At 42.9% G+C, this 139,486-nt stretch overlaps 7 protein-coding genes, 1 long non-coding RNA gene and 7 other non-coding genes across 52 annotated transcripts in view; 5 read left to right on the top strand and 10 right to left on the bottom strand.

Moving 5' to 3' along the window:
- DEUP1 (deuterosome assembly protein 1) overlaps positions 1-37,464 on the top strand; it is a 64,813-nt gene extending 27,349 nt beyond the window's left edge. For 8 of the 13 annotated variants that reach the window (XM_015852333.2, XM_015852325.2, XM_015852332.2 and 5 more), the window contains 7 exons: positions 1,004-1,090; positions 3,224-3,423; positions 9,387-9,687; positions 11,204-11,275; positions 13,729-13,885; positions 33,943-34,131; positions 34,226-37,464. In XM_015852333.2, the coding sequence (XP_015707819.1) occupies positions 1,004-1,090; positions 3,224-3,423; positions 9,387-9,687; positions 11,204-11,275; positions 13,729-13,885; positions 33,943-34,131; positions 34,226-34,296 (1,077 nt within the window). In that variant the 3' untranslated portion in view covers positions 34,297-37,464. Of the gene's footprint in view, positions 1-1,003; positions 1,091-3,223; positions 3,424-9,386; positions 9,688-11,203; positions 11,276-13,728; positions 13,945-15,260; positions 17,862-31,496; positions 31,627-33,942; positions 34,132-34,225 lie in introns of those variants that run through there. The other 5 variants (XR_001552801.2, XM_015852323.2, XM_015852324.2 and 2 more) reach the window with 5 other exon arrangements.
- On the bottom strand, positions 20,874-45,210 carry SMCO4 (single-pass membrane protein with coiled-coil domains 4). 4 transcript variants are annotated; one of them, XR_004305987.1, is made up of 2 exons: positions 39,694-41,036; positions 20,874-21,950 (listed from the first exon to the last, which is right to left on the bottom strand). XR_004305987.1 is itself a non-coding variant. In XM_015852335.2 (2 exons), the coding sequence occupies exons 1-2, from the start codon at positions 45,184-45,186 to the stop codon at positions 21,826-21,828; spliced, it is 522 nt and encodes a 173-aa protein (XP_015707821.1). In that variant the 5' UTR covers positions 45,187-45,210; the 3' UTR covers positions 20,874-21,825. The 4 variants fall into 4 exon arrangements, 2 of the variants coding, with proteins under 2 accessions (XP_015707821.1, XP_015707822.1); XR_001552802.2 differs by lacking the exon at positions 39,694-41,036 and adding an exon at positions 25,525-29,238; XM_015852335.2 differs by lacking the exon at positions 39,694-41,036 and adding an exon at positions 44,790-45,210.
- An 11,069-nt stretch (positions 45,211-56,279) lies between these two features.
- LOC107308442 lies at positions 56,280-64,819 on the bottom strand. 3 transcript variants are annotated; one of them, XR_004305989.1, is made up of 4 exons: positions 64,731-64,819; positions 62,815-63,303; positions 56,637-56,695; positions 56,280-56,503 (listed from the first exon to the last, which is right to left on the bottom strand). It is a non-coding gene; the product is annotated as an uncharacterized LOC107308442 (long non-coding RNA). The 3 variants fall into 3 exon arrangements; XR_001552803.2 differs by having other exon boundaries at positions 63,200-63,303; XR_004305988.1 differs by having other exon boundaries at positions 63,200-63,299; positions 64,731-64,808.
- Positions 64,820-64,822: 3 nt separating this feature from the next.
- On the top strand, positions 64,823-102,144 carry CEP295 (centrosomal protein 295). 3 transcript variants are annotated; one of them, XM_032442200.1, is made up of 29 exons: positions 64,823-64,931; positions 66,251-66,360; positions 67,247-67,447; positions 68,091-68,215; positions 68,968-69,061; positions 70,918-71,031; positions 71,839-71,979; positions 73,375-73,558; positions 74,376-74,543; positions 75,423-75,647; positions 76,603-76,709; positions 78,190-78,384; positions 79,206-79,303; positions 79,426-80,485; positions 81,634-81,805; positions 81,947-82,099; positions 83,949-84,170; positions 88,105-88,208; positions 89,418-89,556; positions 90,847-91,080; positions 92,357-92,511; positions 92,702-92,858; positions 93,635-94,296; positions 94,765-94,938; positions 95,171-95,288; positions 95,588-95,791; positions 96,362-96,470; positions 96,848-96,947; positions 97,465-102,144. In XM_032442200.1, exons 2-29 carry the CDS (start codon positions 66,253-66,255, stop codon positions 97,549-97,551), a joined length of 5,610 nt encoding a protein of 1,869 aa, XP_032298091.1. In that variant the 5' UTR covers positions 64,823-64,931; positions 66,251-66,252; the 3' UTR covers positions 97,552-102,144. The 3 variants fall into 3 exon arrangements, with proteins under 3 accessions (XP_032298091.1, XP_015707768.2, XP_032298092.1); XM_015852282.2 differs by having other exon boundaries at positions 64,825-64,931; positions 66,227-66,360; XM_032442201.1 differs by lacking the exon at positions 74,376-74,543 and having other exon boundaries at positions 64,825-64,931; positions 66,227-66,360.
- Positions 89,091-89,173, top strand: LOC116652822. Its single transcript, XR_004306041.1, has one exon. It is a non-coding gene; the product is annotated as a small nucleolar RNA U2-19 (small nucleolar RNA).
- On the bottom strand, positions 98,007-109,043 carry TAF1D (TATA-box binding protein associated factor, RNA polymerase I subunit D). Of its 13 annotated transcripts, none has more exons than XM_015852312.2 (14): positions 108,934-109,043; positions 108,374-108,613; positions 107,832-108,288; positions 107,529-107,704; positions 107,050-107,110; positions 106,535-106,734; positions 105,989-106,032; positions 104,844-104,899; positions 101,863-101,900; positions 101,331-101,405; positions 100,555-100,611; positions 99,589-99,663; positions 98,924-98,993; positions 98,007-98,249 (listed from the first exon to the last, which is right to left on the bottom strand). In XM_015852312.2, exons 2-6 carry the CDS (start codon positions 108,598-108,600, stop codon positions 106,621-106,623), a joined length of 1,035 nt encoding a protein of 344 aa, XP_015707798.1. In that variant the 5' UTR covers positions 108,601-108,613; positions 108,934-109,043; the 3' UTR covers positions 98,007-98,249; positions 98,924-98,993; positions 99,589-99,663; positions 100,555-100,611; positions 101,331-101,405; positions 101,863-101,900; positions 104,844-104,899; positions 105,989-106,032; positions 106,535-106,620. The 13 variants fall into 13 exon arrangements, with proteins under 13 accessions (XP_015707798.1, XP_015707797.1, XP_032298099.1 ...); XM_015852311.2 differs by having other exon boundaries at positions 106,570-106,734; XM_032442208.1 differs by having other exon boundaries at positions 105,530-106,734.
- On the bottom strand, positions 99,774-99,912 carry LOC116652816. Its single transcript, XR_004306035.1, has one exon. It is a non-coding gene; the product is annotated as a small nucleolar RNA SNORA8 (small nucleolar RNA).
- On the bottom strand, positions 100,662-100,793 carry LOC116652819. The gene has a single exon (XR_004306038.1). It is a non-coding gene; the product is annotated as a small nucleolar RNA SNORA18 (small nucleolar RNA).
- LOC116652814 lies at positions 101,652-101,725 on the bottom strand. The gene has a single exon (XR_004306033.1). It is a non-coding gene; the product is annotated as a small nucleolar RNA Z40 (small nucleolar RNA).
- On the bottom strand, positions 102,222-102,353 carry LOC116652817. Its single transcript, XR_004306036.1, has one exon. It is a non-coding gene; the product is annotated as a small nucleolar RNA SNORA1 (small nucleolar RNA).
- On the bottom strand, positions 105,055-105,181 carry LOC116652823. Its single transcript, XR_004306042.1, has one exon. It is a non-coding gene; the product is annotated as a small nucleolar RNA SNORA40 (small nucleolar RNA).
- On the bottom strand, positions 106,166-106,237 carry LOC116652831. The gene has a single exon (XR_004306050.1). It is a non-coding gene; the product is annotated as a small nucleolar RNA SNORD5 (small nucleolar RNA).
- On the top strand, positions 109,027-116,685 carry C1H11orf54 (chromosome 1 C11orf54 homolog). Of its 3 annotated transcripts, XM_015852319.2 has the most exons (10): positions 109,043-109,116; positions 109,339-109,524; positions 110,416-110,539; positions 111,681-111,779; positions 112,679-112,752; positions 113,155-113,256; positions 113,470-113,646; positions 114,676-114,825; positions 115,378-115,494; positions 116,179-116,685. In XM_015852319.2, the coding sequence occupies exons 3-10, from the start codon at positions 110,482-110,484 to the stop codon at positions 116,350-116,352; spliced, it is 951 nt and encodes a 316-aa protein (XP_015707805.1). In that variant the 5' UTR covers positions 109,043-109,116; positions 109,339-109,524; positions 110,416-110,481; the 3' UTR covers positions 116,353-116,685. The 3 variants fall into 3 exon arrangements, with proteins under 3 accessions (XP_015707804.1, XP_015707805.1, XP_015707806.1); XM_015852318.2 differs by lacking the exon at positions 109,339-109,524 and having other exon boundaries at positions 109,027-109,116; XM_015852320.2 differs by lacking the exons at positions 109,043-109,116; positions 109,339-109,524 and adding an exon at positions 109,693-109,948.
- A 106-nt stretch (positions 116,686-116,791) lies between these two features.
- MED17 (mediator complex subunit 17) lies at positions 116,792-129,134 on the top strand. Its single transcript, XM_015852308.2, has 12 exons — positions 116,792-117,168; positions 118,136-118,302; positions 118,759-118,978; positions 120,369-120,505; positions 120,610-120,694; positions 121,211-121,363; positions 122,080-122,210; positions 122,888-123,072; positions 123,472-123,609; positions 124,481-124,598; positions 125,810-125,969; positions 128,046-129,134. Exons 1-12 carry the CDS (start codon positions 116,937-116,939, stop codon positions 128,249-128,251), a joined length of 1,932 nt encoding a protein of 643 aa, XP_015707794.1. The 5' UTR covers positions 116,792-116,936; the 3' UTR covers positions 128,252-129,134.
- VSTM5 (V-set and transmembrane domain containing 5) lies at positions 125,976-135,509 on the bottom strand. 5 transcript variants are annotated; one of them, XM_032442215.1, is made up of 5 exons: positions 135,032-135,509; positions 132,592-132,921; positions 132,360-132,497; positions 131,915-132,035; positions 125,976-127,842 (listed from the first exon to the last, which is right to left on the bottom strand). In XM_032442215.1, the coding sequence occupies exons 1-4, from the start codon at positions 135,114-135,116 to the stop codon at positions 131,992-131,994; spliced, it is 597 nt and encodes a 198-aa protein (XP_032298106.1). In that variant the 5' UTR covers positions 135,117-135,509; the 3' UTR covers positions 125,976-127,842; positions 131,915-131,991. The 5 variants fall into 5 exon arrangements, with proteins under 5 accessions (XP_032298106.1, XP_032298104.1, XP_032298102.1 ...); XM_032442213.1 differs by lacking the exon at positions 135,032-135,509 and having other exon boundaries at positions 125,976-126,344; positions 127,198-127,842; positions 132,592-133,245; XM_032442211.1 differs by lacking the exon at positions 135,032-135,509 and having other exon boundaries at positions 132,592-133,245.
- Between the last annotated feature and the right edge of the window lie 3,977 nt (positions 135,510-139,486).

The following is a 139,486-nucleotide window of genomic DNA, read 5'->3' as shown; positions in this document are numbered from 1 at the left end:
CTGAGAAGAAGTTTTTCCTAATGTCCAACCTGAACCTCCCCTGGTGCAACTTGAGGCAATGCCCTCTAATTCTATCACATTTAATATTGCAGTATTAAAAAAAAAAAAAAAAAAATTGTTTCTTATAGTTCATAATTACTTACGTATATTTTGTAAAACTAAATTAATAGATGCATACCTATGTTCTAATGAGGTTTAACAAGGCCAAGTGCATGGTGTTGCACTTAGGTCGAGGCAATCCCAGTTATGAATACAGACTGGGAGAAGAACTCATTGAGAACAACCCAGAAGAGAAGGACTTGGGTAACCTGATGGATGATCCCAGAAGGCCAACAGTACCCTGGGCTGCATCAACACAGGAGTGGCAGCAGTGAGAGGGAGGGGATTGTCCCCCTCTGCTCTGCCTTCATGAGGCCCCCTGTGTGTGTCCAGTACTGTGCCCAGGTCTGGGGCTCCCAAGACAGGAAAGGTGCAGAGTTGTTGGAGTGGGTCCAGAGGAGGGCCTCAAAGACAGTCAGAAGGCTGGAGCACTTCTCCTGTGATGAAAGGTTGAGGGAGTTGGGCTTCTTTAGCTTGAAGAATAGAAGTCTCCAGAGAGACCTCACTGTGGCCATCCAGTACATAAGAAGAGCGTATAAGCAGGGGAGGTCCAACTTTTTACAGCAGTCAGTTAGTGGTAGGACAAGGGGGAATGGCTTTAAACTAAAAGAGATTTAGGTTAGATGTTAGGAAGAAATGTTTTATTCAGAGGGTGGTGAGGTGCTGGCACAGGCTGCCCAGAGAGGTTGTGGGTGCCCAACTTCTGAAGGCATTCAAGGCCAGGTTGGTTGAGATCCTGGGCAGCCTAATCTGATGGGTGGCAACTCTGCCCATGGCAAGGGGCTGGAACTGGATGATCTGTAAGGTCCCCTCCAACCTAAGCCATTCTATGATATACTATGTATTTTTCCAAGTTAATAGCAATGTCCTTATATGTAACTAATAATTTAATTTTTTTTCCTAGTTGCTGAATTTCAGGTACAAAGTTACCAAATCTGAAAACACACCTCTAAAAGAGATGGTGGAAAATCAGAAGTATAAAACTTGCACGGTAATTTATTTTATTTTATTTTAATCTGTGCAATAAGAAGAGCAGCTCCTAATAGTACCCATAAGTGTTGGTTGAAATGGCAGATTTAAAAGTTTCTGTCTTGTGTGAAATAAATGAATAAAAATAAACAAGTCAAAGTCAAATTGTAGTCACATGAAGCCTGAAGATGAATATAGCTAGCAATAATTTTTACATTAAATATAATAAGCTAGAATTAAGAAAGACTTTTCAGTTACTTTGACAGTGAAAAATGTATTGAGGCCTATTCGTTGTGACTGACTTATTTCAGAAAATATCCATTTTTAAACAGTTATCATTCTCACAGATACATAAATGTGTACCTTTATAACTAGTTTACTGCTTTGTTGATATGACATTTAAATGGCAGCATAAAAAAAAGTGAAGCAATGTTTTGACCCTACCCAGCTTATTTTCAGTTTAGTATCTATTTCCCTTCAAAAAGGGGAAATTTAAGTCTTAATTTATAAAAGCATACAATGGAACGTGGTGTGGAATAATAAATTATATGGATGTGATAAAAATTACATCCTTTACCTTCCACAAACCATTTCAAAGCCTCCCCTCCTTACAGAACATCTGCAGTTACTGCGTCTGTCACTATAAAGCACTGTAAATAATGCTGTAGGCTTGTCTTTGGGGGATTCATAGCCTGGTAACTGTCTCACTGTAAATTGGCAAATGTCACCCAAGAATGTCACCTTTTTCCAGTTATTAGACATGCAAAGGTCACTACACATACCAGTGCGTTTATGGACTTGTTAATTCCTACTTTTCTATTTTATTGTGAGGATCTAAACACTGAGTACTATCTGGTATTTGGATGTTAAGATTGCACGGACTGGAATCATGTTTATGGATGTGCTTTTGTAATAGAGCACAACACAAAATCCTCAAAGTAATGCTAGCCTGACTCAGTACAGTGTCATGCATCACCAGGAAGAGGTACTTGTTTAGATTTCGAAAGCAGTGTAGCTGTGTCAACTGAGCCATGGGGCTCTCACCATTATAACTGTGCTGCTGATTCTAGAGCTATTATGTTAAGGTGACTTAGCAGCCTCCTTTGTGTGTTCTGCCCGACTTCTCCACACAGGAGACATAGCTGGGCCTCTACCCTCCATCTATCCTTGGACAATATATTGAATTTTCTTGTACTTTCTGGCACTCCCATGCCAGCTGGGCTCATAATTTTGCAATAGAACTAAAGTATGGTTTGTAGGAAGAGATAACATTAAATCAAGCAGTGCAAAAGAACAGACAGGTGCAGGAACCCTACTTGTTTTAGCAATATATACAAACCAATTCCTTAGTGGTCATAAACTACTAAGTTCCAAAAGAATAGGGTAAGACCTGAAGGAAATAATAGCACTTTTTACTAAAATGTATGTGTTTTCAGTCTTTTGTCTATAACTTGACAAGTCCTTGCAGATTATTTTCTGTTAGCAACTGCATAGTGTTACACCGTACTCTGAAAGCATAATTCCAGTGCTATTCTTCCACTTTTGATTTCCTAGTGGATGGGCCTCCTCAGTCTCTAGCTGTAGTGCATGCATTGTTTGCCCTTTCATTATTTTGACTTTTATTTCATGTGGGTTAATCTGACTAAGAGGCAGGATTTAGTAACACAGGTGGAAAGCACTGTGCTAATGTGGCTATACCGCTTCTGAAACTGAAGGTGATGTATACTGACGCAAATATTAAACTATGCCTGTAGACATGCACTTTAGCTAGTAATTAACTTACATAACTTTTCTTGTTATTTTTGGTAGAGTCGTTACTGAAGGGAGTAATCAAGCCTATAGCTATAGTCATACATTCTACAATGCCGCTGATGATGGATTTACAACAATAAGATTTGGAATGTCCTGTTCCTTGAGAAATTTTATTTTATTGTGTTGTAGTGGCTGAAATCCCTTCTTTCACATTTATCTGCAGTATTATTTTTTTCTGGAGGCAGTTCTTTTGGTTTGCTATAAGTGTTGCATGATTATATGTGGTAGCCAGGTCTTTCTTTAGCACAGAACATTGTTTTGTGTTTGCTTGTTTAAAATAAAAACACCCATTTATTGTGGAAAAAAAATGCTCATTGAGTGAGGGCTTTATCTCCTTTCACAGAGTATCGATTTATCTCACAAAAAACATGGAGATTTCACAGCTTCTATTCACAAACTGGAACATGAGAATGCAAGATTACAAAACGGGCTTGTTAAACTGCAGAATCGCACAGAAACATCGATGCTGGGTGCCACGGATAAACATGGAGAAACAGAGCAAAGCCACCAAACCCATTCAAAGATGCAAGAAAAGGAAGAGAGGTAACATTTAGTTTGTACCTGTGTATGAAGTTTTCTGTAGGCTTTTTGCAAGCCAAACTCTTATGCCTTTTTCCTTTTCTGTTCACTCAGAGCTCCCAAAAACCTAAATATCAGACCTAAATATAAGACCTACGGAGTATATTTGTGAGGATTTCCTCCTTTTTATGTGTGCGTGGCTAACTGAACTTGTCGATAACTGAAGTCCCAGAAATGTTTCATCTTTATTTTACTGTTTTTCACATGAAACTATTCAAGACCCTTTTAGTGTTCTGCTTCAGTTATTCTCAGCTCCAGGTATTGCAAAACAGGACAAAATGAAGTTTTATTGCTAAATAAAAAAAAACGAAACAAGGAAAGGAAAGGACATACAAATCAACATGAGAAGTAAACTGCTCCACAGGAGGTTATCTTAATAAGCAGTTTGAACTACAGCTCCTGCTGAAAAGCTTTGTGTCCCACCAGTCTCATTTGTCGGAAGTTTCACTGTGTGTATTTTAATGCCTCGCAAAGTTCTGGTGCTCTTGGGCGACCTGATTTTGAAAAGAAACATTATTTCAGTTGCCCTGAATAAATTGTTATTACAGTAAGCCCCTTATTAGGGAAAAAAATAATGGGTTTTAAGAATATTGAGGCTCATAGAAAACATATTGTAGCGTTCTCTTTCCTTCTTAATTCTCTATATTCAGTGGTGCACTGAAGGACCTTTGAATGTGTTATAATGATGGCATTGCAATAATTTAAAAAAAAAAGTTATCGTCTGCTATTTCATAGTGCTATTTCATAATGCAAGAGATTAAAAATTAATAGAAAGCTAAATATTTTGATCATTTGTAATACAGGACTTACACAGTAGCACTAATGTAAAACGGTTCTGTGAAGTAAAGTTTAAATAATGCGGAGCTGGAGTTATATGGACTAAGTATTCCAAGTTGCATGTTCAGTCTCTGACTGAAACGTGGTGCGGTTTTCTTCTGTATAACAGAAAAGCATTGCATTCTCTGTTGATACACATTCATCTAAATTTCCTTTTAAATATAATGTTTCACTAACAGGAGGTAGTATTCATTATAAATTTATTTATATAAGTATCTATATGCATGTGTATGTATGTATATATGCACATACAAAGAGATATATATGGCAGACATATACCTGTTTTATATCTATCTATCTGTCTATCTATCTATCTATCTATCTATCTATCTATCTATCTATCTATCTATCTATCTATATCTGTACCTGTTTTCCTACTAAACTTGAAATGATGTTGAAGGCTTTGCTAAATGAAAGATTCACAAACCAAAATACAGATTACTCTGCACCTATAGGTCTCAGTTTCACCAAAATTGGATGGCACAGTTTTTGTCTGTGCCTCCACTCTTCTGAAGTGAGTAAAAGTCAGTTTTTCCTATTCCCATTCTAACTACACTTAATGTACAAGAGGAACTATGAGACGTACAATTTTGTGAAATCATGAAAATCATAGATTTCAGTGTAACAAACAATGGAGCTGTACAGGTAATTTGCAGGGTCTTAATTTCACAGCCATTGAAGACTGATGTTAAACCTGAACAAAGAAGGAGAAACCTTCCAAGAGCAGAGATCTCAACCACCCGTACTGAACCCAGTTTAAATTACAACTCAATTAATCTGGTGAAACAGGCAGATTGAGCCTGCTTTTTGGGTTCTAAAATGTGCACAAATCCTTAAGGCTATTTAGTTAAGTAAATGCATATAAAGATTTTTAAAAATATACACATTCCACATGCAGTACTTATAAGCATCAGTCAATCCACCTTTTTAAGAGTTAGACCTCCATGTTGTGTTAGTTCTCTGTTCCCCAGATGGGGAACTACCTCGAGATTTTCTCAGTAAACAAAAAATGAATGCTCAGCCATCTATTGTGTTCACATAAAGCAAGCAATTGTTGTCTCAGTTTAACTCTGGGGTATGTTTTATTGCATTGTGAGCATAAACCATGTTAATTCTGTTTTAATTTGCAGTTCTGTTGCCATGGCAATTATGGCACTGGGAAGGGCAAAATACTTTTTTTTTTTTTTTACATAGTAAAAAAGGTAGAAAACAGAGTTTTTGTGCAGAGTGGGGAGGCTGTGTTTTAAATGCTGGTTTTCAGGAGCTGTACTTTTAGTTTGCCCTGTATGCAGTCTGAAACCTCAGAATATTTGCACAATGGGCAAGAATGTTTTTCTCTCCTAATCAGTACGAGAATCTCAGTAGCTGGATAGGAGGGCTCTAGAGAAAATACAGGAAATTTCAAGAAATTAACAGTGACTGTTTAGCAAGAGGCTTTTATTTCCTTGAGTGTGCACTGAAATTCTAAATATCAAGATGTAATACATGGAGAAGTGTCATCTTTTTGTTACAGAGGACTGGGGCCACATCCTACCTATAACCACCTTAATTTATTATTATTCTTACAGATGACTGTTGGCTTTAATTGACATTGAAATAAGCTTTCCCTATTCCCAGGGTTTAAATCTCTTTTTTATACCTTCTCCACATACAGTTAATTGAAATGTTTGCATGATTGAAGATGATTTTCACTGATGAAGCCAATGTGCTTAACTTGCTTCTTCAGAAATTAAAGCATGCATGTGAGTTCCCATAAGAAGTTACCATAAATACATACACAAATTAGGTGGTTGCACAAGCCAAAGTGCACTTTCATCATGTGGCAATAGTGAAGGGACTAATCTCTATTAGGACTGAAAACCTACTGACACAGCTGGATATTAAAGGAGTAAACTCTTTGAAAGGGCTGATAATACCAGGACAAGGGGAAATGGATTTAAGTTGAAAGAGGGAAGATTTAGGTTGGATGTTAGGGGGAAGTTCTTCACTAGGAGAGTGGTTAGGTCCTGGAACAGGCTGCCCAGGGAGGTTGTGGATGCCCTGTCCTTGGAGGTGTTCAAGACCAGGTTGGATGGGGCCCTGGGCAACCTGATCTAGTAAATGTGGAAGTTTGGTGGCCCTGCCAGGCAGGGGGGTTGGAACTACATGATCCTTGAGGTCCCTTCCAACCCGGGTCATTCTATGATTCTATGATCTTAAAAGAACTTCACTATCTGTTGTAAGGAAGTTTCCACTACCCTGTAGAGATCTCACATCTTTCATCATACTCACCACTATACCAGTTATTGCGGTGGATAAACCAGACACAGAAAAGAACGATATTTTCAGAAAAAATATTCTCGATCAGTTTTAAAAAATCAAGTTAATTAAGTTTTAGTTGCAAAGCCAAAGTAATACGACTGATTCTGCAAACATTTGGTCATTGAAATCCCTTGTTCTCTTTCTCAGGGAGAGGTATGTCAGCCAGCACAGGCTGTATAAGGAACTTGTTTAGCATCACTGAAGTCATTGATCTCATAGGGACCAGGCTGATTTTATATGTGTGTGTGTCCAGAAAAGCCTATTCTGTCTAAAATTCACTTTGTGAGGACTTTCTTCTGTCACTTCTCATCCCATGTGTCTCCATGCCAACAGTAATATTGTTTTTGTCGAGGACGTGTATGTGTTAAATATTCTACAAACCCACTAAAAGCACTTATTCAGCTGCAGTTGGAGTGATTTTGCGTTGCCAGCTTTAACAAATGGCCTGTTGTTGGTTTTTTTTCCACAAACATGCAGAGATTTCCCTACCTTTACATTTGTATTCAAACTAGAACTCTGGTTTCAGATGTTATTTTGCACTGAACTGACAGAAATTTAAGCCTCAACTGTGAAATTTGTCTCAAGTGAAGGCATAGGATCCATATCAAAGCACCTAAATGTAGGTGGCATGTTTCTCCAAGATAGCAAGCAGCCCCAGCAGTCATATGGATTACAGCAGAAAGTGGAGTTCCTTTGAATAATCAGTGGGTTTGGGGGGTGAGTGGGGAGGAGATGTCTTTTCACTGCGAAAGATACCATAACTGTAGGCACCCAAGTCTGACAGTTCTGCTCTTACTGAAATAAGCTGTAACGTAACTGTAATAACTGTAATCAAACACGTAGAAAACCAGTTCTGACGGAAAGGAGAAAAAGAACACAGATCACATAGACTTTACTGTGGGTTTACAGAGGAAATTAGTTCCAAAAAAGGTCAGAATGAAAAATGGAAAACAAAAATAAAACAAACCCTGTGGTTTTATTACTCATAGTGTCTATCTTCAGCTGTGGTGGTGTTTTTTATATGCCTTTCATAAGGATAATAAACAGAATGGATTTTAAGATAGGCAAATTAATATGTATAAATTCTTCTCCCATGCTCTGAAAAATCATGAAAGAAAGGAGAAAATTCTGCCACCAGGATGATTTTAGGTGATCTGGAAAACTGGAGGACTTGGTAAATATTCTCAGGGAGTTTTATCTTCAAATATATATTAAAATATATAGTAGCACACTTAAGATTAAAACTTACATACTTAAAAATTACGATACTTAAAACATACTTAGAATAAAAACTCCTATAGCATTCAGAGTATCTTAGTCACTCCTACTTTACAATCAAATGAAATCACTTTCTTCCTTAGCTCTCTTTACTGTCCGTCTATGGAGTACTCAGTCTCACGTTTAAGGCCCAGTGTGCTTATGGATAAGCTGGATTCATTAAGACTGCACATCCAGCCTCACCCAGAACTGAATGTTTAAACTGATGTTAGAAAATGATGGCGTGAACTTTCTACAGACAGTGCTGCCCTTTCACTGTGCTTGGCAAATTCTTCCTTTTCTATTAGAAATAAAAGCAGGATCTAGCAGCAGTGCATATCCTTAGATATTCATAACAATTGTATTTTAGTGATAGAGAACCTGATCTTTAAAAACTTCTGTAGATGCATTTCAAGTTTGTGAAATGTTTTGGAATCTTTTCAAGGACAGGATCATTTCAAACAGCTGTCGTGTTTGAGTGGTTGCCTCCCAAGAGTGAAATTTCTCTTATTTTCATGAGGACAGAGTTCAGTACAGTGGCATTTTCTACTATTGCCAGGAATACTGGAGCAGAAATGTAACAAAATCTGAAATAATTGATTTATTTTTTTTTCATGTTCTGGTATATCGTAGAAGTAAAGATGCAATTGAAAATTAGTCTAATTCAGCAGACATCTGGGCAAGATAGTCTCAAAATGTTCTGCTCTTTAATCACTGTGGTTTCAGTATTATTCAGTTATCTGTCAGGAGAAGATATTTCAAACGGAAAGCAAAGAGCTTGCTTTTCTGTGAGCTGCAATTAACCATAAAAGTGTTTGCTTGACAGTACTACAAATGAATACAAATACATGCTTTTACATCCATTTTACATCTCCTGTAAGCAGGATAAAAGAGTTACAGAATAATAAAGGGCTCAAAATTCTTCTGTAAGATTGAAAGTTTCCCTTGTTGTTACAAAAGCATGTTGTGCACCTAAAAGAAAGGCGTACACGTGGATGTAAATTAACGTTGCAGTAAAGAGGCAGCTAGTTTCCTATTCTAGCTTTTATATTCAATTGATTTAAAAATTTATTGTAACTACTCAAACATAGTTCTTTACGTTTATATTAGATCACAACTGACTAATTATCCAGGTAACAAAGTTTTGTTTCCCATCTCACTCTTTATTTTTAGTATTTCTGTGGCTAATTTCAGTCTCCTTCCCATCACACTGAAGCAAGTTTGTGGTTTAGATCTTACCCTGCAAATTTATATGGCAAGGTTACTCAGCTTCGGTTGCAATTAAAAGGTTCAAATCAGAGTGACTAAAGTGGCAGCTAGAGCAAAGTATGCACCCTCAGACATTCAGATTGACTTCATTGGAAAGTTGCTAATCTTTTGCAGGTAGGCCTATAACTTGGTGTGTGAAACAGTTTGAACAGCTGAGCAATCAGAATTTCAGAAACAAACAAAAAACCCATGGTTTTGCTGTGACAGCTTTCGGTTTAAACGGCTGTTTGTATTTTGATTTTGAATTCTTATTGCTATTTCAGAACTTTCCAAAATGAAGATGAAAAGCATATGAAACTTCAGCAGACTGCTATATCCACAGTCAGTGGATACCATAGAAACCGTAGTCCTACTTCACATGGCCAAGGTGATATCATTGGTTCCAAGCGCAATGGCCCTTTATCTTATCACAAACTTGACAGAGGTCGTGAAATGGAACTAGATGATAAATCTCCATCACCAACAACAGAATATCCTTTGTGTTCTGGTGGACTGTTTCCTGAAAAAGGCAGAACAGGCACTTTATTAAGCCATGCTTACAATACAGAAGAAATCAAATTATCGGTAAGTAACTGCTGTTCTATATTCTCAGAGATCACTCTGTGGACCAGGTGCAGTCTCGGAGGAGTCAAAAATTAGATTCCCTCAGTTGTCATTATTATTTATTCAATGCCAGCCCAGCAAAAATGAAAATACCTTATCCAAACCTAACTGCAGTTTTCCTGAATATTAGCCACCACCTACTGGGCCGTATTCTGTCCATTAACAGTGATGATAATTACCTGCCATTGTGTGACTGCGGGACAGACTTCTACATTTTAGTTCACTGCCTTCTGTATAGGAGTACTCTGCTTCATATTCCCTTCTGTGCTTTAAGTCTATTTATTTCCACAAGACCTTCAAACTTAGACCTTACATGCTGTTAGACTAATCAGGTTTCTACAGCATTTGATCAATGGATGAAATTAGATGAACTGCAACAACTATTTTCCACGTGTGAGCTGCTGTATTCAGAAAGGAACGGAAATGATAACTGCTGTAATCCTTCTTTTTCTTGAAATGAAAGACTAATAATGCAAAATTCTTTCAGTCTTCATGGGACGCAGATCTTCATTGGATGCAGATTAGCAAAATCCATGAAAAGTGGGATAAATCCCAGTCTGTATATGGCAAATTCTTAAGAAAAGCTTTCCAAAATTCTTTGAATTTTATACTCTTCCTTAGTGTCTTTTATTCTTCCTTAGGCATCCACTACAGGTCACTATTTTTTTCCACTTGAAAATTCAGCTCTCATTTTCCAGACCTCAAACTGTGTGATCACATCAAGTTTTAATAGAAATAACAGGTTAACAGGGAATGGACAATAGCCATCTTTCTGTCCAACTGTATATAGGCTTCCTTGTGCACAGGAGATCCTGAACTGTGTGTGGCTGAATCCTTTCAGAGAGAAGAAAATGAAAGACTAATTCAGCATTTACTGGGAAGAACCAGTAGGCAATGTTCTTGCCATTTCACACAGTAATTAGGGTGGAAGAGGCATCACGACACTAAGTCATCTTAAAGCGTGTTGCAGTGACCATACCCCAGTTCTGCTGTTCACTTCAGAAAAGTGCACACACCCTTTTTTATCAGCCTCCTGGCTGCTGGAATCTCACTGCAGGTAGCAGCAGCTCAGTGATGGCCTGCCTGAGAAACAGGTACTTCAGTGCAACCCATCCCTGTCTGTGGTCCCAGTAACTGTGTACCAGTAGTCAGAGAACAGGGAGGGAACCACACAGTCCTGAGTGATTGACCTCACTTCCAACTTTTTGAGGTTTGACCTCAATTCCAACATTCTACACCAAGAAAATATGGGGTTAGCTGACAAATGAGTAACAGAAAAGCAGAGTCCTTGTTGCCTGACTATCCAAAAAGTTAGGCTGAAATCTTAAAATTATCCCATTTCTGTGTAGCTTACAGTTAGAAAACTGAAAGATAAAAAAAGAAATGTTATCTGAGGAAAACAAATTCAGAACTAAAGACCATGAGTCTCTTCTGACATATGGGTTAAAGCAGTTTCTTTATGGTTTTCCTTCCTCAGGCACAGAAAGTAAAGGTAATGCAGAACAGAGTGAAAGAACAGATCAGAGCCTTGGAAAGCAAAGCTTACTTGGTAACAAGAAATTTTGCCTTTTAGACCTGTTTATATACAGCCTTCTCCCAAAGTGCAAAAAAACAGTGCATTAGGGGCCTATCTAAAATGATAGTCAGCAGTGTCTTACCCTCAGGATGTGAAAGTGCAAGGAACCATTATCTGCTTGTTCTGAGTGATAAAGATTCTTCCCTCAACACTGAGTAAATTCAGAAATGTCTCATTTGGGGTTTACATTCTGTTTCAAGAAAGCACATCAAAGTAAGTACTAATTGAAGCCAAGGACACCAGGGTTTTATCAGATGGCTTGATCATGAGATCCATATATTTCTAATGACAAGTCAGCAACTGTAAACATTGTTATGAGGAATTTCTCATAACTTGAAATGACATTGGTGAAGACTGGTGCTCATATCAGTCTACTGTTGGAAGGGTTTTATTTGCTCACCTTTGACTCAGTGATTTCAGAGGTATTTCTTTAAGAAAAACCTCCATATAGAGTGTCTTCTTTGTAATGAAAAAGCATTCTTGAAATACTTCGAAATAGTACCTCTATCACTGAACCCAAACTTCACAAGGACCCAGCCCATGAGTGTAGCGGAAAGAATGTACATAAGTCCATGGAATGCAGATTCTCAGGGAAAACTCCTAGTACAAAAATCATGTTGATTTGTGAATGGGAACTCATGTACATGCTTATAAGGGAAAAGGTGATATAAGGTGATTTTCCTCCAGTTTTCTCAAGCACTGGAAGATCAATGCTTGTGCAGGGATTAGTAGAAGAATACTGTAGAACAAGGAGATTCAATACCTCTAAGTTCTTCATTCCTATGTAGCAAATTCTGTAATTTTCTTCACCCTGTTAAAGCACAACTTTGGAGGCATGAAGAATAGGAAAATTCTGCTTTATCTGTGAATTTTATTTGAAGAACTCTGTATGTCCAGAAAGCCTGGCTCAATCTAAAAAGGTGGTATTATATCCAGAATTCATTTCTGACCATCATTTACTTGCTGTAGATTGAAAAGTAAAGGGGTTTCCTTTAGGGAATCCCTAAACTTCATATCAAGGTCTGCTGCAAACAGTCAGAATGAATAGAATAGTGCTTTAAAGTGTCTCTGTATTATACAGTTAATATCTTTTGGCCTGGAAAGCTGCTAAAGAGCAGATTTAAACCAAGCTGAAAGCAAAGACTGAATCTGCCTGTAATTGCTGCAGAAACAGGAAATATGTTGTTCTGATACAATGGATCTTAGAATAAAAATGTCCAGGTGTAATAGAATTGACATTTTCCACAACATATTTGGATATTGAAATCATTTTGATCCATTCCTATCTGATGTATTGACAGATAAACTCCCCATGTTATGTTCTAGGAAAAACAAAACCAGACATTCTAGACTAATAATTCTATCAGATACCAAATATTTTTTACATACAATTTAATTTTAAATTAATAATTTTATTAATTTTATTAATTATTAAATAATAATTTTATTTTAATTTTTAAATTTTATTAACCTTTCTCAATATGTAGCCATGTAAACACAGAGAATTACCTTCCTCTTGGTCAGTGTAACAGTAAAACTATAAAGCTTTTTTGAGTTAACTGTTAAAAATGCATGTCATAAAGCTGTAATTATGTACACAAATAAACACTGAAGTTATTTAAAGCAGCATGATTTCATTTGACAAAGAAGAAGGGCTTTTTAATAAGGACATTCTAATTAACAGATCTTAAATATTAGTAAAAAGAATTGACAAAAATTGCTTCTTATATATTTAGAAATGATTCCAGCTTCCAGCAAAGACTTAGTCATGTCTTTTCCTAAGTTCAGTGACAACCATTTTAAAACTGATTTTCCTATGTTTTATGCTTCAGTCTGCTAAAGGCCCATTAAATGGAAAGATTTTTCAGTGACCTACTTCACAGTTTGTTACGTTCTTCAAAATATCAAGCCTAGATGTTGATAGCACTGAAATGAGAACAGATTGTCTTCCTTTTCTCAGAAAGTATCTCATGAGATGGAAGAGAGTCAAGAGAGAAAATTACAGGAGGCAATCAGCAGTACCCAACACAGGTTACATTCTCTAGTTCCAAAGAACAAGTTATTGTCCTCCATCCTGGTCTAAATTACACGAAAGACGGGCGTGACCTTTAGCTGATCCAAACTTTGGAGGTGCTGAAGCAGCTTAATTCTGTCTAACAGGACATTTACATTTTCAGTGGAAAATCTACATCCTAATGCTGTGAATGGATGTCAGAGGCATTTAAACGTATTCAGATTACATTACTTAGGCACCTGAATGCATTTTCAGACATGTTCAAAGTTGTGGTTTTTTGGAGAGATACGAAGAATCAGAAGGTTATTAGCTGCTCTATGTATAGATGTCTTAAGTTTAAAAATTGATAATGCAAAGCATGTTGTTGTACTTGCTGTTTTTGACTTACCATGTCTTTCTATGCATGTCTTAGCCTTCTCCTGAGACATCCCTCCTTGCAACAACAGAGAAGTTCCTTCAAGAGGAAGAGAAACATACCAAAGAGTTTGAAGAACGCTTAAATTCACACCTTGAAGAACTGCAAAGACTTTCTGAAAACACTCTTAAAAAACACACCAAGCTACAGCAAAGTAAGCACACTTAAGCCAGTCACACAACTAAGAAAATAAAACCCCATTTAATCATTGAAGAGTTTCTTAAAGCTAGAATCTGCAACTACGTTCATAATGTCTTTAGGCAGGTTGCAAGAAGTATGCATTCTTAACATCAAGGCTTCGATAAGATCATCTTTATCCTTCAGATTTAGACATATCGTAAGCTGACTATATTACAAAACACTGTACCCTAGACATATTGCAAAATATGCGCTTCTCTTTTGTATAGTTAAATCAAGAGCCTGCTTCAGCACTGTATGTTAAGTAAGATACTTTCAATTCTGTGGTGTACGAGGGCTAGTAAGTGGAATTATTTCCTTGCAAATATAATCAGCCAAGAGAAGTTCTCTAAATTGCAGAGAACAAGAATTATAAAGGCTTTTAGCTATGTCATAGCTCCTAGCATTAAGAGCTTATCTATGCTCTGGTTATTCTTGGCTACAGAAGTAGCCCTTGGGACTCCTGAAATGAGAAGTTGTGAGCTTTTGATTTCTTACACTTTAAAGCCGTGCAGTACTGCAGGAGGAGCACAAGCAGACAAAGCACAAAGCTACTTTGAAGCCACCTCTGTTACCTCTTTTTCCAGACCTATAGATCTTACCTGGACAGAGTCTGATCTCGGGTACTTTCCATGCTTTACATTAATACTTAAGATTTTTTAAATCCCATCTTCAAAAGCACCTTCAAAAGGTTTTGATATTGTATTGGCTTGTTGTTTAACTACACTGGAATAGGGAAGAGCCTTCTACTTCAGATGACTTGTGATGAGTCTTAAGAAATGGCCTAAATTCCTTATATTTTTTTCTGCAACTTAGGAAAACATTATAGAACTGAGTAGAGCTAATTCAACTCCATGTGCTGAAAAACTGCATAATGTTGAGATTCCTTTTATTTGCAATTCAAACTGGATTCTATTGCTGTGTAAGAGAAACAAATTACAGACGGTGTTGATGAACCACCAATTTCAGTGAAAGAAATACTGAAGAACTGCTTTCCAGCATGTGCTGCTGCCAACTTCCTGGAAAAATCAGGATAAAAATAATACCAGACTGTCAAACAGCTCCAGCGTGAGTAAAACAAGGGTTATTGATATTCAAGACCACAGCAAAAATGTAAATGGCCTTTGCAAGAGATATTTCCATTATGACAAAATACACTACATCACACACAAAATACCAAGATTTTAAATGCCAGTTTGCAATAAAGTGAGTAATGAAAATGAGGGGATCAAAGATTCTTTACAGGAAAACTCAGAAAAATTGCTAGACTCAGCTGGAGGAATGAAGAGTGAATAAAAAGATGATGAAAGGACATTCAAACTGACTAAATATATATCTGTCCTCAATTTAAGGAGAGATGCATCTGGATTTCTTAAAAGAACTAATGAGAAAATTTAAGAACCTCTGTAAATGAAGCTAAATTTTAAGATGGGAAAGATTTGCAGAAGCAAAAAGTAAAATGCCTTTCAGAAGGGAGGAAGAAGAAAAAGGGCTGTTAGCCGGTAAGCCACATCCTTTTGCTGCTGCAAGGTTTAAACATGCACAATGTCAGCATGCTCCAGATCTTCAGAGGAATGTGCCTGAGTCCAGTTAACTATCCAAGGATCCTGCTCATAATATGACTTTGATTATGTAGAATGAAAGAAATTATCAAAAAACGAGTAGGCTTTTCTTTCTAAAGCCTTTGAAGATCTGGCCAAGGTCTTAAATTTGGCTAATGAAACATCAGAGCCAACTCCAGCTTGACTTTTCTGTACTACCATATAATTAACTTCTACATGAAAAGCACTGGAAACAGCAAAGCACTCTTGCCTGAACAGCCTGCTTGTTTTCACCAGTGCTTCCTGCACAGAGCATATTGCACTGAAAACGTGCTGAGTCAGTACGGATTAAAGTCCTGGCTCTTAACACCTCCTTCACTGAAGGATCATCTTTCTCTTCAGTGGCCAAAATCAGCAGAAGCTGCTAATCTCGCAGCACGCATTTGAACAAGGGCCCAATGCTGCTGCAATCAACTCAGAGCCATAACACAGGGGCTGAGCGGTGCCATCTGCGTATGGCTGCAAAAGGACCTTTGAATCATTAACTGATGAGTACTATTTCTGAAAGAGAGAAGGTGTTATTGGTATTCATACAGTCTTAGGAGTAAAATTCAATGCAGATGCATATTTTAAAATTTTAAATCAATGAAATGCTCTGATTGTATTAAAATGTAGAAACTTGCTTGGGCTGGTGAGAGGTTTGTTAAGGAAAATACATATCCCTGATGCTATCGTGACTGAAACAGTTTGTACAATATATGGCATCTCACATTACTTAGAAGAAAATTTAAAGAATGATGGACAGCAGAAATAATGAAGTCTGAGAATTATATCTCTGCAAACAGGGATGGGAGATGCACACATATTGCTAAAAGAATAACCAAGTGAATCCAAGGCTATAAATGTCTGAAAGTACCAATACAAATGAAAAAGAAATGAATTATTAATTGTAAGTTCTTTTGAGAGAACAAGGTGAAACACTCTGGAGCTAAAGATTAGTCAAAACATACAGAAAACTGCTCTTCTACTTTATGAAGAGCTGGCAATGGAAAATTCTTATAAGCTGCTGGACTTCTTTTATGATTTTTCAAAGCTTCGCCGAAAAACATTTTTGGCTCTCAGTTGAAAGACTTGTTTTAAATAAAAGAACAATAGTTCAGAATGCCACCAGCCTTTTTTGCTGAAGGAAGAGCAGAGGTCACATACGCACAGTTGCCAACATGCTTCATCCAGGTGCAATTTTGAAATGGTTGGTGTTGGATGAGCTGCCAAGACATTGCTGTCCAATCCACTACCCAAAATGTTCTCTAATGAAACACTGGACTAGAAACATCTAAAAGTAGCTCACATGAGAAGTGGTTATTTGACTCATTTCTTCATTTCTTGCTCTCTTCTTTTTTGTGTGGGAGATTTAGGAATGGAAGAATAGAATAGCGGCACTGGGGCTGTGGGTACTATGGGACGTGTACTCATGGGAACACTGCAGCCCAGGATGCAAACAGCAGCAAAGCACCACCACATCAACATAAAAATGGACAAACATGAGAAACCACAAGCACAGTTGTCTTGCTTTTCTAATGGGAAGACTTAAATGACAGCTTTAGCTTCTCCAGTCCAGCCTACAGAGTTCCGGCTTCTCCATTCTCATCATAGCATGACTGCTTGTCATTCCTGGTTTACCAGTGGTGTAACAGCACAGAATGAAGTACTCAGTCATTCACAACCAGACTAAACAAAACCAGCAGCAAGAAGAAAGAAGTCATAATCATAGGCTGCCTGACGTGGTGAGCCCTGGCTGATATTACTGCCATGGTCTGTCATGGGGATGTCAAGGGATTTACATTCCCACACAGCTTTACAAAAAACAATTATATCATTAACATTGTTTTTTTTTTCACTTAAGTCTACGCAAAATAGCTACTCACTACATTTCCCATCAGCTGTCTTGTGACAGATCTTGCATCTTGCTTCCTTCTTCCCTAACAGAGCAGTCTGCTTGGAAAAAGCCAGGTTAAAGATGGCTCATAGCAGAGCTCCTCTGAATTGTTCAGTGCAGGAGTGTCGTGTTCTTTTTTCCTTGCCTGCGGGGTTCAGATCTCAGAGTTATTTATTCATCATGTCTGAGAGACTTTCTAATCATACAGGCACCCTCAAATCTATAAATAGGCTGCAACTTAATGTACCACACTGAAATTCCAGCAGTTGATTGAGCAACACCCCTGGACACTGACACTGCACTCGACTCACACCAAACCAACAACCCCATTGCTGTGCTCCTGTGCTCTGCTCTTAGCCACAGTGCCAGGGGCCTTCAAGCAGGTTTATCAAGAATGTGTTTGCCCATTTGTCCTGTGAGAACCAGTCTCCGTGCAAAGAAAGTCCAAGACCTGCCAGCCACTATATTGCCTGCAACAGATGCAGAACTTAAAGGCTTGGCTTGAATCACCTACGATACCAAACAGAATAACAAATCCAACATATGTCCTCGGTTCTCAGTTTCCCACCCAAGTACTTCAACAGGACCCAAGTAAATGGCTGTATGTTGTACCAAGAGATTTTGATTAGACATAAGAAAGAACTTTTTCTCTCAGAGACTGGTCAGGCACTGGAATGGCTGCCCAGGGAGGTGGTGGAGTCGCCATCCCTGGCAGTGTTCAAGAGGTGTCTGGACAGGGAGCTAGGAGATATGGTTTAGTGGTTTTCTGTAGGTATGGTATAGGTAGTACAGTTGGACTAGATGATCCTGTAGGTCCTTTCCAACCTTGTGATTCTATGATTCAATGATTCTATGAACCAGTCCGCTGTATTCCCCATGTGTATTTAAAAGTGCTATTTTCTGAACAATGGGATTTGAATAAACATTCTCTTGAAGTTTGATGGAAACAGAAGACTGGTAAGATTGATCTCTTTTTCTTCCTTCAGAGCATGGGCCTCTGGCACTTGGTTTGGTGAACTCGGGGTCATTTATAACACTGGTGGCCGTCTGCCTACTGTGAGGATACCTGACACAAGTCTTTTTTGCTTAGCACTTTGAAGACATAAATCTCCATTCAAACCCTGACCTCAAAGTGGTTGACTCAGACTTGATTTATGCTTTCAGAAATTGGTCATAATAGATTGCTTCTATAACCTGATTTATCAGAAGACAATGGTAACTTTATAATGACTTCACCTGATAATGAGCTCTCTTGGAAACTGTATCGTAAGACACTGCTGAAGTCTGTCTCAGTGTGTTTCTGGTAAAACGCTAGTAATAAATCATTCAATTTTGCCCATAAGCTCCTGTATGCTGGGAAACAGTTTGAAATCCTATTTCTAAAACACTCTTGAAGGCAACTGACACTTGGAGTAATACATACAGTTAAAAAACAAAGGCATGGCTACACCTTAAGCAGACTTCAGAAGAGCTGACATTTGGGCAACCGCCATTAATTTCTTTCCTGATTACTTCCCAGTGATTTTTGACAGTTTCAGCCTACAGAGGCTTCAGACCACTTTCTCAAATCTGCATTCTCCTGTACCAGGAAACCTGGTAGAAAATGTCAGAATCCATTCATTGTTTACTAGAGAAAAACATATTTTTTTTTAAAGAGTCAAACTGTGAAATCAATTCTAACTTCTGCATAATGAACAGCTCAGAACGTGTAACACTGTTTTCCTCTCAATTAGTCCTCAGTAAAATTGCACATTTCAGTGAACTGAAATACAAAGTCTCTTATTAGCATTAAGCTATAGGTTCATACTAATAAACATTTGGCTCCAAAAAGATGATTATTGTGACCTGAAAAAATTGCAGATGACAAGAGACAAAGGAAGAGCATAAGAAAAAGCAGAAATGAAAGACCTAATTAGAGAAGTAATCTTAAATATTATCTAACCCTGCTGACCTTTTATGTATTTTGTTGTTATCATCCAGTTAATTGCTCTTATCTGTCACAAACTGAACTCTTCCAGAAAATGAAGGGGATAAAAAGCCACCTAATAAGAGTTTCAATAAAGGCTCTGCAAATCTATGAAATTGTTGCTGGGGCTGATTAAAACCCCCACAGATGGAACTGTCTGAACTAAAGCTACTTTGAGCTCAGGACTTTGGTAAATCCTACAGAGCGAGTATCAGAACAAGGAGGAGAGGAAGACCTGTGGTAGAAAACAATGGAAGAGAAAGGTGAGGAAGAGGAACCTGTAGGAGAGGTCAGAGGAAAGTGCCCTATTCAAGGTGCCCAAGAAATCAAGCACCCTGCAGAACATGCACATTTGGAGTACACACCCTTTTGTTCGCTTCCTCAGGAACAGATTTTGTTCCAGCTGAACACTTCCTTTCAACAACAGGCCAACTCTCACATCTCCACTGCAGCAAAATAAAAGCAGGATTGAATGCACTTGGTGTGTGGGAGAACCAGCAACTGGGAGACAACACAGACCAAGCAATTCTTACAAAGTTCTTACACAGACATCATTTTGGAGTTCTCCAATTAAAGGAAACAGCTCACAGAACAGAAGCACAGACAGTTTGAGTGCCAACATGCGGCTTGATGAGCGGAGGGATTCCCCTGCAGATTTTCAGCTGGTCCCTCAGTGGTAAAAACTCTTCTGAATATATGACAAGCATTTTGTCCACATCCTTTGCTGTGCATATATCCCAACTATGCTACGAACTGGATGGAAACAAAACAAACTTTAACAGTCTTTCCAAACTCTTTCCTTTAAGCAAATTCTGTACTTCGAAAGCATGCTAGTCTGCAGGGCATGCTTAACCCTGGGTACTGTAAGTAGCAGCAACCATTCCAGCATAACTGGGTGGGTATCTCCCTTTGAATTGGGATATTCTGTAGCTACTCACAGTCTCTTCCCACCTGTTTGCCTTAAGACAAACCCTAACTCAGGGGATTTGCTAAGTTTGGTGGTGGATTTTTGCAAAACAAGTTTGGTCATCCATAGCATTCTCTACAAGAAGAAAACACTGAGTTAATGCAAGAAGCAAGAGCCCAGCCTTCTGCAGGCACACATACAAACAGTCCCGCTGGCCACACGGGGACTGGTGGAAGATGGCACCCAACATAAAGACTGGAGTGTTCTTCAACTTTCTGCCTGTACTTCCTGCTACAGTTCCCTACGTGGCAGCATCACATTGATTCTTGCTTGGTCTGGATTTTAGCTGCAGTCAAGTTTTAGGCCTATTTAGTACCTTAAAATACTCAGATGAGAAAGTACTTTAGAACAGCACAGAACTGCTGAATCACTTAAGTCAGAATGCGACCAGTTTAAGCAATGCCAACAGCTCCCTTGAAGTGAAGCAGGTGGGGGATACCAGAGCAGTGCATCTCACTTAACTAATGAGATCAGAGACCTACGACACACCGCCATTTTTCCTTCCTACATGAAAATTAAAGAAAATAATAAAAAAAAAAACCAAACCACCAAGGGCTGTATCCAAAACCACTTTTTACTGCCACATCATGGATTTAAATACTTAACACTCGTACTGTGCTTATGCAGTTTGGAGTTAGCTGCTTCACTAAAATCAGCAGAAATGGTAGAATCTGCTTTCCCAACTTCGGTGGGTCCTGAGTGTTCACTTGGCACGCACGCATCTCGCTGCAAAGAGAAGTTCTTTTTGAGTGAACTATATAGTGTTTAATGAAAAAATTATTACACAATGTAGTCTTTCACAATAAGTCACATTTCTTTTTTTTTTTTGCAAAATAAGATTCCAAGTACTTCTCTCTTTTATTCAAAAAAATAAATATATCCTTTCTGAATCAAAGTGTTTCATATGACATTAAGTACAAAGAAAAAATGTACTTCTTTGGAAGTTCTGAAATAGACATACAAGAGCTCATGGGAGCAACATTATCCGCAACAGTGATAAAAGCTGAAAGCTGATTTTTTTTTTTACAAATTTATAGCGGAACAGAATTTCCTTTTACAATATAGAACTTCAAACAGATTTAAGAAAAACACTATTGTAAAAGTCTGAAAGGCACATGAGCTGGACCATAAAACGTACTGGCACATTCACTAATACGTTTTATGTTATATTCCTAAAGAGAAACTGTGGAATCCTAACCAAGAGAAAGACCGAAGGTACCAGCAAGTTCCTTTGTGAAGCATTAAGAGTGGCAGAGAGTTTCTTTTGGCTCTTGATAAAAAGTATTAATACCCCAAAGTTAGAAGGTCTGAAAAGCTGCATCATTCAGTTGTATTTGGACGAGTTGCTACATAAACAAACACGACAATCAGCAGTACTACAACAGCCAGCGTGGGAAGCACGACCGTGGTGATCTGTTGTCGGGCCTCTTGCATCGCCTGTTTCCTCTCCTTTTTATCTTTGGAGGTCTCTTTTTTGGGCTTTCCTCTCAGCTGCCTCATCCTCCAATTAGGGTCTTTTGTTCACCAGGGTGGGGGAGCAGAGGGAGCTGAGCTGCAGAGAACAGGCTGAAGTCGCTTGAAACAAGGGGCTGAGAAATTCCGTCTCCTTCCAATGGTTGGTTGCACAAGAAACTGCAAGAGAAGAGAGAGGAAGTATTTTAAACAGAATCTACATATATTACAGCTATTAAAACCACTTGCAGCTTCACTGGGTAGAACTTCCACCTAACTGGCACCAACATCTATCTGTGCACCTGAATCACGGCACGTTCATTTACCTCATCAGTAACGCATTCCCCACGATAAACTGCAACAGCTCACAGTGTGTTATTTGTCCAAGAGCACTGAATTTATCCCGTATCAAGCCAGGAACAAAGTCCAGCACCATACATTTTATCCTCCAAGTCAAACAAGATAACACAGCTAAAGATTTAATGACCACAACATTGAGGAGCCTTGCTTCAATGCAGGGCACAGCTGCCCGCCTGGTAGCTGGCTTCCCGCTATGGAACTGCAGCTCCACAGAGATCTGCAGCGCCAGGAAGCGCACACACAAATCCCGTCATCAGGAAAAAGCATTCAGCATTTATCACCCACACCTGGTGTTTATGGGAATCAGCAGCACTCCAACAGGAAGAAACACAGAGAAAGTGCTGCTTAACTTCTACTTCTGGTTCTGCTGCCGTAGAACAAAGTCTAAACCATAGCATGACTCAGTGCTGTCTCTTGTTACAGCTGTCATTTTTCTATGAAAGAAAATATCTCAAGTGATAATCAGCCTGCTGACAAATCACTGGCTTAGACAAGCAGTCATTAATAAGCTGCTCTGAAGCATCAGCTACACTAGTTATAAGAGCACAAGTATCAATCAAGCAATGTTAACAGAAACAGTGCTCGATACCAAAGCCCGTCTGAGCTGAGGATACTGGATGCCAGCAGGCTGAACTTACAGAAGTGACCGAACTATTGCAATGATCTCATGGTATCGGGTCAGAACTTGTGTTGTCCCACAGACCTGCCTGGATGCCATCTAAGCAAACAAACAAAGCAGCCATCAAGCAGACAGGACCTCTGCGTGCAGCTGGTTCTTCTGCTCTTATTCTTTGCAAATTCAACCCAGTCTCCAAGGCAAACATTTCACAACGCATAAATGGAAAGTTCTGGTGACTGGGATGGCTCTTGAAAGAGAAGACAATAAAGCTCAAGTCTTAGAACAAAATGCATTCCTTCTGCAAGCTGTAGCATTAGAACTGCAATACAAGACATATTTAGAGAGACCAGAAGTGGTCAGTGAACTTCATAATGGAACTGGATGGAGCAAATACACACAACACACTGTTCCAGTCTGTTTAAACAAATAGGACTATTTGATTACTAGATGTTAACTCTCTTTCAGCAAATCCCCAGCTCTCTTATGGATCTAGGGAGTGTCTTCAGCATTTCACCTTCTGTAGTCTGTGCCGCTGTGGTTTCTTGTCAGTCTTTGATTTCTTCTGGAAAACCTCAAGCCTTTTGCTTACCCCTTCTGTTTCCATTTTCCTCCTGCTCTGGTAACAAGCTTTGTTACCAAACTCTAAACCACTAAGCAGAATAAAGCTTTACATTTGTCGCTGGGACAACTAGATCTGCAGAGCATAAGTATTTTCTTATTGTTTTCTGTCTCTACCGTTAGCACACATCAGTGGGTTTTATATCTGGATTACTCACATGACCTAAGAAGTTATGGACAGTAAAATCCTTCCAGCCTCACTGTGTACCATAGTAACTAACAGGAGTTGCCATGAAACCAGTCTTTCAAACAAGAAATGTATGCCTTGCTCTACACAGCATCACTTGCTACCCAGACATTAAAAACATTAAGTCTCTTTTGACTGAATATTTCATTCTGAAGCAAAATTATACAAAGTTAATGACATACACTAGCTAACATCTGACGGCTTAGAACATAAAGCCTTCCCGCAAATGTCAACACCACTTGAGTTGCAAGCTGATGCTCTCCAGTTTGGGAACCTGGCATCAATCCCAAAAACGCTTCCAGTATGTTGGGTTACTTGGCTTTGGTACAAGCAGGGATGGACTTGCACAGAAACAGGCCCAGTTTTGTTGGTAGATGAGCCTTAGGGTTCATCTTAATTGAATCATAAAATGGAAGCAGGGAATCTCTACCAGTTGCTGCCAGGCTCCTGCTGCCATTTGGAGCCCAGATAGGAGGCCACAGTCACAGAGTTTCTGCAGCAGACAGCTCTCACTCACAGGAAAGGTTCAGCATATAGCACAGCTGGTATATATTCCTGTTGACATGATAGAACTTTAAAAAGTGCTCCACTGCAACGAGACAAAGTTCTGCAACCAACATTGTGCAAGCAGGGTAAGAGCCATCCCGGTCAGCTTCCATGTCTCTGACCAATCACCCAAGGACTTCAGTAGGAGGCACGTGACTGATCAGTTATGGATGTAAAGGAGCAGATAAGGAAAGAGCAGACAGCTCCAGCCAAGCATCAGTGCCAGAGCCAGGATCATCATCAGGATCTCACTAGCAGAAAAAAGTGTGCACAGTCCATGACAACAAACCTCATGTTTCTGATCTCTGTCCTTCTTTGGCCAGTAATGACTCTGCTCACTAGAAAGGCCAAATTCAGACAAGGAGAGGAAGGAATTAATATAGCACTGGCTGTAATTAACAAACTAGTTACCACTGCCTCTTTAAAATATCTCAGGTCAAGTCACTATCAGAAAGGCAATTAGAAGGGTACTGCAAGAAGGCTTAAGGGTACTGTAATCTTGTATAAGCACATTTCTAAGCTGAGAGATCAACTCATTCTACAGAAGAGTTGAAAACTCACTTTTTCTTCTCAACAGAAGCTGAAAGAAAGTATTCTTGCCATTCCCAGTCACCCCTGAACAGGAGCGGGTTTGCTGCCACACCTTGTGTACATCCCTCAAGCTGCTTCCCACTGCCAGCAGCTGCTCAGCTCAGCCCAAGCACCTGCCAAAGCTGGCAACGAACACCAAACTTGTCCAACTAGTGCTTTTACTGGTCAGTGATTCCCTCATCTGGGAGATTTGTCTGAACACCAACAGAAGGGGTTAACGCACTGCAGCAGAAATGGAATATCCACAGCCCACAACAGCATGGACAGCAGTCTGTAACTTCATCTTCCTATTATAGAACTGCATGGCGTGATGCAGTTTTATTAAGTCCACTGTAGTAAATTTACCCCCCAAAAGCAGGAACCTGCTGGCTTCATTGCCACGTCAAGAAAGGGAGCACAGGCTGGATACAGTTGTTTGGAACATCCATTTCACAGAGTCTGCCCATCCAGCCCCGCAGTGCTGCAGCTCAGCACTAAGAAACTGGAGTTTTGAGCAGAACAAAAGCTTAAAAGTTCAAGCTGCCGAAGACAAAGCTAAAAATGTCATTCTTCAACATAATAGAAACTCACCAAGTTAGCACCCCGCTCAAAGTCTAGCTAGCGCAATTACACTCCGCCCTGCCCATCATCCAAATTGCTTTTTATATATAGAAATGCTCTTCATTATCTGGATTAAGTTATTCTGAGCTATTTTGCAGAGCTGACCTCAAAACCTCAGAGCACAAACGATCAGATTTACCAAAGTTACTCCTATCGGCGCTGCTGCATTTGGCAGCATCTTCAAGCAGCCAAATATGGGTAAGCAGAGGTAGCAGCGAAACAAGGGAACTCACAGCCTTCAAAATGCACCGACAACCCTCCAACCAGACTTCACAGCAATCTGTTGTCTCCTTTTGCACAGCTGACTGCCTCCACCGCACTGATGCTGCCGGGCATCGGATCTCCTACAAGTAACACGTGCACAGAAGATTTCATTTAGCTGCACTCGGTGTAATCACACGTCTAGACGTCTGAAGAACTTATTATCATCCACATTACAGCATGAACTTATTAGCCACCTTAAGCTGAATAGTTTCTCACCACAGCCCAAATTACAAGCATTTGCAAATCACTTTGGATTAACCTGGCCCCTGGATCCTGCGACTGACACCATCGTGCTTCTGGAACTGCAAAATAGCTTGAAATTCAAGCAAACAATCCAACAAGGATTAATTTTTATCATTTAAATTTCCCCCTGGGGCAATGCGTGTTACTGAGACATTAAAAACAAACAAACAACAGAACGGCAGATGAGAGCGTGCAGCATTCATATTGCTTGTCAGCAGTAGGGAAAAAGGACACAAGATCAATATACAGACAACACTCTACAGATTGCTGGAGCGTTGAAAAGCCTCTCAAACCTGTAGTTCAGAGTCATAGAATCATTTAGGTTGGAAATAACCTTCATGATCACCAAGTCCAACCATCACCTAACACAAGTTCACCATTAAAGCACGTCACATCCACATGTTTTACATACCACCTGGGACGGGGACTCCACTTTCCTGAGCAGCACTTTCCAACCCCTAACAACCTTTTTCATGCAGAAATCCTTCCTCATCTCCAATCTAAGCCCCTCCCTTGGCACAGTTTGAGGCTGCTTACTCAAACCCTATGGCTTGTCACCTCAGAAAACAGACCAACATTAGGACACATCAGCATGGCGAGTAAGTTGAGGGAGAGCTCAAGCCACCAAACCTACCAGCCTGTTCGTTATTTGAGTTACCAGGCTCGTTACTTGAGGGCCCAGCAGCAGCCAGAGCCACTGTGAGCAGGCTTAGCAAGAGCTGAGATGGACAGAGGCCGCCAGCACAAGGAGGGAGCAGCTCCTGGCAGAGCTGAAGGAAGTGTGACGTGGCCCCACCAGCAAGTTGGCTGAAATAACAGCGCTCAGTTCTACCTTAATTAACGCCTAGCTGCTGCACAGACCCTGCTTTATTTCCTGCCTTTGAAACCACACCAGTGATTTTTTTATTATTATTTTAATGATTGAGCCATGTGTAACACTGTTATACAAGCTCCGGGTAAAATTTAATAAAAGCCTTGTTTTGGACTTCCTATGGAGCACAGATTTACTCCGTAGCTGATTTTACCTCAAGGTGAAATACCACATTTTGGATAGGAATTCACTTTCCTGCAGCTCTAAGGTCTGGCCATCACTAAAGCAGCATCATCAAGGTCACCAGTTTCTGATGGGATCTGGCCAGCCTGCAGCTAAATGGGAATTCTCAAAAACCAGACGTCTTCCAGAAGGATCTTGGGGCAGGTTTACAAAGGGAATACTGTGTGCTCAGAGCTGTAGATGGGGTCTCCAAAGACCTCAGAGCCACATGGAAGCTCTCCTGACATCCAGGCAAAGCTCCAGCTCTGCCACTGGCTTCTCTCATGCTTTCCTTTTGCAGGTTTATCTTCCCTGCAGAACACTATCAGTCCCTCAAATAGCCACGACATGGGTGCAAGACTTGGGCAAGCACAGGAGCAGCACTAAGCTCCCACAGGGTTTGCTATCCAACACACCTGGCACTTCATGTCCTGAGGGCCTGGATGCAAGGAGAGGGCTTCCAAAAAAAGCCTGATTGTAACAGCTTCTATCCAACAGCAGCAGTTACTGTCCAGCACCATTTCAAACTGCTTTCAAGGACGATTATTACACTACTTTTTAAAAGCTAAATGTAAAGAGATAGTTTAAAAAAAAAAAAAATCTTCATTATGTGACAGGTTCCAAAGGAGCAAAATGTTCTGTGCAATCAATTGTGTGGGTGACAAAGATGGATAGAGCAGAGATTTGCCAACATGACTGAAACAGCTGAACCCTAAAGAGCAAGTCTGCCCAGAAGATGACCGTAACACTTCAATCCCAACCACATCCTCCCTCCCTCCCTCCCCCAAAGCCACTTCCAGCAGCACAAAAGCTGCCTCAGGGTAGAGGGAATATTCCAGCTGCAGGACAGTTCAGGCACTGAAGCTCTGTGGGACCATTAACACAAAGAAGTAATGGTTACCTGCTTAAAAAATAAACTTAATTTGTGTGAGGTGTCCCCTTAATGCAACAAGAGCAACTGAAGCCAGAGAGGAGTCTTTGGGTAGAGCTCACTGTGACACGAGTAACTTCTGCTGCTGTGTTATCAGATGCTTTGGGTCACCCAGCCCAGTGCTTTTCAACAGATGTTACAGAGCAGAGTTGAAGCGCAGCTGAAGATAATGCTGGGAATGTTACACTTGAAGCCTTCGTGTTATGGTGACACTGCCATCATTTCAGACAGCACCAAGAGTGGAGAAAAGCATTAAGAGAGAAATTGTTGCTCTGTGAAAAATGGATTTTCACATTACAGCATGAAGCCATTCTTAACACCGTAAGAATTTACCTCAGTCTATTTCACCGTAGTAAAGAATGATGATTAACAAACCCAGGCAACTCCGTTTTCAAGGGTAAAGGCTTTTAATTACACACATAATGATACGGAACTATTAAGTTGCTGTCTGAAGTCACTTTAACGTTATTCTTTATTGAAGGTGTTTGGCTTTTTTTTCCCCCCATATTACAGTCTGAATCTGAATTGACCCATCATTACTGCAGCATCATTTACCGTAAATGTAGCTTTGAGAGTCTCCAAACTACTCACACTTTTTGGAAAATGAAAGCCATCACTGAGTACTGCCAGAAAGTCAGAGACTGCAAGGCTGTCAAAGCAAAAAGCCACTTCAGTTCGGTTTGCACTACTCTGAGGACTCGGATACAACACGTAATCTGCACTAGAAGCAGAAAGCCACGGATTTCTGCACCTGCAAAGGTAAAGTTAAACAGAGACAAGGTGATGGTATTTCAGCACATCCGGTGTTGCAGAGCAATACAATCTGCCCTGCATGCAGCACAGAAGCAGGAAGAGAATGGAGTGAAAAATAAGCAGACAAGTCCTCTTGCACTGTGAACAGGTGGGCAACAAGTAATATTTCCCTTTGTCGATAAATAATCAGTATCAAGACAACTTTTACAACACGCAAAATGATGAAGAAATAGGACTGAAAACAAACAGGTCATTTCTGTCTCTGTGTGAATTCAAATCCCAGGGGAGCTCTAAAGATAACCCGGCCATTCTCTATCTATACAGCCACAGATGATCATAAATGCAGTAAAGCACAACAGCCAGCATACGACTCCATGTTGTGTGTTTGCTCAGCTGTTTTCCTAACAACGAATTTTCTCAGCTGTTCCTGACAATAATCCTTTGGATGCAAAACATCTTCCCATTGTGCTAACAGAAATTCGGACAGTTTCTAAACAGCCACAGCAAATAAATAAAGCACTGACCGGTGTCAAACCCTCACAACTCGCTGATTCACTCCCAGCACTTGGCCTCTGACAGAGCGTGCAGCACAAGGAGCAGAGCGTGAACGTTCCACCTCTGTTTTCCAATGGCGCTGCACTGGGGCCGCAAGCCCACCAAGACCTGGGCTGTCACTGATAACTCAGTGTCACAAACAGAACTGCTGCCACAGGGCCACGGCTCTCCTCCCCTGGGGCTGCCAATGNTCTGAAGTGCAGCCACGTGTTCAGCTTGTTACTCCTCCAATTCAAACTACTGTGAGACAGCATCGCTATGAACATGTTTGAAACAGAGCCCTAAGACACAGCAGGCAGAGCGCCCATCAGTCTGAAGGCTGATGTTACAGTTTGGTAATGCAAACATGGGAGTTGAGCAACTGTCACTGCTTTCCATTTTAATTCTACTGTCATTAAAACTTTGGCACTGAGAATTCAGTCCAAGCTAAAACTTGGCAGGCAAAAAAAAACATCCACGGCCACAGCAAGAACGGATTGTTAAGTTAACATAAAAACCCACAGGTTGGGGGAATATGGTGTGGAGGGGAGCAGTGGATTCTGACTGACAGGTGAGGAAAACTGAACAACAGCTCCCAGGATACTGGGACAATATCCTGAACCCACATCTGCACTTCCTGAGCAGGAGACGACCCAAGCGTGCTGGACTCCAACTTACTCACACAGCAATCTCTTCAGGAGGCACAAAGGAAGCTCTCCTCCTTCCAGTTCAAGTTACAGAACTATGTGCAATAGCAGAGGGTAAGACAGATGTTTGTGGGGCTCCTGAGACCCTCCCAAGGCAGTCCTGCAGGAGAGAATGGGCAGCACTACACTGACAGTGGACTCATGGCCTCATAAAGTCTTTTGGAGGTATGTGCTGGTTTAAAGCAAGGTGGACACAACACCAGAGCCCGCTGAACAAGGGGCTGTGATCTCAAACTCACTCCTTGTTCGAAGTTCTGGTTTTTCAGGCTTTTCTTGGCACAGATGGATTCTTGGTAGCAGGCTGAGGAAAGCCTGCAGGCACTGTGCCTGCCTTTCTCTACTTGTCCACGTGCCAGGGGAGGACAGTGTGACAGTGGAGATAACTAAACCACAAGGGAGTCCACCCAAACACAACTGCTGCAGTGGGTGTCTGTGTCAGGGGAGCCACTTTAAAGTAAATCCATCTCCCCACAAAAGGGGACTCCCTCAGCTTCTTGTTCTCCAAGCAGGGCATGTGCTTGCAGCCTCATGCAGAGGTGGCACGGCCAATTTCATTCCCACTTCTGTGGCCTTCTGCACGCCCTTGTGTTTGATCAGGGTAATCAAGTCATCAGTGAATGGAATAAAAGCCACCTTACATTAGAACAGCACCACTGGGAGGGCCGGGACTTTCCCTGGCAGCCAAAAACTGACGCTTTGCCCAAATTCCTTTCAAATGACAGATATGGTCTCAAACATCAGCGTGACAACAATGCAATCAGGACACCTTTTTTGGGGGGGGTGCGGGGGGGAAGGGAAGATAAGAAGTGAGGCTTGCAACAGAGGATGGGTATGGAGTTTTCCTATCCCATTCTGTTTACTTCCTATCTGAAACCTGAAGTCTTATTAGACTTCACTAAACAATCCCACAAAGCAGCAGGCTCCCTTACCATGATTGATAGTCCCTGTCTGCAATTGTTTAAGGAGAAGGCACGTAATTACACACAGCTGGATTAGGCTGATCAAATCCCTTTTAGTGTCTGTCAATTTACAAATAACAAGACGGTGTGACATTAATGCAAACTAATTCAAATGCAGAAAGCTTAATTTAGGCCTAAAAATAAAAATAAATAAAGAAGAAGAAGAAGAAGAAAAATACAAGGACAGAAAGAAGTTTTGTACAGCCCAACCAAAGGGAGTTTCCCAGCAAAGCCATCCCCTAAGCACCAGCTGCCTTCTGCCTCTGCAGCACCGGTTCTGGCGCTGCCTATGCACGTCATGCTATTTGCAATCCTACTTGCAGGAGTTTCCATCAGCTAAAAACTCAGAAGCAAAAGCAAACAGCGTGGAGCAGTGTGCGTAATGGAAACAAGCAGAGGCAGTCAAAGGATATCTCTCAAGTTCCTCTACAGCGTTCAGCAAACAGCTCTGTGCTCAGTGCTGTAACCCAGCCAGCAGTAAGTGCCAGCCACCTTCTCTAACACTCAGCAACACCAGAACTTTATATACCCTATGTAACACTGTATAAACACAGGGATGCAACAGAATTGCTAACCACAGCTAAAATATATCAATATATCATATATCATGGCATACAAACCACTTCAGAGCCGGTAAGACCATATGTGCAGTCCCTAAGAGATCTTGGGTGGAAGCCAGGAATCTTGTTATCATCAGCAGAACTTCACTTTTCCCCCTTCGCACAGCACTGACTTCACCTGTTCTGCCTGTGTAAATACATGGCTTCCATTTCTAACGCAGGTCCTGCACTGTCTGTACACCAGCTGTGCCTTTCCCAAAGGAGGAGATGAGGAGGGTGCAGAAGCGACGCCGCGGCCCAGCAGAACCCATCTCTACCACCAGCCCTGCCAGCGCTGCAGCACGGCAGCAGGTAGGATCCAGCATCTCACAGAGCCCCAGTTCACTGATCCCGGTTTCCCCACACTGCAGTTTCTTGGTACTCTCCCTGCCAAAGTCAATCAATTTGAGCATCTCATTAAAGACAAAAAACCCACCACCCAAACCACTGATTTTGATTCATTTTTAATGTCGTCTCTGCTTGTTGAGCCTGCTGCTCCAATCTGGTCTACAAGGCCATTTGTCAGCTGCCCTGCTCAGCCACCAAAACGCTGAAGGACACACAGGATCCTCACAAAAGCCTTACCCAAAAAGGCAGCAAGAATTCTAAACAAACCCGTTCCCCAACCATGAAGGTTTCCTGAAGAATCAGTTTCTGTCAACAAGGGGAAGAACCAAAAGGAGACAAGGAGAAACTTTTTAAACACAGGCAATCCCAGATTAGAGTGCAACCTCTTGGAAAACGTATTAAAACGCAACACTTGATTAAAACTGGGCAAAAAGAAATAAGCCCTCCACTGTTCAATCACCTCCGTGCTCAGCTCTCAGTCAGCCACCCCGTGTGAGGGACAAATGGCTGTGAGACCACCCTTATGAGCAGCTCCAGCAGTTATTCCAATTCACATTCTGGTTCCTTTGGCAGCGCGGCTATTTTAAGTCACCCTCCTAAGCCAGCACTGCTGGTAATTCTTCTTTTGTGTTCCTCTGCAATTCTTCAAAGCATCATAAAGGCAAATTTAATAAGCACCTCAATTTGTATTGCTTTCTATTTATAATGCTGCAAGCACCTGCTGCTGCTGCTGAGATCTAAGTAGGTATCTTTCTTACTTTGTGTAGATTAATTCACATTAATCTCAATAGCTCCATCTTTCAGAGCAATTGCAAGAAACACTCCTCCGAGCTGCTGGGTTTATGGGCTGTTTGGTTTTTTTTTTATTTTGGTGGTGGTTTGGTTTTTAAACATTTCCATCGAGATCCAACTGACTTGAGAATACAATTCATTTCCTTTCATTGCTCACATTCATTTGGAAGGGCATCGTCTGGAGCACTCAGTCCAGCAGACCCTTTCTTCACCACAAGAGCAGCAGGCTCACATCAGTGACAACACTTTGGGATGCACCCTGAGCCTGTAGCAGTGTAAATCGCAGCATTAGGATGTGCAGATGGTTTGGGAGCTGCACATTTGCAGGGCATGGGTGTCCACAGTCTGGGAGATTACAAGTTTGGAACATATTTGATGTGAGCTTCTCTCTAATGGGGGGTATTTTAGCTTTTGATATTACCAAGTTGCCTGCTTAGACCAACTGGCAGCTAAGGCTTTGAAGCACAGAAACCCCCTTTCATTGCCTAGAAACTCCCTTTCAGAGGGGCTGAGAAACCACTAACCCATTCTCCACTGCTTACGGTGTTAGTGGATGCAGCCAGAGCCCTGGGCTGTGGGCATCCTCTCATCTACAGCATCAATGCTGATCCTTCTTGCTGTTATTTCATTCAGCAAAAACACAGAGAGGAAGTTTAACACCATTGGGGGGGGGTGGAAACAACCATGTAAAATATGGAGGTGAGTAGGATTAATGAGGCCTGGACAGAAAGAGCAAGAAAGCCCCCGTAGTGCAGGAGAATAGCAGAGAAAAGAAAGAAGAAAAAAAACACACTTGGAAGGAAAAGTTGTATGGAAGTGAAAGAAAGGCTAAAGGAGTGGGTGGGAGAGGCAATTTGTTAGAGAAGTCAGACATCCGCTGCCATTCTCATCGCAGCTCCGTGGCGCTGCACACTCAGCAGCTGGCGCATGAGGTCTGTAATTCTCACCCATCTCCTGCCTGTGCGTTTAGGTGCGATATTGCACACTTCTCTGCAGCCAGACAAGGGATCTCTCAGCAGACTTCACAGGGTGTTCTGAGCAGAATTTCATCTCACGAGCGACTTGTAACGCTTCAAACTCTGCTCCATAGGGATGCTGTGCTATTTGCCTCTCTGCGGCCTTTAATATGGGCCAGGCCTTAGAGTTGAACAATTTTAAGCGTTCCTATTAAAAAACATGCATCTTTCTCCTTGGAAGAATGTTTTGATGATGTTTCTTACCATCCCAGTTTTACAAAGGTTGCATAGTAGAGATACTCCCCAATTCCAGGCTGATAGCTAATCATTATTTTTAGCCTTCCAAGCAAATAGGACAACTTAAAACGGCGAACACTGCTCTATCTACCCATCCATAAATTAAGAGTGACAATAACAGATTATTACTCATTCACTCACAGTGTTTGTTTGGCCCTGGGAGAACTGGCTTTACTCCAAGAGCTGACAAACACTGGTTAATGTACACGTAAATGTGTTCCTTCTCTTGATGCAGGCAATTTCACAGAGCAAAACACCGAGTTACAGCTGACCTCAGTTTTCCTGCCGATGCCTGTTTGGGACATGGGGCCGCTGAAAGCCTTTGGGAGCTTTTTCACACCGAGTCACCAGGGAAAAGCCACCATTTCTTTGCAGAGTGAGACAGTTTCTCTTGGAAACACGAAAGCTCTAACTTCCCCACGAGGTAAGCCAATAGAGACTGGCTCACGTAAGGTTCCTGTACTGATTTGATAATATTGACACATTCCAAAATGTTTCTTGCTAACTGCTCCCAACAGGCTGCTCCCCAGCACCAGAGCTGCAGTACAAGAGCTGTAGCGCCAGAAGTAGATTCAGACCCCAATGTTAGATATGAGAGCATTCAGAAATAGCACTTCTCTGCTGCTGAGAGTGAAGAAGGGATTTCTTGCCCTTTGTTTTCCAGTGCAAGTGTAATGGAAAAGAAAACGTGGTTTTCCTCAAACTAATCTGGACTGGAGGACGAAGAGCGACTAAGAAAAGCGATGGACAAAGAGATAAACAGACCACATATACAGAGAGAGAACCAGGCAGTGGCTTAGCAGAGCTTCTCACTACTCACCAACCCAGCACCTGGATACACAAAATAATCCAAGGGCAGAAACCCCTTCACCATGGGCTGTCCAAAACCCCATGCTGAAAGATTCAACAGCTCACTTGGTGCCTTTGGAGGCAAACAAGAGAGACAACACACATCACCTCCTGCACAATTCAGAACTTCTTTCCTACAAAGGGCCAGAGAGGTCAGTAGATGTCTAGACGTATTCCTCCCATAACCCGGATCCATCAGCCACTGCTTATCCCTCCGTGCAGCAGAGACGTGAGATTTTCTGCAGCAATTAACCAAGCCTTGAAGCCAGAGCTACAGCGGCAATGCCCGCATCTGAGAAGGGAAAAGGAACAGCACTGCCCTTTCCTACTGTCCCCAGATGCCTGCCATCTCACCTCCCTTGAGGCCATGCTAATGATTCAAACAACTGGAGAGGGCAGCAACAGGTCAAAACTGTCCAAAAACATCTGAATAGAAGTAACACAAGATTCATATATCTCAGAATAACCACCACAGAATGGAATACAAATCATTTTGCATTGGCAAAGTCTGCACTAACGTGGTGGAGCTCAAAAAATGTACAGCACTTAAAAACAGCGAGGGCAGTGGCAGCCCAAATTCCTCTCCTTCAAGTAAAAGGAAAGACAGAAGATGGTCAAAGACTGATGGGAAGCAACAACTACCAGCAGGAAATGCTTTGAAAAGATACAGAACTACTTAGGTGTGAGAAGAATCGAAGAGGAAGGAAGCAAAAGATGTTCACTTCCAGCGTGGCCGCCTGCCTCAGCTGCTACTGCAGTGCTTGGCGGGCTCCAGGCCACTCCACAGACACGAGCATCTCTGTACACAGGGCAGGCTGCAGATCTGTATTTTATGAGACGTGCAGCTGCTGTTAGAATTACTCTTCCTGATACTCCCTTTTTCAAGAGAAAATCAATGTAGACTTCGCAGGCCATCACATTAACTAAAGCTACTTCTGAAATAGAATTTTGGGCGGTGAATACAACAACTATGGATTTGTTTTAAGCCACAGAAGATCACAGAGATGAATACTGCTACAGCAAACACACTCTGCTGTCTGACGGCACTCCTGGACCAAACACTGCGCCCTTAGAGCTGCTTTCACACAACGCACGCTCTCTCCCTCTTGTCGCGCATTACCGCCTGCGTGACACTTCCAGACCTCACAAGGAGTTCTGCTGAATGAGAGGCCGACAGAACAGAACAAGTCGGTGTCAGGTTCAACACTGAAGAGGATTTTAACATTTATTACAGGGTATCACTTTGACTCTTGATGTTATACGTGGCTGAGATGAACGTACTCCTGGCAGAGCTGCATGAAAAGGCACCTCTCCAGAAGGGGCGACAGCACCATTACCAGACAAGCCACCAGTCAGAGCTGGGCAGAATTTTGAGCTCATCTGGAAAGCAGACAGCTAATAGGATTTCTTAAAGGGCTTCTCCCAGTTTCACTGGGGCTGATGCACACTGTATGCAGGATTCCAAGGGATTTTCTCCCCACACAGTGCCCAGCGTTCCATACAGCGTGCCATTATCATCTTGCCATTATCATCTTGCCTCATGCTTACATAACATACCAGACGGAAAGCCTCAAGTCACATGAACAGTCACAAAGAGGTTAATCATTAAATGCAAGCTTTTCTAGGGCAGCAACAGAGCTGACCTCTTGAATAAATTGAGCTCAGATAAGGTAGCATCGATTTTCCTAAAGAGGTTTCATTACTTAACTCTAGATTGTGATTTCTTTTGACAGTCTAAAGTCAAGAGTAAATCCAAATGCTTTTCCTACCCAAACAGCAACCAACTCATTTGGCATGCAGAGAATATGACAGACCTCCCTCCCCTTCCCTGCTCTCTCCTCTCCGAGAGAAATTGAACTTCACAGACCTTCAGACCTCACAGAAAAAAAACAACAAAAAAAGCACCTTTTAAGAACCCTCATCTTTATTCCTTCCAGCACTGAAAGCCCAATGCAGATTGTCTCCCAACTACTTTTATCTCTGCATTTTTCTTAACGCTTCCTTAGAAAAGAGTTTCTTCAGCGCACAGGTGAATCATTTCCATTTGGTGCAAGGAGCCCCAGCCAGATAAAAGAAACCAAGAAGGCATTTGGATACACCACACAACCTCTTAATCTTTCTGATTAATTTCCTGCTTTAGGTCGCTGTGCTTCCTATTTTCATGTTTAAGAAGAAAGCTGTCCATCACAAGCTTCTCCATTAAACAGAAGAGCTGCTTCTCTACTTTGTTCAAGGAGGATACGAAGCATCCATAAAAGCAAAGTGATTTGTTTCCGCTTTCCCTCAGGTACCCTGAAATGTTTACTGAGCCACAGCCAGCGCATCCTTGACCAACAGGGCATCCAACAGGCTCAGGGCTGTGCTAACTTTCTGAACTCACCGTTCTGATTCACAGCCCTGAGATTGTGAGACTTACCCATGTAACGTGTAAGAAAAACACAAGCACTTGCAAATCTTTTGGAGAAAAGGGATGTGGTTTCTAACTCTCCTGTTTTGAAAGCTTTGCCTCTTCCACAGTTAAATCTGCCCCTAAGCAGCCATCACTGACTGCATTCACTTGGAATTTTTATGTAAACAAGTGCTGGAATATGAAATGCGGTCAAAAGGAGGATATCAAATCACAGGATATATACATTCCACAGCCTGTACGCGTCTCCACGGAGAGCGAGAACACAAAAATAACTGAACGTGGAAAAGAAAGGAAAGCAGACAAGAACGTGGAACCTTTTTGCTTAAGGTCCCTCGTGCCCTGAGAATGTATTAAATGATGTTCGAGCACCTGAATTGCTGAGAATTACTTCAGAGATGGCTCCTGTTGCAGCTTTTTCTGCTGGAATATTTCACTCTGGCTGTCAGCCAAATCTTCACAACACTGATGCCAAATAAACGATACCCAATTTCAACGACAGATGCTGTTGTGTTGACACATAATTGATACATTTATATTCAGGGCTCCCTGGAATTCTATAACAGCAACACTTTATACGCAGGAAATATTACCCGCAGCAGAACTCCAAGGGACTGGCACGTAGCTTTTACGAGGGTGGATAGTGATAGGACAAGGGGGAATGGTTTTAAACTGAGACAGGGGAGGTTTAGGTTAGATGTTAGGAGGAAGTTTTTCACACAGAGGTTGGAGACACTCTGGAACAGGTTGCCCAAGGAGGCTGTGGATACCCCGTCCCTGCAGGCATTCAAGGCCAGGCTGGATGTGGCTCTGGGCAGCCTGGTCTGGTGGTTGGTGACCCTGCACATAGCAGGGGGGTTGAACTGGATGATCACTGCGGTCCTTTTCAGCCCAGGCCATTCTATGATTGCTGATGCTGCTCACTGCTGTACTGCAAAGACATCAGTAACTATTCAGCACTGCAACAGACCAGCAAGTTTCTAGGGCAATGGAAATAGAGAGAGATGGCCCAGCAGTGAACGTTAAGAGGCTCCACCAGAAACCAGTTTGTTCATAGAAACAGGAAGCCTGGTAGTTTCCAACACAAGGAGCACATCCCCTTCCTGCAGAGCTTCTAACTGTGCAGGAGATGGAGGTTACAGAAACGCCGCGGCGCTGCACTAACAGGTATGTCTGTAATCTCATTCTCTATTTGACTTCCTCGGCTTCCTAGGCAGGAAACATGTTAGCAGCCCTTACAAATGTCTTTGGCAAAGGGATGCTCCAAAGAAAATACCATATATCCCCCACCTCATGTGTGCACGCCCCTGCAGATAACTTGAAATAAACTTCCATAAGTCATATTTATATTGGAAGGCAAAAACACCTCCCCAGGATTAAGGAGAAATTACAACAGGAGATAAAGCAGATGACAATGCAGCCCGTGCCTACAGCCTGACTTCCCTTTATTTGCAGTAATACGGTATCATCTTATTTTCACACAACAAATGAAAACGTTCACATTCATTGAGAAACACACACCCATCCAGCTCAAAAGGAAACAATCCCACATCTACTGAAGTTGGGCACAAAAGGCTGCAGCAAAATGACACCGCAGAGCAGAGTTTCCTACTGTTTATCCAGCCTGTAGATGCGGCTCAGCAAACGTGCAGCGTCACAAACCCCGCCGTGACACTGCTTCTGAATGAGAATATTGTTGCGTTACGTTACGTGGGGATCAAGGGAGTCTGAAGCTCACAGATGAACAGGAATCGCTACCTGGAAAGCTTTTCAACCCCTGGAAAACACATTTTGTTGGCTGTTTCTTAGACTGGATTTTAGAAGACTGAACACAGCCCAGCTTTGGCAGCTCACAGCGCCCTACCTCACACCCAGGTGCTCTCCTCGCTCTTCTGCAGGTAGCACAGGGAATCTATTGATAAGGCCTAAACTGCACATTAAGCAGAAAAGCTGTAGGAGCCAATGGGTTCTTTTCATTGCTGCAAAAAGAGACACTGGAAAAACAATATCTGCCAAGAAAACACGTCCAGATAATGAAAGATTAAGCAACAAGCACAGAGATACCTTAAAGATAAATGAAGTAAAGTACGGAAATCAGCAAACAATCAGAACACCTCGGCCCACAAAACAACCTCAACAAGGCAATGAAATGTTCCAGTGTCACCATGGACAGAAGCTCCCCCTGGAGCTGGGCACCCCAGGATGAGGACAGCATGTGAGCAAACCTCCATGGAGTTTATCAAACCGGGACAGGGCACATCTAAGTGCCAACCTTCCATGAACCTGCTCAGAGAAGGCAATAAGCACGACAGCTCCAGCTCTAAAGCTGCAGCCATTCGTTGGAGCTGCACTAAGCCTAAGCTTAGAGGCCTGTCTCTCAGCACTGCATTTTTACTGAGCGCAGGGCTGAAATAACAAAGCTGGATGGCTTACAGGCAACATCCAGCCCCTACCTGCTGATCTGAGCGCAAACGGAGAAGTGCAGGCCTGAGAAGTGCACAGTACAGCTACACACCAGCTCTGTTAGCAGCAACATCCTTAGGCAGGGAGGAACCCCGTATGTACGTATGAACTGTATGTATTAACATAAGCCGTTGTGCTCAGAGATCACTGCACAGTGACCTAACATGGCAAATGGATCGGCAGCAGAAAGGAGCCCATTCCAGCTTTTAAAAACACCAGACTTAGAAGCAGTTCCCGCAGTCAGATGGCAAAGCGAATCTTACTTACACAGACGCTGCTTTTTGTCCTGCTGAACGTTTGTCCAACTGCTCTGAGGAACAATGGAGGGAAGGAGGCTGAAATCAGCCCAGCTTTGAGGCCAGACTTCAGAGCACGACTCCCAGACCTAAACATCCAGGCAAGAAGTTGACACGCAGCCCTTCCTCCAGGCTAAGGCCCTTCAATACACGTAACTCAAGCCGCCAAACACACGTCCCTCATCCTAATCCCACAGCTAAAAGCTCCACCTTTAACATGTCAATTCCAGAAAGCATTTGTTTTTTGTAATGCTGTGAAGCATTGCCACCAAACCCCCCTCAAACCATTTGGATGGATGCTTATATCACAGTTTCTGTCCTAAACCATCCTGGAATACAGCAGTAAGCTTTCCCACTCCAATGTGGGCTGCAGCACCATGGCGGGTGTGCTGTGTTTACACTGGGACCCAATGCAGTCCATTTACAGCAGGACCCAATGCAGACCCAGCACAGCTCTCTAGAAAGTGGACTTTAGAGTTTCAATAACAGGTTTATGCAGTATGCCTTGTGGCCAGAGAACGGCTCTCTGTGTACACAAAGCCAAGGTGCCAAACAAAATCAAACTGACAGAGGGTGTAAAAACAGTGAGACCAATTTATAAATAGAAAGCAGTCTGAGAGCATGACAAATATACACCCCGAGGTCTGCTGCATCCCAGGCATGATTATCCATATTGCTAGCACAGAACAAAGCCTGGAATCAAGAAGGGCTGTATGCAAGGCTTTTCTGTTTGGCAATATAAGCCTCATGGAGACCTATTAAAGACCCTAAGACCTTTATCAGAGTGACTAACTGAAGGCAGACGCTACCTGAGCACTGAAGCCACCTCAGCCTGCTTAATCTTCACCCCCAGTTTAGCCATCGTACAGCTACAGCTCAACTCTATCTGTGCTATATTTGCACTCCTCGTAATGTTTTTAGAGCTACTCACAGCGCAGAGAAAGAAAAAGGCCCCATAGAGCTCAACAAGTGCTTGTGTACAAAAGTACCACCACAGCAAATAGCCCCAACCCAAACAAATTGGGTTTGCTGCTGCCAGAGTCCAAAGGGTGCCAGCATCAGTAAATACAAGGCAAACATTCTGCACCCCCCAACCCCAGCAGCTCATTTCAGCCCAGAGAAGTCATCTGTGCCTGCAGCAGGGCAGGCCACGTTTCTGCTCTTCATGTGACAAAGACACAAACACATTTGCTTAGGCAGAAGCAGCTTTTGCACTGACGCTGCTCTGATTTTCCACTCTTTTTTTGTGCAATACAGAGACAATTTCTGAGCAAAGCCTTTGGGGAAAGAGCGCTACTCCAAATCACTGGTCCTCTGTCTGGCACAATAAGAGCAGAGAATGCAAATCAGCTGAAAAAAAAAAAAAAAAAAAAAAAGCAGCTGGCAATCAATAAGAAAGGGCCAGTATCCAAAAGTAAAGCTGGGTTCCTCTAAGGATAAGAGTTAAAAGGCAAAAAAAAATAATACAAGAAGATGAAAGTAAAGGAAGAACAAATGTAAACAGTGTTGTGGCAGGGAGGCACAGGAGGAGGAAAACAGAATCTAATGATCCAACTGGAAAAAATCAGACAAAATGTGACAAAGAGCAGCTGGGGGTAAGAAGGGAAGAGCTGCACACACAACTGGATGCACAGAGATAAAGTCTATTGCAAAACACGTGCAAGCCAAACAAGGTAAACTAAAAACGGTGAAGGGGAGCAGATAAGAGGTTGGCCGGCACTAAGGATGAAGGCGGCAGACACTAGCTCACATTCCAGCCCCATTCCCAGGCATTGATGAGTGTGGTACGGAGCAGCAGCATTCCTTCTGCTGCACAGCTGGCAAACCCAGCAAGCTGCGGCCTCTCGCCTCCTGACCTGCTGTACAACCCAGTGCCCCCCTGGGTGTGCCAGAACCCATAGTGTGGGCAGTGGTATCTTCTGTACTTACATGAAACTGCAAGGAAAGTCTTATCAGTGCACTGTAGTTACTTAGATTAGGTTTTGACCAGCGTGTTGACGGGCCACAGGGGGGTGTCTCTGTCAAGTCACTGATGTATTTCAAATTATGCTTATGCTTTCACAACTCCTATAAAGAAAGGCTGAGGGCTTGTTTAGCTCGGAGAAGGCTCCAGGGAGACCTTGTTGTGGCCTTCAAATAATTGAAGGGAGCGCACAAACAGGAGGAAATATGACTGTTCATGAGGGTGGATAGTGACAGGACAAGGGAGAATGGTCTTAAACTAAAACGGGGGAGGTTTAGGTTAGATATTAGGTGGATGTTTTTCCACACAGAGGGTGGTGATGCACTGGAACAGGTTGCCCAAGGAGGCTGTGGATGCCCCATCCCTGCAGGCATTCAAGGCCAGGCTGGATGTGGCTCTGGGCAGCCTGGTCTGGTGGTTGGTGACCCTGCACATAGCAGGGGGTTGAAACTGGATGATCATTGTGGTCCTTTTCAACCCAGGCCATTCTGTGATTCTATGATAACCCCCATACAGAACAATTTCAATGCCCTGTGTCCCATGCTTCAAGAAATTCCACAAGACTTTTAATGACCAGAGTAATCACAAACTTCTAGTCACGCTGACATCTAAAAGCATAGAACTCCCATTTTAAAACAGAAAGAAGTAACTACCTTATCCGCAACTAAAAGCAGCGCAAGAAAGAGTGAAAGAGATGCCCTTCCACATTAGCGTGGCCTATTAGCCACAAACAGGATTAAGAGCTCAGCAAATCCTCACAGAGCCCACATCTGTCAATGCAACTATTTCCCATATGGACAGAAAGGAAGGAAACTTCTCCGGCTTTAACGAGCACTTACGGGAAAGCTGATACTACATCAATTAAGGAAAAAAACCCTAAAGGAAGGGGGAGAACAACACAGAACATCACAGCTGTGGAGGCTCCTCAGGATACAGCACCTCATGTAACAAAACCAGAGGAGGAAACTGTTTTCCATCACACACAAAGTACCGCAGCCAGATTTACCATCCAGTCTACCTACCATCCCATAAGACAGCTGATATCATCTGATCAGCATGTATATATACATACAGGAGCATTCCACTGTCCAATGCACAGAAAAACATGATTAGATTGGGTTAAAGAAAGAGTTGGGTTATTTTGCCACCATGCTGCTCTAGGCGTGACCAGAGGAAGCAGCCTGATCTCACCTGTTAGCAGCCCATACCTCCAAATGTGCAGCTGGTGAGTGTGACCGACAGCCACCTCACACGGTGTGAGCTGTGCTGCAGCTGATGCTCTAGGGCAGCTTCTAAGCCTGAATGCTCCTCTCCAGACACATGCAGTCATGCAGCCACTGCTAAGTATGGCTCCAGTGCATTGGTCCCACCAGTCACAGCACAGACAGCTGCTTCACACACTATCACAGAATCACAGAATGACCCGGGTTGGAAGGGACCTCAAGGATCATGTAGTTCCAACCCCCCTGCCTGGCAGGGCCGCCAAACATACACCTTTACTAGATCAGGTTGCCCAGGGCCCCGTCCAACCTGGTCTTGAACACCTCCAAGGACGGGGCATCCACAACCTCCCTGGGCAGCCTGTTCCAGGGCCTAACCACTCTCCTAGTGAAGAACTTCCCCCTAACAACCAACCTAAATCTTCCCTCTTTTAACTTAAAACCATTTCCCCGTGTCCTGCTATTGTCAGCCCTTTCGAAGAGTTTACTCCCCTCCTGGGAGTAAGTTCCCTTCAGGCTGCAATGAGGTCACCCCGCAACCTTCTCTTCTCCAGGCTGAACAAACCCAACTCCCTCAGCCTGTCCTCATAGGGGAGGTGCTCCAGCCCCCTGATCATCTTCATACACTAAGGATTGTACAAACAGGGCTTTCCAAACCCACCCTGGTAGCACCTGAAGACACTCAGCTCTGTCAATGGCTCACTTTTACCTCCATCTATCAGTGCCGCCCGTACCCATCTGTACCATCTGCATTGGGTCAACACCTTCACCACAACCAGAGTGAGGAGCACAAACCTCTGCAAGGTGCTGGAAAGAGCTCTGCAGAAACAGTTGGTTCCCAGAATGTCGTGTCATAAAAGGAGAGAATCAGAGAATGGTCTGGGGTGGAAGGGACCCCCAGGGTCAGCCAGGATCAACCCCCTGCCCTGGGCAGAAAGGGTGAGCGACAGCTACACCCACAGCACTGCGGGGCAGCCTTGCTTCTACACCTCCCACACACCACAAGGGAAGGCTGCAGCCCAGTCTGCTCCAAGGCAGAGTTCGTCTATCTGAGAAAGCCGGCTGAGGTTTCCACGCGCAAATGCTTGAGGACAGCCCAGAACTGCTCTCCCCCTAACTTCAGCCCCGCAGCAGCAGCAGGCCGATACAGGAGAGAGCGAGAAGTTATTATTAAAGCACTCACGAGAAACTCATTCCACTGAGGGTTTGCGGACAGAGCCGGGAGGGGCCGGCACGGATATCGGGAGGGGACCGCGTGAGGGAGAGAAACCTCCACAGCACAGAACGTTTCCTTCCCCTGTTTTAACGGCAGATCCGAAGCTCGGGCGCTTTAGAAGCACGGAACGAATCTCCGGGTGCCCAGCAGTAAAAAAGAGAAGCAAAGCAAAGCTCCGGGTTGCGCTCCTGGCAGCGCGCGGCGGGGAACGAACGGGAGCAACGCGTTAGGAAACAGAGAACTGCATTTCCACGTTCAGATCGGATCACCGCGGTTCAACCCCAAAAAAACCCAGGTCACCCTTAAACGCTTTTCCGAGCTCCCCCCCCCCCCCAACAGGCTGTAGGAACGCGGCTCCGCTCGTCTCCCGCACACAACAGCGCTGGCGGCCGGAGAGCTGAGATTCCCACTAAAGTGAAGGCAATCAGGAGCCGCGGGGCTTCCTAACACTTCTCCCGGTGGATCCCCGAGGGGCTGCGGCTCATTCCCGGCAGCACAGCCGCACACCGCCCCGTCCCGTCCCGTTCCCCCCCACGTCCAAACTTTGCTCTTCCTCCCCGCGTCGCTCCTCCAGCAGCGCCGGGAGCCGCAGCCGGCAGGAAGTCGGCCCGCACGGAGCCCCGCCGGCAGCGCGGCTCTGCCCGGAGCTCAACGCCCTGTACCCTTACCCGGAGTTGCGTTCGGCTGATTGAGAGCAGCACAGGGCGAACAGACCGCCGGCAACTTCCCCGCTCCGCCGCACGTGGTGCCGGGCTGGGGCTGCGCTCCGCTCGCCGCAGAGGACGTGGCAGCTCCCTCCTCCTCTCCCTCCCTCCTTCCCCGGCCGAGCCGCGCCGGAGGCTCCTCCCGACCCCGCTCTGTCGGAACGCGGGGCGCCCTCTGCCGCACGCCCGGGGACGCCGCCCGCTGCCGGGGGGACGCGGCGCTGCTGTGTCGGGTGGGAGCGCTGAGCGGACCCCGCGTGCTCCGACGTGTCACTCTGGGGCGGGATGGGAAACGAGAGGGTTCCTCTGCCCGAGGTGTTGGGAGGAAACTCTCGTGCAACTCAGGCGGTGTTGCGTTCATTGGTTAATTAGATGTGAGTGCGAACGTGTAAGTGAAATCAGAGTGTATCAGCAGGAGGGAGTTTGTTACACACGGTCTGAAGCGACTGGCCCGAAACAAGCACAGGGAGCTCCCAGAATGTCCTCCCTGAACGGGATGGGGACAAAGCGGCCGAGGAGCCCCACCACAGCCCCTCAAACCCATCTGAGCCAGCAGGACCCCGACATCTGCACCTGCCCTGCAGTGCCATAGGATCATAGCATGGCTTGGCTTGGAGTGGACAACAAGGATCATCAAGTCGCATCCCCAGTGCCACCGGCAGGGCCACCAGCCTTCAGATCCGGTACTAAAGCAGGCTGCCCGGGGCCAGATCACAGAATCACAGAATTGTAGGAGTTGGAAGGAACCTCTAGAGATCATCGAGTGCAACCCCCCTGCCAAAGCAGGCTCCATACACCACATCACACAGGTAGGTGTCCAGGCGGGTCTTAAATATCTCCAGAGGAGACTCCACCACCTCCCTGGGCAGCCTGTTCCAGTGCTCCGTCACTCTCACTGTCAAGGTCAGGCACCTTGGTGTGCCCTCAGCTCAGCTATCACAGTGCCAGGCTGGTTCCTGCCCTGCGCTGCTCTGCTGGAAACACCCGCTGCTTCCAGATGGGGGCAAATGTTTCATCTTAAAAGTGTGCTGCCACTTTGAGATTAGAATTGGACTTGCCCGTTGTAAAGAAGCTCCTGGTGCTCCAATAACACTGAATTGCTTAGGGCTAAAGCAGAGAAGAAATCCAAACTTTCAGGTAATAAGAACTAAAGCATCCCTGGCACTGCGGTTATCTCCAAGGGCCTTATGGAGCAGTGCCAGGTAAAGGGCCACCTTTAAGCTCAGCAGTGTTCTGTGCACTGATGCACCTTTGGATATAGAGGTTTTTTGTCCAAGACGCCAGAGTTATCCATAATCATTCAGTGGGGCTATTATGTACATTTAATGATCACCTGCATTGGCACGAGAAATGTGCTCTAACAGTCATCACTTAAAGCCATTAAGGAGAGAGAAAATGCGTCACACATTGAATTCACCCTTGGCCCAACTCTGGGTAACAGTCGATTTCAGGTTGTAATGAATGTGTGAATCTTTCCTATGTACCCCAGTAAAGTGCATTCCTGAAGGTGTAAGGCAAGACCTGCCCAGCCTCAGCACCCTGTCAGTGGCTCCCTGCCATCACTCTGGCTTCACTAATGCTGTGTACCAGAGGGCTGCACCTTAGGAATCACAGTTCCATCCCTAACCTTTAAGCAGAAGGCAGTAGGTGAGCTGTGTCTGTCCACAATAGATACGATTAACTGCTTTTTTGTTTAGCCATCGATTTCTTCACCTGGCTTCCTCAAATGTCAGATATACGTTATGGGTTTGGTGGTTTTTTTTGGTCCAAGAGAAATAGGTCTGTTTGGAGTATTGATTGCAACAGTGCAGCCTGCAGAACGGCTCAGCCAAAGCTTTGCTTTGCACTTCAAGACGCTGCACCCTAATTTAATAAATAACCCCACACCTCCTTTGGATGTGGATGTAAAATCTGCTGCCAGGATTACATTGTGATCTGTATTCTTCTCTGTTTAATCTGGGGGTTGAGGGGGGGAGAAAGGCCTTTTCTGGTTTATTTTTAATTCTGAGCATGCAGTAATCTCCCCTTCAACCTGCTTAGAATTATAGATTTTGTATTCATTTTGCATCTGTAAACAGAACGATGGGAAATGCTGTTCTTACATTCAGATGGTTGTTTTTCTCTTTGTATCCTCCATCTATGGGGCTGTGGTGGATTTTTCTTCTAAATATCTTCTTTAAATATCTGAGCGTATGGAGAGAAAGAGAGGAAACTCACCCATAAATGCTAATTGCAGTGCAACGGCTTCTTCTGTAGTTACAAGTTCCAGAATGTAAAGTTATGGGTGCGTACACAGAAACACCGCTGGACCTTTCCCTGCAGAGTGTTTCTGTTCTGGAGGAGCTGTAAAACCTTACAGGGAGAGTCATTGAATGGCCTGGATTGAAAAGGACCACAATGATCATCCAGTTCCAACCTCATGCTATGTGCAGGGTCACTGACAAGCAGACCAGGCTGCCCAGAGCCACATCCAGCCTGGCCTTGAAAATGAGTGACTGTTAGTTGTCGCTGTCTGAAAGTATCTGAGTAGTCTCTGAAAAATGAGAGAATCCGTCCAGCTCTTCATCTGTATTCTCCATGATGGTTTCATTATAGCTCCGTGATGGTTTCATTATAGATGTCACTCAGCGAACCGCCCCGGAGACTCTATTACTCTTTTGCTCTCTTCTGGACAGAGGGGACTCGTGGAGCTCAAAGTGTTGCAGAACAAGTTTCTCATAGAGTTGCTTTTGGGAGCGAATTGGCTGTGAGCTGGAAGTGCCCAGGTGGGGAACAAGGCTTCAGAAACAAGCTCTTCACGCTCTCAGATGAAATGAAATGAAATGCTCTCAGCATAAGTGAAGAAAGAATGAGATTAAAAGCAGGTAAGCAGATAAATGGGGAGGGCAGAATACAAACCAGTATGACTTGACAGCCAATTTACATTGGGTGTGCTGGATACACTACAATGACTATTATATTTTGCAGTCTAATTCTGTAGCAAGTGTTTACTCTTTTTACGTTGCTTTTGCTGTCACGAGCGATCAAATGACAGATACAAAACTGACTTGATAATAATTATGTCATCTGCCTTCAAAGGCTCATGGCTCCAAAGCTAAGATAGGGAGCAGAAATTCATGGTGTTTCGCTGTGCTTTATCCTCCACGTAGCTAAATATTGTGACTAAAAGTCAGATTAGACGGTGACATCCGTACCTTGTTTTACAGGAGCGAAGAGATAAGTCATGACAAAGCTTTCTTCAGCGCAGACTATTGATATAAAGGCTTTAGCAGCTCTGCCTATAATTTTTCTCTCTATCTCCTTTTTTGGCACTGAACAATGTGAAATTTACAAAAGCTACACCTCCAGCTCTCTAAATCACAACCGTTCTCACAGTTGATGTCTATGTGCAACATGTCCACGTTCAGTCATCATAAATACATTAGCAGCTATGTGACCCATAGGTGTATGCTTGAGAAAAGATTTCCTCTGCTTTTAGATTTCTTTCTTAACGAAGAACATAACGTATCAGTCAGACCTTCCAAACCTGCATTGTAAGTGCAATTGCATCGTGCTGAGCAGCTTCCTGCTAAATGCTTTCAACTCCTATTGATCGTTAGGAACCGAACGCATGTGACTATTTACAGGAAGGGCTGGGACTGTTAGAGAATCAAGCACAAACTAATCCTATAAGCTCACATATTTCTAATTACCTTCAGGTATGGTTTGACGTTTTCTATTCTCTTAACATAAAAATAGACCGAGCTGGCAAACGCTGTCATTTCCTTCTGGGATTCTCACAGCAGCCATCAGCTGCCCGTTGCTGATGACGTTATCTTTCAGTGGTAAGGCACAAAATGTTTTGGAGAAACTTGAGTGTACAAAGATTTTATGCTTAGAAGTCAATGTGCAGATCCACAATGATCAGCAGGTAACCTGCCTCCCTTATGTGGACAAAAGCTCTAACGATGTGAGCTCTTATCTTTTACCTTAATTATTGTAGCTGGATATTCAAAAGACTGATCCAGTTGAGGACTTTCTCTCTCAGGCCAATTCGATGGCATAGCAAAATCCAAAAGCTGTGAGTTGAAGTAGGAGAGTTTCCACCTTCAAGTAAAATGCAATCTGTGAGAATAATGAAATGGTAGGATGCCTTGCAAGGAAGCTGTAGATTCATTACAACTTAAGTTTCTTTTAAATAAAGTGTTAATATCCTTTTTATAAAATATGTCATCTAGAAGAAACTTACAGCTGGGAAACTTACAACGGGAGCTGGAGACACTGCAGTTCCTTTTGGTCTCAGAAACTATGAATGTGTGGAGTGTTTCTTCACAGATCCTTAGCGGGCAGGTAGAACTGTGTGCACAGTCGTTGCTTTGCTCACAGCACTCACCTCTCAGCACTGGGTCAGTGTCTGTAATGAATCTCACGTGTTGGGGCTTCAGGTCAACTTTGGGCCATGGAAGAGAGATCCTTCAGGTGTGGACCTCAAGATGGACGTGTGTGTTGGCAGATTCTGGCTGTAGACAGGCTGGTTACAGTCATGTCAATATCAGTCACTTTCATGCACATAATGATGAAAATGGAACATTTGTTTAGATCCAGCTGAAGAGAATTTGGTAACTTGATCAACTCCTTGGACTTTACCTTCCTCACCTCCATGTTTCTTGAAAGCTTTGTGCAGCCTGAGGGTTGTATTGCCATGCACAACTATGCAGGCTTAATTCCAGACTGAAAACTCTTTAATTTATTGATGTCAGACTTTCAGATCTCAGAATAAATGAAGGGCACTCCGTCTAGTTTCTGCAGTTCTGTCTGGGCTCATTTCCAAGGTCCTCCTTCACATTAAATCATGGATATAACATCTGATATTATCCCAGAGACAAAGTTCATCAACTTATTTTCCCCCAAGGTTTTATACTTATAGTGCAAACATACATTGCAGCACTGAGAGAAGTAAAGGAGGAGATGCTCTTTAAACCCCTACTCTTTCAGCCTCATAACTTGCGTGAGTAGGTGCTCCTCAGTCACAGGAGCAGCATCACAAAGGCAGGATGAGTGTGAAAGGCTGTTTTGAACCCAGACTTGTGTGGAAACCTAGAGTCAGGACTGAGGGCATTTCAAATCATACATTCCTGATGCCTTCTGGCTTGGAGTTCTAATTTGGGACATTTTCCAATGGTGATAAACATGATTTTGTACGCCAGCAGTTGAAATAATCTCTGCTTACATTTGGATTCATTGCTATGCATATTTCTACTTGTAAAAATATTAGAGATTAGCTCCTATCGCCTCCATCTTGGCAGTTGTGAGTTTTGTTTTGTTTTGTTTTAATGGAATTCAATCAGAAGAAAAAATCCAATGCATTTACACTCACAGGAAACCAGTCATGCAAAGCATTCGTTTAGGAATGAGATACAGTTACACTGAGTCAATACTAACGCAATTACCCACTTAAACAAGCTCAGCTACTCTATGCATTACTCAGTTCTGCACTGTTATATACTTGCTGCTGCTATTTTTTTTGTAACATTCTTGTCTGTATTCTCTTATTTCTGTGCTTTTAAGAACAACCGCTATTCGAAACATAGAAGTACACACCGTTGTCATGGAAAAGCTGCCTTACCTACACAGATACATTTCTTCCACTATAAACTAAACACAGGTGTGAAGATCTGCAAACGGCACTTAAAGCTCTGAGGCACCATAGGAGATTCAGGAGAGTCAGCCTGGACCATGAAAATCCTGCAGGAAGCTCTTTTTATTCCTGATGGGACAGAAGGTTTCTGCACTCCCAGTGGGACAAAAGCTTCTGTTTGTTTATTTATTAGTAGTTTTTGGAGCAGCAGGGAGATGATGGGGATGAGAATAATCTCTGTTAAACTGACAGACAAAATGAAATTAGTCTTAGGTGAGTTACGATGTCTTATCTTCATCTATTCCAAACGTTTGTCAAGGCCAAGTTGGATGGGGCCCTTGGCAGCCTGACCCAGTGGGTGGCAACCTGCACAGCAATGGGGGAACAGGGTGGGCTTCAAGGTTCCTTCCAACCCGAGCCATTCTATGATGATTCCATGATGATTCCATGATATTATTGCAATTTAAACTATTCTTATACGCTCTTTGTTACGAAATGACAGAGTACTGAAGGTAAAGATCAACATTTCTCATTTGAAGAATGTTCTAAGAGCGAATTGTAATTATTTCCTGATAGAAATGGTTTTGAAATGGGTGGCTCCATATAGAAACCCCACTTCTGTAGAAATGGAACAATCAAAGAAAATTGTTTCAATAAGAGTTGTAACTAATCTGGTTTATCACCAGTTCTCAAAGATGAACGCTGAAGGTTTGCAGTGAGCTTTTTTTGGTGAGCCCCTGGAATCAATGGGGACCTTTTACTAACTTCTGAAGATGTTTGCAAAGTGTTATCATTCAAAATTCTTGTGTCAAACTCATAATAGAGGTTGGAAGTAGGTCTTACTTCTTAGAGAAGCCTATTGAGGTTTGCCATATTATTGCCCAGCAATTTAACAGGCACTAATGTTAATGATTAAACACCCCCCTGTGCATCCATGCAGCACGTAGCTGCCTGCTTCCTCATCAGCTGCAGTCAGAGGAAGGTACTTCTCCACCACGTTGAATGCGTACAGTCTTAGTTGATCCTACAACACCCAGAATTAACCTGGAGTGCTGCGCTGATAACAGTTACAGGTCCCTTAGTAAGGAACCATAGCAAAAAGCAAGTAGAAATGACGCTCGGAAGCAAAGAGGTTTGATGCCACATAGCATCATGGCCTACATTATGTATCTCCTGCCTAGTACTCACCATACATTTTGAGTATATTACTTAATAAATTAAAACTCATACATTCCCTGGAGAATAGATGAGAAGCCCCCTCCCCTCTCCAGACACCTGCATTAGTCACTGGGTTTCAGAGCCATAATCTCTCAGGTTCCTGTGAATATTAATTATTCTTCACAAAGTGGAATATCTTAGCAGAGGTGGCCAGCAGCGCTCTGTAGCCTGGTCATTATGGCTCTCTGCAGGAAAAACAAGCTCAAAGCTTGAAGCCAGAAGAAGCAACCATGAATCCAGGACTGTGTTCAAATCTAGGCTCCTTATCAAAGGGCTGTTAGTTAGAATGGGCTTATCAGGACCACCCAGCAGAGCTTAGCCCAAGTCTAATCCAAGCAACCTCCTAGCAGTATGTTAGTCACAAGACCACTGCTGACATTAATATTCCTTCCTCTGGTGTTAATCATTAGTTAGAAATATCACTGCAGTACTATTTTCGAGGCAGAAGGAAAGAATGTAGAGCATCCATAATGCTTGATGTGTCGTGAGAGGGATACGAAGCAGTAGCTCCTTGGGAAAGCATAATGCTGGAAACCAACATTGACTCCATCCCTCTGCAGCTCACAACTGTGAAATGGCTGTTTTGTCGAGCTTGTCAGCAATCTGCATCACTCAGTTGTCAACACAGAGAGCCCGGGTTGGCTCACAGCGCCGCAGTTTCCAGTTGATGAGCTGGTTGAATTGATACATTCACTTTGGGAAATAAACTAAGAATATTCTCATTTTGAGCGAAGCAAGCACTGCATGAATATCCCCCTCAACTAAAAGAGAGACATGACCAGAGTGTGTATAAGGCAAGGTGTGATTAGCAGAAGGGGAAGAAAGAGAGGCAACATGTCTTTTGGAGGGAATTGTTTCATTCATTTTTTCTTGGATATTCCAAAGGAGATTCTATTTCCTGTATAGGTTGTATGTGCCATCAGAAGCCAATGAGAACTCATTCGTTCACTTTTTCCCTGGCTCCTGTTTCCCCTCACAATGCATTCACTGCCTGACTGTGGGTACAGATTAGTAGTCGTGTGCAGGCTGCATTTCTTCTCCAAAGAAGGGAGATGGTTTCTTTGCAAATATGGAATTAAAGACTCGGGAATTAATGACTCTATGATCGCCGAGCTGGACGCAGGAGGGACCAATCCTTGTAAAGCATCAAGGACAAATATCATCTCTAAAAACAATGCACAGGAGCAGGAGTTAGGGGCCAGCTAGCGAGCAGGAAGCCTCACTCCATTGCTTAGGTGCTGAAGCAAGGCAGGCTGGTCTTGAAGTTGAATGACATAGTGGTAATAAGAACAATTCATTGTTTAGCACTGCTCTTACAGGCAGTACTTCATCATTTTCTGATGCAGGGAAAGAAGGAGCTCAGTTTTCTCTTTTATTTTTTACAAATGTAGCATGCACAGAAGGGATCCCTCAAGTTTTATGTAATCTGTTGCTGTTAGCATTTCCTGCCACTGGCATTCATTCTCCTTACTGCTTCTCTTACTGCTACATTTGCCATAGGTCTGAGCACATAATAGCGATGCAGATCATGTTAGCATAAAGATCAGAGCAGTGTCTCACTACCTTGCTGCAACAGCTGCCGCAAAAACACACTTTCTATTCCTGTTTCTGTTTGACAGAAAAATCTTCCCCCTAAAAAAAACCTTTAGATAAATTAAACATTCCTAATGTACAGCATTTAGTGTCAAACTTTCCTATTTTATGATTATTTTTCTCTGTCAACTTGATACAGAATATGTATAATTGGGAGCCTTACAATCCTGCAGTGCTAATTGAACCTCCAAAACTCTGGGCTTATTTTGTTTCTGGTATTGATAGCAATCCTTAATTATGCTGGTATTGTTGAAACTATCTGTCTCAGCACACTCTTATCTGTCGGGTTGGACTTCATTTCACATCGCATATTTACAGTTGGAGGCTTGACAAGAGGCAGAAGCAATCAAATGGCATTGTCTGGCAGAGCAGTGGGGAAACTGCCACGTCTCTGGTGCAAAATATTAATAATAGACTGTGTGCTGCCTTTGTAAAACAAAAACATGCCTCGCTTAAACTGCTTTAAAGTTGCATCTCGTGTGATGCTGTCAGTATGGGGCCCCAGTGTCAGACATCTAAAGGCGGTTTAATCTTTGTAGAGCTCTTTTCCTTGCAAATCACGCTGTAAGCTCCCGCTGCTGATCTCAGGGTAAGATGCTTACATTAAACTGTTGCTGCAGATAGGAAGGAGCAAACTGTTGCTGGGCAGAAGACGAGCCTGTAAGCCATGAATGTGCTGACGCTGGGAAGGAACAGCCTGCTCTTGCCAAGCGAGGGATCTGTTCAGGTGCAAGCTTGAATTTAGAGCCAGGCTTGCCTGGAATACAAGGTACTACTGCTGCTATGAGTACCTGGAGAGCCAGGCACTTGACTGCTGCATCTGGCAACAGCTGGGAAGAACCCACACAGGTGTATCTCCCTCCCTTGCTGAGATTGATCCAAGGAGGCAGGGATAAAACTAGTTCTATTAAATGGAAAAAACAGAAAGATTTAGGAAAGGGCAGCAAAAGGATATTTAAAAGACATTCCCAGAATTGTTAAGAAAGACTTCAGAAACATATGAAGCTACTTCAGGGACTTATTTGCATTCCAGATATATAACCACTCCATGGCACATTTTCTTTGTTCCATCAAGGCCTAAATATTTGGATTGAAGGCAATGCAGTGCAGCAAGCCTGGATTTTATTAATCTCACCTGAAGAATGAGAAAAGGCTAAATAAGAACCACCAGAAATGCAGGTGTTGGTGAGGAGAAGAGCAAGTCCCCGCAATATGCTTGCAAAGCATATCTTGTCTTCATCAGGAAATGCAGAGCCCATCTGCTTGGCATGGATCCTAGCTGGATAGCAGTTTGTTTAGCAGTGATGGAACGCTCCCTCTACATTACTTCCTAATGGATAATTGCAAAATATTCTGTAATGATGACGTGCTTGAGCTGTTAATTGATTATGAAATGCCTTAAGAGCTTTATGAAAAGCATAAGAGAAAATTATTATCGGATCATGCTGCTCATTAGCTTTAAAGAAAATGAATACGCTGCATTTCCAACTGGCTCGTAAACTTCTTTTGTTTGGAAATAGATCCATGTCACACACTTTTTGTCTGGTAATGTCAATGACTGCTGCCTGCACAAATGGATATGTGTTCTGAGAGCATAAGGGCCAGCACCGAGCTGTCAACTGGAGCTGTTCCCATTGACTGCAGAAGGACGCAGGGCAGTGCTTGTTTGCCTAAGTGCAAAACAAATGTTTGTGGAAGAGCTGGAGGTCAGATCTACACTCTCAGACTCCTGTGCTGGCGCAGCAGCCATAGGATTCTTTGAGAGGTAAAAATTCTTATTTCTGAACTGGAAGCATTATTATAACCTAAAAATCCCTAAATCTGTGGCCCTTCATTTGGCTGCTACTGCAGTAGTTGTGTAAACACTTCTCTTTGAAAACTTGATAGTAAGTTTCCTAAGGAATTTGTAAGATAGATCCTGTAAGGAAACTCACCTTGGCAGCATGTGTTTTCCCCCGTTCCTGCTCTGTGCTTTTGGAAGTCACACTGACAATGAGGAGAGCACAATTCTGAAGGCATCAGGATCCTACACACTAGGTAAGCACTGGCTGATCCTACCACAGCCCAGACTGACCTGCCATTTTACACTATGACAAACCTCTGCTAGGAAGCAAGCTTCACAGGAGCCAGAGTGCTTCAAACATTGCGTGAATGTGACCCCAGGTAAGTTATCACTGCACATATTTAGTGTTATCCGAGCCTGAGACAGAATATTCTGTGGTGTGAGGTGCTCAGCTGATGTCTTCGGTGCAGGGGAGAAGGCAAAGAAGAGACAGAGCAGCATGGGGTCACATCCCCACCAGGTAAGACCAAAAATTTACAGGTAAAACTGATTTTCCATACGGAGAACATATCTCATTCTCTGTATACATCAGTTTTTATCATCAAATTTTCTGACTCAGAGTTGGCCTTGGCAACATCAGCTTAATTGGTTTTCTTGTTGATTTTTACCCTTGGAAGGAGTTTCACGTGAGAAACAATTCCTGACTAAGTAGGTGTTTTATTTTCGATTCAGATTTTCAAAGCTTGAATATCAAGAGTATCAAACCCTGTTGGAATATTAATCTCAGCAGAGGAGAGTCCACATGAATTTACATCTGTGTAGTGCCACTGGTGTCAGTGACATACAAACTGGCCCTCATGTTGGCTCTGATGCATAAAAGCAGTCTTTCTACCTGCAGGTTCAGTATTCTTTCATCTCAAATACTCAAAATTTGGTTACAGTCACCTTCTTTAAGCCTCATACCTAACTTCAAGAAGGAATTTAAACACTTCAGGAATGGCTCTGCCCCAGCAAGAGAACTGCCCTGCACACTCATTGCCTGTTCAGCCAGAGAGTGCCACTCAAACATGGAAATTAACATGGAGGACTTAGACCTGTTTTGAATCTCAGTCCTGATCCTTCGTGTAAATAGTGAAAATTAGTGTAAAGCTGGATTTCATCTTTAGATCCCAAACCTGCCCTGAGTAAACAACAACTGACAGCTCACCATTTTTTAGAATGCAGACCTCAGAAAGAAATTAAGTCGAAAACATGAGAGTTGTATTTGTGTTTTCGATCTGTACCTCCTCACAAATAATGCTGTTGTCACCACTTACTCGGAAATGAACAGATATTTTGCAAAAAGCTTTTCAATTTCTACAGAAAAGCGTGGACCTCTCATTTCTGCACTCAGCCTCGAGGAGTTGGTAGCTCCCACTTCACTGCAGACCTCAAATGCTGTCAGGTAGTACCAGGGCTCAGAAATAGCTGCAAATTGAAAGTGAATTCTGGGTATTCATATGTAAATGAAAGTAACTGATGTCCCATTGTGCTTTTGCTTTCAAAAACTGGGAAAAAAAAAAACATAAAGTATTTGCATATAAAAAGGCTTTTAACTCACATTCTTTGCTCATTGGCAATCTTCAGAAGCCCATTATTCCTCCCTGCTGTTAAATTTACCTAGAAAAAAACATTCACATTACTGGTCATATAGAATTTCATAAGAAATAATTTCTTCTTCATTTATTTCCATCGGATGCAAAGCTCGACAAGGGGCAATTATTTCTAGGCACCAAGTGGTAGAACAACGTGAGATTTCGGTTCTGTCACTGTTTGTTTTCAGATGAGCCTGGCTAAAGGCATAAATGTGCCATTTGTCAACACCACAATCACGCACCCTGGATGTGTTTATAACTGTTTGGATGTGGTGCTGAGGGACATGATTTAGTGGAGGGTTGTTAGTTAGGGTAGTATGGTCAGGTCGTGGTTGGACTTGATGATCTTTAAGGTCTTTCCCAACCTGAGCAATTCTATGATTCAGCAGAAAGTCTTATTGTGAGGGAGAAGGAAGCACTGATGTCTTGAGTTTTTAATCCTGAGCATGCAGCTGTGTGACCGGATAACTGCAAGCAAATGGCTCCATCTTTTGAGGACTCGTTTCAGTATTACATCTACAGGTGTAAGTTTGGAACAACTCCATGGAAATCAATGGAGTTACAATGCTAATCCAATGTTGTTACTGTAAATGGGGTTAATGACATTCCCCTCTCTCCCAGGTTATCACAAGGATGTCTAAGGAATGTTGACTCTTTGCTGTGTAAAATTCTACTACTAATATTACTGTTAGTGCAGGATTTTGTACTGTACAGCTGAAAGAAACAGTTAACACGCAGGTATTCATGCTCAGCGCACTCTGCCAAAGAGCCATCATAATATTTTGGCTTTCATTATAGCACCTTGAGCAATTTTTCCATGACTGCTCTCATTATGAAAAGAAGTATGGCCTGTTATATTGGGAAATCACCCAGGTGCATATAAATAAATGAACAGCAAAACATTACTAAGTGTAAACTGTGCTTACGTCCTCCAGTGTGCTGTTCATTTGTGACAAGTCAAAGAGAACATCCTAAGTTTATAATCATCAGCTCTTATTCTGCAAAGCAATTTGTTGTTATATATATGTAGTGAGGAGGAATGAAATACACATGGGCAAAACAGTGGCCTGAAAACTAATGATTGCCAGAAGTGACCTGCAGCTTTCAGGCAATCCTTTGAGCATTTTTCTGTCTTGTTATTTCTGTATATAAAAGAGAACCATCTTTGCAAGTAGTAGTGAGGTTACCAGACATGAAAGCCCTGGCATATACCTATCCAATGCAAACTAGAATGTCACTTTAATTCTTAATACCTCAGATATTGCAATTCACAAAGTGATCATAGAATCACAGAATCACAGAACGGCTTGGGTTGGAAGGGACCTCAAGGATCATGAAGCTCCAAACCCTCTCCCACAGGCAGGGCCACCAACCTCCACATTCAATGCTGGACCAGGCTGCCCAGGGCCCCATCCAACCTGGCCTTGAACACCTCCAGGGATGGGGCATCCCCAACCTCCCTGGGCAGCTGCTCCAGCACCTCACCACTCATAGTAAAGAACTTCGAGGAAGAGCAGAGTGGGAGTGAGGCCATTTCCAGAGGCCATCCCATGGAGCTGCTCCCATCGCTGCTATTGCCATGGAAAAAAGCTGGCCTGCCAAACAACCATAGAGGCACAACACAAAATTCTGTCCCCTCATTAGAGAAACCCTCCTTGTGAATCACTGTCTTAAGTGTTTGGACCTCCTTTTTCCAATGACAGTGACAAGCAGGATCTCAATCTGGCCCGTAGCATTATGCTGTGACAGCAGCATTGCTACCGCTTCCACATCATCAGACTGCTCTGAGTGGTTTCATCAGCATGACATAAGAAAGATAAGCTAAAACATGCTTTGTTGCAATAATATCTGCCATAAGAAGTAAAGGTATTGCAACAAACACTGGAAATTACACACTGGGAAGAGATTTGATTTCCAAAAGCAGGTGCTTGCATGATAAGAGAAAAAGAAGCCACAGTGTTTCCTATGATGAATTAATTTGGGAAATAAATTAATCAAGTGCTTTTTCCTGTAGCCCTTATGAACTATCAGTAGCACCGGCTTGGCCAACTTGTCCTGAAAAAGAGCTCGTTATATCTAATTGGACATACTGCATAGTAAAGAATCGTATGATAAAATTATGAATGCTATATCCAATCAGAAAAATGCTCGGTAGTGTTCATTACTTGATTCCAGTGGTGGATGTCTGCCAGGAGACATTTAACTACAGTGTGCATTTGGGTTAGGTTAATACATTTTGAGAACAGAATCAGCCCTGACAACAGGGAAGTCATCTATTAGAAGCAGTAACTCAAAGATCGTAGCAAAACTGCTTGTTATAAAAGCCATAAACTTGGGAAGCCATCAACGTTTATGGACATTCATTATGTCTGATTTAAATAGATGGCTGAGCAGAAGAGGTGAGGATTTCTTAAGAGCTTGTGACTCGACCATAGTGAATCCAAATGACTGAACACATCTCAAAGTACAGAATATAGTTTATATCTTTCCCTACAGTCAAAAACGAAGACAAAATAGACACTTAAAAGATGCACAGGTGAGAGCAAGAGCACCTACATCTGCACTGCTTACAATTATAGAATCATGGAATAATGAAATCACCAAGGTTGGAAGAGACCTCCAAAATCATCCAGTCCAGTTGTTCACAGAACACAGTATTTCCTCCCTAAATAATGTCCCTTAGTGCGCCTTGTACACCTCCAGGGACAGTGACTCCACCACCTCTCTGGGCAGCTCATTCCAGCTCCTAACCACTCTTTCAGAGAAAAAAATTTTCCTAATATCCAACCTCAGTCTCCTCGGAGCAACTTGAGGCCATTCCCTCTCTGGTTTCTGGATGAAGGGGTAGAGTGCACCTTCAGTAAACCCAGACATGACACAGAACTGGGAGGAGTGGCTGGTTCACCAGAGGGCTGTGCAGACATCAAGTGAAACCTTGACATGTTGAAGAGGTCGGCAGGCAGGAATGTCTTGAAGTTCAACAAGAACTGCAGAGTCCAGTATCTGGGGAGAGACAATGACAAGTGCTGATTGGCCTTGTGTGCGTAAAATTTAACCTTGTCACTCTCCTTCATCCAAAATACAAGTCTGGCACTGATTCATGCCCAGCTGCTCTTTGATACCTGCAGGGGAATGAGTTGTCTGACCAGCCAACCCAGTCTGCATGAGAGGAAGCTGATAGATGGCATGCAACAGGGCTTTATTTGCTCCTCAATATGTGTTTACCCTGCATCACAGAATATCTATTTGTCAAATATTAATTGAATTCTCCAACATTTGGCATATTTGCATAACTATTATGAAATGGAGCATTATCTCCCTTGGCATTATATGCATTTCCCTTAGATGGTGTCTCTTTGATCCATTAATCATGTTTCCTGTATCCTCCCACTGAAGCTTAATTGCACACATCCTACAGAACACACTCACAAAGAAAGAAATTAGCTCTATGTAAATCTAAGGTTATTACTTTGCATCTATAAACATAAAACAATTAAATTATCCTCTAAAAAGGACAGCAATGAAATTTTGGATGAGCAACAATCACTTAAGGAAGCAGATTGAAGTAATTTTATTGGCCAGTGGGAAAGAATGGTTTTCCTTTGCCAAGGACATTGCTGGGGCAAATAATACAGCTGCCCTTGTCTTTCAACAAGAGTTGTTCTCAGAACAGCTTGAGCATGTTCTGTTGGGCTGGAAGAATCCCAGGCGTATATACAGACTGGAAGGAGCAGTCCTTGAAAGTAGCCCTGCAGAGAAGGACCTGAGGGTCCTGGTGGATTAAAAACTTAACATGAGCCAGCAGTGTGCTCCTGCAGCTCAGAAAGCAAATGGGATCCTGGGCTCCATCAGAAGAGAGGTGGCCAGCAGGGACAGGGAGGTGACTGTCCCTCTCTACTCTGCCCTCGTGAGGCCCCATCTGGAGTGCTGTGCCCAGGTCTGGGGCCACCAATACAAGAAGGACAGAGAGCTGTTGGAGAGGGCCCCAAGGAGGGTCACAAAGATGATCAGAGGGCTGGAACACCTCTCCTATGAAGACAAGCTCAGAAAGCTGGGATTGTTCAGCCTGGAGAAAAGAAGATTGTGGGGTGACCTCATTGCAGCCTTATAGTACCTCAAGGGAGTCAATAAACAGGAAGGGAGTCAATCCCTTACAGGGACAGATAACAGCAGGACAAGGGGAAGTGGTTTTAAGTTGAAAGAGGGAAGATTTAGGTTGGATGTCAAGGGGGAAGTTCTTTAATATGAGAGTGGGGAGGTGATGGCACAGGCTGCCCACAGAGGCTGTGGATGCTCCGTCCCTGGAGGTGTTCAAGGCCATGGATGGGGCCCTGGGTAGACTGGTCTAGAATTAATATTGGCAGCTGTGACTGTGGTGGAGGGGTTGGAGCTTCATGATCCTTGAGGTCCCTTCCAATCTGGTCCATTCTGTGATTCTGTGAGCATGTAAAAGCAAATCTAGAAGTTTTATTAAGAAGGCTTATCGAGATCGGAATTCTGGAGCTCAGTTGCATTTATCAAATTAAGCCCTACTAAGCTGAGGATACCTGCACTAAAATCTATGATCTCCCAGAAAACTAAACAGTTTTTTTCCACGTCCCTCATCCTGGTGCAAATCCGTTCTCAAGCCTTGTAAATTCTTTACCAAACTTGACTTTTTAAGGTTCTCTTTGAGACCTGTTCCTTCCATAAAGCCTTCTAATGACTCCATCTACAGAATCAGTTTCTCTCTACTAAAGAAAACATCAAAGATAATTTGTGATAGGATGGTAACCTGGTGTACTGCAGGTCTGTCTGATCATATAGTCTGTTTGATTCAGGCTGTGAGGGCTTGGATCCACTCTTCTCTCCATTAACATTCTGTTGGTATTTCATAAAGAACATCATGGTCATTTAATGGATAATTTCATGATAATGACAGGTACATTTTTGAGAGGAACCCGCATTCTTTATCTCCCTCTGCGTTTCAGCCAGTGATGGTGGAAGGTGCCAGTGACCACTAAACCACATCTTGCAGCTCCTAGTACCTAGCACACAGCTTGCACTGACTTGTGTGCAAATGACTATTGAGACATTCTAAGGTATTCTGATTGAATCCTTTCATCACTTATCAAACTGGCCAAAGCTGAACATTTACTCTTCTTTTTCCTTAAAATATCATCCAGAACCTTTTACCTGTTCTTCAGCAGTTTGTAGACCCGAAGCCTTCCAAATGTTCTTACATTAATTTTATTGCTTACAATACAGCCTTTGGATGGCATTTTGAGAGAATATGAGGCTTGTGAAAATTTCAGCAGACACTTTCAATATACACTTAATGTGCTGGACAGTGCCAAGGGAGAATTCATGCCAAAAAACATTATCCAGTGCTAGTTTCTGATTCCCTTTGCTAGTCTTCCTACGTATAACAAACACAAGCAATCGAATGGAGAAGGTAAATAGTATAAAGAAAGCCAAGGTTAGGTTGGAGAAATAGTAGCAGTTTTTGTTTTAGCCTTTAGCATCTTTCTAATGACTAGAAACTGCAAGTAGGGAGTCTATACAGGCAATGTTCTTAGTATGGCACTAGAACGTGTAGCTCCTCAGCCTCTCCTACATGACAAGGAGCATAATAATGAAAGTTATTCTTCCTCAACTGTCAAGAAAATTTATTTCAAAATCAGTCTTGGGCAGAGACTATTGTAGGCTGTGCCTGCATGGGCTGCACACACTGTATCACTCAGCTTCTAAAATGAAAATCAGCTTTTTCTTCTTGTTAGGAACCATCTGTCTTTGCAAGGTTTACGTATAAAAACTGCACTTAAATCGAATTGTTTAACAAAAACACACGGTGATTTTGAGATCATATTAACCAAAGGATCGCAAACCTTTGTAAAACCACATTCCTGTTAGTTGCTGGTGGTCGTGGTAATTAGATATTCATTGTTAAGTGCTAACAAAGATGAAACAGCATGACAAAAGTAATCACGGATCAAAACAAAACGAGCCATAGGGAAACATTTAAGAGCATATAATAATATGCTATGTGACACTGAGGAAGGCTGAATGCGGAGAATAGCCAATTCAAACTGAGTGAAGCTCTTATTTTATTCAGATACTTCAGTAATCAGCAAGAAGGAGACAAGAAACAAAAAACTGCATTACCATCTAATGAGGTGCTGGAGCTCTTGGGATGGGGTGTGAGGGGGGAGTAGTGTCTGAATATGACACTTTCTTTAAAGCTCTTCCTTCAGACCTTATCAAGGAGAACACTGAATTCTTGCAGAGTGCCAGGGTGAGCTGTCAGGTGGTTGTACTGTTCCATTAGCAGAGCTCAGAAAACCTGTTCAGCCAAAAAGGCAGAAAAACCTGCAAAAACCAGCCTTCCTCCATAAGAGCGAGGGACACGGCAGCCAGCAAAGAATTTATAACACAGAAAGAAGCAAGCACCCCTGTGTGGCAATAAGAGATAAATCTGGTCTATTCACCATGCCCTTGAGCAGGGAATCTGTTCTCTCAGACTGATCTCAGATCCAGAAATACAGCATACCAAGACAATGTGTCTGTGCCAGCATCTCTCTTGGTGGTTCACAGGTTGGTCAACAAGTGTTCTCTGCTCTTCAAAGCCATATTCCAAGGTAGCTGGTGGCCTGTCTGGAAAATAAGTTCATATTTACCCCTTATGAATTTATAGATAACTCTTCTAAGTACATTCCTTTACCCATAGGAGAAATATGACTGGCAGTTGAAGTGCATGGGAACTATTATCTCCAGTTTCATATGTGCCCAGCTGCCCATCACTACACAGCCCTTATAAAAGGAACACACCTACTTCCTAAGAGGAAAGAATTAACATAGGCCTGCAATACTGCAATTCAAACGGGTGTATTAAAGCACAGAAAGCATTATCATATTAAAATAGCTGCTAAATCTCTGGTTTTAAGTATACGTATGAAAATTAAGGGACAGCAGAAATAAATCTGTAATATGCTGACGAGAAAACACCTTGAAATAAAGTTCTTATGCAGTACACATAGGTTTCATAACTTCTTTTTTTCTGCAGCATATATTTGACCTCTTTCACATCTTATAAGAGGGCTATAAAATCCATAATCTCATTTACTCTCTTAATAGACTGCCTTCAGTTTTTTATATTATTTTTTATTTTTACCTGCTGACCTGCAGGATAAACCTATTTAGAAGAGCTGTTATTGCACAGAGCACTGCAAATGAAAATGCTGAAGGACAAAAAAATCCAATAAGGAGAATGGAAAATACATTCGGAAGGACACTGCTTAAGTTTAATGTATTCACTGTGCATACTGTGAAACATCTGGCTGTCTTTAAGGTAGATCAGGTATTAACTTTGTAGCCAGCTATTACAGGGAGCAGTTTGTAGCAAGGTGCTTCACAGGAAGGAAATTATCTCCCTAAATGATCCTATAGCACGGAAGTCACACAGAATCACAGAACTGTAGGGGTTGGAAGGGACCTCTAGAGATCATCGAGTCCAACCCCCCTGCCAAAGCAGGCTCCCTACACCATGTCACACAGGTAGGCGTCCAGGCGCGTCTTGAATGTCTCCAGAGAAGGAGACTCCACCACCTCCCTGGGCAGCCTGTTCCAGTGCTCCGTCACCCTCACTGTAAAGAAGTTCTTGTGCACATTCGTGCGGAACTTCCTATGCTGTACTTTCATCCCATTACCCCTAGTCCTGTCCCCACGCACTACTGAAAAGAGACCAGCCTCACCACTATGGCTCCCACACCTCAGGTATTTATAAACATGGATCAAGTCCCCTCTCAGCCTTCTTTTCTCAAGGCTAAACAGACCCGGTTCCCTAAGTCTCTCCTCACAGGGGAGATGCTCCAGGCCCTTCACCATCTTAGTGGCCCTCCGCTGGACTCTTTCCAAGAGATCCCTGTCTTTTTTGTACTGGGGAGCCCAGAACTGGACACAATATTCCAGATGAGGCCTCACCAGGGCAAAGCAGAGGGGCTGATCACCTCTACTCTACATCTTGGGCCGAGCCAACACATGGTGCCACACACGGAACCACAGTGACACGGATCGGCACAAACCGGGACCTGAGGAGGCGGTTTCCTCTCGGTTTCCCGCCGCGCTCGCGCTGATTTGCTGGCGCTATGGCGGGAGGCGGGAGCTGCGGCCGTTGTGCCCTGAGGGCTGTGGGGCTGTTCCTTGTTGTTCCGGGTTGTTTCGTGCTGTTCGGTTTCTTATATCTCCTCGTCGCTTCTCTCCCGTCTCGTTGTCCCCGGCTCCAGGTGACCGAGAAGGCTCCGGGTGGGGCTCTCTGTTGGGGGGGGTTGTGGATCTCTCATTAAACCGCTTTGAGGCGCTGAAGTGAGGGGCTGAGGGGTGGGCGGCGTTCCGCGAGTATTTGCTCTATCAAATAGCGTTATAGTTCTGTAAGAACTTCTTTACAGTGAGGGTGACGGAGCACTGGAACAGGCTGCCCAGGGAGGTGGTGGAGTCTCCTTCTCTGGAGATATTCAAGACCCACCTGGACGCTTACCTGTGTGATGTGGTGTATGGAGCCTGCTTTGGCAGGGGGGTTGGACTCGATGATCTCTAGAGGTCCCTTTCAACCCCTACAATTCTGTGATTCTGTGATAGGGCTCTGTGTGGTTCCTGTGGGAATAAACAGGAGGAGTTACTTCGGAAGCAGCTTATGTTCCATATAAGCATGAAGAGCTTTAGTTTGGGTGTGATGGAGCACAGGGACAGGCTGCACAGAGAGGTGGAGTCTCCTTCTCTGCAGATATTCGTGATCCATCTGGATGCTTTACTGTATAACCCGCTGTAGGGAACCTGCTTTAGCAGTGGGTTGGACTCAGTGGTTTCCAGAGGTCCCTTCTAACTCCTGTGATGCTCAGAGTTATGATTCAGCAGAGGGTTGTTAGAGTTAGGGTACTATGGTTTGGCTGTGGTTGGACCTGATGATCTTGGAGGTCTTTTCCAACCTGAGTGATTCTATGATCTATGATTCTGTGATTGAGTGAAGCTTGATTGGTACCTCAGCAGCTGTGACAGGAACCACAGCTTTTTGTCCCTGTTTATCCTGTACTGAACTTGACAAAGTTGGGCTGCAGTTGGTTGTGTGAGCAGTCTCTGATTCTTACATCTCTATTGTTATAACCAGCCTGCTTTAACTGTATGGTGTGGGCTGTGGTAACTTTTTGGCTTCCAAGGAGTGGAACAGTGCTTGTTATTCACTTTAAGGTGTGACTTTTTAGTCCCTGATGTAGATTTTGGAAATAATACTGTTGCAGTGCTTGCTACATCGAGTCATTGAACATTAGGAGTTGGAAGGGACTTGTGGGGATTATGAAGTCCAGCTCCTCTTGTAAGGCAGGTTCCCTATGGTAGATTATATGACAGAATAGTTCATGGAACTGCCTTTTATGGCTGGCAGAGCTGTTGGATGCAAATGGAACAGGCATAAATAGCTCATACTCCTTATACCTTGATAGCTTTGTAAGATCATAGCAATATGTTTTTTTCCTATAGCTATCTTATGTCACTTGTACCCAAATCTCTGTTTTCCATTATCCTACAGAAATTGATTCATCTGTGTTTCCAGAGATGAAGAGGAAAGCATCAAGAGTTGGGAAACTGAGGCTTAGTCCTAATGAAGAAACCATGCTTCTGAAAGAAGAATATGAAAGAAGGCGAAAGCTGAGGCTGCAGCAAGTATGCTTCTATTTTTGCAAGTTGTCTCTTCCATAATGGAAAATAAGTTTTATTTCATAGCTAAGTTAGCATCTTCACTGTAATAATATTAGGCTTATATTTAGATTGTGAATTATTTTCCATTGCTGTGTTAATTTACAAGTATGTGCATGTTAGCCAGCAGTGTGCCCTTGTAGCCAAAAAGGCCAATGGCATCCTGGGGTGCATTAAAAAGAGCGTGTCCAGCAGGTCGAGGGAGCTGATTCTCCCCCTCTACTCTGCCATGGTGAGGCCTCATCTGGAATATTGTGTCCAGTTCTGGGCTCCCCAGTACAAAAAAGACAGGGATCTCTTGGAAAGAGTCCAGCGGAGGGGCACTAAAGATGGTGAAGGGCCTGGAGCATCTCCCCTATGAGGTGAGACTTAGGGAATGGGTCTGTTTAGCCTGAAAAAAAGAAGGCTGAGAGGGGACTTGATCCAGGTTTATAAAATACCTGAGGTGTGGGGCCATAGTGGTGAGGCTGGTCTTTTTCAGTAGTGTGTGGGGACAGGACTAGGAGTAATGGGATGAAAGTACAGCATAGGAAGTCCTCACGAATGTGCGGAAGAACTTCTTTACTAGTGAGGGTGACGGAGCACTGGAACAGGCTGCCCAGGGAGGTGGTGGAGTCTCCTTCCTCTGGAGATACTCAAGACCCAACTGGACACCTACCTGTGTGACATGGTGTATGGGCCTGCTTTGGCAGGGGGGTTGGACTCGATCTCTAGAGGTCCCTTCCAACCCCTACAATTCTGTGATTCTGTGAAGTGGAAAGGTGTACAAGTAGAGCGTGTTACGGAAATACTTTGTTCAAAAACATTCTTCACCTTTAATGTTACTGTCAAAACATGAATTCTATTACTACAGGTTAGAGAGCAACAGAAGTATATATCCTCACAAATAAGGCAGAAAGTAAAGCAGAGGAGGGCAGAGAAGCTACATCAGTTAGAGGAGACACTGAGAGCTGAATGGCAGAAGGCACAAGAGGAGAAGATGAAGGCTTTAGAAAAACTGTTTTTATCAAGCTTAAGAGCTGTTGGTGAGGGTCACCGCCAAGCCAAGGAAAATGTAAGTAAACAGCTTAATGTTGTTGTCATAGAAATACTTGGTGTTGTAGAAGTAATGAGTCTGCCTGTCTTTTGGTTGATTTGTTGTTTTTTGTTTGTTTGTTTTAATATTCTCAATCTGGGAGCTGTAATATCTAAAGAGTGAAGAATGGAATGTTTACTTTTGCAGCTATTTACCCGTTTTCTGTCTGTGTAGACTCAGTTTGAGGGAATGCTGAAGCTGTTGGGTGAAAATGCATAGATTCCATAGATTTGCACTGATACATAATTGTTTTAATTAATGGCCAAGAGATAGCAAGGTGCTTTATCTTTACAGATTAATCAGCACTACTAAGATGTGTGAGTATGTTTATATTACTGTTATTATGAGGAGATTAAGAAAGATGCTTAGATTCCCATATCAGCATTTGGTTATATCAGCTGAGTCAAGTTTTTTGCTGTAGGCAGATTTCTCCTCTGTTGTCTTTATTCTCTTTTCAGAAGATAACAGAGGAGAAAAAATGATTATTCAGAGAATTTTTAATATGGTGGGGAAGGATTTCAGGCTTCTGATTCCTACTTCAGTATTTAATTTTGAACTTGATACTGATAGTACGAGATGTAAATAAAATTGTGTATTAAATGCTTGTGATATCTTTGTTAAGGAACCTGATTTAGAAGCCCTGGCAAAGCAAGCAGAGGAAAGGAAGCAAAAAGCGGAGAAGCGACATAAGAAAGCCCTGAAAGAACATAAGTTGCAGAAAGAGAGATTACTCTGTGAACAAACCCGGTATGCAACAGTTATTTAGTTTCTTTAAGCACAGAGTGTACTTCAGCGATGTGACAGAGTGAAAGGCAAAATTCCCGATGCTTGGAGCTGTTTAGTTTTGAAATGCTCTGGGTTAATGTAGTCAGGCTTGTGGGCTGACTTATGAGTTTTGATAACGTTTGTAGTTTTACATCCAAGATTGAAATGCCAGGTATACAAGCAGACCTGAGCCACTGTTGGTGGCCAGGCAGCCTTTCACCTCACTGTGTTCAGTGCACACTGTTGGCTGGTAGCTATTCAGTGACAGGTCAAGATGTGTTCTCAGTTCGGTCACCATGGAAAGTTACTGACTTGAAAAAAGGACATGTTGCATTTGACACAGTCTGAACCTGAGCTGGCATGAAAAATGAACTGTGTGCTCTTGGGATAGTTGAGCTTGAGTAGAGCTGACACCTACTGATTGAATGCTCAGCTTTGTACACAGTTGGGCAATTAAAATACGTGACAGCGATGCGGAGCTGTCTGAAAATAGAACTGAAAAGTGAGGTTTTGCTTTGATCTCAAGAAACATGTATGTTATTAATGTTTTTGCATTACCTCAAGAGGTTAATTTCTTATTGCTGCCTTTCAGTTCTGTTGATTCCTCCATGTGTTTGCTCATCCTTAGCAGTTAAATGAACTAACTGCTTGGATTTTTGGGTTTGCCTATTATGTTGCACAGTGCTGTCATTGGTTCTTGAATCATTTTCTTTCTCTCTTCCTTTATTTGCAAGTCGAATCGACGCACGTAAGCACGCTCTGGATGTGGAAAGAGAAAGAGCAGCCAGGGTTGCGAGCCTGCCACCTCCTCTGCCACATCCTCTTGAAGTATGTATCTATAATAGTGCACGATTTCAGGATGCCTTGTGTCAATACAGTGTGCTGTCTATCCCAGTTAGCACATATAGCCTCAGTTGTCTGCCATAATGGTACAGTGTCATTAGGCTCATGGAATGGCTTGGGTCAGAATGGACCTTAAGGAATGTGCTGCCAAGGGTTGCCACCTGCTAGATCAGGATGCTCAGCAGTAAGCATTGTATTTTGCTTTCTTCTGCCTTACTTGCTTTGTTTATTTTTTTCTTTCTTCTGTTTCTTTCAGGGAAGGCAAAAACTGTGGTAGGCTGTTGAATTTTGATAATAACTCAGGGCTAAAAGCTGTGGTTTTAATTCTGTGCTGTGCCTTTTTAGGGGAATGACTTTGCATCTCCTTCATGCTTCTTTTGACTTCAGTTATATTCTGAATAGAACTGCAGATCTGAACTACAAAATGTAGTGTTACAGTGTAAAATATAGTGTTATGGAATAAAGGTAGTATGTATGCTTAGGTTGTGGTTGGACTCGAAGATCTTTAAGGTCTTTTCCAACCTGAGCAATTTCTGATTCTAAGAACATGACGTGCTTTTTTTATTGTGTAATTAACTTTTGAAGTAAATTTACTAACAGAACTCTTTTAATACAGAGTTTGGTATCTAATATGTTGTGACCTTTCAGACTGTCAGACTCAGTAATATTCTGACCACAGACAAGAAAATAAAGGATTTGGGTATTTACTAAAGAAAGATTAATCTGGTCTCTCTCAGAGCCACTGTAATGAGAGCTTTTTCCCAGCTGCACTCAGCACCTGAGGTGTAGGTCCCTGTCTTGAAAGACAGAGGAACTGATGCATCTGGAGAAACCGAGTAAGGTCTGACTCTCGTTGTTTTCAGAATGATTAAATGAGGGATGCTTACTTACCTTTATTTGTATACTTTACTGCACACTCCTATGCAGATCTTATTTGCTGCCCGGTGTTTTCTTATTGTGGAAGTTGGCTGTGTGAGGATTAAAGCAAGTGTTTGGGGTTGTTCCTTGTGAGAACATCAATCTGAGCCAAATAAAGGGAGATGTGGTTGCTCAGTGCTCAGAATATCTTTCAGATAAGAGCTGACACATGGTTGTATACTTGAAACTTGTTTAAAAAAATTCTTGCTGCTGTTTGTATAAACACTTTTCAGTGAGGTTATAGAAAATGCTCTTTTTCCTGGTAGTTTAATAAACCGAACATAATAGACTCTGAGTTCTATACACAAAGTCTGTACTTGAGAAAGATTATTTTACCGTTATGTGTAATTATGTTGTGGATCTGAAGTTGCTCTGTATGCAGGTGGATATGGCAGCTGTTGTGTGGGATTTGTATTAGAGCATTAAAACACAAGCACTTCTGAATTATGCTGTTGCTCTTGAAAGAGGAAGGTAAAACTCCATGATGAATGCTGACTTTTGTGGAGGAGTTTGCTGCGTGCTGATAGATGCTCTCAGTTATCAAGCTTTCTAAGTATTCTTTGTAGAATCATAGAATCACAAGGTTGGAAAGGACCTATAAGATCATCTAGTCCAGCCGTCCTCCCTTCACCATACCTACAGGAAACCCCTGAACCATATCTCCTAGCTCCTTATCATTATGCTCACAACGTCCTGTCCTCGTCCCTATCATTATGCTCATAAGTTCTGTGTGTTTCTTTTTTTAATAATTAAGTGTATGTAAAGGTTGAAATGATGGTGTTTTCTGGAGGTAATTTTCTCTTTGTTTTTATTTATTTGCTTTCTTTTGATACTAATTTAATTGCGGAGCTCATTTCTCTTTCATTTAGCTGCCCTGCCAGAGGAAGCTGTTCTCTATGGCTTATTTGTACTTTTCTTTCTAGAATCTGGAAGTGAAAAAGATTGCTGCAATGAAGGCCCATGGTGCTGGCAGATTTTCCGCTACACGTTATCACATTTCAGAACCTTATGTGGACAGAGAAAGGAATGCAGAGCAGGTGATTAACTCCCCAGTGTTTGTGATATACATTTCCATGTTTCTTTCTTCGTGTTGCATTCTGTATCTGGATATCACATTAGCAATTAGGTTTCCATTTTAAGGCCTGTGCTAAGATAATCATTGTCCTCACCCTGCTTTTTTCTCTTCTCTTTTAGCTGTGTACTCACAGTCTTTGCTTGACATTCATGCTCAAATGTTTATGCAGTCAGCAGCTTAAACTTGCATAAGTCTGATTTGGGAAAAAGAATTCTCAATAAAGCTTTGCCAAGTGAGAAGGCTTACTCAGGTTTTCAGTATAGTCCCAGGTCTAAGTTTGATCAGAAGAAGAGAAGGAGCTGGAGAAGTAAAAGATGGACTTCCTTAAAACTTGGAGATCTTTTTCTTGTTTCTCAAATGAGAATGGAAACATTTTGGTTATTTTCTAACATAAAACCTTTAAGCATACAAGTAGTAAACCTGTAGTATTGATGGTATTATTCATTTGCACCTGATGTTGTAGGAAGAATAATCACTGCGATAAAAAATGGATGAACAATCATCTCTAGTGGAGTTTGAAACTAGAATACTTTAATACCTAACCCTTGTAAAATGTGTATGTTTGCTTTTTTTTTTTTTTTTTCCTATGTGTAAATATTGTTTGGTCCTGCCTGCAACTGAACACTATAAAGTTATTGAGGGCAGTTCATATTGCATTCTCTGCTTTTTTTGTAAATTCCGAGTGTTTTTGCTATAGAATTACTCAATATTAAGTACTCTTTAAAGTACCAGAAGAACTCAGTGGACTAAACTAGTAATTGTCTGCCAGCCAGATGCTCGGTTGGCAGCTGAAGAGGAGGTGAAGCGTTTGAAGGAGCTACACGAGGAGACAGAGAGGGAGAGAAGAGAGCAGCTTGAGAAGGCACATCTGAGAGGAAGTCATGCCTTGAAGAAGGTCCATTTGGCTCAGGTAGGCAAAACAGACATTAAATGTCATACCAGTACCTGTTTTTTAATGCCAAATGTTAAGTAAGCTATAGGTAGGTATTTGCCGGAGCAACTGCAGTTTCAAGAGGAAGATGTTCGGATTTAATAGGGTTTTCAGAATGCTTTTGAAACATGATCAAACTCAGCTTGCTTGTTTGAGCTGTCTGGAGGCCTATAGGGTGATCTTTCACCAAGATAAATTGGAAATATATTTGGATGCAGAGTAGACATTACAAGTCAGCTTTTCTTGTGCCATAGCTCTTCATAACATTACAGTGTCTTTATCTGAAGTATTTGCTGTTTGTTTACATAGTAGCTGAGGTCAGGGGAATCCTCTGTGTCAGTTCAGAGGGAAGTAGAAATGGAATTCTTGTGTTTTAAATACATGACAGTGTTGGAAAAAAACACATTTCTCTTTGAATGAAAAGAGCCTTGACAAAGTTGCAAGTTCTGTACTTGATGACTGTTTGCTGTGCTTGACTTTTTGGTTATAAAGGTGCTTCTGAGGTGAAATGCCTCATGAGTGAACTGCTTGAAGGATTTAGGTAATTAATCACAGAACTGGCAGAACAGTGGTTTGAGTCTTCATTTCATCAACTGCTCATACTGCCATTGTTTAAAAGCTTGTTTACATTATAGCTCTGTGAGACTGAGGAGAAAGCATGTAATGATTTTAAATTGTGTCCAGAATGATGGGTATCATTTTTCAAAGCACCTCTGAGAATGTCAGCCACCCTAAATCTCACTAATGTCCTTTGAAGAAAATTGAAATCTATAGACTCGTTTTCAGTCCTCCTCCATCTCTGACATTTTACAGTTCATTTTACATTGGAAAATAGTGCTTAAAGTATTCATTCAGCGGTTGGTGCTTCTCTCAGACTTTCCTCACCTTTGTATCCCATTCAGACAAGAGGTGTAATGACCTTTTGCTACCCAGTACAGCAAGAGGTGGAGATAACATGAACTTACTCTCCCCCAACTGCAGGGGCTTCTGAATGATGCTGTCTGCAGCACCAGCTGTGACCTGTTAGGAGGACTGCTTCTGCAGTGGAAAGGCATACACTTGTATTGTAAAAGTCTGGAAATATGGAAGTCATTTCCCCTGAGAAGTGAAAGCTCTACAGCTACATTCTGAGGTGTATTGTCTGTTAGTGTCACAAATATTTGGGAAATTAGCATTTCTACATTGGAAGCGCTCTTGTGTTTAAAGGTCAGATAGGGTCTTCTGCCAGGGAAGCACCTGCTTCCTAGGATAAGATTAGTTTAATTATAAACACCTCAAGTTAACTTCACGGTATCCAAATGGAAGTATTTTATCAGTTCTGATGCACTGCTGTCTGAAAGTTAATGCCGAGTGCTTCTCACCCCTTACTTGAAGGACAGGGAAAGGCTACTGAAAGAACTTGAACAAATGCAGAGAATGGATCAAATGCGCAGAAGGCAGATGGTAGCTCAGATGCCACCTCAACTTTTTGTACCTGGATATAAACGCGTGGAAATGAAAGAAGACTGGCAGAGAGAATTGGAGTTTGCCTTTGAAGATATGTACAACGAGGACAGAAGTGAGTAATCTGTGGGAGGATTCTGACTCTGGCTGCCCAGCAGATGAGAGGCTGCTGCAGCTGCGTGTTCCCAGGTACAGCAAGTAGTGAGGGTGCACATTTTTTCCTGGTGGGTGTGCTCTCAAACAGTACAGATGGCTTCATCCTGTTCCCTGCTCTGTCTGAGCAGGATGGAGGCCTATGGGAAGTACATCTGCACAGTACTGATCCCTCCAGAAGTTACTTTGAGACACTGTCAACCCAGTATCTTATCCCTGCATCCCAGACCTACCCAGTTGCTGGCATCTGAGCTTAGAAGGTGCTGAGGCTCACAGCCCTACTCCAGCTTCTTGTGCTTGAGCACCCTTGTTTACAGATATGCATACACATACCTTACAGCACTCTCAGCTCAGAATGGATACTCTGGTACTTAAAACTAGATACTCATTCTGTCCAGTAGCTGATCACAGACCTTGTAGCCTTCCATTTACCCTGGAGTGTCCATACATGCACTGCTGTGCTCAACATGTGCTATGGATCTCTTAGTAAGGTGGCTTTAAATAATCATTCTACCCAGCTAGTGCTGGTTCCTTAGTCTCCCCAGCAGCTGGCGTCTGGACACATGAACTGCTGCTTCACTCCATCTCTTGATGCACAGATGCAGCGTCTATGCAAACACGTACACATTATCAATGCCAGCAGTAACTGACCTTGGATCCTCTTGTCTCTAGTTGTCTGTCAAAGACACGTATGTACTTATGCCAGCAAGTTCTTGACTGAGCCTGTGAGTATTTTATTCTAATTGGTCACTTTTTTGTGTTTGTGTTCCTCTAATTAGAAATGAAAGGAGACTTGATTTTGCAGTTTGAACCGCAGCCTTTGCCATCCCCTTCTGATAAATCTCAAGATAATGATCTCGATCTCTCTTTGGAGCAAGAATCTGTTTGTGACGGCCAGCAAGAATCGGGACAGATGGTAAAGGAGGAGGTCCCCGGTGAATCAGAAAGTAATGCTTTCTTGTTCTGTAGTAGAAGAAAAGAGATTGTATGTTAGTATAAGCTAAAATGTTTAAGTACCAAAATTCCATAATGTATACGAAGTGTCAAAGTTAAGTGGTTTATGATGCTCGCCACTGATGATGAATGTTCTGACATACAAGTTTGAAGTAGAAATTGCTTTTTCTAATACACTTCAGTTCACTAGAATACTGCAAATAATTATTTTAGCTGCAAGAACAATAATGTTACTATAGTGTTTTCTGTGTAACTATTGCATATGATGAGATGGCACAGATGTATGAAATATCAGCCAAGTGAAGAGTGAAGTTTGCTTTAGCTTGACTTCATGTGAAAGTCTACTTACTGTACGTCCTTTATGTGAGCATAAAAGAGCTTTGTGATCGAGTTGCTTCATTTTGTGCATAGGCCACACTAGTTGCATGTGTGCATGGCATGAGCAGAATAACACAGTGTCAACAAAAGACATATTATTGCATGTTGCTGCATGACAAGCATTTCTGCCATGTGGCTTTGCTGGCACTGTCCATTTCTGGCTCTGTGATGCATTCATTGTGTTGCCAGTTGTACTACAAAGGAGAGGGCAGGAGCGGACAAACTGGTGAAGTAGTGCTGCTGGTTTCTGCAGCAGCACAGTCTGTGATTAATCTGGTTCTGAAATGCTGCAGCAATCTGAACCCTCCTGTTATTGCATCTTGAGACACACTGCTGCTTCTGTCTTGCAAGAAGGAAATACTTAAGCTACGAAACTCAATAATGTAGAAAGTTACTCAGCTTTGTAAGCGATTAAAAATGTTGTGGGTTTTGTTTTTTGGAACAAGAAGATAATCATTACTGATGTCTCTTAAAAGTATATATATTATTTATAGGTCATAAAGAGGTAAAAACTCATCAACCTCAATCAAAACTTGCCTTGAAGAAACTGCTGAACAAGATTAGAAACCAAAAAGAGCAGTGGATGTCAAAAAGTGAGAAAGAATTTCCAAGCAAGAATGAGACTATTGAATCAGACACTATTGCTGGCAAAGAGAGACATCTGGTTGATTTAGAACCGAATGATGAGCGGCACAAAACTTCTATATGTGAAGCCAAAGGTATGGAATATATGCTCGCATGAAGATTTGTTTTGTAGGAGCAGGTCTGGAGGGTGGACCGTAACAGCTTTTTTAATTTGAGTGAATCTTTCAGTTGTGCTGTTTTATCCTGCTGTCAGAAGGTAGATACAGTTCTCTTATCTCTCCCTTTTGTCCTACCCAGGAAGATCTTTCAGAGGAAAAATACCTTTATATTATAAATCTTACCCAAATTTTTGTCAGTCTTCATGCTGCTGCGTCTTAGGTGTTCACCTATGGGGACAGAAGTCGTAGGGCAAAATTGGTTGTGGAAGTTGTTTATCTGTTAAACTGGAAGAGCTGAATTCATGAGATTTAGAGCTAGAAACGCTTGACAGGCATGAGCTGATGTGTCCATAATGAGGGGTTTTTGCTGGACATAAAGCACCATCCCAAAAGGTCTCGTTGTAAAACCTGATCTCACAGCAGTCAAACATCCCGTTTTGTTTGGTAGCCCCTATTGCTTTGGAGTTTTGCAGCCATGTGTTGCTATTTCAGTTATGTAAGTGCTGAAGTTGATGAATGTGTATGGAGATTTGATTTCTGTGCTTTTATATTTGCTTTCGGAGTTCTGGTTTTAGATCCTCCTTTTTTTTCTTAGAAGTTAGGCTTTTTCTTTCCTACACCTGAGGAAAATGATTTTGCTATCCAGGCTACCAAGCTCTTTGGAAAAAAACAATGTTCAGTCCAGCTAGAACTGAGTTATTTCTTTATATTCAGGAATGGCAATTGATAAAAGGCCATTAATGACTTAAATAGTGCAAAACCTGATTTTTCCAGCTCATGGAGATGAGCTGAGTGAGGTGGAGATGGTATCTTGTCGAGGCTGCCTGCTTGTGTGTTTTTTCTTTTGAGAGGTTGGGAAACTAAAGCAAGATGTAAACAAGATATGAAGCTCTTTCTGGGTGCATTTATAGTTAACTAATATGTATTTTAGAGCCCAAGGAAACGTTGGAACATCATGTTGCACTCGAAAATTCAGTTGTAATCCATCCTGAAGAACAAGCAGCTAAAATTAGAATGGAAAATGAGAGACAGCAGTGGGTAAGTGTGAGTGTATATACTTTCTACATCATAACTGAGACAAAAAAAGAAGTGATTTATGGAAGGTAATGAAGATGATAAAATGCTTCAGGTTATAAGGCTGCAACAGACGTTTTCAGCATGCTGTCAGTGTTTTAAAGGAACATTTACTGCAGCACTATCTATACTTGGCTTTAGTGTAGTAACTTTTGTTTTGTAACAATTAGTGAATGCTAACTGGAACGTAGAATAGTGTGGAGAAGATTTCTTTTGTAAAATTAACAGCTGCTGTAGGCAAAGGATTCTGTCCCATGATTAATTAAGAATTCCAGTTGTCAGGCTTAAGGAAAAGTTCACTGCCAGTATAGAACTGTGAAGATTTTACTAACCCTGTGTAATAATATCTGAAAGTCTCTAGGATTGCATAGAGTGACAGGAAAAGCTTGCAAACCATGAGTATTTTGTATCTCAGTTTATAAAACCAAGTGTAGAATGTCCTCTGTTATCTATCTGAACATTTGCTGTACTTACAGGGTAACTTTGTTAATGATATGTACATTGTGTGTCTATATTATATGTATCTAATTATATTTTTACTGTATCTTAGGTATTTAGAGACCTGCCAGCTGTTTTGTGGTGGCTTATCAGTTAAACAAAAAGTTGAATTTCAGGTCCTACTGCAACCTTAAATTATAGTTTGAAAGTACAGAAATTCAGGAAATAAATTTCACAGAATAGTGCTTTAGTGAGGAGGAGGAGAACAAAAGGCAGTAGGTCCCCTGTGGAAGTGTGGTTACTTTATGTAACATCTGTTTTCTCCCACTTAATGCATGTCCACATGTGTATATTTTTATAGTCCCATTTCTGTGAAGTGTTCCCAGTTCCCAGCTTCTCCCTGGGCTCCCTTTGTCACTGCTTAGAATTTTTTCTTCACTTCCATTGTAAAAGTGTATGTGCTGTTACTTCGTGTGGCTGTGATTCGTAGATAAAAGATACTCAGAAAGAGAATAAAAATAAACAAAACACTTGAGAGATTTCTGGAGTGCTCTTAAAGTGGTGGTACACGAGCCATTTCAGAAGTTGGGTAAGATTTGAATTAGCATTTAAATGCATTGAACTTTTGATGAGAAACTCTATAAAATGCAAAGTAGATTTCTGAGTTCAGTCCAAAAGAAGGACTTCCTTTGCAGCCTCTGGAAAATTATGATGCATCTTGAATGATTAGATTTGGATTTTTATCCATTCTGTTAATTCAGTGGCAGATAATTGTGCAATAGTAAATGGATTCAGGGACCGTTAGGAATTTCTAGCCAGTCAAGGATTCTTGACAGCTTCAGCGCTGCTCTCAGTGCCTGCTTACAATTTGCAAGAGCCAGTTGTAAGTGGTACAATTTTTGCTATGAGTTAGGAGTTGGAATAAAAGTTTGTGTGTGGATGCATGGGTCTTTTTCCTCGAGTTCTAGGGATGTTTGTTTGTTGTTGTTGTTTTTTTTCCCAATAGCTTGAGCAAATAGAGCAACAGAAACAGGAACAGCTGGCCTTGCTGAAACAAATAGAAGAAGAGAAGGCACGTCTGGAGATCCAAATGCAAATCTGTTTGGAAGAGGCCAAGAACAAAAAGGAGGAGGAAGAGAAAAGTCAGGCAGTACAAAGCTGCAGTGTTTCTTCTACAGATGAACAAAAAGCAGAACATGAGGTGAGGAATTGTGGAACGGGGTGTTTGGGGTGGGGTCTGTATGTTTCAGTTGTTTTTCTTCTATGTGAATCAAGAGCTCCAATTACCTGTTTTAAATTCTATCAATGGAAACCTTTTTATTTCTCAGGCCACAAATCAGAAGCTCTTGTACTGAAGTTTGTAACTTTTTTTGTCTAATGTGGAAGTTTTTATGTTGCATTATTGAAGGTCTTCAGTGATACATATATTGCGTTATCTGCAAAGGCCTTGGGACAGCGTGTCTGTGTCAAATGCTTGTTAGTAGAACCTGATTAGAGCTGTGTAATGACAGTGCACATACAAAAGTCTTATTTCAAGGAGAAGTAATCTTAGGGAAAAAAAAGCTATGACTTTTTGTCCTTGTGTAGCTCTTAAATATCCATTTAATTGGAGGGGAATCCACTGAGGAGAGTGAGGAGAAACGTGTGTTGGTTTGTTTTAAATTTTGAACTTTTTCCACAATGTGCGCTCTTAAAAGAATCTATTTGCCTTGAAAAGGCAGCTGTGCTGGATCATTACTCACTTAATTTGCTACTGGGTACATTTAGCTCTTTGAGCTAAGCTCCTCCATGCACCATTGACTTTGATGGTGGATGCTAGACTTGCCAAGAGGGACTGTAGCTGTAGGCTGTGTGTTCCAGAAACTACTTTAGCTTCATTGCCTGAGGCCAAAAGCTCACAGAAGTGATACAGAGTGGTTTCTGCATTCCTGAGAGAATGAATGTACAGCTTGAGATTGTTGCTTTAACTGTCTCTATGAATTATTTGTTTATTTTTACTTAAAACCACTTAATTTCAATTAGTCTGGAAGTACTGCTGTGCCAGAAACCAGGAGTTCTGGAGAAGACAGCCACTCACAGGTGATTCGTAATTATCAACAGCGTCTTCTGGAACAAAACAGGTAAACTACTTGATTAAAATTCTGACCTTCCTGTTTCAAAATAATTTGAAATGCTTTGATTATTGAAAATGATGTTAATCTATGCATCAGTCTGGAAAGATGCGTGTTTTCTTTCTGTTTAGGCTACACAAACAGACAATCAATGAAGCTAGAACCCGTCTACGAGAGTATCAGAATAAACTGAAGCAAAGATATTTGACTGATCCTGTGAAAATGTTAAGCTCTGTGGAAACAACATCAGCAAATCTAAAGCTTGTCTCAGAACAACTTCAGCAGAAGCAGGGAATGCAGTCTGCGCAGTCCCAATCACCTGAACAGGTTTGTGCAGAAGACTGCACACTGTCACTACCTCTTCCCTACAACGTGTGTGATGTTCCTGAAAAAGCCTCTTCACAAAAACATAGAGAGAAAATGCACAGTGTTTATCCTGGTAGGCACCTACATTCTCCAGAACCATTGAATTTGAAGTTTGGAGATAACTGTTTGTCACGGAGCTGTTCCTCACAGGAACTAGTGGGAATATTGGACACCTCCAACAAGGAGGTCAGAGAACCACCTGTGCTCCAGTTGCCATCAGTGTTGGTCACACAAGATGTTTCTCCACCCAGAACGCACCTGGGAGCACGTGTACAACAGGTTAGATTTGCCTTACCTGCAGAACATTCCTCTGGGCCTTCAGAAACAGAGCACTTGAAGAAATCAGACCTCAGGTGGTGTAACCATCAAATGGAAACACAAGCTGAAGAAGAGCCTCCGCCTGTGACACCCCTTAGGGCAGCAACAAAAGGATATTCCACAGTACAGGAAGCCACAGTTAATTCTTTGGCTTGTCATCAGGGGTCTGCAGTGAGCCCCACCAGAGCAAGCCTTGAACACAGCTGTCTTTCTGAACCTGTGTCTTTATCTCATGAAGAAAGCGTTGAGGAATCCTTAGTATCAAAAGCATCTTCGTTTAATTATTCCCATATACTGAATTTAAGGGACAGTGTGTTGGCCTCATCAGAAAGTATCCAAGCGCAGCAGCAGTATTTGAAAGAACTGCAAGAGCAGCTGGATGCACGTAGAGAAGCTCTTCTTTTGAGGCAGAAAATACAAGAGCAACTACTTATGCAGAAACAGGATAAACTGAAGGAACAGATGCAGAAACAACAAGAGGCTTTGAAAGAATTTCTGAACAAGCAGGTAAGCTTTAGAAATGCTTTGCCCGGTGAGTCATCCAGTGAAGGATAAAACTCTAGAGTGAATGCTAGGAGGTGGTGAAGTATCTCAGGGAGCCTTGGTAGCTTTAAGTGATTTACTGTATTGGAAATTTTAATTAGGAACGTTTTACTTAAATGTTATTTGTAGTTCTTTGCTGTAACTTTTTATTTCAAAAAGTTCTGTATGTACACACATATAAAATTAGTTTTGGAAGTTGCACTCTTGACTTGTTATTTTGCGCATTTCTGGGTAAGTAGGATTCAGGTTAAAAGAACTATTGCTGTGAGCTGCACTATTGAGGTCTGCATACAGCTAAAATACCTGCATTTAGGAGTGGAAAAATCAGAATTTTTAGGAATTTTTATTCTTAAAAATGCTGACGGTTCTAATGGAATCTATCAAATGCCTTGAAAGTGTAACAAATAATGTTTTGGCATGTTTGGTGTGTAGAGCTAAACTGGATATCTGTATATCCAAGTGGTTCTTCAAGCTGTACAAGGGTTGGAGCTTGCTTAGAATCATAGAATTACCCAGGTTGGAAAAGACCTTGAAGATCATCAAGTCCAACCACAGCCTAACCAGTACCCTAACTCTAAAAACCCTACATTAAATCATATCCCTGAGCACCACATCCAAACGGCTCTTAAACACAACCAGGGATGGTAATTCAACCACCTCCCTGAGGAGCCTATTCCAGTACCTAACTACCCTTTATGTAAAGAAGTTCTTCCTAATATCCAACCTAAACTTGCCCTGGCGCAACTTGAGGCCATTTCCCCTCGTCCTGTCACTTGTCACCAGTGAGAAGAGACCTGCCCCTCTCTCACTGTAAGCACCTTTCAGGTACTGGAAGAGGGCAATAAGGTCTCCCCTCAGCCTCCTTTTCCCCAGACTAAACAGCCCCAGCTTCCTCAGCCTCTCCTCGTAGGGCTGATTCTCCAAGACCTTCACGAGCCTCGTTGCCTTTCTCTGAACTACGGTTAAACTTCTTTCTCAAAATGCTTACTTGAACCTGTTTATCAAAGTGCATAATACTGTGAAATGTACACTCAGCTAAAAGCTGGCTGAATTAATGAGCGCAAACGTGAGTGCTGTCGTTGCTATTTATTTATTGATTTATTCCCTTTAAGGTAAGACACAGCAACATGAATGGAGCAATGACAGAGCCACAAAGGCCTGACTGGATTAGTAAGAGTGACTTTTTCCAGGACTCAGAAAACTACCATTTAGAGAACTGTGACACGAGTCAATTTCACAGAGATGAAATGATTTCACAGGACATCAGTCTGGCTGGGCAAATTGGTAAGGCTGTATGGCATGATTTATTATTGAATTTTGTTTTTCTCAATTTGAGATGCAGTTCTCTTCCATTTGCCCAAGCTGATTTGATAGGTATACTATAACATGCTAAGGGAACCTAAACCATAAATCCTTGTTTTACAGGGCAGCTTGAGAAAGCTCTGCATAGAGAACAGAAATTGAAGATTTCCAGACCTCCTGTAACGAAAGTGAAGTTGGGGCTTGGTTTGGAACAACATGAGCTTAGTGTTATTCCAGAAGTAGACACACCAAGGAGTTGCAACATTTCTTTTGCAGGTAAAGTATGAGTGTAAAATGTATATCACAGAGTCACAGAATGACCTGGGTTGGAAGGGACCTCAAGGATCATGAAGTTCCAACCCCCCTGCCTAGCAGGGTCACCAAACATACACCTTTACTAGATCAGGTTGCCCAGGGCCCCGTCCAACCTGGTCTTGAACACCTCCAAGGACAGGGCATCCACAACCTCCCTGGGCAGCCTGTTCCAGGACCTCACCACTCTCCTAGTAAAGAACTTCCCCCTGATATCCAACCTATATGTGTATAGAATATATGAATACTTCTGTTCTAAGGAGTATAGGTCAGAGGAAACAATTACTTTCTGAAGCTTTTGAGGTCATTGATAATGAAGTAATAGCTGGTACTTGTACCATAAGATATAATTAAAATGTTATGCAAGGGAATTATAGTTGAGAAAAGCTTTCCTTATCAGTGTCAGCCTAGAAGAAATACAGCAAAAAAAAAAAAAGAAAAAAACACTAATTTGGGGACTGATTGCTTTTTCTTTAGAGCATTGAAGATTTACAGGTTCTATACTGAAAATGTCTTTAATAGCAAAAGTAGAAGACTGAGCACAGAATAAAGCTGTGTTTGAGAATAAAGCTCATACCCTGGAGAGAGTCTGCATTTTTATGTAGCTATTCATACCTTGTTTACTCCGAGGATTGAATCAGATGTGAATGTATCAGTTAATTGCAAAAAGAATAGACAGGAGCAGGTGATGGAAGTTCTTTTTCTTTAAAATCTTTTAAATAAGGAGCCAGCACCAAATATCTACACAAGTTTTTTTTCGGTTACAAACCATTCTGTAGCAATTCCAGACAAAAGCCATGCAAAGCAATCATCAGTTTCTAGGAATGCTGGTTACCATTTGTATGCAGCACTTTGTAATGTTCTCTAAGCAACATTAAATAACAGGTGCAACAAACTAAGGTTTTCTGAATGTGAACTTTAAATTGTTCCCCTTGGCCTCCCCCTCAAGTCCTTTTACAGCTAAAGTTTAATATGTATTTCACACAGTTTTAATGCTGTGCTAGTGTTCATAAAAGAATTAAGCAGAACAATGCAAAACTTAGAATCACAGGATCACCAGGGTTGGAAAAGACCTCCAGGATCTTCCAGTCCAACTGCCCACCTACCACCCATATCTCCCTGCTTGACCACGCTCCTTAGTGCAGCATCTTAACCTTTTTTGAACACAGCTTATTCTCAGCCCCAAAACAGCAGCATACCGGCTACTAGGAAGAAAACTGACTCTATCCCAGCCAAGAGCAGGACAACAACAACATTCCTGTTTCTGAGGTGTTTTAAGAATATATTCTTCAAAGCAACTGACTTAGTAATACACACTTTCTTTAAACAAACCAGCAGCAAAGATTAAATATGGAATTACTACCAAAAAATACTTCTGAAGTATTGCGTGGTAAGTTTCAGTTGGATATCAGGAAAAACTTCTTTCCAGAAAGGGTAGTTAAGCACTGGAATAGGCTCCCCAGGGAGGTGGTTGAGTCACCATCCCTGGATGTGTTTAAGAGCTGTTTGGATGTGGTGCTCAGGTACATGATTCAGTGGAGAGTTGTTAGTTAGGGCATATGGTCAGGTTGTGGTTGGACTCAATGATCTTTAAGGTCTTTTCCAACCTGAGTGATTCTATAATTCCTAACCCAGAGCAGAGAAGATACTCTGCGTCTGGACTGACTAAGCTGGTATGGTTAATTTGCATGGAGCACTGAGCAAAATCAGCAGATTATTTCTGTAGAACATTGTACCTGCCTTAAGGTGTTGTTTTATAAAGTGCAGAACGTTGCATATCTATACCTGAACTGATGAGATGTTTTAAATTCAGGTAAAACAGATTCTGTTGGTGGAGAACCTTCTCCCATTTCAACTGCTGGGGAGTCTGCGTATAGGAAATGTTGTGGTGATGCTCTTCATGAAGAAGGCATGTCACCTGGGAGCATAACAAGCTATGGGCAGCAAATCTCTGTTGAAAGCCTGAAGCAAAGCAAACAACCTGGATTATTACAAGAGTTGCTGCTGATGTCTACTGAAAATTCATATGATTCAGGTGAGGATATCCTCTTTCTTCAGGGAACTATGTGGGTACCATTCTGCACTACTAATTTAACCAATGTTTATCTGTAAGATGTGACCTGAGTTGTTAAAGAACATACAGTGCTACTTAAATACCATTTAATTTCAGTTGTAAAAAATGGTCTTTTGGTAAGTGCATCTTAGGACTGAGTTTTGATTTTGCTTTGCTTGTCTGTGACCCACTGCCATTGCGGTACTCCATGGTCACACTGCGGATCTTTACCAGTCAGCAGTTGTTCATCCAAAGCGTGCACTGTGTATCTGTAACTCCTGGAGCTGTCTGTGAAGGGACCTCATTACATCACCTGATTGCCCTGCCATAGCAGCAGTCTCTCATGCATTTACCGAGTGAAATGCTAGATTAGAAGTTGTGTTCTCCCTCCAAGAGTGAGACCTTCTGCCCAGTGTATGTGTGGGGTGCCCAGTAACCTTTTCCAAGTGAGAACCTGGAGCTGACCAGTGCTGTGCCCGTGTTGGTACTGATTCCTTATGAAGGCACAAGAGATTTATGCTTAGGAAGGAATGTAGGGTGTTACTGTACTATTAGACAGCCAGAGAAAGATCTGTTTGTAAGAAACTGCACATAAGCACAACTGAGACAGAATATAAAAGGCTGATTGTTACCCTTCGTGTAAAGAAACTTAGAAAGAATCAGCTGGTAGATAGAAAACTAGTGCAATAATGTAAGGATTACCTTAATTCTGGTATGTGTTCATCTGTGAAAAGCTTTAATTAGAGATTATGCTTTGGAGACTAGACTGTGTCCATGTGCAACAATGTTAATCAGATACCATAAATTGAAAGCATTTGTTTTGGTTATCCCAAATAAAGCAATTTGTGGATGTGTTCAAGCATGTTATGGGCAGCTTAACTGGCTTATAAAAGGACAAAGGTGATCAAAGAAAGACCATTAGAAGAGTTCTTTTTGACTGCTTGGCCTAACAGGTGGAGTCAGGGTTTTTAAAGCCTGCTGTTTTTTCCTGCCTGTAGTAACTCAACTTGTCTCTTTGGTCTTGGGACAAAGCGAGCCTGGGGGTTGCAGTGCTTTCAGTTGCAGTGCATTTACAGCTCCTGAAATTTCTTGCAGATTGAAATGCAGTTTGTTGGAGTTGCAGCTGGTAAATGGTGTGTCTGACTTGCTGTGAACTGTTCTGTGTTCTGTAAAGTGCTGACCTGAGCAATGTGAAGTTGAATGAGTGTTGACAGCACCTGAACATCCAGTGCAGTTTTCAGTATCTATCCAAAATAAATATACTGTAGGGGCTAGAATTTTTGATGCTGTCCCAAATACGAGGTAAATTTTGATTTAGTTTGTGCTGAGCCATCCTTTTGAATTCAATGAAGATTTATTAGGGATCAAAGTTGCTTTAAATCAGCAGATATAAGCTGTTTTTCTCTCAGTTTCTTCCTTTAGTTCTCCAAATAGTCTGTTTGAAATCTGCATATTTCATTTATTTAGTGATAATTAAAGAATTTTGTTTCTTAACAGTGTTTGGAGACAAGACTTGTGTTTATAGAATAGGTTGTATGGTCATAGAATCACCAAGGTTGGAAAAGACCTCCAAGATCATCCAGTCCAACCATCCACTATTCACTATTACTAATATTCCTCCACTAAACCATGTCCCCAGTACTACACAAGCGTTTCATGAACACCTCTATGGACGGTGACTCCATCCTTGGCCACCTGGGCACACTGCTGGCTCATGTTCAGCCGAGCATTGACTGACACCCCCAAGTCCCTTTCACAGTCATCCAGCCACTCAGCCCCAGGCCTGTAGAGCTGCATGGGGTTATTGTGGCTGAAGTGCAGGACCCAGCACTCGGCCTTGTTGAACCTCATCCCATTCACCTCAGCCCAGTGATCCAGCCTATTCAAATCCCTCTGAAGGGCCTCCCTCCCTCAGGCAGATTGACATCACCTCCCAACTTGGTGTCGGGGGTGTCATCTGGGTGCAAAGTGGGGGGGCGGTTCTTAAGCACCCCATCTGGTTAGGGGAGCATGAATCCCTGACGTCTGCATTGAATGGTTACAGGTGCTGCACAGATTGGGCAGGCAGGGAGGATAGGTAGCTGTTAGTGATGTTAGTGATGGCACTGATTCAGATTGCTTCCTCTTGCTATGGCACTGTTATTTCTTAAGGTGAGTGAGAAACTTAACATATTTGAGTTTTCTTCTTCTAAATTAAATTTAAAGAGGAATTAAAAAGGGCTAATGGAATGTAAATTGTTAATAGGGAACTGCAGAGTAATCCCACAGATGAGACAGGCAGTTTGATCACATAAACCTCAGTTCCTAAGGGAAATTGTCTTGGAGACAGTGACTAGACCTGATGCATGCATCTTTTTCAAAGCTCTCCTTCCCTGCATATCAACAAGCCTTTCTCTGTATTCATCTCTGCCTTTAAAGAGTCCCCGTGGGCACTGTTCCAGTCACAATCATTTTCATGTACTGCTGCCCTAAGCAGGTGTTATTCCAAGCATGATTATTTTCTGTGTTATCCGAGATTAAGACTTCAATTTAGTTTTAATAATCTCAGATATTTGTCCATAATTCATTATTATAACACACAGCCTCACCCTTCACCGATTTAGCAGGCAATTATAACTACTGACTTCTTTTTCCTCTTTTTGTCTCTATAATAGAGGGTATGGGCCTGTTTTTCATTGTCTTTGAGTGACTTGTCATTCAGGTCTCTCAGTTGCATCCTAAAATTACTACTGCTGTTTCTTACTTGAGTTTCAGTTAACACTTCTTTCTGTCACTGTGTGGTGCCCAGGAGGTTAAAATGAAGGGGCCATGCAGATGTCAGGAAGCTGTGAGGAACACAAACTCTGCACTATTATTTTGGAGGGAGAGGTAAAAAATCAATGTAAAAAACCCACCTTTTATGAGTCACCAAGTGCAGCTTTTAAAGGATATTACTGTAATAAAGGCAGGAGATATGGGTGTGTTATATTCTTCATTCTGAAATGAGTAATTAATTTGGGTTTATTGCTTGAAGCTGCTGCTGTTTGTCCCTTGTGTTTATGTCATGGAACAACACATTCCTTACAGCGCAGGAATAAAATGTTTGTAGAGTAGATCTTCATAGAATATATATACAAAACTGTACTGGATACTTGAGTATCATCTCATGTCACTCTGATGTCCTTCATAAGATAAAGCATTTATTTCATAGGAATATCTAATATTGATGTAAAGTGAACAGGAAAATAGGAATTCCAGGCTTTCCATAGTAGCTTGTTTCAGCATTTTAGTTTTTATTCCATTTTAAAGTAAGTGGTCTGTTTCCAGTTCCTGTATGTCTTACAGCTGCCTCTTGCTGCTGCTTCCTGTTAAGAATTTCGGGAGAACTGAGAATTTGAAGTGTCTCTGTTGTCGTTGACTCTTGTAGAACTGGGAGGAAACGTATCTGCTTCTGTTCTTCTGGTGCTGCTGTGGTACTTTTTCCAGAGGTCTTGATCTTACTTGTGTGTCTAAGAGGTGATTCAGTTCCATAGCAGCAATCATGCATTAGTCAGATAATTCACTGTTTCTGGTTTCTCTTATTTAAAGTTTGGTTTTCTTTGTTATTGTTATAATGGTAGAGGATAAAAAGATTTCTCCACTCCAATAAATGATTGTAGTAACACTACCAGAGCTGTATTTTATTCTTCAAGGCCAAAACATGCGTTTATAGCTCTTCATGCTTGCCCTACAAGGAGCAGTCTTGCTAATCAGTAATTGTGGTGCAATGGAGCAGAAAGTGAGAAGAAAAAGGTAAGAAAAGGGCAAAATCAGTGCCCTAGCAGTGAGTATAGCAGCAGTAGGGTATTACTGCCATCTGGCGTTCCGCAAAAATAATAGCAATTAAAGAAAAAATGAGCACTAACAATGAACTGCTTTCTATTAAATTTGTTTTTAGCTCAGTCCCAAGATTCTCTTGTGGCTCAAGATGTGCCAGTTCTTGCTGCTGCAGCTGGAGGGGACACACTGCATTCTGGATCATCATTCAGAGGCATTCATGCGGTTAGTCAATCAGAGTAAACACATAATGTAATTTACTCTTTGAGATGTGTTTTAAAGATGCTGTGCAAAAGGGAAAAGCATGTTATTTTTGTAGCCTTGAATTGGGCATTTGATAATTTTAACTTGTATTCTCAACATGTTTGTGAGTTGGTAGGAATCTAGTACAGTCATCTGGTAATTCAGGTTATAAGGGACCTAGGGAGATCCCTGTCTCAACCTCCTGATTGAAACAGGGACGTCTGTGGAATCAGGCAAGGTTGCTCAGAGTTTTATTATGTAGGATCTTGAACAATTCCAAACGTGCAGACTTACTCATGGTGTGAGCTGTTCTGGTGCTTGACTGCCCTGTTGGGAAATTTCTTCCTTATAACTAGTATGAGCCTCTGCTTCTTCAATTCATGCCCATTGTATTTGTCTCTCCTACTGGGGAGTCCAGAACTGGACCCAACACTGAAGGTGTGGCCTCACTCGTGTTGAGTAAAGTGGAAGGATCACTTCCCTCAGCTTGCTAATGATACTTTGCCTGATGCAGCCCATGAACCTTCTTTGCAGTAATAAGGGCATTTTGCTACTCACGTTCAATTTGGTGTTCACCCAGGAGAAATGCCCCAGCCCTCTTGACCGTATTGGTGGCCCTTAGTGGAAATCTGTGTGTTATACTGGAGGCTTAAGTCTGGAACCTTGGTCTCTGTTCTGTGACTGCAGAGCTTCAAAATTAACGAATACAGTTTTCTAGAAAATCTGATACATATTTCACCATTAAAGTAGAATTAAACTCTCCAGTCATTGTCCTGTATTCAGAAGTCTCAGTGTTAGAAGTACTTGTAACATTCCTGAGTTCTACATCTATATTCCTCTGAGATCTACAGTTCTATTGATGTGGGTCTGTGATGAGAAATAGCCAAATCTGAGCACCGGGAGATAAATAAGCTCCCAGGTGTCATGATTTGTATGGAGTTCTGAGAGGCTTCTTTGTGTGTCTGTGTGTGTGTGTGGTGTGTGTGTGTTGGGGGGAGGGGGCTGCTGGAGGGAATTGTGTCTGTGAGACTGGATGTAAATGTTGTGTACTGAGCAGTGATGAGTTTAATTTGCCTGACTGCAATAAATGAAGGCTTCTACACTTGAACTGAGCTCAGAATAAAATCTGTGATTGTAGTTTTGATTATGGGGGTCTGAATACATGGTAATGTACATGTTGCTTCCTCCTAGGAAGTACTTTCTAAGGTAGTGTCCATGGATGTAGGTTCAGAGGCTTCCATGCAAGCAGTACCCTGTGATTTATCTTCAACTATTTCCACTGGAAGCTTTTTGACTACTGAAACACTGGATGTCAGCCCTGTTGACACTGGTAAGTGTTTCATTGTTTTCATAAATGGAAAAACTGATGTTTTCTTTATTTTATAGCAGAATGGATCTAACTCACAAGACATAAATTCTTCTGGAAATATACAATGTGGAACTTCACTTAAGAATTGATAGTGTGCATGATGGTGTGCTCGCAAGGAACCCACTTGTCGTTTCCACAATTCCTTCTATTTTATTTCATTTATATTAGGTTGTTTCTATTTAAATAGGAATTAAACTATTGCCCTGTATCTTAAAGATGTTCAAGGTCACATTAAAGGATTGATACCAAGTTGTGTGGTGTGATTGACACACCTGAGGGATAGATTGGCAGTCAGAGAAGAGACCTAGAAGACGCTTGAGCAGTGGGCCCAGGCGAACCTCATGATGCAAATGCAGATGCAAGATCTTGTACCTGGCTTGTGGCAAACCCCTACTATCAGTGCAAGCTGGGAGACAAAAGGATAGAGCACAGCAGTGCTGAAAAGGACTTTGGCACACTGGTGGATGGGAAGCTGAACATGAGCCAGCAATGTGCCCTCACAGCTCAGAGAGCCAACTGTATCCTGGGCTGCATCCAAAGCAGCACAGCCAGCAGGGCGAGGAAGGTGATCCTGCCCCTCTGCTTTGCACTGTGAGGCCTCACCTGGAGCACTGCAGCCACGTGTGGAGTCCTCAGTACAGGAGAGACTTGGAGCTGTTGGTATGTGTCCAGAGGATGGCCACAAAAATGATCCAAGGGATGGAACATCTCTACTATGAGGACATTCTGAGAGAGTTGGGGCTGTTCAGCCTGGAGAAGAGAAGGCTGTGTGGATACCTTTCATTATCCAAAGTGGGGCTGTAAGAAAGAAGGGGACAGGCTCTTAAGCAGGGTTTGTTGTGAGAGGAGAAGAGGAAATGGTTTCAAACTAATGAAGAGATTTAGGCTGGATATAAGGAGGGAAGTATTTTACACTAGGGCTGGTGAGGCACTGGCACAGGTTGCCCAGAGAGAGGTGGTGGATGCCCCATCCTTGGAGACACAAGGTCAGGCTGGATGGGGCTCTGAGCACCTGATGGGCTGTGGGTGTCCCAGTTCATTGAATTGAGCTGGACTAGGTGTGGGAATCCCTTTTGACTCAAATAATGCCATGACACCTTTATATGCAATAGGATGAAAAAAAAAAAAATGTAAAAAGTAATAATAGAAGGTGTTAAGGGCATTTGAAGGTATTAAGCAGCATCTTTTCAGGTGAGTTCATGTAAATGCTTTATATATAAAACTATGTGAGCATCTGGCTTCTTATTTCAGGATTGTCTTCTGACAGCATGGAAGATCAAGTTTTGAAAAGAATCACAAGCAGCCCATGGGACTCCTCACTGCCTTTTACAGTGCAGGAGTGGCAGGAGACTCTGTTTGAAGCACCTGAAAGTGAGCTGCCTGAAGGAGCACCGTGCCTTGATAAAGGGAGTCAGATTCATCAGGTCTTGGAGAGATGCTGTGGAGAGTTAAACTCTTCATCAGAGACCAATATGTGTTTTGAAGGTATTTTCTATTTTAAAGCTTTTGTGGTCTGTGCTGTCATACAGAATGAGGAGTTTAATCAGGATTTCATGGGTTTGGTATTGCTTATATTTAGCTTACATTTTATTTTCAATAAATGCTCTGCTCAGCAGAACTCCTGCTTTAATGGAAGCAAGTCCTTCATGGCTTCATGTATATCTACACGTAGCATTGTGTAGTGCAACAAAAAGATAATGGGGTCACAGTCTAGTTCTGAGTAGCTTCCTTCTACCATAGCAAGACGTTTCTTTGTTGTTTGTGCTAATACTGTTGTTTGCGTAAGTACAACTCTACAAAGGAGTTTGAACAACATCTATGTAATACTGTATTACTCAAATGGAGTTGATAGATGAAGAATCACTGATAACAAAGTAGTGGAAGCTCTATGCTCTTTAACTGTGCACATTTAATGTTTAATGACAATAAAATCACCCTTACTATCTGTCATGGTGATAAGTAGCACTTTAATTTGAACTGCTTCCTTCAGGAATGTGTTGGAAAACTTAGAGTCATGGAGCTTTATATTAATCTAGACCAGAAATTCTTAATCCTGCTCAACTGAGAGGTGATTTACTTGCTTACGGGCTTGTCCAGCCAAGTTCTTCCAGTGGAAGAATTTCATACCAGTCAGGCATCTTCCTAAAAAAATCTCAATTAAGGTTTTTATTCTTTATACGTAACCAGAATTTCCTGTGTTGCTTTTGTCCGTTGTCTTGAGCCTTTTTTTCTTTCACTGAGTATGTTCAACAAGAGTCTGTCTGCATCTTCCCTGTGCTTCCATCTGGGATACTGCAGACAGCACTGATCTCTGTGCCTCTTCCCTCAGGCTCTCAGTACTGTTTGTGCAAAACTGAACAAACCCGGTTTTTAAGCTTCTCTTTGAACACTGTGTGTTTCATCCTTTATCATTTTTATGGCTGTTCACTGGGCTTGCTCCCGTGTATCAGTGTGTGTGTTTTGTACTGGGAAACCCAAACCAGGACAGTGCTTCTAATGCAGTCTCTCAGGTGCTTAACAGGCAGCTTCTTGACCTCAGCTTTTCACTTAAAGTAAGTAATGAAAACAGGTAGCACTTTCTTGCAGCAGTTGTACTTGCGCTGTGTCATCATGAAGGAGCTGAGTGCTGTAGAGATGTGTTTTTGCAAGCTAGCATTTGTTTACCTGTGGAAATCTATACCCTCTCCTTATTCCATCTAGAAGCAAGGTGGGAGATGTCAGTTTCTATTTCTTAAAAATGACCTCTTTGCTTTTCTTACAGCTCTCTCAGCTGAGCTTGATTTCCCTGAAACTGAGAGGCCTTCTCCTAACTTCTGCCATCAGCTCTTTCAGCCTTTGGAACCAAGTCCTGCCTTCGGTGTTACATCACCCATTTCTCATTACAAGATTCAACAGGGCAACAAAGAATTGAGGAAGGTACTACAGAAAAGTTCTGTTTGGCTTGAAAGTTATTTTTATGAAATACCATAGTGATTTTTTACGAATGTAGCTGGAAGCATTTCTGCTGTTTGTAGGAGAAATATGTTCCTAAAAGCAAATGTTGCCCTGAACTTTCCATCCTTCTTATTCCTCAATGAAGCCTAATCAGGATATTTTCTGCCACTAGATTTCAGCATTTTCAGCAGAAATTCAAGACCAGTCTACGTTTGTAGAAGTGAGAACCTCCAATTTGGATACACAAAGAAGCAGTCTGATGGGCAGTCAAACAAGCAAGCCAAACAACATTACATCAGAAGAGTGTTTCAAAGAGAGCATTACTCTGGGTACGTACAGTGCAGTCTGATCAAAGCTCTAAACATAGAACCAATATGTAAATACCAACCTTTAAGCTTGTTTTGTTGTTGAAACTGGGAAGGAACTCTTTACTTCTAAATAAGCTCTGCTTTAAAATGTTTTAACTGCATCTGCTCTCTTAGATACCATCTTCTCCACCACCTTCAATGCGTAGAATACAAAAATGTTAAGGTCTTTACTTAGCAGTTATTGCTTGTATGCAGGGATTGCCTTTTTGTATTGAAAGTGCTGTAACAGATGGTACTTACTGTGTGCAGTAATTCTGATGGTAGTGCATTAATTCCAGTGAAATTAACAAGTTTTACCAAAAAAATTGTTCATTCCCTCATTTTGTTAGTTCGGGGAAATTATTCAGTTTATGGAACTTCCCTAAAAAGAGCATGGCCAGCAGGTTGAGGTGATCCTACCCCTCTGTTCTGCCTTGGTGAGGCCACATTTAGACTGCGGTAACCAGTTCTGAGCTCCTCAGGTCAAAAAGGACAGGGATATCCTAGAAGGAGTCCAACAGAGGACCACAAAGATGGTAAAGGGCCTAGAGCATCTTCTGCATGAGGAAAGGCTGAGTGACCTGGGTCTTTTCAGCTTGGGGAAAGGAAGACTGAGGGGGAGATCAGATGTAGTTAACTAACCTTGTTATTTGCTTAGATGTCCATGCATTCCTCAAAAGCCCTGTTAAGGAGGAATTTCTTTAAAGCTGAAATGTGGTTGTGTTAAGCTCACATTTTGACCCTAACTTTTGGAACAGGTTTGGAAGAATCTTTTCACTCGCTGCAATTAGAACCTGCTCTGAGCAATCGCTGTCAGAATGCTGCTCGGCCAGCAAGCACTAATGTTGTATCAGAGGAGTCCTTGGAACTAAATCCAGGGATTGAAATTGGGTGCAATGAGAATGATGTTTCATCTGACAGACAATATGAAGAACTGGCAAGGAGTTTGGATCATACTGGTCTGCAGCATTCAGTGGAGGATATGCGACATGACAGTCTGAATTCGCTGCATGAGCAAAACTCATTTTATCAGCTCAGTACCACACCAGTGACAGTGGATGAACCTTTCCCTAAACACACACCGAAAGAGGGCCTAGCATTCAAAAAAGAGATTCTGTCTTCTGAAAAATTACCTGCCAAGGTACTTGATAGGAAGTATGTGAAGCTCCCTGAAAAATTACTTGATGTACATGAAGCAAATAAAGCTGTGGAGGTGGATTCTCATTGCAAAACAAATGCAGAGGAGCCAGATGAAGGTTTTGCTCAAGTACAAAAGTCTTCAAGGATTACTGAAGGCATCAGCGTGGAAGCCCCAGACGTTTATTTACAGGCAGCAGTAAAACACGATTCTTTCTGCCTGGGAAGACGTGAAAAACATTCTAACTCTGTGGCTGGAAGCTCATCTCGTATTCCGATCTGGGTAAGTAGGACGGATTTCCCAAACTTAGTATTTTGTGCAGGTATTTTGGTGCTTTACTGCCTTTATTTTGATGGTTTCTTTTTTTGGTTCCTTTACCAAGCTTTTGTAGATCTTTAACATCTGGAAACTTGGCAGACGTTCTCTTTGTAGTTCAGTTCAGACTTGCACATTCCCTCGACTCTTGCTCTCCTGCTCTTTTATATCACAGCACTGGAACAATTAGCAGTGACATTAGTTGGTGCAGCATGGGCATGAAACCACAGTTACTTAACTGAACTTAACCCAGTCTGGGACGTAAATAATAGAACCAAAGCATAAGTGATTGAAAACTATGTGAAACCTGTTTCCTTTTTCGTCCTTAAAACAAACCAACCAACCATGCCTGAAACTAGATTTTAGCAGGTGTTTGATTGCTTTGGGTTATGATACACACTTTTACACTGAGGTTTTGTGTCTTCTCTTTACTAGGAGACCGAGTCAGGACTTGGTATTATGGAAGAACCTGAACTCACTCTTGTGAGCTCAAATGACATCAGTATTGCAGAATCAGACGCTGAACATATGAACCAAGAGAGAAGTAATGAGGATCAAACAAATAACCCAGTGTGTACAGACAGGTCTGCCGTCAGTGTTCTGACCAAGGTGAGTATTAGTTCATCTGTTGGCCAAAGGGACCACAGTGGGTTTCCTTTTAATGTTTGTGGATGTTTTTAGGAGCATTCTGATCTGTCAGTATCCATTCCTGATGTTTTTCTTGCATCTGCTAAAGGGAAGTGACCGTCATTGTATCTCATCCATGTTAGGGTACTGTATGACTGCTTCAGGCTTGTGGTGTATTTTTTGCATTTTCAACTAATGATTCCTTTTCAAACAGAAAAGAGAATTTTTACCACTGGTTCCAGACACAGATTGTTCAGTGCTCGTAAGGCCTGACGGCTCTTCCACAGCCAACAGCCCTACTGAGGGTCGGTGTCCATCACATCAGACTGCAGGTAATTACGTACAGCTTCAATACACTGAGGTTTTAACTTATAAAGTCATTGCTAAGATACACATCTCCTTTGGAAAACGTAACTTCTCTTAGACAAGTGCATGTTGCTTTTTGTATCCACTTGGCCTTGGTTTGATGTGTTTTACTGACAAGGAAATACTCACCTGTCTCTTCCTATAGCTGGCCATCTTAAGCAAGAGCTGGTAATGGCTATAATTAGAGAAATGCACTGAAACGTAGGATTTAGTCAAGGTGGTTTCTTTGCAGAAAGTAAGGATTGCTTGGACTTTCCTTTCTCAGAGATGCTGCTGGAATCTGCTTCTGCACCAGGGAGTTTGCAAGAAGCTTTTGTAAAAAGGAAGAAGGATTTCATCCAGAAATCACTGAGGAGAGTTGAAGAAATGAAACTAAGAGAGAGAAAAAATGAAAAGCCAGAAGGCAGCCGGGTTCAAAGGAGAAAGTGTGAGACGTTAAGCAGTCAAAAGGAGTGTCTGCTTCTCACTGGTACGTTTACTTGGGCATGTGACATGGGACTGCTTTTGTTATTATCAAAGAAAACCTTCCCAGTGTGTTGCATCTTTGCTTTTGCAGTCGGGTACTCTTGAATTTCTCAGGGCCGTGGGAAGCTCCTTCTCCCCCATTTGGCTGCATCTCATGTGGGAAGCAGTCTGCATTTGGCATCATGAACGGATTGTCAAAGAACTGCACTAAGTGAACTAATGCATCTCTAATGCCTGGTAGCGAGGTTTGGAAGGCACCTGGTGACAAGCATGGCTGGCTCCAAGTACAGCCAGCAGCCTCGTGATGAGGCATGTTGGTTTTTAACACAAACTGCCACCTCCGTTGTACCGATTCTGCTTCTTTTCTTTGTAGTTTCATCTTAAGCTTTAAAACCTCTTAATTGAGTTCTTGTATCCTGAAAAACTCTCACTGACAGTTGGATTTTATTTTTTTTTAACTATCAGTACCATAAACTGAGCAAACCTTTCCTGGGGTCCAGTAGTTTGCATTAAGAATGGATGTATTTTCTGAATGGGAGATTTAAGATACATTTTGTGTTTGTGTCTTTTGAAGGGAAAAAAGGCGCAGTTGTCAATCAGCTGAAGAAAGTAGGAGAAGTGAAGGTGTCTTCTCCAGAAGACAGAAAGGCTGGAGAAGCTGAGATGTATCAGCGCACCTCAAGGTAATGTACAAACAGCGGGAGGAGCTTGGATTAAAAAACCAGAAAGTTGATGTGAACCCAACACTGTGTTTATACAGGTGTACACTGAGACATGTCCTTACCCTGCTCACAGCAAGCACTGGCTGCCTGCCCAGCTGCAGTTGACAGTTGCACTCAGCATTTAGTAATGATGAACATGTATAAATACAGCTGTAGAGTGGGGTGTTTGTTAGGTCAGCTGGCAGTTCATTGAAATGATGCCAGACCAGGAGATAGCTCACTCAGAATTGCTTTTTCTTAATTTCTAGCAGTTGATAGTATAAACCCTTAAGGCTGTTAATGTACTTCTGCATTCCCACTTTCCTTTCTGACAATGTTTTTTTCTAATGTTTTGACAGACTTTATAATCAACTTTCAGAAGTAAAGACCAGAAAAGAAGAAAAAACAAGGCAGGAAACTTATGCTAAAAACAGAGAAAGGGCTAAGGAGTTTCAGAAGGTAAAGTAATTCCCCCTCTGAGCATCTTTGAGCTTGTCAATTCATGTCCCTTAGCTTCTAATCAGACTGGAGGGAGGCATCATTCTGTGGTGATGACTGAATATTTCAGCATGGCCTCTTGGGAGTTATTACCTTTACTCAGTCTGTGGGCTTTTAGAGCTTTCATAAGCATTGCTATTGGCTTAGTCTAAGACAGCCCCAGTTGAGGCACTGTGCTAAAACAATGCAGCTCTTAGAGCTGAGTTTTCTCTAAAGGGCAGCAGCCTGAGGTTGAATTTTGTGGTGACTTGAGGTCATGTAAAAGGTGTGAGGGGATCCAGCTGCTAGTGTCAAACAGTATCAATGAGAGCATGATCCAAGCACTTCTGAGCAGAGGCAGGCTTGGTGCTTCCCAGGGAAGTCTCTGCTACCTGCTTATACTTCTGTTATATAGCAGCATTACCTCACTTGTACAACTTATCTTAAGAAATGGTGATATTAAAATTATGCTCTTGCCTTGCTATTGTAAATCTTGCAGAAAATGCTGGAAAAACTACGAGCCAAGAAGCCAGGGAAAACAGCCAGACTAGGAGAAGCCTCTAAACAAGAAGCACTGCTGTGTTAATACTCTGAGTTGTATCAAACAGTGAGATCTGCATTAAACTAAATCAGGTAATGGCTGACAGATGCTTTCTACAATACTATCTACTTTTAACATGTAGCAACCAGCACTGAGTAGAATGACACTGCAGGAAAAAGCTTTATGTGCCTTAGTGTTTGAAAGAGTGCCTGTAATATATGTTGTGTAAAAGCATCATCAAATAAAATGTTTTTATAAACATATAAAACAATAAGGTGGTTCTTCAAAAAGCTGAAACCCATTTTTCTTATCTTTAATTACCGTTTCTACTGATCACTTGTTGAATAACTGAATGTAGTTCCTTTCTTGTAGCCAGGTGAGAACGGAAGACAAACTAACACTTGCCTACAAGGCAGACATGGTTACAATCCCTGCTTTAGCTTTACTCCTGTGCTGACTCACAGTGTAGCAGTACAAAATAATTCCCTGGCTGCAGCTGGTTCTTTCAGGCATCAGTTTTATTTGAATGTTACTTTCCATATGAAGTAAACAGTTGCTTGAACAGTTTGAACACAGTTGATAAACCTTCCCCACTACAACCCCTCCTTGATCCATTACTTCAACTTACAGGGCAATGAAGTTTAAAATACTTATAATTCTCAGTTGTTAGAAGAAATAGAAGAGCATTTAAGAACTGTCCTTTTCTTTCTTGCAAGAGATTTGCAGCAACATCACACTGGGACCTGGGAGAAGAAAAGATAATTAGCACCATAATTCAAGAGAAAGAAAAGCCATTTCTATATTTCACCTTCCTATAGGCTGAAGCAACCTAACTTCATATCAAGGTGCCAATGCACTGCAGGCACACACATACACATCCCTTACTTTTGGCCCCTAAACCCTTAAGTATCATTTTGCATGCTAGCTCTGATTACAGATTCCTATATGCACTCTATCTAATATTCCAGTTCAGCATTACTGTCCACTTCCTCATCTATTTGGGATTATTTATTTCCACGCAGTTTCAAGAACATTATTAAGAATTAAAATAAGAAATAAAAATACAAGATGGCTCATCGTGCCCCAACTGTATCAATATTCTCTTCCACCTGCACATGCTGTGGCAGTCAGCTGGTTGCAGATGAAATCAAGTAGCGTTCTGCCTGCATTAGCAATTCAGAAAGTGACCCAGCAGTAGCTACAGGTGGTTTCTCAATTCAAGCAGCAACGTAACTTATGAGCTGTCTCCTCTGAAATAGACCACAGCACACACACACAGTGGCTACAGCATCCTGCTAAAAGGAGTTTGATGTACGGTCACTGCGTTAAGAGCTGCTGGTTTTCAAGCCATGCAAACCCTCTTTGAAGTGACCTTTTAAATTCTTCTGGGTACCAGCGCTGTTGCTAAGCATCTTACCTGCAGACTTGCTGTGGCAGCACTCAGGTACAACTTCTCACCCCCTGACATTCAGTGACAGCAGCAGACTCTGGGTACACAAAGGCACATTGGTTAATATAAATTAAGAGTAAAACTGAAGTTGGATGCCAAGTGCAAGGAGGAGCCTTTTGTTTTCCATTTTGAATGCATGACAGTTCTGTCAACAGCAGCTTCTGGAGCTTGAGTTCAATAGCTGAAGATTGCAGTCGGCACTTGGGTTATTTGGTAGCCAAGGAGAGCCACTAATACCCAGCAGAAGGGAGTGCTGTGTCTGTGGCCTACACCAAAGTTTTATTCCCAGCAGACCTACTGCCACACAACGCAGCAATTCAAGAGTCTGATGGACTTGCTTTATGGTCATGTCCACAGCTCACCAGGAACAGCCATATCCTTGCAGCCTTGGTAATGACCAGATCCTCTCCCTTTACTGCTGTTTTTTACAAGCATATAGGACTAGCTTTTGGGTACACACAGACCCTGATACTGCCAAAATCTGGAGCGAGTGCTGCCCAGGACTGCTATGGGCAGTCATATCTACATTCCTAGACAGCTGTCTCAAGTTTTGATCTTCTAGAGTCATACATTAGCAACTGAGCTTCCATCAAGTTGCTCGAAACCTTCCGAACTGAAAACCCAGTGCTTACCTATCCAACTGGTAGTTTCCTCTTCCAACTAATCCATTTCACACAGCCAATTGACTGTTCTCGATCCCAAGGCACCTGTTTAAAGAAACAAACTGAAGACACCAGGGAGAGCCAGGGGGCAGCTCTCACACTGACAAGTCCTACCCAGCACAGAAGGACTGCGCTCAAACCTTCAAGAGGGCAAAGCCTGTATCAGCAAGAATACCAGGTTCAACAGCCACAGCAGAGTGAAAACCAACGATGCCAAATGCTGAAATTCTGTAGCACTGGTTATTGAACACCCCATCAGAAGAACGCTGCTGGGTGCAGATACCATTCAGTGCAACAAGCACAGCAGTCCCCAATCAATCAATGCACGTTAAGTTCAAGCTCTCCACACGCCAGTTAGTAATAAGCTGAAGTAACGATTTTTCTCTGAAGTTGCCATGCAACTAAGAGGGAAAAGACATTCCATCAATTGCAGCAGCCTCGTAATTCTTTCTAGTGTTCTTTATATTCCCAGCACAAAGGGCTTATGCAAGTATTGTCCTTGTTTTACTTTAAGCTACGTTCTATAGAATAGCACTACGCTCTGTATAACCCAGGACTTCTAACACCGCAGTAGTAAATTGGCTGAGATGCTCAGAAATCAACTCAGACTTCAAATCTTTGAAGCTTAACAAGAGAAAAGCAGCACTGCTGAATTACATAGCACAGCAAGAATCCAACACACTCATTGAGTTACTTTAAGACTGGACAGACATTGGAGGGCTGGACTTCTTAATTTAAACCTAAAGCCACCACAAGGAACAGGAAATCACTTTGGGATTGAAGTGGGAAGAGCCTGTTTCAAGCCAACCAGAAAAAGACATCCACAAAGAGGTCTGGTACCTTCCCAGACATCTGGCTGAAGAGCAAGTTCAACCCACACCATTAAACATGTTATGTTTTAAATCTCACAACATGCTCTTTTTCACTCTTTCTTACCAAGCTTTTCCATTTGAATTTTTTTTTTCCATTCATATCAAATGCATGAACCAGAACCTAAGGGAAAACATGACACGTTACTTCCATCCCTGAAACAGTAGATGAAGATTTGTCTTGTAGTTCCGTCCCACAGAGCTAACAGGTAGCTCAAAGGGTAAAACTAAACCACAAGTTTGTTCTGTGAGGCGTTTCCAACGACATGAACCTACAGAAGAGATCCTATCGGGATAGACCTCACCATTTCTGTGACCATAAAGTAATACAACAAAAAAAAATCAAGCAGACTGGAAAAGCATCTTGCACAGTTCCTATCAAGTGCCTTCTTACTTCTGTCACGACTTGCTGGGGAAAAAGGAGGGAACTGTTACACTACCATTTCATTTGGAAGATACGGTAATAACTCCGCATCAGTAAGTTTCGTGTTAAAAGTTATTATTACATGGACGGCGTAAAACAGAGGAAATTAACTGCATTTATTCAAACACTCCGAACTTCTCCTAGTACTAATTTCCTTTTAAAGTAAAGCCCAAGTTTAGCAAGTTCAGCTCGTCACTTCATTTCAGACCAAAAGATCTTTCTTGGGATAAATCAAAGTTAAAGAAATCTTCACTTAAGAAGAAGGAATACTACGTTAAAAGAGACTAACACAGCATTGAGCTACACCCCTGCAACACTCCCAAAGGCACTGAGCTTCATCATGTGAATAGCTCCAGCCACTGAAAAACAGAGCCCCTCAAACACCAATGCATTTGAAGAAGCTCAGATGGCACACGAACCTGGAAGGAGCTCCCATCTCTGTCAATTAGTGGCTTTCTGCATTTCTTCTCTCATGTCTTCTTATCACCTGCCACCTGAAAAAGCAGCATCACTGCAGAGTTACAAAATGACATGCATGCACATACAAGTAGAACCTACAGCAGTGAATTCTAGAACCTTCAGAAGTCATTTCTAACCACCACAGGCATTTCTGATGACCTCTCCCACTGCGGTGAACATAAAACTATCAAATTACATTTTTAATTAACGATCAGCCTATTCACTGACAGCATTCTGCATGTTCCATCCTCAGCAGATACACAGTATGAAGCCAGGCAGCAGGTCTGTTCAGAAAGGCCATTCTCACTCACTCTCTTCAGAGCAGTTGAACATTTTGCCAATCATCACAACAACTTCCTCAGACAGCCTCGAGCTTCATTCCTGATGCAGCAGCACTCAATAAGAAACAACAGCCATATGGCAGCTCAGAAAGTTGAAGTAAAACATCTAGAGCTCTAAGCAATGGTTACATTAATTTGGTATCAAACTCACCAAGGAATTCTTCTGTTCTGCAGTGGCAGGTGGGCTTGCTGAAAAGAAGAACAGATCACAGTATGTGATTAACAGTTCTAAGTTTCTTCAGCATTTCAGTAACTTAAGACAGCTTCCAAGTGTGCTTTGATGAACTATTAACAGAATTCAGCACTGGGTGTTTTTCTTCTACTTCCCACAGCCAGCAGGATGCAGAATGCTCCAGGACACTATCTACTAAGCTACTAAACTGTAATGGTGATAGAAGGATGGTTGGACTGGATGACCTTGTGATTCTAGTAGTTCATAATGCCACACATGCCAATCCTTCAGACTGTAAGATTAAACTGCATTTTGAACCATGTTTGCGCAGTACATAAGCCTGTTACAGGTCTCATTGTCACCACTGCAATGGGTGTTACAGTGAGGAAAGCACAACCTGTTGCTGTTCTAGCCCCGTTGTTCAATTGAGACACATGTGGAGTTGTGTCTGCCTGCTGAATAACAAGGCGTAACACTTAACCCTTCACTACACCTGCAGAACAGCTTGTAGTAAAGCCCAGCCAATAAGCTAACACAGACACATCACTGGCTGCCTTCTGGGAGCTGGATTTGTCTTTCCAATTGAACTACTTTGGGAAAAATAAAAATAAAAGCAGCTAAGCCTTCAGCTTACAGTCCTCACACAACAACATCCCCAAAGGAAAAACCAACTTCCTCCAATATTCCTCCACTTCAAGAAATGTTAAACAACGTCAACTTCATTGCGCTTTTCACACACAGAATCACAGAATCACAGAATTACCCGGCTTGGAAGGGACCTCAAGGATCATGTAGTTCCAACCCCCCTGCCTAGCAGGGCCACCAAACATACACATTTACTAGATCAGGTTGCCCAGGGCCCCGTGCCAACCTTGGTCTTGACCACCTCAAGGACGGGGCATCACAACCTCCCTGGGCCGCCTGTTCCAAGGACCTACCCCCCTTCTCGTACGAACCTTTCCCCTACCTCCCCCTAAATCTTCCTCTTCACTTAAACACATTTCCCTAGTCCTGCTATTATCAGCTTTCAAAGAGTTTACTCCCTCCTGGGAGTAAGTTCCTTTTTCAGGTATTGACCGGGCTGCCATGAGGTACCGCAAACCTTCTCTCTCGCAGGCTGAACAACAGCTCCTCAGCTGTCTCATCGGGGAGGTGCTCAGCCCTGATCATCTTCGTGCCTCTCTGGCCTTTCCAAACTCTCCATGTTTTTTTGTACTGAGGGCTCCGCCACCTGGACACAGTTACTCAGATGGGGCCTACAAGAGCGAGTAGAGAGGGCCAATGCAACCTCCCGTATCTGCTGACCACGCTCTCCTGCTGGAGCCGGATCCATTTGCTTTCGGCTGCCAGGAGCGCCTGTGCTTCATGTAAGTTCTCATCTATCAGGACCCTAGGTCTTTTTCAGGCCGAGCTGCTCTCAGGCCAACTCCTCCAGCCTGTTACAGGTGCCTGGGGTTCTTCCGGCCCAGTGGCAAAACCTTGCCCTTTGCCGTGTTGAACCTCCATTAGGTTCCACCCGAGCCCAGCTTTCAGCTGTCCAGGTCTCTGCTGGCATCCGTTCCCTCCACGTATCGACTGCCCTCAGCTTTGGTGTCATAGCAAACTTGCTGAGGGTGCACTCCATTCTATCGATGTCATTATCACGATGTTCAAGAGCACCGGTTCCAGCCAGACCTTGACGGACGCGCTTCGTTACGGCCTGCCACCTGGACATAGAGCCTTGACACCACCTCTGTCTGCGGCCTTTCCACAATTGCTTTATCCATCTAGTTGTCCCCATCAATCCCTCCTCCACTTTGGCGATGCGGATGTGATGGGGACGCATGTCAAGGCCTTGCTCCGGTCCGGTAATGACTAGTCGCCTTCCCTTCATCACCAACGCTGTCACTGCCATCATAGAAGGCACAAGATTGTTAAGCATGACTTCCTGGTGAAGCCATGCTCTGGCTGTCTCGATCCCATGCTGTTCTTTCTGTGATGAGCATGTTGTCCAGGCGGATCTGTTCCATAATCTTCCCAGGCACAGAGGTGCGCCTCACCGGCCTGGTAGTTCCGCGGGTCTCCTGCTCCTTCTTGTACCTGGGAGTGACGTGACCCTTCCTCGCATCATCGGGCCTCACCTACGCCCCGACTTCTCACTCTGATGGGAGCGGCTCGCCCACCTCAGCGCTCTTCAGGCCCTGGGATGCACGCATCTGGCGATAGACTTCTACTCATCAGTCTCAGGAGGCACTCTCGGACTTGCTCTGACCCTTACCGTGGGGAGGGCTTTACGTGCTTGGTCCCCCAATCGAGGTCTGGGGGTGCAAGCTTCGGGCGTGGAAAACGACTAGCATCTGGCCAAGTGAGACCGCGGTGAGACTCATTTCAGCCCCTCCAGTTTCCCTCTTCATTGATGAAGCCATTTTCTCCTTTTTCACTTTACCCGAGTCGTCGCCATTTTGGCCTGTCTCTACTGGCTGTACTGTCGAGGTTTCTTATTGTTTTTCACATCTCGCAAGTTCGTTCTGCTGCGCTTGGCTTTCTGATCCACGTCTGCAAGTTCGGCGGCATTCTGTCTTCTTCCGGGTGACCAGGTGACCCGCCTTGTTTCCAGAGCTTGTAACCCTTTCTTCACCTCAGTTCTCTTAGAGGTCCTTGCTGGCCATGCCGGTTTTCTACTCTCCTGCCCACTTTCTTATCAGGGGATTGAGACGCTTTGTGGCTGCAGGAGGGCAATCCCTGACAGTAGCCAGCTCTCTCCCGTCCTTATCTTTGAGGGCAGCGCGCCAGGGGATTTGGCCCGCATCCATTGAGTTAGCTTGAGTTCTGCTCTTCCTACCGTGAGCTCCTTTTATACGTACACTTGTCCCACGGTTTTTGTCCCCACTGCTGTGTTTGACAGACTCCACCAAAGCCTCCCTGAGAAGGCAAAGACCCAAGTTCTCTCGTGCTGAACCTCAGCAGAAACAAAGCGTTACCTCCTTAACCAGCGTGTTCCACAGGAGAGCATGGGAGTAACAGATCTGTGCACCAGCTGTAAGAATTCAAACAGATCAGAATGGTTACGATAGCTCATTGCTGCAGGGCTGGAAAACATCTAGGAAGGAAACAATGCAACTGGACTCCAGTTCTGCACATGCAATACAAAACGAGCCCTTAGAATTAATTACTGCTTGAATAAATCTAAACACTGTCCCTTCATATAAGTAACACAGCCAACACATGCTTCGGCTGTGGGTTGCGAAAGAAGGTCTTGTTCTAAGCACCAGGTTCCAGGTTTTTGTCTACAGCACCAGACAAAAACTGAACATGTGCTGGAACGGAATCAATCTGCTTCCCTCTTATTCGCTGCTTTTGAAACAGTATTTGAAGAGCACATGGAAGTAAAGGTATTTATCAGTCAACAATGTACTTACTCCATTAACTGTCACTGTCCATTACTGGGCCTCCTGTTTTTTTAAGAGACAGGTATGATTGGGCCAAGGGTAACAGGCGCAACAAGCTCAGTATTACCATCAGATACTGTTGTAAGAACAATTTACATTGTGTCAAGTTGACATTATCTACTCTAGTACCTTTACTACAACAAAAGCTGAAGGCAGATGCCTCACTTTGATCCTCCCTCAAGGAAACACACTCATTTTCATTGCTGGTGTAGCTGTACCTCTTGACTCTCCATGTCAAAGAGTAACTCAGGTTTTTCTTGTGTTCTGTCTCCTGGATCCTCCTGAAGAGGCACAGATCTGATAACACCCCTTTGTGAGAAACGTCCCAGCTTTAGCAGTAACATCCAAGACCAAGATGATTTTTCATGATGCATCTTCCTCCTGCAGTTTTACTACAGGACAGTTGATCAGATGCTGCAGTTGCACGAGACACCAGTACTGACATCTCCACTAGGAGCAGCCAACATGAACCTTAGTTGGTTCATCTGCCCTGCAGCATTCAACACCAGCTGAAACAAGTATTGCTGTATATCACTGCTAACACAAACTGCTTTTACAGGTGTTAAAGAAGTGATGTTTAGTTTCTGTTCTAGCACAGGCCACAGGCTGGACTGGAAGAAGTTGTGAAGCCCATGAGCTGCCGGGAGAAAAGAACTGCACACCAACTCCCAGCTTACCTCACACAGCAGCTGATCCACAGTCATCATCCAAAAGCAACTGACTGAAAAAAACCAAAAGAAATAAACATCATCAATCATGGTCAAATAAGCTGAGATTCCTACAGGCAAAAGCTACTTCTCAGCAATCAATTTGGCAGCTGCAGTGCACTCACTGTTCAGATGTGTAGGTCCAGTTCTAATCAGAATTGAAATTTAGTTCATTTCTGAGTCACTCAGCAGTTGAACAGAAACATTCATCACGTGAACTGCAGAATGAGCAGGACTCCACACCCACCTCACTGCATTACCCTGCCAGAACCCCACTCCTACATCTAGTCTGAGCAACCGCAACAAGTTCCCATTCATGCTACAAGATCAGCAGATAGTCCCTGTTGTGCTGAAGGGCTTCTATCTCTGCTCAGTCACCTTCGTAAGACCCCACTCTGGACTGAGGAGGGGAAGAAGGGAATAGAACTTTTCATCACACTGCTAGTTGTTTTAAAGCAGCTTGAGATTATGATATTGGATTTAGGAGAATTAGTTTATTCTACACTGCTTAATTACAAGAGCTGGAACTCTTAGTCCTGTAGCTCTGTGACCTGCTGGTTCCACAAGCCAGGCTGCGGAAGGTGCTATTTCAGCAGGATCACTTAGCAGCAGCATTCTTCTTCAATCACTCCAGCTGACTTTGCTCGCTTTGTTTTGGCCTTTGATTTCTTCTTCTTGTTGGGAATTTTGCTGCTTATAATGAAACAGCTTTTGTCCTGAGAACAAAAAAAAACAGCATTCTCAAGTCTGGTTTGGAGACACTTGAAGTACCAATTTATTACTAACTTCCTTTAGGAAGTTTTATGGACGCTTCAGAGAACTGCCCAATTTCCGCACATCCCAACATAATTCCAAAGAGCTCAGACTTCTCTCAAACCAATTTCCTCTTGTACTACACACCAAAACCACACAAACTGGTTAATTCCAGATCCAAGCTCAAGAATTAAGTACTCAAAGCATCATCTGTTACTTATTTAACACCTCAAAAGAGAAAACAGGTTATAGTTTTCAAATTATGGATGTTTACTCACCACTACTCTGACATCAAAGTCTTCTGGATTATCAGAGCCCAAGCAGTTATCATCGTCATTGCTGAAAGGCAGGAAATTCAAATCAAATCTGTACTTCTACAGTAGCGCAGCATAAACAAGCTGTTCTCCTAATGCAGCACCACTTCCTCATAATGCATATGGAAACGCTACAGCTTACAGGTCTGGGATGCTCCCACTTCTACATGAGGCTACACTGAGAGCCTGTGGAACAAGATCCTTATCTAAAGCCATGAGCTGTTACTTATTTTCTCTCTCTGCTCTTTTAAGGATGAGGAGAGAGCACACAACACAGCAGTGCTAAGCCAACAGAATCCATTACTGAGTTACAGAAAAATCCAAGAGGTATTTCACCAATTAATATAATGCACGTGCCAGACAATAAAGACAGCAATGCTGAACACACAGACTTTAAGTTGAGAACAAAACAGCAACTTTTATACTACTGAAAATGAACTTACTTTGTCTCCTGGATAGGAGAAATGGGGCCTTTGTCATCTAAATATTTATGTTTCCGCGCTGTCAGACATTCCCTTTCTAAGTCTTCATTTGCTTCAAGGGATTTCAAAGCCTTTTTGAGGTGTTCTTCAGCTTTAAGCATTTCAACATACTGGAAATATCCCTTCGCAGCTGCTTGCTGCAAAAAAAAGGAATAGATCTTAAATACAAACAAAGAAATGAACCATTTATATAATCAACCAGACTGTAACATTAAATGACAGCCTTAGGTCAGCTGGTTCTCTCCCACAAAACACAGGGCTCACCTCATAGCTAAGAACCATATTTACGGGAATATGTTTCCTCCCATAATGTTTTTCAACAAAAGGGAACTGAAAGCCTGGATCCCGAAGCCTTCTCCTTCGCTCCTGAGGCGGGGCTGTCATGGGCCGATTCCCACCACGCTTCTTTGGGGGTTCCGAGCGTCTCTTTGTCTTCCGTGAAACACCGCTCCTGTATCTTCGGTGCGCAGCAGTTTTAAACTTCCTTCCTCTGAAGTGATAGGCAAAAATGGCTTTCAAATCGAGCTTGGATTTCCTCCTTTGGGAGGGTTCAGGTGGCCTCACCGGGCTCTCAGGGAGCAAAGAGTCAGGACTTTCACCATCAGACACTCGTGCATCAGCTCCTGCTTGTTTCCTTGAAGGCTGCGATCTCCTCTTTTGCTCCGCAGAGGGAGCAGTGCATTTCCTAGAGCGTTTGCTGCCCCGAGCAGCTGAAACATCACTGAAAAAGAAACGTGTACATTCAACAGAGCACATACGTTTATGAGTCTTGTTCGTAAGTGATTCTAAGGAACCAGGTAACTCACATTTCTGAATCGCTGCTATCCACCTCAGATGAAGATGTATTTGTACTACTAGTCTCATCTGAAGACTCCTCAGGAGTGGCGTCCTTCTGCCTCGAGCACAAACGTCTCTTCCTTGCATTCACTGCACGCTCAGGTATTTTAGATCTTTTTCGCCTCTGAGTGGATACGAGACTCTGAGCATCAGGATCATCAGAACAAGAGGTGTGGGATTCATCTGTATCACTCATGTTTTAATCTGCCCTGAAAGAAATTAAATATGTTTTACCCCAGGCAAAGCTTTTCACATCCAAGGAACGTATGTGTCTCCCTCACAGTAGCCCCCTCCCGCCCACCATCCCGGGGCGGACATTTTGCGCGGTTCCCGCCGCTCTACCACAGCCCCGGGCCGCCATGAGGAGCCCATTTCCCACATCCCACCCGCCCCAGGGCCTTCCTTGCGCTCCGTCTAGGAATCGCTCAGCGACAGGATGTGCTTTGATTCTACCCCAGCCTCACAGCGGGTCCTCACACGGCGGATGGCAGCGGATTCAGCGCACCGCCATCACCAACCCAACACTCACCTCACGCTTCACCTCCGGAAAGGGCGCGCAATGGCCGCCCCCGAGCTTAAATAGCGCTCGGCTCTCGCGAGAGCAGGACGGGGCGGGGAGTGCCGTGAGGGGGGCGGGGATGGGCGGCCGCAGGTTGTGGGCATTGGCTGCGGTTCCCGCTCGCTGTGGGTCTCCAGAGGGTGGCTCCTGCAGGTTTGGCTCCGGGACTCTTTTTAGACTCTTTTTACCCTCGTTTACGTGGCCTGAATTTCCCTTCTCGCTTCTCTGCTGAGTTCATCTGCACGTTGGCGCTGTCCCTGTTGGCTCTGTGGCTCTGGCTGTGCTTCCTTCTCCCCCCAGCCCCCCGCTATGAAGCGTTTCTATCCAGCCATTAACTTCTCCTTTCCGTTTTCTGCCCTTTCCTGCTTGGAAAAGAAAAGCCGCAGTGTCTCGACGTGTCGGTTGTTTCCTGCCATCCCGTTTGCAGCGTTCCTGTGACAGCTTCCTTCACAGAAGGGAGAATCGCCCATAGAAGCGGACGAGCCCCCAGCTAAGATGGAAATCACTCTACATAGACAGCTTGCTTTCTTGCTCTATTGCTTGTTACAGGCAGAACTTGAGGTAGCTGAACTTTGAGCTCAAAGTCTCGCTTTTTCTTCCATGAAAGGTTCCTATTTTGTTACGTGCAGCAGGCGTGTGCCTAAGGAGTTAATGATTTCTGGGGCTGGTTTATAGGTAGCATGTAACCAGCTGCTTGTGCCTGGAGCTGCTGGTTTGCCCTCGTAGCAGGTTATGCTGTTGCATGACTGAAATATAGCTCGTTTCAAAAGAAGCTCCAACATTTCTGTTCTGAACAAAGCTTGCTGTGAAAGGCTCTGAGCTGATATAGAGTCCAGTGCTGTACAACTTGCTGCTGCTTTGGTGCCTTTGTTTGGCTTTGAGATGCACTACAACCTTCTTCCACTTTGGAAACACGTGCCTATAAGAAACTGGGAGCCAAGGTTGAAAGTCCATCATAGCCAATGCTGGAAAAGTAAACATTAAGGTAGTGAAGACCGGGTAAGGCAGTTATTGTGCTTAGAAAAGCGTGGCTTTGGGTTTACAAAGGACAGATAACTGACCTGTCCCTTGAATTAGGTTCAGCGTATTACATATTTTGTCTGTACTGAGATGGAAGTTTGAGGACTAACAGATGTAATGCTCTGAAGCAGCTGCAGAGCTGGTAGGCACACCTGCTTCCAAAGCACATAGAATCATAAAATCACCAAGGTTAGAAAAGACCTGAAAGATTATTCAGTACAACCATCCACATATTACTAATAGCTGCCACTAAACCACTAATAGCTGCCACTAAACCATGAGAAAACACTAATCTTGAAGCTGTCAGTTTTTCCCTCAATGGTATAATAACAATTCTACTGTTATCTATGTATTCTCGGGTGAATTTGACAGATAAATTGCATATTGAAAGCAGTGTGTTTTTAATTACTAAACCATTATCTTTGTTGACAGATCAGTCACTTCTGCAGTGTGTTACACTGTAATTTCTAACCTGAAGAAATCAGAACCAAGCAGGCAATGGCCAAGGTAGAGAAGTTTGCTTTTCATGTTCCAAGCCTGGAGGAGCTTGCTGGAGGTGAGTCATGTAACCTTTTATAAACTGGAAATATGTTTTTCAAGCTTTCCTTAGTGCTACACAGAATGTTCTTGCTGTTGGCCCACTGGGACGTAAAGAAAAGCCCTGTTTTTCTATGCACTCTTAGTACTTTGAAGCAAGTGATAACTCACCTTTCAAAGCCCCAGGTGTCAATTAAGCATGTGAGCAAACTCTCAGTCTTTAATCTGCTGCATCTGCTGGTTTGTACAGGGGTTGTGAAAGTTTGATAAACACAAGCTGAGGTTAATTACACAATTGGGGTCACCTGTTCTCCTCTGCCTCCAGTATTTCTTTTGGAGCTGCTCAGAACACACCTAACAAGATGCAGGATGGTCTTGAGCTCAGCTGGCTCCTCTGCTGATGATTGAGTTAGAACCAGACTTTGGTGAACAACTTATTTTTCTTCCCAAAGTCTTCACAAAATGCACTTAAAGCTTCTTGTTAATCACTGAACTTGTTTAAGTCAGAATCATCCCTGATGCTGAGGTGCTTAGGCAGGTTTTGGGCCTAAAAACACTGATATGAAACAAAAGAAGTTCAGATTTTGGACTGATCATCAGCTCTGCTCACTATTTTCCCTTTATTACCAGTGGCACTTGTCAGAATATCTTGTACACTGCCATGTTTCTGTTCATGATATCCTGCAAGAGCAGCTGCTTCCAGACAGCAGTCAGATTACGATCAGCCAAAGGAGTCTGCTTCATAGTTTTTAAAGTCATCATCACTTCAGCTGAAATTTACTACTAATTTTCTTCTCATATAATACTTGGCCGTGATTGTAATTGTCTGACCTTGTGGAAACAAACAAATTCTGCTGACTATAGTTTAAGGTTATCCATGTTACTTCACAGGTGCTGTACTTATAAGTTCTGTGAGATTCTTAATGCGGTAACTAGTGATGCTCTGAACAAGCTCTTGCTGTTCTGTAAAGTTCTGACTCAAGAAACAGTGCACCTACAGGCACTAACACTTAAGCCAAGAGTTCCTTAGGGTATCTATATATTCTTTAGAGTGTCTTGCTGAAGTGAAGGCTAGACAGAGAATTCTATTAGTGGTTTGTCAACCTCTCTGTAATTTTCCCTTGCTAATAATTTTGCCGTTACTTATTCTTTAATTGTAGTTTTGCAGAAAGGACTGAAAGAAAACTTTGCTGATGCCCAAGTCACTGTTGTTGACTGTCCTGATCTGACTCAGGAGCCTTTCAATTTTCCTGCTAAAGGTAACCCGGTGCTTTTGTCTTCTGCAGATCTCTCTAGATCTATTAGGAGAGTTCAGACTGTTTTTCAGGTTAAGGATTTGCATGAAAGGAAAGCCACATTATTCCTGCATATGCTTCCTAGTTGATGAATGAACAAGCACAAATAATTCAAGCACTTGTTCTCCTTTTTTTCCTTAACTTATGTCTGCGATTCTCACTTATTTCATACACTTCCATTATTGTGCTCAGAAAGTTTTGACGTGGAGTTATCTTCCAGCTGGATGAATGTTTTTAGATCCATGGCAATCGCTGTCTGAACCTAAGGAGCTGTGCTTCCATTTGTTTTTAATCCCTGCCATCCATATATTATAAGTTAAACTATCTCCTTTTGTGTGGGATTCCTGGTCTTTGACATCAGCTGTCTGGAAGACAGGTACCTCGTCTGTGCTACTCATGATTTCCCTCTATCATCAGTGTAATGCAAGAAGCACCTTGAGGTGTTTCATACCTGATACATGCCCAAAGTCATACCAGGTACGTGCCCAAATAAATGGGATGATTTGGGCATCCATCACAGCGGAAACTTCCCAAATGGAGTCTCCCAATGGGAGTGTCAGCTGTGTGGTCAGAGCATCTGACTGGAGAAACAGCAAATGGCAGTTGTTGCCCACAGTAAATTTGTTTTGTGCTTACTTTGCAAGTTGACTACCATTAAATTCTTCTAAATGTGTACCGTTTTATGGCTTACAGTCCTTATATTTCTCAATAGTGTGACATCTTACCTAAGCATCCTAGAGAAGTAGTGATCTCCAAGTGTGTTGTATGTTTGAGGAACCTGTTCTTTGGTGTGTTAGGCTGTGTGCTGATCTAAGGCTGTCAGGGAAAATACTGTACCAAACTAACTGGCTGTGTTCTTCCAGGAATCTGTGGAAAGCCTAGAATAGCAGATGTGGGAGGTGTTCCATACCTCATTCCACTTGCACAGAAAGAAAAAGTGAGTTGTTGTGTTGTTGTTGTTTTTTTTCCTGTAGCTGTGGGATTTAAATTCATTTGTTAATAGAAAAGCGGTACCTTGTTGAAATAAAATCAAAACCCAGGACTAACAGATGATTCCACTTGTGAAAGAGTTTTGTGTTTTCTAAGGTTGATTCTGATGTATATTAAACATAGACCACGTCAGAAAGTCTTACACATCTTAGCCAGAAACAACAGCTGGGGATATATCCATTACTATCAAATACTGTGTTGTTTAGACTTGGGTTCTGTGTTCATCCGAACTTATCTCAGATACTAATGAGAGTGTTGTGAATGCACACAGGGGTTACAGTGGCAATTTGAGAATGATTAATGCAGATCAGAGCACTGCACCGCAATCACACTTGTGTCTCTTTTGCAGGTTTATGATCTAAATACTGTTGCAAAAGACATAGAGCTTCCTGGAGCTTTCATTCTTGGAGCTGGGGCTGCTTCATCTCGGGTTGTTGGTGTAAATGCTGAGGTCGGTAGCTATAAATGTGATGGTTCTCAATGGTTTAATTGAAATATCAAAGTAGTAGAGTGGTATTGTGCTCAATACTTCCTACTTATGGCAAAGTGATCATTTAATAAATGCTCTCCATGCCAAAAGCTCATAAACCATGTAGTCCAAAGCTGAAACTGCATATATGTTAGTTATGTTCGTTATACTGACTCTTGCTGTTCTTTGTCTCAGCTTATCCCTATTGTGCAAACTAAGCATGAAAAAAAGCCTGCTATAAATGGGAGCTATGTTGCTCAGATAAATCCTGCAGATAAAGGATGCCTGCTTGAAAAGTACAGCAGCAAATACTCAGACTGTGAATTTGGGCTGTTGGCCAACCTTTATGCCAGCGAGGGCCAACCTGGTAAGGTGCGTACTCAGATCAAAGGTAACTTCTCTTGTAGAACCTTGTGGCTGATGGGAAATTCCATCTTTCAATGTTCTTAAATCACATTTCTGTGATTGCAGTAAAAAAGCAATTCCATGAAAGAAGTATCCAAATGTGAGAAGCCATGGCTGGTGAATGAGGAGAATTGTTGGATACAGAGAGGTGTATAAAATGTTGAGGAATATCACAGGATCACAGAACGACCTGGGTTGGAAGGGACCTCAAGGATCATGAAGTTCCAACCCCCCTGCCTGGCAGGGCCACCAAACTTCCACATTTATTAGGTCAGGCTGCCCAGGGCCCCATCCAACCTGGCCTTGAACACCTCCAAGGACGGGGCATCCACAACCTCCCTGGGAAACCTGTTCCAGCACCTCACCACTCTCCTAGTAAAGAACTTCCCCCTGATATCCAACCTAAATCTACACTCTTTCAGCTTAAATCCATATAAGTATTTGTATTAGAATAGAGACTGATAAATTAGACTTATAAGAATAAGTAATAAACTTTTCCCTCATAAATCATCCATTCAAATCCAGTCCAGACATACAGTGACTTAAGGTTATTGTTGTGCAATGATTGAATTGTGCACAGAAACAATTTACAGAATCTTAGGTTTTTTTGTAGATGCTTTGCCCTCAACACAGCTGGCACAAAGCAGAGCAGCCAAAAACCAGATCATTGCATGGAAACTGAACAGTCTCTTTTCAAGCACTTATACCAGAGCTGAAGGCAGCCTGTGGATGGAACCATGGATGGAAGGGAGTTACCTATACAGTTGTTTTACGCATGAGTAACTGACTCAAATACCCTTCACAAGCAAATCTAGTGTTGAACAGGAAGTCAGAAACAAAGTTGGATCCAGTAGTGGAAGGATGTGGAGCAGCAGTTCTGGGGGAAACTGGTGCTTTGAAAAAGTCATCTTGGGTTATAAATGTGGGAGTTTCAGAACAGCTTTTACAGATGGTTGCTGTAGGAGGCAACAGTGATGAAATCACTTTATCCTCCAGGTTATTGAGGTGAAAGCCAATGGAAGAACTGGGGAGCTGAACTTTGTGTCGTGTCTAAGACAAATTTTAGAGAAACACTATGGAGAAAAGCCAGTTGGGATGGGTGGAACCTTTATCATTCAGAAGGGAAAAGCAAAACTTCACATTATGGTAAGTTGTTCTCAATTCATAGAACTTCTCTTTTTTATCATTCTGAAAGCAGAATTATAAATCAAGATCTAATTTCTTACTGTCTCGACTTCTTTTGTATTCCTTTTGTATTGTGTAAGCCCTTTGTATTAATTTGTATTAAAGTAAGAAGCAAATCCTACAAAACCAACATAACAAAACTAATGATGCTGTCTTAATTGACCTTACTTTGATCTTCTAAAATCCATGGGCAACCAGTGAAGGAATTGTGTGACAACTGTAAAGTGAAATAAAATACAGCAATTGAGATGATACTTACAGAAAGCAATAAGCATTTATTTTGTGAATGATAACTGAGCTTCTAAAATACCAGAAGGAAAATCATCACTGCAATGAAAGAAGCAATATTCTGGGTCACTTCCATTTCTGACAGAAGCAAAGTAATGGGCTTCCAAAAGGCAAGAACAAACCTGAACAGAATAGTGGGGAGGAAGAAGGTGAAGGGAAGTTGATAGTAGAAATGCCTCGATGTAAATACCTTTATCTGACTTACAGCTTTTGCTTCTGCCGTAGCCTCCAGAATTTTCTGCCTGTCCTTTGAACACTGATGAGGATGTGAATAACTGGCTCAAATTCTTTGAAATGAAGGCTCCGCTCATTTGTCAGCCAGTAATCGTTTCAAGAGATCCAGTGAGTCTTCTCCACCTTTCTAAGTATAAACTGAGTCCGGTAGTGAGTTTCGTTGTGGATGTAGTTTTCCCTTTAAGAACAGAAGTGTGTGTATTGCAGACTTTCAGAAGGCGTGTGATAAAATACAAGCCTCTCATTTCTGTCATTGGTTTCAGTTGAGACTTGGCCAACCAGCTCTGGAACGTAGTGAGTGTATATAGTGGGTTTACATGAGTGGTTCTGTTACACTTGCTATGTGCAAGTGTTTGCATCCCCAGCTTATCAGCACTGTTTGCATTCACAGCTGGACACAGCAGGAGGAATGTTAAGAGCATGGCAGCTTGCTCAGTCATGTGCTCATGTTGTTCACTTTCAGAAGCACCGTCTTCCAACAATGCTGTGTCAAAATGGCTCTTTTTGGAAGTACTTGAGTGTCATGAGAGACACCAGAGGAAAATGGTTTTAATTGGTGAATGAATTGTTCTGTTTCATAGAACCCTGGAGTGGTTTGGGTTGGAAGGGACCTTAAAGACCATCCAGTTTTAAGACCATCCAGTTCCCAACCCCCTTCCTTGGGCAGGGTTATCATACTTCTTAGTGCCCCATCCATCCTGGCCACAATCACCTCCAGGGCTGGGACACCCACAGCTCCCTGTGCAACTAGAGACACCCTGTTTGTACTGAGGGCCCTTTCTCTGCCCGCAGGGCTTCGACCTTCGCCTGGAGCACACGCACTGCTTCAGCCAGCATGGGGAGGGCGGCCATTACCACACGGACACCACGCCGGATGCCGTGCAGTACCGCGGTTATTTGCTGCCCGCTGAGCTGCTCTACCGCATCGACCGGCCCAAGGAGACACACGGAGTGGGGCGGGACTGAGGGCTGCCCAGATTGTGGCTTTTGGAGTAAAAATGTTGATTTTTGTAACGTTTTTAATCACACACAGCGATCAAAGCCAAATACACCAGTCCTTGGAGGTGTTCAAGACCAGGTTGGACAGGGCCCTGGGCAACCTGATCTATTAAAGGTGTATGTTTGGTGGCCCTGCTAGGCAGGGGGTTGGAACTACATGATCCTTGAGGTCCCTTCCAACCCGGGTCATTCTGTGATAATCAACTGTCAGCTTTTCATGCCTGTTCAAGGGGGAAGATTGAAGTTGGAACTGAAGGGGAATTGGAGCTGTCATTTTCACTAAACGTTACTAATGCTGTACTTTTCTCATTGTTCGGTGGCTTTTCTTGTGCGGTTGTTGCTGGCGAGGCGTGATTTTGCCTTTAGGATGCTAAAAAACCCACTTTAACCAAGGGTAACTGGCAAAGGCATGGCCAGCAGCGCTGTGGATCAGGGCTGGGGTTGAGCTCAAGGCCGCGGCCGGGGCGTTCCCGTGGCAGCCGGAAACAGCCGATCGCGCTCGGCCCGCGGCTCCGCCCGGCACCCGTAGGAGGCGAGGAGGGCGAGCCAAGATGGCGGGTGTGCCGGCCGTGCGTATCAGCATCGAGTCGGCGTGTGAGAAACAAGTGCAGGAGGTGGGGCTGGATGGCAGCGAGACCTACCTGCAGCCCCTCTCCATGTCACAGAACCTGGCCCGCCTGGCGCAGCGCATCGACTTCAGCCAGGGCTCCGGCTCTGAGGAGGACGAGCCGGGCTCGGCGGGCCGCGCCTGGGCCGAGCAGAACGAGGCGGAGGATGAGGAAGGTGAGGAGCGAGCAGGCCGGGTGGGGTGGATGCCCGAGGCCTGCAGACTCCGGAGCTGCTCTGTGCGGCCGGTGAGCCTGGTGAGGTTCCCTGCAGCGTAGTGCAAGGTCTGCTCCTGCGGCATGGCAGACACTGCTGTCCCTGCAGGCTGGGGGGTGATAGAGCACAGCCCTGCTGGAAAGGGCTTGGGGGTGCTGGGGGATGGCAACCTAGACGTGAGCCAGCAATGTGGCCTAGCAGGCCAAAGAGCCAACGGCCAGCAGGGAAAGGGAGGTGATCCTGATCCTCTGCTCTACGCTCTGAGACCTCGCCTGGAGCACTGTGTCCAGATGGGCAGTCCTCAGTACAGGACAGACATGGAGCTGTTGGAGCGCATCCAGAGGAGGGCCACAAAATTGATCTGAGTGATGGAACATCTCTCCTATGAGAGCTCGGCTCAGTTCTCCAAGCTTCTGTTCAGCCTGGAGAAGGGAAGGCTGCGGCGAGACCAGAGAGCAGCCTTTCAGTGTCTAAATGGGGGCAAGAGAAGGGGCAGGCTCTTAAGCAGGGTCTGTTGTGACAGGACCAAAGAAAATGATTTCCAACTTAAAAGAATGAAATTTAGACTGAATATAAGTTTTTTTTACACTAAGGGCGGTGAGGCACTGAAAGAGGTTGTCCAGGGAGATGCTGATGTCTCTGAAGACCTCTAGGTCACACTGGACAAGGCTCTAAGCAACATGTTGTAGCTGTAGGGGTCCTTTTTCATTTCAGGGCTGTTCAACTAAATGACCCTTAAAGGTCCCTTCTCACTCAAATGATTCTGTAATACTGCTGACAGAGTTCTAGGAAATACCTTGGTGAAAGGGAGACAAGGTAAATCCACATATCACATTGTGTTTTATGCTTTTGTGAAGGTTTGTAAAAAGATAGGGTGTAAGACTTGTTCTTAAAACATACCTTATGTCTGTATTTGTTTTGTTTTCAGGGTTGGTGAAGTTTCAGCCGTCCCTCTGGCCTTGGGACTCTGTGAGAAACAACTTAAGAAGTGCCCTGACTGAAATGTGTGTGCTGTACGATGTCCTCAGCATCGTTAAGGATAAGAAGTTCATGACCCTGGATCCAGTGGTGCAGGACCCTCCTCCTCCCAAGCAGGTACATTGCAGCTTATGCATCTCCTGTGTGTTCATACTGAAGGTTTTGAGGCTTTTTTGTGTGAATGATAAATAGAAGATCTGGTAGTATTCCACACGGTGCCTTTTTGCTGTGCTGTATGGTAAGTGGGGAGGGCTCAGAGTGGGAAAGGATGCTGAGCTCAGAGGCTTCTTGGAGTTGTAAATCAAAGTGCTTCTTGTGGCCATGTCATACTGACGTGAAAGTAATTCTACTCAGCATCCTACAAAAGCTGCCTTACTGTCAGCGCAGTGTCAGAAGCTGAAACATTGTTGGCTCTGTTGAACGCTGCTCAGCAACAGATAAAACATTGATGTATTATCAACATTGTTTCTCTCCCACAGCCAAAACACAGCATTGTACCAGACGCTGTTAAGAAAATCAACTCTGTCCCAGCAGAAACTGTGACAGGTTTATTGGGTTTTGTTTTCCTCCTAGAATCCTCAGTTTCTACAGTTGATTTCAAAGAAGAAGTCATTAGCAGGTGCAGCTCAGATCCTGCTAAAAGGAGCGGAAAGGTTATCCAAATCAGTGGCAGAAAACCAGGAAAATAAGCGACAAAGAGATTTCAACTCAGAACTACTAAGACTGAGACAACACTGGAAGCTGAGAAAAGTGGGCGACAAAATTCTTGGTGATCTGAGCTACAGAAGTGCAGGTATGCAGTCAGGGGTTTGTTTTTACACAGAAATGAATATTTAGATTGTACAAAGAGTGTTTTAAGCTGGAAAAAAAACCCAGACGGACTATCTTCAATAATACATGTCAGTTAATAATACGTAATTATGAGACTGAATTGTAAGAGGACGCTTGTTTTATTATCAGGGAAAACATCCCACCATCCTTAACCTAGAAAGTGATTTTAAAGGTGAGATGAGTTTTAGTAAAGATTGCTTTACAGAACAGTTCTCAATGGGCTGAGAAGTGATCTGCTGACAAGGAGGCCTTGTACACAAAAGATCTGTGAATCATTTTTACGTTGAGGAGTATCTTTTATTTTTCCATGAACACAGATTCATTACTTCTGTTGTAACTTCTGAGAACTAAGAATATACAGTATAATGTGCATTACGTATGAATCATGAATAATAATGCGTTATTATATGAATTTCATCTCTGTCTCTGAGGTATAGGTATAAAGCAGGCATCTAAACCAATTATTTTGGGCACCTGTCCTAGTAGCTAATGTGGAGAAAGAGAATTAGAGCTGTTCTTCTTTTGTTAATGATTAAGCTGTAGCTATGACTCTCCTTGAGTCTCAAGGTTATATGGCAGGTGCTGCTCTTGGTCGCATCAAACTCTCTGCAGTAATACAGGTGTGGGAAAGACTGTCTGAGAAGCTGCTTGGCAGAAAAGGACCTGAGATGCCGGGTAGAAGGCAGCTGAACGTGAACCAGCAGTGTGCCTAGGTGGCCAAGAAGGCCCATGGCATCCTGGCCTGCATCAGAAGTAGAACAGCCAGCATGGCTAGGGAAAGGACTGTTCCCTTCCATGCAGTATTGGTGAGACCACACCTTGAGTACTGGGTTCAGTTTTGTGCCCTTTGCTACAAGAAAGACATGGAGTTGATCGGATGTGTTCTCAGAAGCACAAAGCCAGAGGGACTAAAAAACGAGAATTATGAGGAGTGGTTGAGAGAGGTGGGCTCTTGTAGTCTGGAGAAGGTTGAGGGGAAACTTCAGGGCTCCCTATGACTACCTGGAAGGAGGTTACAGATTACAGCAGGGAGAGTGTTGGTCTCTTTTCTCAGGTGACAAGTGGTGAGACCATTTCCTTGCATCCTAAGTTGTGTCAAGAGAAATTAGATTGGATACTGAGAAGAGTTTCTTCATGGAATGGGTAGTTTAAGGCTGGAAAGGGCTGTCCAGGGAGGTGGTGGTGTCCCCCTCTGGAGATACGTAACAGATGTATGGACATGTACCAAGGGACATGGTTTAGTGATGGGATTTGGTAGATGAGATGGATGGCTGCATTTGATAATCTTGAAGATCTTTTTCAACCTGGATGATTTTAGGATTCTGCTATACATGTCTTTGTTCTTTGATTAGGTTCCCTTTTCCTTCATCATGGCACATTCGAGGTGATCAAAAACACTGACATTGACCTGGATAAAAAGATACCTGAGGATTACTGTCCTTTGGATGTTCAAATCCCTAGTGATTTAGAGGGATCAGCCTACATAAAGGTTTGTCAGAAACTATAACGGAATAGCATTGTTTTTATGCTGTTTGCACGTTTGCAATGAAGAATAAACTTGAGATAACCTTTTATTTTTATTTTTCCACATAGGTTTCTATTCAGAAACAAGCTCCAGACATTGGTGACCTTGGGACAGTCAATCTCTTCAAAAGACCCATGCCAAAATCAAAACCAGGTATGTTATTTTCAGGGCATGTTGTCACAAAATAGGTTTGTGGGTGATGTTTAATTTGAAAATTCTCACATAAAGCTTTAAAGAAGAGTGGACAAGAATATTCTTATTTAAACTAAATAAATTCTGATAAATACTCAATTTGTAGAAGAATTGTAGAATCGTGGAATGGCCAGGGTTGAAAAGGACCACAATGATCACCCAGTTTCAACCCCCTGCTGTGTGTAGGGTTGCCAACCACCAGACCAGGCTGCCCAGAGCCACATCCAGCCTGGCCTTGAATGCCTGCAGGGATGGGGCATCCACAGCCTCCTTGGGCAACCTGTTCCAGTGTGTCACCACCCTCTGTGTGAAAAACTTCCTCCTAATATCTAATCAAAACCTCCCCAGTCTCAATTTAAAACCATTAATACCACCTTATTACTCTAGCAATGACATTCAGGCAACTGCTGCAGAATATCTGGTATCTGAACAAGAAGGCAGCTTCTCTTTTCTGAAGTCATGTATTTGTATTTTCAGGTACTCCGCACTGGCAAACAAAACTGGAGACTGCACAGAATGTTCTCCTGTGTAAAGAAATCTTTGCCCAGCTGTCACGAGAAGCTGTTCAAATTAAATCACAAATTCCTCACATTGTTGTGAAAAATCAGATCATCTCTCAGCCTTTCCCAGGTAGGAAAACTTGCTTAAATACAGACTGAAGTTCTGTTTTATGCGACTTTGGTTGTTTTTTTTCTTTAGGAAACAAGGCAAAAACTGTCAACCTTGCTTCTCAAAGGTTCTGAAAAGCAGAGTTTCCCAAAATTTTACTTGCTAATTATAGTAAAATTCAACTAATATACTTCGTTTTCTAGTTGGCTCTTATGTTATTATACAGATTGTTGTTTTTTGTCGGTAGTACTTAACATCGTTCTGTCAGCTCTAATGACAGGTGCACATTGTGGAGTTTTGCATAAATCACTGCTTCGTGTGGGTGTGGGTGAAACTTTAGTGGTGAGTTAATGGGCTATCTGTAGAATGAAGGCTGGTACTCTTCAATGTGGACAATTAGAGAAGATGAAGATGGGTCAGAGCTGCTGGATTTACACAAGGGATACGCAACTGCTTATGAAGAAGCCTTTTTTCCTCTGTGTGTGGGTTTGAGTTACAGAAGTAGGTATGAAATAAATCCATTGAGGTAGCTGGCCTTCAGTGAGCAATAAGTGTTACCTGCTTTTGCTGTTGCATTGTCCATCATTTTATTTCTACTTTTTTTTTCCTTTGAGATAGTGAATGTTGGTTGTAGAGCCAGTGTCTATATAAGGTGAAGAATAAAGATCTCAATGGTCTGCTTGGAAACCATGTCCTTATTATATTTTCAGTAATCCTTTAAAACCTGCTTTGCACAGGCTTGCAGTTGTCTATTTCTCTGTGTCACTCTTCCAATGACAAAAAGTCACAGAAGTCCACTTCGGAAAAACAGAATCCCGAGGATCATCTCTATGTTCTGGAACATAATTTGCATCAACTTATCAGAGAGGTAATGCATTCATGGTCCAGTATTGGAGGGGGCTTTTTTTGGCTTTTAGTTTTGTTTTGTGCTGCTATAATAACAGATGGCCACTAGAGGCCAGTACATTTCTGTCCATTTCTGTGAAGCAACCTGCTGATCTGCTTTTCTATGCAATAGTGACTAAGGAGTTCCAGCAATGCTTTCATGGAACGCTAGTTCTGAACATAACTTTAAGCCCGGCTGCTCACTTGTGAAAAGCTATGCAAGGATTTCTCCAGCTCATCAGTTTCCCTTTTCTACCTCTGTGTTTAATTAGTGTTTGTCAAGTACGTAATGAATTGAGTATTGATTTGGACTATACTTCCATGAGAAAAGAACAATAAATGCCTGCAGTAACTGTGCTTCACTTGAGGTCTGACTATTGCTTCAGTGCTTTAGATTGTCATACAATTGAATGAGAAGACCTGGAGAAATAGGCAGGAGATGTGCATCCTCCCTGATCCGAGAAAGTGCAGATGTCTAAGCAGTTGTGAAAGCATGTTCCAGAAAGTGTTCCTATCCATAGAGCGTGGCTCCACAAGCCATGAAGTCATGTGCAGTGGCACAGTTCTAAGATCTGATGTGAAGCATTGTATTGGTGTATGCATATTAAATCTTGCATTTGTGTTAATTTGATCGCTTTCTCTTTTAACAATTGTTTCCAGTGTCACAAGCAAACTTTGAGCTCCACGGTGATGCCACATCCAGCAAGTGCCCCTTTTGGCCACAAGAGAATGAGACTAGCAGGACCACAGGCTTTTGATAAAAATGAAATCACTGCCTTGCAGACAAATGAAGGGCTTCTGGAAAAGATCATAAAACAGGCAAAACACATCTTTCTGAGGCGCAGGTAGGTCACGAGCTGTGTAATGAAATGTGACACTGTGGAAAACAGGATGTTTTTCAGTGTTCGGTTTCTACTTCTTTGTCTGTTTAAGTATGAAGAATAACAACGTATGACCACACAATACTTGGCTAGAGAAATCTGAATGTTTCTTACTAGTGAGGTCTGTGACAGCTGTGATGGAGGCTGCTCGTAGTTATCCTTTTTAAAGTTCTTTGCTGTGCAGTTGATACTGTGTAATATCACGTCAATACTTCTGCAGAGTATATGTGGAATATATACAGTAAATGGCCATATTTAATCTGCAGCTGGAATTTTGAAATACACTGGCTCATTTCCTTTAAAGAAGATAACAGCACAAATTAGCAATATTATTTTGAGTGGAATGTATCCTTTTTCCTCTAGAACTGCTCGAACCATTGACAGTCTGGCTAGTCGTATTGAAGATCCTCAGATTCAGGCCCACTGGTCAAATATAAATGATGTTTATGAATCCAGTGTTAAAGTTCTAATAACTTCTCAAGGATATGAACAGATATGCAAGTAAGTATGAAAGCACGTGCATCTTTCTATTTGTAAACTGACATTGCAGTAGCACAGCATGTACAAGTGGCGTGTTGCAGTTTTCATAGAATCATAGAATGGCCTGGGTTGAAAAGGACCACAATGATCATCCAGTTACAACCCCCCTGCTGTGTGCAGGGTCACCAACCACCAGACCAGGCTGCCCAGAGCCACATCCAACCTGGCCTTGAATGCCTGCAGGGATGGGACATCCACAGTCTCCTTGGGCAACCTGTTCCAGTGTGTCACCACCCTCTGTGTGAAAAAATTCCTCCTAATATCTAATCTAAACTTCCCCTGTCTCAGTTTAAAACCATTCCCCTTGTCCTATCACTATCCACCCTCATAAACAGCCATCCCCCTTCCTATTTATAAGCTCCCTTCAAGTATTGGAAGGCCACAACAAAGTCTCCCTGGATCCTTCTCTTTCCCAAGCTAAACAAGCCCAGTTCCCTCAACCTTTTTTCATAGGAGAGGTGCTCCAGCTCTCTGATCATCTTAGTGGCCCTCTGGCCCTTAGTAAATTTTCCTGTTTTCTGGAAAGAGATGGTCACAGTGGCAGGGAGGGAGCTGTAAGGCACCTCAGGAGGTTCCTTGACTTGAACAAGCAGTGGACCAGTCCTGGGAATGTGCCATGGAATAGATTTGCCATGCAGCATACAGGGGAATGTTGTTGCGAATGATATAATTGAGGTGTTTAAAGTTGTTATTGTATTCCACGGGCTTTGCACTATCCTTGTCTTAGAGTTCTTATCAATTAATTGGAAGAGTTCTGTGTTCTTTGAACAAGCTTTCTATTTTCTGAGGTGTTATAATAAATTTTGAATAAATGTTTATCTTTTCTTCAAAGATCCATTCAACTACAACTCAATATCGGAGTTGAGCAAATCAGAGTAGTGCACAGAGATGGAAGAGTTATTACACTGTCTCATCAAGAGCAAGAACTGCAGGATTTCCTTTTATCTCAGGTATACTCATATACTTTGCTTTTCCTTTTCTTCTCCTATTTGGGGGGACAGAAGTGGGAATCTCTCCTTTATCTGTGTAAGGAACATTAGGAAACTTGAAATGAAGTTACTGCCAGAGAAAAGGTAGATGACCGGATGTGTTTGTATACTGCATTTAGCAACTGCTACTGAAGTGTAATACCAGGTCACTAGCAGCAATCAATTTTTTCCCCTTCCATTAAAAATACTAATGATACTGACACTCATTATCAGAGCGATAGCTTTCTTGCTGACTTCAGAACAAACCAGTGAGAGCAGGCTACAAGGTACTTGATATTATTAAGCTTACTGTAACCAAATCCAATCCAGAGATCTTAATGAGCCCACAATTACTGTCATTTCAGCGCTGTGTTGTTAATGATTGCATTGCAGCAACCATTACTAAATCAGCTGATATTCGAACTGAGGCTCGTTAATTGCATAGAACAAGCTGCTGGTTCTGTTCAGAAGTGACAGTCTCACTAATAAACATTGTAAATAGTCAAAATACAGGTCTTTAATAACAGTGCTTGGCCTGTTGCAGTTGCATCAAACTCCAGAACACAAAGAAAACAAGTTGAAACAGATTCTACCGATGGTATCTCTTCATGAAGACGTGTTTTTAGACTTTTTCAGAGAAGTGCTGACAGTGTTGGGTTATTCTTTGTGACAAGGGTTATGTTTTGATGTGGAAAGACATTCACTTCTAAACTTGTAAATTGTTGAAGTTCAAAGCTTAAAGCCCTTGAGCGTTATTGGAGATAATCGTGTGCCAGAGAACCTCGGCCTTTATTTGAGTTTGCAATGTTAATATATATTTGCAAAGATATTTTAGATATTTTACAGCAAAGGTCTTTATCCAAGAAAAATGTTTCAAAATCCTTTTCATAACAGCTGGGTAATTTTCTTGTTAATTGAAAGCAGTACTTAAAACAGTCATCTGGTTGCATAGTGTACTTGATACAGTGGTCGCCTCTGCCTACAAAGCTGTGCTGACATGTATAACATGTTTTTTTTAAACAAACAAACTCCAAAACAGCCACCAAAACCAAAAGAACAAAAGCAGACAAAGAAAAAGAAACTCAAACAACAACAAAAAGCCACACAAAACAACCCACAGTCACAGTTGCTCTGCATTTCATTTTGCGGTGTGCAAATACTGATGAGAAAACGAACCTGTTGTCACCTTTCAGATGTCGCAGCACCAAGTACATGCAGTTCAGCAGCTTGCAAAAGTGATGGGATGGCACGTGCTGAGCTTCAGTAATCACGTTGGCCTGGGGCCAGTGGAGAGTATTGGCAATGCATCTGCAATAACCGTAGCGTCACCAAATGGAGACTATGCCATTTCAGGTAATACTTTCTATTTCAAATGTGTACAAAATTCTTAAGTTCTAAAGGATTTTTAAGTTTTCCTCTAAAATCAGTCTCCAGGATATTATAGAACAATGATAACTTAGAGCAAAATATTCTAGAAACTATCTCTTGTGCTTGGAATCGGCACCTAAAGAGAATGAGTACTTTACCAAGCAGCAAAAGAAACCCTAGGAAAAGCCTGGGCCTGCTGTCAGGTGGGGACAGGATCTGGTAGCTCAGGACATGGAGAATGTTGGGGTACCTGATGTCTTCTTTCCTTTGGTCTTAAGACTGACCTTCAGGAATCCCACGTCCCCTTGACTTGGATCACAGAGTTAACTTGACCCTCCTTACTGAGGTTAAATGATGATTCTGTGAATTTAGAACAAAGAATCATGTAGGATGTGTCTAACCACTGAGGGACCTGGTTAATGTCACTGTAAATCCACTCTTGATGATCCATTAAAGGTCATGTTGATCAGGAGAGATTCCTAAAGACTAACAGAAGGCCTGTGTCGTATATTATAGAAGAACAGGAAACTACAATCTGGTCAGCTTAGCTGCAGTTACTAAGAAGATGAGAGGGTAAAAAAAGACGCAGCAGTTTCCAAACATATTAAGGTCATAAGGTGTATGTAAGGAGTAGCTGACATCAGCTTATGAAGGGGAAATTACACTCAATCAGCCCAAAGAGCTTTTTACACTGAGATAACTAAATCAGTAAGTGAGGGGAGAACAATGGATGTTCTGTGTTTTAGCAGGATTTTTGAGACTGTACACCAACACCCCCCTTAATTGACATAGTGATGGAATAGAAGCTAGGCTGGCTGAAATGCCAGGCTCAAAAGGTTGTGATCCTCAGCCACAAAATCCAGCTGGATGCCACAAGTGTGGTGTACCCCAGAGTTCAGTGCTAGGACCGTGGCTGCTTAGAGCAGCAGGATGTTGGGGCAGGTTTGCTGGCGATACATAAATGAGAAGTAGTTGATGGTGATGATGTGTGTGCTGCCATCATAAGACACGCAAAGAAAACTGGGCTGGCAGGAACCTCAGGGTGTTCAGTAAAGGGCAGTGCTGAGTCCTGCACGTGGGGAGGAACAAGCCCAGACACCAGCAAGCTGCCCACAAGTGCCAGAATGTGTCCTGGTGTCAAAAGCCAGCAGGTTTCCATATCACGCAGAGCCTTCCAGCAGGTTGAAGGAAGGAATCTTTCCCTTCTGCTTACCACTGGTAAGGCCACAGCTGGAGTTCAGTGCTGAGTTCTCCAGTACAGGAGAGGCATGGATGTGCTGGAGTGATTCCAACAAACAGCCACAAGGACCATTGAGGGACTGGAGCATCTCTTCTGTGAGGAAGGGCTGAGGGAGATAGGACTGTTCATTATGGAGAAGAGGAGGCTGAGGGGTAAGGTGACATCATTAATGTCCATAAATACCTGGAGGGTGAGTGCAGCGAGAATGAAGCCAGGCTCTTTTCAGTGGCACCCAACCATGGGCACAAACTGATTCTCAGATCTGAGGTGGTCATACAGCAGTTTTCATCTGCTGCCACAAGTGTAATGTTTGGGAAAGCTGAGCATTACCTGCTTAACCAAATCATGAGCCCACCACCACCAAAAGGAAAAACACCAAAGAAACACAAGCAAAAAACCTGCCACCAAGACATAGAGAATAGCACCCTCTCTCCACCAGTCATGCAGTTTGATGATAACAGCAGTCCTGACTTCATTCCTCTCCATTTCAGAGATATCCAGTAGAAATCTATGATCAAGGCTATTTTTCCTTGCCATTCACATGTAAGGTCTATCCATGGATTGTTTGTCAAATGTTTCTTTGATTTGCTTTAGCAAAGAGCAGTGCCAACAGAAAAACTGTAGAGAAAAAGCATGAAATCAATGAGAGCAAATCAAAAGTAGCAGCTTTTACAACATAAATGTACGTGAGACAATCTGTCATTTGTGTCCAGCGTGTTTGGAATTGACTAAAAATAATGTACTGCATACCTGAGGAAGGATATTTAACATGAGGAACTTGTAATGTGTAAAAACACTCATAAAATCTTTGTTCATCACAGTACGTAACGGTCCTGAAAGTGGCAGCAAAGTTATGGTTCAGTTTCCACGAAGTCAGTGCAAAGATCTCCCCAAAGGCGACGTACTGCAGGACAACAAATGGAACCACCTTCGAGGGCCCTTCAAGGAAGTCCAGTGGAATAAAATGGAAGGGCGCAACTTCGTGTATAAAATGGAGCTGCTCATGGCAGCCTTAACTCCATGCTGATAAGCTCTCAGTCTCTTCGTGGGGGCTTTGAGTCATTGCTGTGCTGCCTGTGCAACAAAAGATAATGTAGCCTGTGGGGCTATACAAGAAAACAAAACCAAATGTATTTCCTGTACAGATGCATCTGTTGTAGGGTTTATAATAAAGCATTATCAATGATGGGTAGAATACAGCTTCTTCAGAAAGCTCCTTCCAGCTGTACCTTTGCAGGCTGCTCTACCTGGATCAACATACCTGAGAGACTAATGTGGTTTTTGTTTATTAAATGGAGTTAAGGAACCCTTTGCTGTATGAAAGGAGCCTGCTCAAAATGACACCTTTTCCTTTACAGCCTCTGCTTTTGCTGAATAGATTTTTACAGTTACGTTGCTTGCAATTTCTGGATGTAGAGGAAATGAACTTTACCTATGTATAAAATTCTCCTGCCAGTTTGAATTTTTGTGTAACTTTTGTGTGTGTAAATTCATGTCCAGAAAGAACAGACTGGGAACAGAGGAGCAGGTAACCCATGCAAGAAACCTTGGATCTCCATAGTCATCCTGTTCTTTTTATTTCTGCCCTGGCATTCACTGCCATTCAGAAGAACGATGGTATTCTCATAGAGGTCAGCTCTGTTGAGATCTTAAAGAGGTAATTTTTCTTTCTTTCTTTCTTTCTTTCTTTCTCTTCCTTTGCTGTAATTATAGCTGCCTTGATGTTTCTACTGAAGTTTTGCCCACTTTTGTTTTGTCATTAATGGCTAAAGGTCTTTTTGAAACTGCCCTGTGTAAGCTGGTTAAGACTTTCATCCATACTGTGTTACAAGGTGTGTATATACATACATATATAGAAGAGAACTTTTTGCACATAGAACATGCTTGAATTAAACCATCGTATTTCTGTAGTGACAGTTGTTATTTTGCTATGTTCTTGAGCAACGTGAAATAGCTGTTAGAAATACCTATTAAGCAACTGCTGTTTAGTGTGTATCCAAAGCAGCTATTATACTGTGTTGAAATTTTCCATTGTGGAACATACTGTTATTTCAGTTCCTTGAAGTTCTTAATTCTGTGCAACTGGTCTGTGGGAGAGAAAAGCATTTCTCATAAGGTGTCGTGGATAATTCATGAAATAGAAAAAGTAATAGTTGAAAGTAGCACACAGGTCTCTTGATCATCTTGAGGTGGCTGAATCACAACAGCTGTGATACCTGTTCCCATATTGCTTGGCTAGCAGGTGGGGTTTTGTTCCTTACTGAACAAGGGGTGGCAGTGCAGCTCCCAGACTGATGCAGGTCTTGCACCTGACTGCAGTAAAGCTGTTTTGACTCTTGGCAGCACATCAGATCTCACTCAAAATCAGATGTAGGTATGAAACAAATTGATCTGTAACTTCACTGTTTTCAACCTAAACTGACAAATCTGCATGGAGCAGTGGCCTGTTTGCCAATGAAGCACTTCATTACCAAGTAATCACTTTGGAGCTACTAAGTTGTCGTGTTTGCAGGATTTGTTTCCTTCTGGGGCAAAAAGAAAGGCGCAGAGGGATCATCTTGTTTCAGAAGTGCAAGCACGTTATGAGCACAGAAAGTTGTTTAGACTTTCATGCTTGGCTGTTAGTAACAACACCACGTGGTTAGGAGCCTGCAGAGTGCCTTTAAAGAGAGGAATCCGTGAGTACTCAGTACTGGTGGAAAACAGGCTGATATGACCTCTAAACTGAGACAGACTTGGAGAGGTGTTCCAGCCCCCTGATAATCTTTGTGGACCTCCTCTGGAACCTCTCCAGCAGCTCCCTGTTTCTTGTATTGGGAACCCCAGACCTGGACACAGCACTTAGAAAGACAGAGTAGAGAGGGACAATCACCTCCCTGTCCCTGCTGGCCACCCCTTTTCTGATGGAGCCTGGAATGCCATTTGCTTTCAGGTGCTGAAGAGCACATTGATGGTTCATGTTAAGGTTTTCATCCACTGGGACCCCCAGGTCCTTCTCTGCAGGGCTCTGCTATGCGAGTTGGAAATTTCTCTTTGCTTTTACAGTGCATCTACACCATAAGGGCTCATTCCAGCTTTCGAGTCAGGGCATTCATGCCTGCATGTTTTCTGACTTGTCACATTTATTCAAGTAAATGTTAGGAGGCAAGAAATGGTCTTAAATGTCAGCTACATTTATCATGTTTTCTAAGCAACTCTAGCTATGTGCTCAGCTTAGCTTAGTCGCTTCGTGTTTAAGTTCTAATACTTGGGAATTAATAAACAGAAAGAGATATACAGGAAAAGTATTCTGAATGCTACAAGAATGCCTTACAGAGTGCTTCAAACTTCCAAGAAGTTAAAGGGAACACTTTCAGCTTCTGTGTCACTGAAGTTGAATTCACTCAGACACGCAGAGGACTGGCAATACATCCTTAGTGTGAAGAACTGGTACCAAATGTTCCTTCACTGAGCTGTGTTTTATATCTGAGATATTCATTTATTTTTCAGTTTCTTGATTCCTGGATGCAGGAAGGAGCAACCAGCTGAATCTAACACCTGAATTTATGAGTGGGTGTAAGGTCCTCTGCACTGCAAATGGCCTGTGCAGAAAAGTCAGCCCTAGAATGAAGCATTTTGTTCCAAGTGCTTTGGAAAAAGCTTTTCTGGTTCCTATCTGCACTGTTGTGCACTTGATAGGAAATGCTTTGTTTTTGTGGATCAAACCTGTGGTACCTCAGCTCTGAGCACAGCTGTCCTTGAGAAGAGGGGAACTGTCACCCCAGGGAGGCAGTGGATGCCCATCCATGCCTGGAGACACTCGAGGTCAGACTGGATTAGGGACTAAGAACCTCATCAAGCTGTAGGCGTCCCTGTTCACTGCAGGGGAGTTGGACCAGATGGCCTTGAAAGGTCCCTTCCAACTCAAGCAATTCTATGACTCTATGACTTGTAAAAGCTTTATGAGGCAAGTGAGCTGAAGTGTGGAAGAGGCAGTAGGAGCAGCAAAGCTCAAAAAGCCACGTGGTGTCTATAGATACAGACTAGCCCTCAGCCTCTTACATTTTCAGCCACTCCACTGGTGTGGGGTCAGTTTTCTATCCTCCATTTCAGACAGCATCACCTTCGGTGCCTGTGCGCAGTTCCTTGTTCGACAGCCTTTCTTAGTAATGTCATAAAATGTGTGTTTTATGTCCCTGGGCAGTGTAAACAGTTGGAAGCACAGGCAGTGGAACTTTGACCATCTTGGCATTATTTCAATGTCAGTTTTGACTGAGAGAGAATTACAGTTTGTGTTCAGAGCTTCGGGAAATTCCTTATGACTGAAAGTAGCAGCACATGCATAATAAATAGGAAGAAATCCTTGCGGGTAATTTTGTCATGTAATATTGCAATTAGACATTGAATTTATTATGTAGGTCTATCGTAATGGCTGTTCTGTCTTGCTGTAGCCAAAATGCAAGTGTCCTTCAGGAACACTATCATTTCCTTACAGGTAGATATTATTGATTGCTTGTTTTTAGGAGTGGCAGAGGCTGTAGATTTTATTAGTTAGCCACAAAAATGTGTCTGTACTCAGTCACGAACACGAACTCTGACTAGCAGAGCCCAGATCCTAACAGGTCAAAACAACTCCATCAGACACTGCTGATTTCAGGTCCTATGAGCTCTGTAAGTCAATAATTTTCTATGGTAGTCGCAAATACTTTACCTTGTAGGTTCCTTCTTGCTTTCCTTGCCAATACTTTTTCCTGAGGTAGTTGTTATTTTTGTTATGAGAGTCCTTGGCTAACACTCAATGGTTTCCAATTCAATTTCTTCAGTTGTACTTGCTGCAAATGAAAGGATGAAATTATTGATTGGGAAATGGATGGGAAGGTCAGCATTCCAAAATTAACAACTCCTTGTTAATAGCTGAGACATTTTTAATATTAACTCCAGATTACTCATCTAGAATTTGGCTTTAAGTACATCTTTCCAAAGCATCTGACCACATAATAAGTCCCTCAGAACCCTGAATGTGACACTAGTTGTTGAGTACAAGACTAAAAGCACTATGAAAAGTGAAAGAAACTCAAACCATGAGTGAGTTGCTCAAATGTCTCAGAATTCAGATTGGAAAAACGTGTATCTATCTTGGCTGCATTCTTAGATACCTGTTAGCTTATGTGTCTTCTTCTGGAATAGGTACAGGGATTTGTTACACAGCCACATGAAGCAGATCAAAATGGCAGATACCGCAGCAAGAAATGCAAAGAGAACAGCTACGAAATGTAAATCTTCATAGATAATCTCTGCAAAGAGAAATGTGCAGTGTTACAGAACTGCTTATGAGCAGGTCAGTGTTTAAACACAGGGTAAGGCTAAGAACTCCTGCAAGGTTCATACCGTAAACATTGAGTATGATGGTGCCGTAGGCGTTGGTTCCATACTCCTCTGTGACTGTGATAAAATAGTAGCCAGCATCTGTCATGCCCACGTTCAGAAGCTGTATAGAACCATTGTCAAAAGTAGTCACTCTGTCCTTATAGCCGGTGGAGATATTGATGTAACTCCCACTTTTCCACTCCACAATTTTGGTGGTGCCCCAGCTGGACACATGTTTCCACTCCACTGTGGCAATGCCTCTACAGGAGTACTCAACAGAGAGGAGGATATTTTGTGCCACGGTTGCATTGATGTTGGGCTGTGGGACAATTAATGACACTCCACCAGGAGCTGAAAGACAAAAGGGGAGATGAGTGTAGGAGGGATGCAGCAGTTGTGTATCCTGGGCAGGGTGGGACTTCCTGGGAGGGCAATTCATTCTATCCTAGTGGTCTGGTTTAGGACAGGAGTTTCTCTCTCTGTTGACCACAGTAGAAATGCACACGTCTAACTTAAGACTAAATACGTGTTTTATTTGGTTGTAGTCAGGAGAAATGTTTCTATGTTACAAGTAACAGCTTGTGTTTCAGTGTTTGGTGGAACCGGTTTGGAAGGGTCTTTCTGGGAAGGAATTGTGACACTTTCTGGAAGCTCTGGGCTTTTGATTATCCCAAATGGAGAAATGGAAATCACATCATGTTCTCATAAACCTCATCCTTAATGCGTTTTATCATGTATGGGAGAAGTAGGTGCTGCATTTTCTTTGTAAGCATTCAAGGCCCTGCAACCCATCACCTCCTCAGAGGTAAATGAACTGTCTTTTGTGAACAGTCCAAAGCTCCATTTCTCCTACATCCCCAAAGTCTGTGTTCCACAGTAATGTATTTACAACTCAATTGCCAGGCACTTAACAAACAAACAAAACAGGGATGGCCTTTATGATTTATAAAGTCAATTACAATGATGTTCCAGTTTACAGGGACTTCAGACAGACCAAGTCAGCCTAATGCCCCCTCTAAAATGACAACAAATATTCTGAAGAAATACAAAGCCTTGTTTACTGACCTCATACTATGGATCGAGAGATGCTTTTGTGTTCACCGGTACCTGACTTGCCTTTGAAGTTCTAGGTTTTAAATGGAGATCTTAATTACCGTGACCGAAGTAAGCTATTTTATCAACTAATCGTCCCCCCAAAGCAAGAACTGTAGAACTGTAGCAAGCTTAAATGCGTGAAGACTTGGCAAAGACTTCATTGCGTTTGCAGGATGAGAGGGACACAGCAGGCTGCTGGAGATGTCGTGTAGGCTTTAAATCAGGAATAACGTGTCAATAACGTCTGACAGAACAGATACATCAATAATGTGTTAGGAATGTTTGAGAGAACAGCTACATCAGGACAGTCAGCTACCTGCCAGTGCAGATAAATCCCACATCATCAGAGGGACCTTGTTGCTGTTTTGCACCAACGTCCAGGCAAAAAAAAAATGGATACAGAAAAATAATTACCACATACTTCCCACTAATGTGATTATGGAGCTGTTCATAACTGCTAAACGGAATGGATCGTTTAGTTTAATGTGTAACTGCAATAATCCTACTTGCATGAGGGCTTTCCTGCATGAGGATCTGGAAGAACACCAACCATGTGAGTTTCAATTGGAGCACGTAGTTTTTGAGTTAATGGCACGTTAGTGACACTTGGTGAGAGGCTCAGACTGGGTTTCCTGCCTGCAGAAATCGAACCAGACCGAAGGCAGATAAAGCACAGGGGCAGCCTTTTCCTGCTTCATCTCACCCACCCTCATGGCCTGGGCACAGCCTGACTGCTACTGCTGAGCTGGGAACAGCGCTGGGACCTCAGCTCTTCCCACCACAAACTGCTGGGATTCTCCCTTGGTAGGTTCTCCCTGTGCTCACTCTGCCTGCTGCCCTCCCACAGCCCCGTGGCATCCTTGCCCAGGCTGTGCTTGTTTTCAGTCTGCCTTCAGCAGAGACCGAGCAGACCCATGTTAAGGGCTTTGTGACCGTGAGATAAACAGAGCGGATGGGAGCTTCTGGTAACCGCTGCAAATTGCTCTGATTGTTTTCTGTTCCCTATGTTTATTTAAAGTCCTTTTGCTCTGTTTCTGGCTAGAGCTGAGCCAGCAGTGCCTTCTAATGCTGTGATAAAGGCAATTCTTTTCAATATATGACGGCAAGTTAAACGTTAAAAAGATACCTCCTTCCACTGAACTATCTGCAAATAACGTGAGCTCCCCGTGCAGCCCACGGAGCCAAACACAGCAACGCAACATCTAAACACCGACAAGTATTTGCGACATGCGGTGCTCGTGGCTCACCTGAACCGGTTGGATCCCAAACGAGCTGCAGCAGCCCGCAGTGCAAACATCTCACCCAAGGGCGATGGGTACCCACGGTACATGCAGGAGGAGGAGGGAAGGGGAGCGGGCACACTTACTCTGCAGCGCCCAGCCGGCCGCCAGGCACAAGGTGACGGTCCCCACGATGGCACCGCGTCTCCGACAGCCCCGCAAAGGTCTCATCGGGGAGCGGTCGCGGTGCCGGCATTGACCCCACCGGGCGGGGCCCGCGACAACGGGCTGCCGGCCTCTTCCTCGCTGCTCTCCCTCCTCTTCCTCCCCAGCTCAGCCTTCCCCGCGCCTCTCCCCGCTGCCCCGATACGGCCGCGGGATGCAATTGGCCGCCAATGGAACCGCGTGGCTGAGCCCGAGATGGAAGGGGATCTCCCTGAATGGAGGTTGTGGCCAGGTGGGGGTCGGCTCTGCTCGCACGTCGAGAGGGAACGGCTTTAAGTTGCTCCGGGGGAGGCTCGTGTTGGGTATTAGGGAACAGTTCCGAAACATTTCTCCTCTCTGCAGGAGCGGTGAGACACCGGCACGGGCTGCTCACGGAGGGGGTGGAGTTACCGGCCCTGGAGGTGTGCGGGAGCCGTGGGGATGCGGCAATGAGGGACGTGGGCATGGGGGGGAGGCAGCAAAGTGAAGGTGAGAAGGGAGCCCTCAAGCTCTTTGCTCAGTCCTTGACTAGAGAGGATGCAACCTGCATGAACTCCAGGGCTCAGCTTTTATTCACAGTGGGGTAAATTCTCCACCTTCCAGACACATGGTACGTGCCTGAATGCTCAAAGGATATCAGGTGAAGGCACAAGCATTCATAGCAGTTTTATTCCTCAAAGCATTAAAGGTCTCACAGCGATGTGACTTTGTGCCATTATCCCTATTCATTTCTCTAAGCCTTTATTAAGTTATTTTCGGGCTCTTGGCTCAATGACCCGTTTTGGCAGCGTAACATATGGGGCAAGAGCTCATATCAAATGGATTTAACTGTGAGTAATTTAAAAGGTATCACACTGGTTCCATTGATTTAATCTGTTCTATTGATGACAGGGGCAACCATGACATTGAAATCCAGATTACGAGAGCTTCCCTGATAGTGGTAGTTTTGGCTTTGCAGCATATGGCAAGTGTTCAGTCTTGGGATAGGAAATAGATGTTTGTTTTCAGCATCAATGATTAACAGCGAAGACATTTTTCTTCCTTCTTTTCAGAGGGAAAATTATTGAACATCGAAGTAAGAAAAAAACAACCAACTAAACCTGTGCCTCCAGAAATACCCTGCAGCACACGAGAAAACACTGAGTATTAAGGAAGTGTTTAATCAGATTCCAGGCCATAGGGCTGCTGCTGGGGACGTGGGGCAAGGAGCAAACAGCCTGGTGGCTCCTGCCCCAGTTCCTTGTGGAGTCTCTCAAGATTCAGCTCAGCAGCTCGCAGGATTTATGGCCTTAAAAGTCATCGCTTGTGCCAACTTCTACAGCAAGAGGGCTCTGGGGAGACTTCATTGTGACCTTCCAGTACATGAAGGGAGATTACAAGCAGGAAGGAGACCAACTTTTTATGTGATCTGATAGTGACAGGACAAGGGGGAATGGCTTTAAACTAAAAGAGGAGAAGCTTAGGTTTAAAGTTATGAAGAAATGCTGTACTAAGAAGGCAGTGAGGCCCTGGCACAGCTGCCCAGAGAGCTGTGGTGCCCCATTCCTGGAGGTGCTCAAGGCCAGGCTGGATGGGCCCTGAGCAGCCTGAGCTGGTGGGGGGCAACCAGCCCATGGCAGGGGTTGGGGGTGGGTGGGCTTTGAGGTTCCTTACAACTGGAACCTGTCTATGGTTCTGTGAGTTTACTGCATGAGAAGCATCACCTAAGGGCTCTGAGGGCTCTGAAAGGCCATCCATGCCCTCAGCAGTGTCTGAGTGTGGTGCTTCCTGGCCCAGGGCACCACCTGTTTGACTTCAAGGAGTTCATATAATGGCTATGTTTTTTATTAACATCTAACATGTCTAAAATAATCCAACCTAATTTAACCTATTTTAACCTAATCTAACCTTAATACCTGAGTTGTGGCAAGCCCAGTGGATCAGTCCCCCCAGCTACCCAAAATACAGTAGGAGAGCTCTAGCAGATTTAGCAGTTAAACCAAAGAAAACTTACAGGAAAGCTATCGAGTGGGTCATTAAAGCTGAGATTTCTTACCTTGACATATTCATCACGCATTTTCCTAACTAAGGTTTTTATTGCATTCAGATGGAGGAATGATACGCTGCTCTGAGTTATGGAGCTTTCATCCATTAGTGCTGCTCTTCTGGGTGTAACTTAATCACTTTTCCAAGCAGCAGTTCTAGAGAGCACGAGCATATCAAACAATAAAGCACAGGCTGTAAGTAAGCATTTTTTTCATGTTTAATTACAAAGTGCCCTTAAAGCAGCCAGCTCTGGGAATGATCTATAGACTTTGTGGAAGATTCATTTCACCATCCATACAGCATCAGAGACACCTGGAGAGCTTTGTTGCTTCACGATTAAGTCCAGTATTTTATTTCCCCCTTCACTTATTCCCTCTGCTTTAAAGGCTCCTTCCTCTGCTTTGCTGCCTGAGTGTCTCTCAAGTTTGTCTGCAAGGTCTGATTTCTTTCTGCTGGTGTCATTAATAATGGAACAAAACCACATTAACAACTGCAGTGACAGTCAGATAGGAGCCAGGAAGCTCTTTTCACTCTAATATGCTGCATGAGTACTCTGAAATGCTTTAGACAGAGGTTTTGTTGTTGTTGTTGTTGTTGTGTTTTTCTGCTCACACTTTCCCTTTGATGTGTTTTTGGACAGAAGACAAAGGCCTGACCTTGCCTTTTGCAAATGAAAACAAGAGAATAACTTCCCTAGTGTTAAACATGCACAGCGGTTCTAACCTTCTGCAGGAGGCAATTTCACCATGGGAGAAAATTCAGAAAGGAAATGTGGATGTGGACTGAATGACATGGCATCTACAGGGGCAGAGGGTCAGCTCAGTGTTCCTTTGAGATGCTTTTGGTAGATGCAATTGGCAGGGAGGTCCGAGTTGACAACAGAACCATGAACCAGAGAAACAAGAGAAAGAAGCAGCATCCTGCTGCTCCCTCCTCCATATGCTGCCAGTGGTCCAGGTTTGCCTTATTGCATCTGTTTGGAAGTGGGAAGAACGTTCATTGAGGGGATGGTAAGATTTCAGTCTTCAAAAACGTTCCTCCCACATAAGATGGAAGACGCCCTTGGAAGCAGGAAATGGCCAAATCTTCATGTCTCAGCATTTTCTTTTTGTCTTTTCATTGTTTGGGCAGATGTGTGGCACAAAAAGCCCTCCTCTCACCCCGGATGAATCAATAGCTGTAATTGGAGAGGCTCAGGGCAGTGCTGGTCTGTCAGCATTCCTTTGTTATTTGAGCTATCTGAGCTGAGTCTCTCTGTGGTTTGAGGTCTGTGGATTTGGGAAGAAAATAGAGGGGGAAAAAAAGAAGCAAAGAAGTGAATTTCACCCTTGAAAGACATGGAAATGAATATGTGAGGAAGCACAGATATTTTCCCATTTGGAAACAGCATTTCTCAAATCAGAAGTACACAAAGTAGACCCTCAGGTAGGGATGTCTGGGTGATTGCAGTGCCACGGAGTACCCTTGTGGTCTTCATCCATTTAGGTTGGATGTCAGGGGGAAGTTCTTTACTAGGAGAGTGGTGAGGTGCTGGAACAGGCTGCCCAGGGACATTGCGGATGCCCCATCCCTGGAGGTGTTCAAGGCCAGGTTGGATGGGGCCCTGGGCAACCTGATCTAGTAAACATGGAAGTTTGGTGGCCCTGCCAGGCAGGGGGTTGGAGCTTCATGATCCTTGAGGTCCCTTCTAACCCAGGTCATTCTGTGTTTCTGTGATTCTTCCTTCCTCTTCTTGGTCCAACTCATCATACACAGTGCACACACCTGCAGATGATGTCTAAGACACTGGGACAAAAATCATCAATGTGAGTTGCAATTTATACCCTACAAACCATGCCAGGAGTAACAGCTTCACTGCAAGAAGCAGACACTGAACCAGCCAAGGCGTGAACACCACTGAACCTCAAGGTGTGAGGACCATGAAGACATACCCAAACCCTGCTAAATTAGAAGACATTCCTGCTTGTATTGAGGAGCTGGCACCCCTCTGCTCCTACTTTTAGCCCTCAGCACAGACCACACATGGGCTCAGCAGTTCCAGTTGCCCAGAGGACATCAAGAAACATGGAGGTGTGACACTGAGTGACATAGTTCAGTGGGAATTGTGGGGATGGGTCAATGCTTTGACTTGATGATGTTAGAAGTCTTTTCCAACTTTAAAGATTTCTTGATTCTATGATCTGCCATCAGGATGCACCCAGGGGAAGGAAGGCCATGATACCATAAGGTCAGTTATCATATAACACTACACATGACATCGGTATCTGAGGTCTGAAGTTACTGTCTGTTATCTAGATAATTAGTGTGGTACCACACAAATAAAGACACAAAGTCAGCCTTGTCACATGTAAGAGTCATGAAACCATTTCTGA

Source organism: Coturnix japonica, chromosome 1, assembly GCF_001577835.2.
Source record: "Coturnix japonica isolate 7356 chromosome 1, Coturnix japonica 2.1, whole genome shotgun sequence".
NCBI classification, from domain to species: domain Eukaryota; kingdom Metazoa; phylum Chordata; class Aves; order Galliformes; family Phasianidae; genus Coturnix; species Coturnix japonica.
The sequence above is the reverse complement of the archived record's forward strand: the minus strand, read 5'-3'. Positions and strand labels throughout refer to the sequence as shown.

Excerpts from the sequence above, each read along its gene's own strand:
- SMCO4 (XM_015852335.2), bottom strand. The coding sequence starts at position 45,186 with ATGAACGCAACACCGCCTGAGTTGCACGAGAGTTTCCTCCCAACACCT. Across the intron at positions 21,951-44,789 it reads TCAGCCGAACGCAACTCCGG|TTTCTTGTGCAACCAACCAT; the intron begins GTAAGGGTACAG and ends CTTCTCTTGCAG.
- CEP295 (XM_032442200.1), top strand. The coding sequence starts at position 66,253 with ATGAAGAGGAAAGCATCAAGAGTTGGGAAACTGAGGCTTAGTCCTAAT. Across the intron at positions 80,486-81,633 it reads AAGAATTTCTGAACAAGCAG|GTAAGACACAGCAACATGAA; the intron begins GTAAGCTTTAGA and ends ATTCCCTTTAAG. Across the intron at positions 88,209-89,417 it reads CATTCAGAGGCATTCATGCG|GAAGTACTTTCTAAGGTAGT; the intron begins GTTAGTCAATCA and ends GCTTCCTCCTAG.
- TAF1D (XM_032442204.1), bottom strand. The coding sequence starts at position 108,600 with ATGAGTGATACAGATGAATCCCACACCTCTTGTTCTGATGATCCTGAT. Across the intron at positions 107,705-107,831 it reads ATATGGTTCTTAGCTATGAG|CAAGCAGCTGCGAAGGGATA; the intron begins GTGAGCCCTGTG and ends TTTTTTTTGCAG. Across the intron at positions 106,735-107,049 it reads ACTTTGATGTCAGAGTAGTG|GACAAAAGCTGTTTCATTAT; the intron begins GTGAGTAAACAT and ends TTTTGTTCTCAG.
- C1H11orf54 (XM_015852318.2), top strand. The coding sequence starts at position 110,482 with ATGGCCAAGGTAGAGAAGTTTGCTTTTCATGTTCCAAGCCTGGAGGAG. Across the intron at positions 112,753-113,154 it reads CACTTGCACAGAAAGAAAAA|GTTTATGATCTAAATACTGT; the intron begins GTGAGTTGTTGT and ends TCTCTTTTGCAG. Across the intron at positions 115,495-116,178 it reads TAATCGTTTCAAGAGATCCA|GGCTTCGACCTTCGCCTGGA; the intron begins GTGAGTCTTCTC and ends CTCTGCCCGCAG.
- MED17 (XM_015852308.2), top strand. The coding sequence starts at position 116,937 with ATGGCGGGTGTGCCGGCCGTGCGTATCAGCATCGAGTCGGCGTGTGAG. Across the intron at positions 117,169-118,135 it reads CGAGGCGGAGGATGAGGAAG|GGTTGGTGAAGTTTCAGCCG; the intron begins GTGAGGAGCGAG and ends TTTTGTTTTCAG. Across the intron at positions 118,979-120,368 it reads TCTGAGCTACAGAAGTGCAG|GTTCCCTTTTCCTTCATCAT; the intron begins GTATGCAGTCAG and ends TTCTTTGATTAG.
- VSTM5 (XM_032442214.1), bottom strand. The coding sequence starts at position 133,009 with ATGAATTGCCCTCCCAGGAAGTCCCACCCTGCCCAGGATACACAACTG. Across the intron at positions 132,498-132,591 it reads CATCATACTCAATGTTTACG|AGATTATCTATGAAGATTTA; the intron begins GTATGAACCTTG and ends TTCTCTTTGCAG. Across the intron at positions 132,036-132,359 it reads GAAGACACATAAGCTAACAG|CAAGTACAACTGAAGAAATT; the intron begins GTATCTAAGAAT and ends TTTCATTTGCAG.